A 125,330-nucleotide genomic window follows, 5' to 3' on the forward strand; every position below is an offset into this window, starting at 1 on the left:
ACGGTACGCCGTTGAACTTGTCGCGTCGGATTTACGGATTCCCGAATCACGGGAACGCGCGGGATTTAAAGCCCCGCGGCGCGACCAATCACTTCCGGCTTGTCGCCGTCACGTGGTCGAGCAGCTGAGGTCCCGCCGGGGTATAAAAGGCGCGGGGTCGCGCCTCCGCACTTGACCAGTCACACGCCGAGCGCGACGGGAGCGGCCGCCGCTGCGGGAGGGACGGACGGAGACGGACGGAGACGGACGGAGACGGACGGAGACGGACGGAGCCTGCGAACAAGCGACTGGAGGCGGCTGACGTCCTTGCCCGTGCGGTGTTGCGATTCGCCTGCCTGCTTGTTCGGTAGCGTCCCCGGAAGGAAGGAAGGAAGGAAGGAAGGAAGTCGCCTTCGTGCCGTCCCGTCCCCCCCCCCCCACCCACCCCGACGCGGCGAAACCATGGGGCTCCCTCCGGCGGTGCTCGCGTTGCTGTCCTGTGCGGCGCTGGCGCTGCTGACGGCGGACCTCGGCAGCGCCCACCCGGCCCCGGGCGCCGGGCGGTCCGACCCGGGGCTGGTGGAGCGGTTCGGCCGCCTCAGCGTGGGCTTCGGCTGGAGAAACCTCACCTGCCCCGTGTGCAAGACTCTCTTCGCCATCCTCGATATCGCGCTTCTGGTAAGAGCTGCTCGCTCGTTCGGTGTCGCTTTAAAATGTAAGAACTGTGCGTCTGGGCCCAGCACCCACCAGGAGCGAGTAGTTGCCATAGCAGCGTATACACATTAAGTTTAGTGTGCACATAGCTGCTCGTCTTGTTTTTGTGGGTTGGGTCGATTGCACTCACAGACAAGATGAATAAAATGTGTATTTGGGGCGATCCCGACATGCCGTCGTCCAAGTTTGATCCAGATCGGCCCACTAGTGTGGAATAACTTAGTAAAAACGGTATTTTATCATCGCCGCAACGCACGCACGCGGGCGAACGAGGCCTCGCGCACGTCACATGATCGCATTGCAGTCTAGTGATTGGTCCACAGCCGGATCCTCGCCAAGTCGGCGGCAGGTGCGGATGGGGCTGACGTCAGAACTAAATTGACGTCCTGGATCCGACGAACCCACGGTCGGGGCGGTCCCGACATTCCCTCGTCCAAGTTTGATCCAGAGCAGCCTAATATTGTGGAACCATTTAGTAAAAATACTTTTTTTTTTTTTTGTGATTGGTGCAACGCCCAGACAGCTCGTAGAGGTCACACTGGTCAACAACGTCACTTTGCGCTTGTGGCATAAGTACAAAGCAAGTGACTTCAAATGTAAAGTAAATCTGTGCGGTTTGTTTTAGGTTTTTTGTTTCCTTCAATGAGGATCAAGTAAACACATCTAAAATAAAAAATGCGTATTTGAGTCTCCATTTACACCACTGCTCTACACTCGACTGTCTTAAGAATAAGCAGTCTTAAATAATATAAAACTTAAAATAATTGTCTTACAGTTTTTTGTTTTGAAGTATTTCATGAAAATGTACATTATTTTTTGCGAAGGCAGTTTTCTGTTGTTTTACAAAGTGCTATAAAATGATTGTTCCCCAAAGTGGGTGAATAATTGAGATCACGATATTGAATAAAATCGCGACTATCAATTTAGCCGTAATCATGCAGCCCTGGCGTAGGAATCCCAAACAGATGATGGTTGGGTTTCTGGCCTGGTTATGAACGTCTGCAGTTACAACGCACTACGTAAGCCAAAGCACTACTGTCATTGAACTTCAACGGAGGGCGACCACCCTGGAAGCCGCGTCTCGCTGCCTGCCGCTATATTTTAATTAGATGTTTGAAAATATATTGATTTTTGAGTGACAGTAAATTTTTTTTTATGAAATAACGTTTTTAATACGTGCAACATTAGCCCAAAACTCAAAGTGCCCCTGCAGCACTCCTGCGCCTCTTCCTCTCGCCCTCTTCTGTATGTGTAGAATTTTACATTTTCCTCTTGCAGGTTTCTGCTAAGGATGTAAAAAAGAATAACAAAACATTGCAACATTCCGTTGCTCTTAGTGGATCTATGTGAGTGTCTGTCTAAATCATACAAGCTTTTATTTTTACATCACAAAGTACGAGGAAACCGGCACCCGCCACAATAAGGCCCCCCCCCCCCCCCCCCCCCCAGAGAGCCTCATAGATGAAAACACAATCTTATCTTAATCTTTTGTTTTCTTCGCTGAAGTCGTGTAAGAATTGATGGCCGTCATTGTTCCCGATAAACTGGCGGCCAAATTTTTAGTGATCCCCCCCCCCCCCCCCCCCCCACATGACAAGGCACACACGACTCTCCCTGACGTGATTATCACTTCATAGGTACAAATACACAATGTAGACATTGCAAGGTGCCGACAAGTGCGTAGAATACAATGAGGGGCTGAAGTGAACGTTGTGTATTAGGCGGCTGAGGAAGTTGGACGTTTTCAGGAAGTCTCCCGCTTTGTCCCTCGCGTCTTATTCGTAACTTCCCTTTTGTGTCCCGCCTCGCGTCAGACCGACGCAAACGAGGAGCGCGTGGCCCGGGCGGTCGGCGAGGCGTGCGTCCGCCTCCACCTGGCCGACGAGCAGGTCTGCCGCCAGATCACGGAGCTGTTCCGGGACGACTTCATCCGGGCCCTGCAGGAGTCCCTGCTGTGGCCCCCCGAGGCCTGCGCCCTGCTGCTGGGCTCCCCCTGCGGCAAATTTGACCTCTACGCCCCGTGGAACGTCACCTTGCCGAAGGTGCCCAAGCCCCCGGTCGTCCCGCTGTCGCCGCCCAAGCCCGGCTCGCCTCAGAGCAGGGTGCTGTTCATCACCGACATCCACTGGGACCAGGTGAGTGTGGAATACGCGGCTGCTCTGACTAATAAGGGTTTAGAAAATACAAAAAATAAAAGGGAATATTTGGGGACAACTCAAGACTATTTTTTATCAACAGGAGTATGTGGCTGGCAGCAGCGCCGACTGTAAGGCCCCTCTGTGTTGCCGGAAGGAGTCGGGCTCTCCCAGTTGGCACCGGAGGGAGGCCGGGTACTGGGGCACGTACAGCAAGTGCGACCTGCCCCTGCGAACGGTGGAGAACCTCCTGGCCAACGCGGCCAGAACCGGACCCTGGGACTGGGTGTACTGGACCGGCGACATACCGGCTCACAACGTCTGGTCCCAGACCCGAAAACAGCAGCTGTCCGAGCTCACGGTCATCTCCAGGCTCATCCGCAAGTAAGAGCGCGCGACGGGGACCGGGCGCGCCGTACGCAGCGGGTGTTCGTCCTTTGCCGCCGCCGCCGCTTCGGCAGGTTTTACGCTGCATTAACGGGCCGGGCGTCTCAGAAAGGTGCTCGTTCGAGAAAGGAGAGACGTGGCACCGGCACTCAAAATGTACGAGCGTGTGGTTAATTTTTAACAACAGTTGGGTTTTTCGAACAAACACAGGCGCACCCGTTAAACATCCAGCACGTGGCTGTTCATTGCAAATACGGTTTAGGGTCAAGAGTCGATTGTTTTTTTTTGTCTTACTTTGGTCAGTGGACTGTGCGATTGATTTTTGACCCCCCCCCGCCCCCGTGTGCCGTATCCCTGCAGACACCTGGGTCCTAACGTGACGGTGTACCCCGCCGTAGGGAACCACGAGAGCACGCCGGTGAACAGCTTCCCACCGCCCTACATCCACGGGAACAGGTCCTCCGCCTGGCTCTACGACACCATGGCCGAGGAGTGGGCGGCGTGGCTGCCGGAGGAGGCCCTTCAGACCCTGAGGTCACTTTTACTCCACGTTTTTTTTTTTTTTTGGTCTGTGCCGTTAAAGCGTCGGTCTATGCGCCGCAAATGCGACTGCAAAGAGATGCTTCTTTCCTCGGGCCTGAAAAGTGCAGGTGGCGGCATATAGGCAGCAGTAGTAGTGGTCACCCCTCCCGCCATTGTTTGTTTTGTTTTTGAGCAATTGAACAATGAGAGTTGTTTCCCCCAGGTTGCTTGAATTTAGTTCCGAAATTTAAGTACTGGAATACCTTGAAAAAGTATTCTCATTACCTTGAAAAAGTGAAGTGCTTGAAAAGCCATTTTGTACTAAACAGTAAAACATTTCCTGAATGGCTTTAACCACGGATGATGCCAGGGAAATGTGCATTTTAATCCATCCTGGTCAAAAATATCCACTTATAATGGTGGATTCCAATGAGATAAATAATAAAAGTAGATATGCGAAAAGTACTTGAACAACTTTCAAGTACTTTCAGCACATCTACTTTTATTATTATTAATAAATACATTACATTGTTTAATGCCAGAAGGAGCCCCGCCCCAGGTTCTGACCGGGAGAATCGCCCCCTTTTTTGCGTCCCTCTTTGTTCCCTTGTCTGAAAATACGTAACCTCCGTCATTCCAGATACGGAGGATATTATACGGTGGAGGTTGAGCCCGGGCTGAGGGTGGTGTCCCTCAACATGAACTTTTGCGCCCGCGAGAACTTCTGGCTGATGGTGAACTCCACGGATCCAGCCAACCAGCTGCAGTGGCTCATACGCATCCTCCAGGCCAGCGAGGACAAGGGCGAGAAGGTGAGGGCGAGTAGCACATGGCATGTAGGACTGATGTGGCAAGAAACCAAAAGTCGTCCTGATTTAGGGGCGGTTTTGTGGACACAGATCTGGACTAAATCCCACTTTTAATCTGGACTTCCTGAAATGCACTTCATCAGTCATGGTTTAAAATGGTCTCAGACTTTGCTAGGCAAAGTAGAAACGGGTTGTATAGCCCCAATAAATTAGATCAGTTTTCTTATTTTCTCCAATACCGTTAACCGTACCTGTCGGCGCTTAGCGATACTACAGTCTTGACTAGTTTAGCCCCCGGGGTCCGTTTAATACAGAGTCTTGAATTTGGGGTTTTGTCCCTGCCCAGGTTCACATCATTGGCCACATCCCTCCTGGCCTCTGCCTCGGCAGCTGGAGTTGGAACTACTACCACATCGTCAACAGGTACCGAGCGACGGCGCTGTTGTTTCCCTTCTGCTTCCCGGCGCGGTGCGATTTGCCGCCGCCCCTGTGGCTCTCCCCCACCTGGGACCGTGATTCTCGTCAAGGGGGAACTGTTGTTCATCAAAAGGGACGCGCCATGGTCGGCCGGTTGACTGCGAATTGCGGCGCGACGAAAATCCATTAGTACATTGTGGCGTGACTTGGGCATAACTCCTCTCACGTGGCTCGCCAGGCTCCACAAAGAGCAAATGTTGTGTACGTTATTGTGACGCATTACTTTCCCAGCTTAAATGGCAGTTTCACGGGTGCAGATTAGGTCTAATCTTGGGATAAATTTTATTTTTTGTATAGTCTGGACTAACTGAAAACAGCGTTTCTCAGTCATGGTTTAAAATAGTCAAGAGACTTGGACCGAATCTTGGTTTTAAAAAGAAAAAAGGCATTTTTAAATTCTGCATTCATTTAGATTTAAATAAACCGCCCCCCCCCCCCCCAATTGATTGTCATGCAGACTACTTGTACTTTGTACTTCTGCTTTTTCTTGCAATTGGAAGCCCCTGTTTGCTTGGTGCAGAAAGCCAAGTAGCTCTGCTTCTCCAAAGTCAATGCCCTCAAGATAGAAAGTAATTCCACGTGAGCAATCTTCTGCTGACGCGCTGTAATGTCTGACCCACTTCGGTTTTTTTTTTTTTTGTTTTTTTTTCTTCATGTTTTGATGTTTCCCTCCCAGATATGAAAGCACAATCACTGGGCAGTTCTTCGGCCATACACACTGGGATGAGTTTCAGATGTTTTACGATGAGACGACCATGTCTCGTGCGGTGGGCGTGGCCTTCATTGCGCCCAGCGTCACCACCTACATCAACCTCAACCCAGGTGAGGATGTGGTATTTATTACTTGTATATATTGTGAGGATATATATTACATGGTGGCTATTAATTGAGCGGGGGGAGATCAGCGGAACAGAATAAAAAATCTTAACATTTTAAACATCCACATGATGAAAATGTGAGGGGAAGAGGAAACGGTCCACCCTCAATTTGGGCGTTCTGATCGTCAATGCCAATAAATGGCCCTTCTGCAGTTGGACAATACGTTTAGACTAACTTGTTAATTGCAGTTATTCGTATGCAGGGTTCTTACAAGGTCTCTGAAGTGCTTGAATTTTGTCCTCAGAAATTTATTGAAGTAATTTAAAACCTGTGATATTCCCTCTGGTTTTGTTATTCAGATATCGTAAAAATGATTTTTTTTTTTTTTTAACGACATAGATGATGCCAGGGAAATGTAAATTGAATCCAGCATTGTTGGAAATACTTAGAATAGTATTATTACTATTATAAAGACCTGTCAGTAGATGACAATGAGATTTGAAAAAAAGTGTATTTAAACTGAGTTTATATTTAAAGTTTATATTTAAATATCACATTAAGAATTTCTATTTGTTTTGCATGAAGTCCTTCAAAATGGGGGTACTTAAGTCCTCAAAATAAACTTTAATGTCTGAATTAACCCTGTGTGCCAATTAATCTTTGTTTTTTTTTTTTAGTGCCAGCAATGCATAAAATCATGCAGATACGGGTCAGCAGCTTCCGTTAATGTTCACATCAGCCATCAGAATGGGGGGGGGGGGGGGATCTGATCTCAGTGTTTGGCATGATTATTGGTGCCAGGCGGGCTAGTTTGAGTATTTCTGTAGCTGCTGATCTCCTGGTATTTTTACGCACAACATTCTTTAATGTTAACTCAGAATGATGTGGGGAAAAAAAACAAAAACCCAGTGAGGGGCAGTTCTGCGGCAGAGAACGCCTTGTTGATGAGAGGTCAACAAAGTGGCCAGACTGGTTGGAGCTGACAGAATGGCTACGGTAACTCTAGATAACCACTCTGTACACTGAGCAGGACAACATAATAACGCACAACACGTGGAACCTTGAGGCGGATGTGCTACAACAGCAGGAGACCACGCCAGGTTCCGCTTCTGTCAAGCCAAGAACACAAAGCTGAGCCTGCACTGGGCACAGGCTCACCAAAACTGGACAGTTGAGGACTGGAAAAACATGGCCTGGTCTGAATCTTGATTTCTGCGGATGGTAGGGTCAGAATTTGGCAGCAGCAGCCTGCCTTGTGTCAATAGTCCAGGCTGATGGCGGTGGTGTAACAGTGTGGGAATGATTTCTTGGCACACTTGGGGCCCGTAAATTCCAATCAGTCATCGCTTGAATGCCACAGCTTATTTGAGTATTGTTGCTGACCATATGCATCCCTTCATGGCCACAATTCGCCCATCTCCTAATGACCACTCTCAGCATGATGAGGGAGAAATCTGCAGGAATTCCTGGAATCCATGCCAAGAAGAGTTGGGGCTGTTTTGAGAGCAAAGGGAGCTTATAATCGATAAGTGTGGATAACGGTCGTATGCCCCTCTCTTCAGGTTACCGGGTCTACTTTGTGGATGGGAACTACAAGGGCAGCTCCCGGCTTGTGCTGGACCACGAGACCTACATCCTCAACCTCACCCAGGTCAACCACCTGGCCGCCGGGGGCCCGGACCCCGACCCCAAGTGGAGCCTGCTGTACCGCGCCACCCAGGCCTACGGGGTGTCCAGCCTCTTCCCGTCCGACTGGGACGGCCTGATCCGCGCCTTCGTCGCCGACGACCGGCTCTTCCAGCAGTTCTGGTTCCTGCGGCACAAGGGCCACGTGTCGGAGCCGTGCAGGGACACGTGCAAGACCTCGCTGCTCTGCTTCCTGCACAGCGGCCGCTACAACGAGATGCAGCAGTGCAACCTCCTCGAAGGCAGCGGCGGGAGAAGAACCCGGCGGACCCTCTGCTGAACCGGCTGTCCAGTGTTCAGAGCGGCGCTCAAAATTGGAGCCAAAGAAGCGTGACTGTATCAGGGCGTGCGGATTTAGTTGTTCTTCTTGAAGCGGGCGTTGCTATTAATCACTGGCAATAAGGATGGTCGTGCACAGGTTAAGTCCACCTCAGGGCCCTTTGCTCCCACTGGGAACGGTGGCGTGGAGCTCCCAACTTGTTGGAGCGCTGGACGCAGAGTTCTCGCTCGTGTTTTCAAAGTGAATGGGATTATTTTTGAAATTCTTGGAAATTCGACTGTTAGATTTACCAACTGCTGAGTGTCATTTTTGCACCAGTTTGTGACAGCAGCTTGTGGGCACAGAGTTGGCGTGTTTCTGGTACCTTCTTAAAACAGTATTACTTGGACACAGTACGGAAACTGATGACTCGCGTTCTTTTTCGGGTTTTCCTTGGGGTTGGTGTGAGCTTCATGGTTCCGCAGCTTAACGTAGGTGTATGAAATGGAACGGGGCAGCGTCGCACTCTGACTTGACGACCGCAACAGAAATCCAAGAGTCGTCTTCGGTATCTTTAAGCACCTTTCATTGGTCATGGCCTGTTTTGTTTTGATTTTCTAAAGCTTCCAGCCATGTTGCCCGACCAGCAACTTGAAAGTTGCCTGGCATATTTTGACATTTACCCCCGAGCCATTTATCTTTCTGCTGCACTTGGGTTGTCTGTATTAGGTAGCTAATTCTGAGGCTGAGCAAAGAGTGGGTCTAACCACATGGTTTTTTTTCAGGGAGTCCTTTGAGGGGGGGGAAGTGCTGAAAGCCGCGCTCTGTGGCTTTCAGACCTCGTCGCTACTTCCCGCATGTGTTTGGGAATGACTGTGATGAGCAGTGTAAACTGAATTGTAATCAAATTATTCAAGATGTTGAAATAAATGTATATTTAAAAAAAAGCAATTATCTTGACCTTTCTATCCTTAAACTGATGTGTAGAAAGTGATTAAAAGTCATTGTATTTCTTAATAAAATGACTATCTAGCTTCGGCGTCGCCTAACCTCTTCCACAAGTCCAGCTCAAACAAATCCAAATGCGTCAAGACAGTACAATCTCATTAGTGTTGACAGTCTTCATTTTTATGTGTTCATAGATCAAATATACTTGCTGCAGGTACAAAAAGGATAATGCTGTAATACTACAGCAGAGCAGTCGTGGTTCTATTCCAATCAATGAAAAATCGGGCCCCCAAGGTTGAAACTAAGAATGATGCTGTGCTCAAAGTATTTACTTTCATACCCATGATTCACGTTATCTTTCTAAAATATTGACAAAGGGCTGTAATGGAGATCACATGACAATGAAACGCAATGTTTACTGGATCACTTATCTGAGGCAAAACCTGCCCCCCTTTTTTTTGGGGGGGGTGTTCTAGAATATTATCTGTCCCGTGAGTTAATCAGTAACAGTTCTGTAATTGTAATCGTTCTTTAAATATGGAAGTGTCTGTATAAGCAATCACTAAGAATCTTAAAAAATATATCACAGTTGATAAACATCTTCTTTGGTCCTGGGCCTCCATAGATCCAGAAATAAAGTGGTTTTGTAATGTCTGACTAGTGACATTAAAATTAGCTTGATGTTTAAATCAGAGGCATCGCCAGCAGCCTTAAAGGATTAGTCACTTGGATAAGAAATCACTTTTACTCAATTCAATATGTGAGCAGCTCAATTCACAGGAATACCTGATTTTGTGTTTCCTGAGCTGGAACCAAAGACAAGTGAATCTGGAGTTAAATCTGTTGATTCTTTTTGCGTTCATAATTTCAGATTTAAAGCCATAATGTGCTCAGTCTCATTTTGGAAAATACCTGAACCGAATTGTGAATTTGACTATTTTGTTCACATGAACAGTAACATTGTACTCATTCATATCCACTTATCAACATTTATTTTCATGCATGTTATCCGTCATGACCCCTCGTTTTCCAAGTGTTCATACAGCGTTTCCTTTCCCAGTCATAGCTCAAGTAAACAAAACAAAAACAAACCTGTGAAACTTTGACTACCCAACGCGATAGAACCTCCATCTTTCTGAATGTTTTGATTTTATTCGGGGTCTGAGAAGAACATAGTGACGCCAAAGTCCTGCTTGTAGAGGTCCCAGGTCTTGGCTTTATGAGGGTTGTCCAGCTCCTCCCTGGACAGGAACAGCCTGAGGAGCGTGTGAGAAACATTTTGTTAACTTATTTAGTTTAGTTTAGAGGCTAAAGCTGCCGACCGGGGATGTTAGTGGTTTAGCATGTCAAACACAACTTTGTCGTCTAAATAAGTGATAAGCTGTCAAGCCGTATTAACACCGAATCCGCCGCAGTTTATCCGACGGCCGGTAGTGGGAGGATCCGACTGTCAGATGCAATTAGGGATTCGGTGTGACGCGGGCCTTAATATCCGAGGAATATTATAGGATATATTTTATTTTAAATGTAGACTTTTGTTCCGATATACTTTAACTTAGTTGCATTTGTAAACATGAGTTTGAATGTAGTATTTTTTATTTATATAAATGAATGTTATTTACAATACTGATATTTATTATTATAATGTAAAATGATCATAATTATTATTGTGAAAGTGTGATTAGTGAAATCCCCCCCAAACACGACTGGTTGCGGTTGTGTAGCACAGACATACTTGTTGTCCTCTATGAAGGAGGTATTGAACCAGAAGTAGAACGGGCAGTCCTCGTACCCTTTGGGCAGGCCCTGAGGAGGATCAAAACACCACGAGTGTTATCCCAGCTTCAAAACATCCTCAAAGCTGGCTTATTTTTTAGCGTCTATATATGTTTGGATGGCATCCCTCACCGCGCTTGATTCAAACATGACCTTTACGTCCCCGTCGACCACTGGACCGTTCTGCAGGCTGATCACTATGGCGTTGCTGCCCATGTCAGGAAATACCTGAAGGAAGAAGCACAAACCACCAATCAATCAATCACCAGATCAATACCCAGAGAGCTGTTCTGGTCTTAAAAAACAAACAAAAAAAACACATTAAAACCTACTGCACAGTTTTCCTGTTTGGCGCACACACACTGAAACACCAGCTCCTTCCTCACGATGATCTTCACCCGGAGGTCGCTGCCGTCGCCTCGGCCCACGCCTGACGGGCAACAGAAAAACAATGTTAATGCACGTGGGGCCTCCAGGTCGACCTTGACAATAGAGGAAATGGATCATCTGGACTAAGACCAGCAGCAAGAGCAGACAGAAGGAGCTGACTAGTCAAAATGCATAAACGTAGCATAAAAGAAGCTTAACCGTCTGAAAAGAAAAAGAGGAACAACTCAAAATAGCTGAGTGTTTTAATGATGTGTTCATCAAACCAAAATCTACTTGGCTCTGAGCCTTTGGCTGTGTTTACACTGAATCCGAAACCGCACCACACGGTCGGGTACCCCTCCCCAGCAGCCGTCAGACGAACTGCGTCTGCATTTTGCGTCACATAATATTTCTGGGGAAATGGGAGAGCCCGGTGTTCTCCAGTACAACAGCGAGTAGTTCGCTCGGCTGGACATTTACCGTGTTCCATGAATGAGAGTTTAAAACTCCCTTTGAATAGTTTGCAAAGCTATAAAAAATGTATTAATTACAACAATTGTGAAAATGGTGACATCCAACATTAAAAGCATCATTATTTTTTATATATGTAACCTATTTACTTATTTTTAAGCCCAAGTGACTTCTAACTATCCATAGAAATGAATGGACCGGGACTTCCAGAGAGTTGTTTTTTCGGATTCAGTGTAAAGCTGGCATTAAATACATTCACTTATTTAATTACATATATATATATATATATATATATATATATATATATATATAAAATATTTTATCTTTTTTTCTGCAGCATCTTCTTTGTCCCTTTTTGTAATTCCCTAACCTAACTAATTAAATACTTTTATAGACTATATAAAAGACAAGTGGACACCCAACAAGGGGTGTAAAAGTCAAGTATAGGTGTGAACCTGCTATGGAGTGGATGCGGATGCTCTTGACTTTGAGGCTCTGAGGGGGAGGCAGCTTCCTGTTGAACTTTGTCTTCATGCTTTCATAGTAGCCCACATACCGACTCTGAGTTTCACACAAGCAAAATAGTAAAAGAAATTGTGAAGGAAAACAAAACAGCTTTTATGATCATGGGCTGACCCCCAGTGATGAAAAAAATAAAAGCTTAGGTTAAAAACAAATACTACTTTTCCTTCCACCTCTTTCTCTCACACACGCACGCACACACACGCAATGATTATTAATTATTATTGGGGGTAACTAATATTATTACTGAAATTTTATTAGTAATTTGTTACACTACTCATTACTGGGGAAAGTAATATTACTGTAACGCCTTACTAGTAATGTGTTAATGCCCAACACTCTGTGTGTACACACACACACACCCACACACACACACACACACACACACACACACACATATATATATATATATATATATATATATATATATATATATATATATATATATATATAAATAAAATGACTTAATATCTGGCTCTCAGCACCTGTGAGGGCGTTTCCACTCCCTGAAACTTGGAGCTCTGGCTCTTGTCCGTCCTCCTCTCCCCAAAATAGTCAAGACTGTCCTGGGAGACACATGGGAATAAACCAGAGAAACAAAAAAAAAAAAAAAAAAGGAAATGAGAAACGTCTTTTTTGAATTGTTTTGCTCAGTCCCAGAGAGCAGAGAACCCCACCTGTGCACTCTCAAACTGGTCGCTGTCGATCAGCCAGGTGCACACCAGAGTACCCGTCCGTCCTGCGGAATCCAGGAGAAACGGGAAAAAAAACAAAAACAAAGTTCAACGGTGCCAAAGCTGCCACTAGAGGGCAGCACCGCCGTTTGTGCGAGTGCCGTCCGTTGACGATAATGCAAAATTGACCGAATTCAACGTCACCTTTCCCTCCTTTGCAGTGAATAGCGATAATATTCCTGGAATCGGCAGACATCCACTCCCTCACACTGGCTGTGTAATCTATCATGTTCCTAAGAGATGCGCACACGCACACACGCGGCGCGCACGCACGCACGCACGCATGCACGCACACACACAAAGATAAAGGGGAAAGTCGTCAAAAAAGAGCAATCAACAACCCCCTTCATTTGGTCTTTTTTTTTTTTTTTTTTAACCTGTGTATTATTCTAACAATTTGAAGAAATATTTTTCAGTCAGCCTATTTGCTTTCTGAAGTCTGTAACCACTTTGGGATTATTATTTTATCGAAACGGTGATAACTGCTGGTTTTGCCCGATTATTGCAACACCCACTGCACCTGCGTTCAAAGTTTATAGAAACTCACACAACCGATTTCCTCCAAACGTTGTGAACGTCACACGCGGTGCGGAGAGCGCTACTTACTCCAAGGAGGGGACGTTGTGGTCGTCTATAAACACTCGTTCCACCCTGTAGTGGAAGAATTTGGGGTCATAGCCCTTCTCGCCTGTAAACGACAACAAATCGACAATTGGCGTATGCAGAAGCGCCACAAAGATTCAAGATGTGGGCGTAAAAACAGAGGTCAAAACTTACTGCATAGGTTGTAAACTTTATAGTGCTCTCCATGTTTAGTGTCCAAGAACCTGGCAACCTCCTACGTTGAGAAAGGGATAAAAATGAGAAGTCTGGGAGTGTGTGTGTGTGTGAGACATTGTATGATATTGCATGCGTTCATTTCCTTACACTGATGGGATTCCTGTAGAAGGACTGTTTCCCCGAAGAAGGGAAAGACATGGCAATGACGCGATCTACGGAAAGGACGTCGTTGCAAATCATTTGTTTTGAGAGGACGGAAAAATTATATTATTCTCCCGACGGGATTCTTTTTTTTTTTTTTATTACCTGTGACGTAGGTAAGATCCAAGTCAAAGCCGTCCTTCTGATATCGCCGCTTGTTCTCAGAGACCTAGTGGAAAAAAATATAAAATATAATACGTTAAATGTGAAATATTATTGGGAATAGATTCCGAACGGAAGTGGCGGCCGCTAACAGCAACCCTTCCCTGGGTATCGGCCACATCTCGTGTTGCCTCACCATCCTCCTGGTGACCTTCTCCAGTTCTTTCTTCTGAGACGCCAACCTGAAGACCCGCAACAGGATGATCACCCTCAGCGCGCGCAGGAACGACACCACCCTGACGACGAAGCAAAGGCGGGGAAAAATGGGAATAAAGTGGACGCGAAAATGGAAACCGGGGAACGCTTGAGGGTTTCAAGCCCGCTTCACACCGACTCCGACAAAGGACGAGTACAAACCGGAAGTCCATTCATTCCCGTGGAGAGTCCGCGGTGCAGAATTTCCGTGCGCGGTCAAGGCTCCGGCATGTGTTAACATTTTTAAACTCATGCGAGAGGTTTCGGTCAGAGACTTGGACCGAAAGTCACCATATTCACTATCAATAAATCTATTTTTATATCGGTGTGTTGTTTTCTTGCACTTGGCAAACACTATAAAAAGGGAGTTTCAAACTCTCATTCATGGAAAATGGTAAACGTCCAGGTGATCAAACTACTCGCTGACGTAATGGAAAAAACAAGCGGACATATTTTACGGTGAGAAACTCAGAGGCAGTTCATCTGACGGCCGCCGGGCAGAAGATCCGACTGTCGGGGGCGATTACAGATTTCGTGTGAATCCGGCTTCAGGATTTGGAGCTCCTGACATCCTTTAAACAAAATTATATTTGAACTTGTAGTAAATGGAAAGTCGCGGCAAATGAACTTATGTAAGAATACAGATCTCATTTATCTGCCTTTGACGATGATCGGTAGAGCCCAGACGCCCAGTTCATTTTAAAGCAAACCTAAGAGGTGTCTGTCAGAATATTCTTTTAGATCAAATCTTGTTCCCTCATGGCAACAGACCAGGCAGTCACTCTGTGAACGCCGTCATTCTCCAATTACAATTACATTTGGAAATAACTTTTCGATCACGGAAACTGCATATATAGTCCTTAAACTGCACGTATAGTATCAGGTTGTTATGTCTAAATGCCATGCCAAAAGTGTCAAAAGCCTGAATTGTTTTGTCTCAAACACAGTGGAGCCCAATGACACACGTTAAAAAGACTAAACAATTTAGAGGATCAACAAATGCGTCTTTTAACAAAGGAGAGCAAGTTGTTTTTTTAGAATGTGTTGAGGATAATGGTTTATTGGTCCATTTTGAGTGAAATTTTTTCGATTTCTGCGCTTTTATTTTGAAATGGCACTTCCAAATTGAATCAAAAACAAATCGTCACTTAATATAATGCAGGATTTCATATCAAAGTTGATTATATGGATTACAGCTTTATTATTTTTGTGTAATAAATTCAAATGGTTCAAATCTCAGATTGTATTTGGCTCGTAGATGTGGATCCTGAGCTGACACCAGTTGAGTTGAACCACTGGCTGGCACCGTGTCCAGGTCCAGGCAAAATGTGTTTATCAGAAAATCGTATCTTTTTTGGAAGCCGGGAGACAAGGAACGAGATAAGAACAACCACAGACCTGGGTATGAGGCTGGATCCCGACATGTCGGAGAAGGTGTAGATCATGGTGATCACCAGAGTGATGAAGACGATACAAGCATCCATGATGTTGAGTTTGGAGCTGAAGTACACCTTGAGCCTAAAAAAACAAAACAAAAAAACAGCAACAATCTCCATTAACACCGAAATAAGAGCCTCACATCTGCTAAGTTTCTGTTTTTCAAATTGCCTTGGAAATCGTAGTGTTTGTTGAGTGGAACAAACTGCCACTTTTTGCTGACTAATCACTGTGATAGTGGCAAGGGACACACGCTTCCTGTACTTCTTCCTGTTCAGGACAAGCCAAAAAGCGGGGCTCCACAACCGATTTCCTTATTCATGTAAAACACGATGCTTTTACTAAAAAAAAAAAAAAAAAAAAAAAAAAAAAAAAAGGTTTCTCTTCTCTTGGTCTCCCACGGTTTCCCCCTCCGCTCACCCTTCCACGTAGACCCGCAGGAGCACGTCGGCGAGGAAGAAGAAGGAGATGGCGAGGGACACCGCCTCGATGGGGTTACGGGCCTCGCTCTTCTCGGGCAGAGACAGGTCCACCACCACCAGCACAATGTCTACCAGGATCAGTGCCACGCCAAAGATCCTGGATTTCAAAAACACACACACACACACACATTTTTTACCCTTTGCCAACACCTTCATCCTCCTCAGGAAGCCATGGGAAATCCAAGAGTCGTTCTTTGGGTCGACACAGAACAGTCCGTGGAGCACACTCACCGGAATCCAAAGGACATGACGATGGGCGATATCTTTTTTCGGATATTGCTAAAGAGGGAGGGAGATGAAAACTAGTCAGATTATCTTCAGAATAAGGATTCTGTGTATAACTAGAACTACTTTGACTAATACAACACCGGTCAAAAGGCAGAGCAACTCACTGGTACAGCGTGTCTTGCTCCATGCTGTCCTCCTTCCCATCGTCAATTTCCACCTGCGCATTCTCCAGCTTATCAAAGGCTCTGCTTTAGATAGATAGATAGACAGATGGATAGATGGATGGATGGATGGATGGATGGATGGATGGATGGATGGATGGATGGATGGATGGATGGATGGATGGATGGATGGATGGATAGATGGATAGATGGATGGATAGATGGATAGTAAAGCTTATGATTCAGATAGATAGATAGATAACAATAAGTTAGAACTGGGGCGGGGGGCGTTATGCCGGGTTTCGCAGCTCCGTTCAGAGCAATCTTTTCTCGTAACAAAGCGAATAAAAACTCTAGATGTATTTAATTTACTCCGTTTCCTGCTGGTGCCCGGCCACAGGTCGTGCCTGAAAAAAATCCTGCCTTTGTTCTCACGGTGCGGTGGCAAATACCACGATTGCCATATCTGTGTAATAACGGGACATTCTGGTCAAAGGCGCACTCTAATGTGTGTTTACTGTGCAACAAACTGGATGAACTTCTATTTAATTTTATTGCTCATCACATGTGATTCACTAACGTTAGCCAAAACATGTATAATCAATTATATATATATATTTTAAAAATACACAATCGAATGGCAACTTCAGCATTCGAATGGTTAATTTTTTTCAGTATTCAAATTCTATTCAAATTTCGTTCCTGCAGCTCTACAGCTTATTTAATGACGTGGTGACGCAAGTTTTCCGAGTCCTGGTGACACGCAGAACGACCACTACAAGCTGATACACTTGTTGCGTGTTATATCTTTATTCTAAAAATGAGAAGGTGTCTGTCTACTACCTGCAGTCTACAGAGTCCTGCCTCACGCTGTCTCTGTGGAAGGAAATCACTCCGTGTGGAAGTTCCCAACCTCACGGTTCCATTCAAACAGACTGAACACTGCATGTCCCTCAGACATTTCATCAACTTTTTAAACTTTTGGGACTAAAATTTAATGGAACCATTGCTCTGGATCCTGCTGTATGATTTGCTATTGGTGTCATATGGTTGTTTCTCTGCTGTATGATTGGCTGTTCGTGTCACATGGTTGTTTCTCTCCTCTGTACGATTGGCTGTTCGTGTCACAAGTTTTGCAAAACGCGGCACGAGTTACAGTTGCCCGAGTTTCCCTTAAATACAGCACCGGTTCAAGCTGTCTGTCTAGGTGTCACACTCGCAAGTGGCTGGAGGGGAATGACTTCCGAGAGACAAAGCTTGGACTTGTATAACTTTGGAAGATGTTACAAAGGGGCGATCGATATTGATCTCTAACAACGGGAGGGGGAACTCTAACGACAGGACGTTTGAAACGTCCCGGTTCTAATGAGACCTCAATCATGTCTGTGCGTACTGCCGTCGTCGTGTTGCAGATCCTTTTAGCCTGAAAAGCGCAGAGATTAAAAATAAAAAGATGCCGAGCAATAATAGCTTGCATTTTTATAGCGCCTTTCAAGGGACCCAAGGACGCTTTGAGCATATGGAGGGAGACAAAACAGATTACACAAGAGCAGAAATTAATAGTAGAAATGTTTACCGGGATGACAGCATTAACCAAGACTATAGGCCTTGATGAACAGGTAGGTTTTCAAGAGTTTTTCGAAGGTGTCTTTGGATGCGGCGTTGCAGATCGCTGGGAGAGTGTTCCAAAGAGTGGGGGCTGCCACACTGAAGGTAATGTGAGGCAAGGGCATGGAGGGATTTATAGGTGAGGTGGAGGATTTTCTATGAGATACGGGACTTGACCGGGAGTCACTGAAGGTGGATGAGGGTGCGGGTGATGTGCTGCCAGGGCTCGGTGCGGGTGAGAACCATGGCAGCTGAGTGCTGCACATACTGGAGCCTGTCCAGCGCTTTGCTGGGCAGCCCGGACAGGACTCCATTGCAAAATCCAGACGGGAAGTGATGAAGGCATGGATAAGGGTCTCTACCACAGTTGACGGCCAGACTCTCGAGATGTTTTTGAGGTGGTAGAGAGCTTCTTGGAAGCTTGAAGACTTCTTGGGATGGCAGATGGAGCAGCCATCGACGTCAGGGAGAAGATCTCCAACTTTCCGGAGCAGCGCCTTGGTAGCCACAACTCTGAGCTCTGTTTTATTGCTTTTTAGCTTGAGTAGATTAGATGACATCCAGGTTTTTAAGTTGTGTAGGCAGTTGACAAGGGACTGTGGTGGGAGCTGAGTTAATGGTTTAATGCCTCGATACAGCTGAGTGTCATCGGCATAGCAGTGGAAGCTTAGAGGGTGGCGCCGGATGATCTGACCAAGGCGGGGAATGTTGATGGTAAAAAGGACGGGGGGCCGAGCACAGGGCCTTGAGGCACGCCTTGGTCGACTGGGCCGGAGTGGAACTGGAGTCTCTGATGGTGAAAAACTATTTCCTGTTGGAGAGATATGACAGGAACCAGGACACAGCTACACCGGTGAGGCCGAGATATTCAGATAAGCAGCCGAGGAGGATGTGGGAGGGTGTGAGAAACGGTGTCGAAGGCTGTGGAGAGGTCCAGGAGAATAAGGATACTGATGTGGCCGGAGTCAGCAGCGATGAGGTCATTGGGGATTTTGATGAGGGTGTTCTCTGATAGATAGATAGATAGATAGATAGATAGATAGATAGATAGGTAGATAGATAGATAGATAGATAGATAGATAGATAGATAGATAGATAGATAGATAGATAGATAGATAGATAGATAGATAGATAGATAGATAGATAGGTAGATAGATAGATAGATAGATAGATAGATAGATAGCATTTTTCCTCACCCATTGGCATCCACAGCTTCAGCGCTGGGAGTGAAGTGGACAGTGGACATGACTTGGGACTTGTTGGTGACGTTGTCCCGGAAGATGCGGTTCCTCGTTGTTCCCGGCGACTCGTGCTGTGAAGGAGGCGGCACAGAGACCACAGCAGTCCTTTAGGTCGTGTTGGGTTTTTTAATTGACACCGTGCTGTATGTGCACTTTCACACAAGTACTAAAGGTCCCTGACTAAAGTGCGTGCGTGGGTGCGTATTAGTTTGAAAGAATGAGAGGAGGAATAAAGAGGGAGACAGAGGACGAGAGAATTCTGGTCACCTTGACAACGGCAACCAGTTGTCAAGGTAAATTTAATAGTATGTTATTATTACTACTACTACTACTACTACTACTAATAATAATAATAATAATAATAATAACAAAATAGAACACATTTTTGATGTTTTATATATTTGGTATTTTTTATTCGTTGTTTTTACTGTTAAGCTTTATTTATGCTAATTAAACAACAAACGATTAAAAATAAATACTCTTGGCCGAATAAACAGGCTTTAAACTTTCATATCTTTCCAACAGCACGAACGAGCCACCCCAGAAAAATAATAATTGAAAAAAATAATAATAATAACAATATAAAAATAAAAATGTAACATATAGAACGAGTGAATGTCAGTTGACACAAACAGAACTCACCTCCGTCTCAACGCTTCCGTCTCGCTTTATGTGTCTTTCTCTCTTTTCAATTCATCGACGCCAGCCGAACGAGGCGCATCTCTCCAACCCGCGGCGGTGGCTGCCGTCCCCACTCGCCGTGTCTTGTGACCTGCACGGAGGAACACGGTTCAAAGTTTAACCGGAGTTGTCCATCCCTCCATCACCGCCACCGTCCACTCCTCCTCCTCCTCCTCCTCCTCCTCCTCCCCCATCTCCCGCTATAGTGACGCGGGCGGCCGGCGAAGGATCCGTCCGCACCGAACGACGCCACGTAATGAGTCGCCCCGGCAGGCGTTCGAGGAGCGGAGATTCGGCGGGGGGTCTCCGACTTGCGAACTGTGCGACCGGTTTTTCGCGTCGCACGCCACCACAATAAATCGTTTCGACATTTTATCCTTGCGACTCGCGCGTCCCTCCGCCCAAATCAATCACCGGGAGAGAAAGAGGCCGGAGGACTTGAGAGATCCAGCCACACTTCGCGTTCCCAACAAACAAACAAACCAAAAAAAAAAACCCCCACACAAAACAATTGAACAAAAACCGCTTGAATCAAAAGACCGTTGCTTTGAAACGGCCGTTGTGTCGTCGCTTTCTATTTTCTCTCCCTTCCTTCTTCTGACTCGTTCACCGTTCACCGGAGGTCACCGCTCGAACGGCTCCTTCTCCTCGACCGAGTCAGCCGCCGGGAGCCGAGTCGTTAAAGCGGAGTCGAACCCGCGGGCCCGCCGCCTCTGCTGGCGTTGCGCTTTCGGACTTCCTCCCCGGCCCCCGAAAAGACGCGATCCGCCCTTTTCCTCTTGCAGCGCTTCTTTAAAAAAAAACGAAACCCTAAATGACCCGACAGCCTCTCACCCACTATTCACAATGTGCTCATACTTTGGTATCCTTCGATTTTCATTTTTTTTTTATTCTTTCGCGTCAACATCTGGTTGTAATCAAAACTCACATTCCCCAGTTCCCACATAATGCGTTTTTTTTTTTTTTCTTTCGTTATTTGTATTTTTATTTTTTTTCATTGAAATTCTGCGAATCAATCCCTCGCTTGTACTGACGACCGAGAAAAACAAAACCAAAACAAAACAACAAACAACCCAAAACGTCACTTTTAATAACTGATACGTGGGAAAACAGAGCGTGGCCTGCCGGTAAAGCTGTTACGTCACTTTTGCCGCCGACCCGGGGTCTGCAGGCGTGCGACCCCTAGGCCTCCTCGAAGGAACTGCAGGGGGGTACACGTCCGGGTACATCCGAGGGTATATCTCCTCTCATTGTTTTCCATATTTTCATGTATTGTGTGTTTTTGTGGTTATCAATATGAACTTTCGCTTTCGTGAAAAACTATGGATATAATTATATATTATATTATAGTATGTTATGATATAAAAACGAAATACATATACACACACACAACTAAAAAAAAAAATATATATATATATATATATATATATGTATATATATATATATATATATATATATATATATATATATATATATATATATATATATATATATATATATATATATATGTATATATATGAACGCAGCGATTTTTTTTTGTTAATTTTAGGCGAATGAAAGCGTATGAAACTCTTCTCCCTTTTTTTTTTCTGTTATGAATATAAAACTGCTCTGAGTTGAATGTGTTTCAATGTGCCATCTGTTCTGCTGTAATGCGGAACATGCAGAACCGAGCCCCCTATAAATAACACCGACAACCTGGGGGAAACAAGGGGAGGCTGAAGATATGAAGGTATGAGCCATGGTTTGTCTCTTTCCCCCTCTAAGAACACTGTAGACTACTTTGTATTTTGTGTTGTTGTTGTTGTTGGGTTTTTTCCCCCCATATAGGCAATTCAGTCTGATTTTATTTTTCTTTCAGAAGGATATTGCGAAAGAAAAACATTTTACTACAGCCATGGCATTGCTGGCTCTGCTGGCGTTTGTATGTCCAGCCCTGTCTTCACCGCCACTCTTTTCAGTATGTATTATCAGTATGTTGAAATAAATATAAATGTACGTATAAATAAAATATCAGTAATGGGCCATTGATCATATTGGTTTTTATTTTCCACTTTCCGTTAATTGCAGCAGTACGAATTTAAGTCCAACTTTATTTTCTATATTTTTCAAATATCTGTACTTTATTGAGATTCAGAAGATTTTCGACTTTTAATCCACGAATTCCAAGTATGTACATGCATAGGCCTACTTCTTACTACATCTGACGTCACATGATCCCCCCGCCCCCCGCCTTAAATCAAGATTTACATTTGACTGACGCCATCTATGGTGTACTTTTATTGTGAGTTGTAATCAGGGTATAGTATACATGAGGGAAAACAAAACATAGGGGGGATAAAGTCCAATAGGGACTACCTGGGCACTGGATATGTACTTTCTGGATAGGTACTTTTACTTTTGTTACTTAAAGTACATTTACAAGCAATGCTTTTAATGTAATCATTTAATGTATTGAATGACATGTAATAATTAAATCATTATAATAATAATTAAATGAAATTATGAAATTATGAACTTTTACCTCCGTCAAATGCCTGTGCGCTTCCTCCCCCGCCGGTTAACACGTGATGTTTCGTGGTCTAAATAGCCATTTCCAGCTGAATATGTTCAAGTTCAAGTTCAAGTTCAAGTTCAAGTTCAAGAGATTATTTGTCACGTACACATACGATCGCACATATATGCAGTGAGATGTCCTGACACCCGGTGTTTACGCGCAAGCTCTACATGATTCGTTTTCGTTCACTCTCTACGTTCCAGTGCGGGACGGCCGAGCTGGCGGCGCTCAGGCGCAGCGTGCGGGCCCTGGAGAACCAGCTCCTGATCGGGTCCTGGCGGGTGGAGCACCTGAGAGCGCACCAGCACTTTGGCCCCATCCGACCTGACTCGGAGAAGAAGCAGGAGCCGAGCGGCAAGGGGCCAGGAGACGCTGGACTGATAAAACCACTTCCACCAGCAGGGAGCGTGGTTGTCCACGACAAAGGTATAACAAGGTTTAATATCCAAACTTTGATGATAATAATAATAATACAATTATATATATGTAAAACGTACGTAATGTATTGGATGATGATGTCACAAAGCGCCCCACTCCACAACTTTTTTCCACTAATTCCTGCCCCAAATGTAGATCGGTGTGGATCAAACTTGAACCACAAGATGTCTGAGACGTCCCGGTTCTAAAAAGACCTCAACCGTGTTCGTCGAATAAAAACAATAAAAACTGAGCAATCACAATAGGGTCTGATAGGGCAACATTACAGTAGGGCAATAACAATAGCGTCCAGCCCTCTATATATACAGATATAGAGAGAGAGAATCACTGGATTTGGTGACTGATGAGATAGTTTGATTGGTTTGAGAATCTGAATCAACAAAATGTATTTTTAAATAGAGTTCCCTACCACTTCCAATGATTGTAAAGGGCCCTTTGCTGACTGAAGAATTTTCAGTTCAAATTTAAATGAACAACTGATATGTTACCTGACTCACTAAGTGCATCAAAGGCAAGAAGATTCCAATTGTAAACTTCTGCTTTTCCAGACTGCTCCGAGCTTTACGACAGACTCCGACCGCCCAGCGGTTTCTACCGAATTCGGCCGAAGCCGGGGCAGGAGCCCTTTTTGGCCTACTGCGACATGGCGGACGGGGGAGGTTGGACAGTTTTTCAGAGGAGACGACACGGGAGGGTGGACTTCGACAGGTACGGTGTGAATGATGATTTTATTTAAACATTTAAAATAGACGATCCCCTGAAGTAGTAAAAAGACCGACATAACCTTGTGTGATCTTGTGTAGGGATTGGGTCGACTACAGAGATGGGTTTGGGGATTTTCAAAAGTGGAACGATGAGTTCTGGCTGGGAAATGAGCACATTCACTCTCTGCTCTCAGAAGGTGAGACCCCCAACGATCCTTGGAATCAAACTTTCTCTTAATTTAAGAGTTATTATTATTATTATTATTATTATTATTATTATTATTATTATTTTTATAATTATTATTAGTATTTGTATTTGTATTTGTATTTGTATTTGTATTATTATTATTATTATTATTATTATTATGTATTTAGTTATAATGTGTTTGCACGCAAATCATTTATAATATTACATACCATTAGTATAGTATAGTAGTATAGTAGTATTATATTGTTATTTAGTATTATATTATTATATTGTATAATAATATTATTGTATTGTGGCAATTACCCTTCTTGCTGTTTGGAATTGGTGGCCTTTACCGCATCACAGTAATTTAGATAACATCAGGTACCGCCAGTAAACAAGGAGTTAACAAATTATGAAACAAAGTCTTGCTTTCAGTTATTTCCTGTGACGCAAACTTAACCTCTTACGTAAAAAAAAAGGGGGGGGCTTGTTATTCTTATTAGTTCACTGATAATAACATTTATAATTTTATAATATTAATAATCTTTTAATTAATATTTTAATTCATAAAAAAAAAACTTTTCATAATTTTCCATATTTTTTTCATTAATTGTGCACAGCTAGGCAGCCTGTGTGAATCGGCAATACAAGCCACAAATGAATGTGACTGCTCGACCTGGTTTACTATAAACTACGTTAGTTTGCATATATCACATTTTTAGTTGTACTTTTTGAGATGGTCCTTGAAATCCTAGGGAGAAAAAAAAAAGATTACCATTGCAGTGTTTGAGCACAATACCGAACAGCAGCCTTAATTCTAGCATCTTTAACTTTTGTCCGAAGGTAAAACCCTGGTGAAAATCGACCTGATGGACTGGAAAGGCCAGAGAACTCACGCCCTCTACGACAACTTCCGCATCTCTGCCGAGGAGGTAAGGCGCACGGCGTTGTCCCCCGTTATCCCCCGCAGTCGCCCTCGTCCTGCCCTGAAAAATGAAAAATAAAAAAACCCTGCTCGCTCTGCTCTGACGTACGGTTGCAGGATAAGTATCGCCTCCAGTACGGCCAGTACAGCGGGCGTGCTGGGGACGCTCTGGCCGGAGGTGGGGGGATGGTGGAGCAGTGGTCTGCCTGCCTCAGCGGCATGGCGTTCAGCACCAGAGACCAGGTCGGATACCTAGGGGAAAGCATGATAACTTTAAAGACTGAAACGGGGCTGTTTGGATAACGACGAACGACGGAATGGCGATATACAGTAAATCTCTGTTTCAAACATTAGAATAACTGTTATAATTTACAGGATAACGACCGCTTCCTTCAGGGAAGCTGTGCCCAGGAGAACAAGGCCGGCTGGTGGTACAACAGGTTTGAGACTTTTAATCACATTCATTCACTGTTTCCTAAACCTCTCACTCTACTGCTTATAGGGGGCGGCTACAGGGTTTCATCTAAATCAGGATGAAGACATTCCTACGTAAATAAATCCAGATTCCAGACTAGGTAGTCCTAGTCTAAGGTGATGGAGGACTAGTCAGCTCCTTCCGTCTGCTCTTGGTGCTGGTCTTAGTCCAGATGATCCATTTCCTCTGTCGTCAAGGTCGACCTGGAGGCCCCACGTCCATTAATGCAAAGATAAACCTGCCTCTGGTCAGGTTTCATTTAAACCTTCACTTAGACCCAGATTAGCTCTGATCTTCCTTGAAATTTTGATTTAGTCTCAGATTAGGCCTAATCTGTGTCCACGAAACCTCCCCATGGAGTACATGTACCGTTGGATATGTTGCTTTTACTGCAGATGCTTATTATATATTGTTCATTCGAATGTCATTTGTCTCCTCTGCACTTAATTTGCTGTTGATTCTGTAATTTTTCTTTCAAGGATGAATACATTCTATTCCTATCATATCTAATCTATTCCATTCCAATCTAATATATTCTCATCGAATCTTTTCTAATTTCATCAAATCTAATATATTCAAATCTATTATGATGTCATAGAATCTATTCTATTCGATTCTTTTCTAATGTAATCTATTCTAATATATTCTAATCTTCAGTAATCTTAATTATTAAAATCTCATCTAATATATGTTCTAGTCTGATCTATTCTAATCTAATATATTCTATTCTAATATATTCTAATCCACAGTAATCTTATCTATTCAAATCTCATCTGATATATTCCAATCTATTTTAATCAAATCTATTCCAACATATTCTATCTACAGTAATGTTATCGATGCAAATCTTGTCTAATCTATTCTCATCTAATATATTCTAATCTAATCTATTATAATATATTCTTATCTACAGTAGTCTTATCGATTAAAATCTCATCGAATACATTCTATTGTAATCTATTCTAATGTAATCAATTCTAATATACTGGAAACCTACAGTAATCTTATCTATTCAAATCTCATCTAATATATATTCTAATCCGATCTATTCTAATGGAACCTAATCGAATATATTCTAATCTACATTTATCTTATCTATTCAAATCTCATCTAATATATATTCTAATCTGATCTATTCTAATGGAACCTAATCGAAAATATTCTAATCTACATTAATCTCATCTATTCAAATCTCATCTGATGTATTCTATTCTAATGTAATCTATGCTAATATATTCTAATCCACAGTCATCTTATCTATTCAAATCTCATCCAACATATTCTCATCAAATCGAATCTATGGTGACCTTCACCTGTCTCTTTCCAGATGTCATGCAGCCAACCTGAACGGAAGGTTCTACCGGGGAGGGGACTACAAGGGCCAGCATGATGACGGCGTGGTGTGGGGGACCTGGAAGGGCCTCTGGTATTCCCTCCGACACACGACCATGAAAGTGCGCCCCCTGGTGTTCTTAGACAGCGGGGGCAGCGGAGACATGGCAAATTGATCACAAAGCGCTTTTATTTCCTTTCTTCAAAACACGTTCAACCGTCACATGGAATACCCACACGGCAGAGAGAGATATTTTTGGCGTCATATATATTTGATATATTTTATCCGTTTTGTTTTCACCATTTGATGGAATTTCACGGTTATCTTTTCCTACTTTACTCCTGGAACATGTCATTTCGCAAAGGGTTAATATGTGTCATATATGGAGAGAACAATAAAACAAAGAGCATCTAAACGCGTCGAACGACTCCTCCCTTATGGTCACAGCATATGGTTCACAAATAGTTCATTACAAACGCATCACATAAAATTAAGTACTATACAGAAGAAAAAAAAAATACTGTATAGCTTGACAAGATAAGCCAATAGTTACCTTCCCTTCTGTTTGCCAGCTGGTCCAAAAATCTACAGGTACTGTATAACATTCAATTATGCAGTGTATGTGGTAGTGAGTGTGTTTTTTTTGCTATTGATGAGATCCACAAAGTCACATGGCGTATGGATATAAAAGACGGCGATAAATAATACGACTGTAAAAAATAAATAGACATACAAACCCATGACAATATGATTTTTAAACCGGTGATTTAAAAAAAAAAATCCACAAAATGGCACAGTAATGCACAGTAATGGCAATCACTTCTTCCTCAGCGTTATTCAGTCGATGAAGGGTTTTCTGATGCGCTTTCGGTAAAAGAAAATAGATAAAGAAATCCATTAAAGCATTTGGAACACTGGCATATAGCCAACTGACAAAGCAAGTAGCACATTTTATTCATGTCCTGCAAATGCTAAATCACAGATGGGTTATGACTAGCGATATCCAAAAACACAAAGAACAACTCCTCTTCTTCTCCTTGTGCACTTTTGCGTTTGCGCGTGTGTGCGTGGCCTACTCCTCATTCTCCCTCTTGAGCCCACTTCACACCGAACCCATCATCGCGTCCGACGGTCGGATCCTCCCCCCGGTGGCTGTCGGATGAACCGCGGATGAACTAGGTTTCGCACCATAACATATGTCGGGGAAAATGGGAACGCTTGTTTTTTTTCCCAGTACGACAGCGAGTAGTTTGCTCCGCCCATTCATACTCGTCTCGTCTCAATCCTTTCTCACTATTTCATATGAGTGACTTATTTACTTCGTTTAAAGCCCAATTCCATTTAAAAAAAAAAAAACTTCCAGTCGTAGTGTCGGAATCCAAATCTCCATAGGGATGAATTGGACCTCCCGTTTGCGCTTGTCGTTTGTCGGATTCGGCGTGAATCGGGCTTTAAGCTGAGGTCAGGTCCAGGTCCATCATCCTCTGCTCCGCCTCGCTGAGCCCGTAGGGGGAGACGCTGCTGCTGCTGTGATCCCCGGACGCCGGCAGAGAGAGGCACCGGCCTCTCCTCTGGTCCGCGGTGGAGACGCTGAACGTGGAGCTGCGCTGGCGCCCGCCCTGGCCGTGGACGCCGCCGGAGCCGGATTGGGCCGCCTTCAATTTCCGCGCCAGGATGTTCCTCTGGATGGGGGACGGGCCGCGGCGGCTCCAGTTCTGCTCGGCTCTCTCCGCCCGCTCCAGGGCCGGCGGGTCCCCGCCGCGGGCGCCGCCGGGTCCGCCGACGCCGGAGGTTTCTCCTCCGCTACCGCCGCCTCCGCTTCCGGATGCCGTCCCTCCGCTCTTCTGCCTCTCTCTCTCCCTGGCGCTGTTGAGGTTTGCCTGACTCTGTATTTCAGGCACCGAGGGGGATTTAAAATTGGTCCCTTTGTGTCTGAGATTGCTGTTTGGACAAGGAGCCGCCGCGTCCAACCATGGCCGCCTCTGATCATTCATGTTTGGCCTGTATTTGACCCAATCGGGGGTCCCCTGCTCCGGGATAGAATAGGATGGGTAGGTGGGATAACGCTGGCTCTCCCTGGCTCCCGTGCTCCGACAGCTTCCCTCCGGAACCGTCCGGGAGGCCACCTGGCGGAGGAACAGGAAGATCAGCGTTGATACAAGGTTGATCATCACAGTTTGCGGAGATTTATTTTGATTGAACAATTACAGCAAATGCCAAAATTGTCGTGGGGCAAAGCTGACCTGAGTCATGCTCCTCTCTCTGAACTGTCTAGAGAGGGCAGAAGCAGGGATCTGGGGTCTCGTGTCATTAAAACTGGAGGTTCTGCGAAAATTGGCGTTCTTCAAAGTGGAATTTCCTCCTTCTTTGCCTCTACTGCCACCTCTCAGTCCCCCTAAGCCGCTCCTCTCCACCATTTCGACCCAGTCAGCAGTGCGGTTGTGCCGCTTTGAGCCCTCCCCACCTCCATACCCGGGAGGCCCCAGTAGGAGCTCCACCCTGGGACTAAGTCTCTCTGGCAAGGCACTGGAAGTCTGCAGCTGGGCTCTGAGCTCGGGGAAGGAAGCCGGGATACAGAAATGGCCACGGGTGGCCTCCTCCTGAAGGCCCAGGGGAACAGCGTCGGTGGTAATCCTAGTCTGGGTAAGCCCTGTTGGGGTAGGAGTCAGGGAGTGGGTGGGTGAGGCAGAGGTTTCCAGCACGGTGTCGTCGACTGGACTCGAGGACACATGGTATATCTGGGTGGCCTCCTTCCACCCTTTCTTCTTCATTTCTTTCAACTGCTGCTGAGCCAGACGATAGCTGTGAAAAAAAATCTGTTTTCATCAGTTTTCATCTGAGATATGCTCTACTCAAAAACATTTCCTGGAGTCATTGTTGACAAATAGAAGAATAGAAGAAGAATTTGATAGAATCTTTTATTTTTATTTTTTATACATACCCAAATACAGGCGGAAGCACTTTTTGTCCTGTGGGAGACAGCCTCTCTGGGTCCTGCGAGACAGGTACAAGCAACGGCTTCGAAAGAGGCTGACTGCCCAGACGAGACCCCTCCCTCTGGCCTAAACCCATCCCCAGGCCCCCTTGCTGGCCCAGGCCCTCGGACAGGCTGGGCCTCTGGAGGCTGTTCCCACAGATGGAGGCCTCATCGGAGAGTTTGCGTCCTGTGGGGGAATGCATGGAGCCCTGACGCACAGAGCTGCACTGAGGGGTCCGGCATAGCTTTCTCCACACAGTGACCAGAACAGTGGCCAGAATCACAGCCAGGCAAAGCGAGATACCCGCTACCACTACCAGGTTGCTACCTAGAGGTGTAACTCCAACAAGTACAGGAGGGAGGGATGGGGAAGGAACAGGCAACGCTGAAGGAGACAGAGAAATTGTGAATCAAACCTAATGCACCGGGGCTACATTGGGCGAGAGCGAGAGCATAAAACAATCAAAAAACTATTTGGAAAAGACGGAAAGACAGAGGAGATGGATCAAAGAGGTCTCAATGGAAAAGAAAGAAAATGGGAAATGGGATTTGTGCAAAACTTGGCCAAAAAGCCGGGACTGACCAGCACAGCCCTCCAGGGAGCAGCGGGACTGTTCTTTCGCCATGCCGGTGCACTGCATCCTCCCAACACTAGTGGGCAGCAGACACTCACGGACTCGCTCCCTCACTCCCTCTCCACAGGTCACACTGCACACGCTCCACGGTTGCCACGGACCCCATGACTCTGCAGCTGGAAAGGCAACATTAAAAAATCGACGGATAAATGGACAAACCTATTCAAAATCAACATCCTACAGTTATCGTTACTACTGTCACCGTTGCCGTTCTCTCCGTCTGTAATTGTAGCTCCTATTCTAAAGCATAACTTACACCAAATCCGACAAACGCCAACAAACCGGAAGTCTATTCGTTCCTATGGAGAATCGGATTCTGCACGCAAAGAGATATGACGCGCTGTGGTGCGGAATAGAGGCTCCGGGATGCGGTCACATTTTTCAACTCTCGCTTCGATTTCGGTGCGACACTACGACCGGAAGCGACGTCAGTCAAGCTTTTTAATTGGAACTGGGCTTAAAAAGTGAATAAGTCACGTATATAAAATAATGACATTACTAACTATTTATTTTTACATCGGTGAATTGTGTGTATTTTTTTCATTTTTGTGCGCACTTTGCAAACACAACATAAAGGAAGTTTCAAACCCAAGACAATATTTTTTGACGCGAAACCCTGACGCAGTTCACCCCACGGCCACGTGTGAAGCAGGCTTTAGCCGCGTTAACGGGCTCGCACCCCCCTGCAGATGAAAACCTAACAACCCTACCAAGTTCTTAGATTCCAAGCCTTAATCTTTCCACTTCCACAACACACACGCAGATAGTAAATTACACAACAGAGTAAAGGAAGCTGAATGATGTCAAGAAATCCACACAAGGTGACGCACACTAAGCTCAAATAACGCCTAATGTCTAGGACCTTTAAACGACAGATCAACAAGATTCTTTTTGGAACCCTTTTTGGTTTCGTTTTTTCTGTTCTTTATTTATTTCGATTTATCCACCCTGTCTTGTTCTTTTGTTGTTGTTGTTGTTGTTTTTTTCCATTGTAAAGTGTCCTTGGATTTATGAAAGGCACTGTATAAATCCTAGTTATTATTATTATTATTATTATTATTATTATTATTATTATTCATGCATTTAAATCATTTAATTACTGTACCCGGTACTGTATCTTTTTTGTAGATGTCGTATTCGTAAAATGTCCTGGAGACACCATGGCTCACTACTTCTTAAAATAATTAACTGTAACTGCAATATCGCAAACCCATATAATTGAAACATTTTGCTCCACCCAATCAGGTTAAGACCTAGATTCATGCCACCGAGTATATTAGACGGAATTAATATGTGCATAGAAATACATGTAGAAAATATTTGAAAATCCTGGTAAAAAGCAGACTCGTCCAGCAAAGAACACAACTTCAAAATCAACTCGTCCATGGATGGAGATCACACAGAAGAACCCTTGAAATTAAACGCCTCGTATCTCCTCACCTGCCGTCCTGCGAACCACCAAACAGGTCTGCGCCGGGCTCGGGGAGCGACTGAAGTTAAGGACGAATCGGAAGCAGTACTTGTTCCTCCCCGGCTGGAACACCGAACAATTGAATTCGGTTTCGTCCTCGCCCTGCGTCAGCCAGTTGAAGGCCAGCGGAGGCGAGGAGGGCTCCTCTGCCCCGAAGCCCAGCAGAGAGGTCCCGCCGGCCCCGCTCCCGGAGGAGCCGGTGACCCCCTTCTCCACCCCTCCCACCCGATACAGCAGCACCTTCCCGTTAACGTGGGCGCAGGGCGGCGCGATCAGCTTCACCGCCACGGTCCCTTCGCAGCCGGTCCTGTAGGCGTTGGCGTTGTCCACCAGCAGCTTGTAGGAGAAGATGCGGGACAGGTAGAGCGGCCCGGAGCTCTTCACCTCCTGGCCGGTGTGGGGCGACTGCAGAGCCACGCGAATGAAGTCCCTCTCCATGAAGGGGAAGGCGCAGGACAGCTCGATGCTCTGGGAGCGGAGCGCTTTGACGGGGTGGCGCGTCCGGGCCTGGACCTTGTCGATGCTGTTCCGTCCGATTTGGTTGTACTCCATGTAACTGGCCTCCAGGAAAAGGGCGGAGCTGACGCCGCTGGTGCAAGCCTGGAAGTGTTCGCTGGTGGATAAGCCCACCTGTCGAGAGAGGGAAATTCGTAATCAGTCTCATTGATGGGTTGACCGGTAAAATGGCCAGGTGCATGATTCAGCAGGTTTACTGTCAAAGTTGCTCATTTCAATGTACAACTCCACTATTTTCCCGTCTATGTCGGATCGGACTGGTCTTACCTGGAAGGATCCTGAGTGGTTACCGGCCCTTTCGATAGCGATGTGGAAGGTGGGCCACTGCACCAGAAGTTCCGAGCTCCACCACCAGGCGGTGCCGTCGGCGCCTTTTGAACTCGTCCCGTTGGCGTCGGGGCGGGCGATGACGCTCGTCCGCTTCAGCCGGAAACGGAACGTTCCGGCGTACAGGAAGGTCGAGCAGTTGAACTCTACCCTTCCCTCCGACCGGTCGCCGGGGAGGATGCGGGTCAGGAGGGTGGAGTTGCTGTCCATGTCGACCAGAGAGAGGGTGGTGTTGTGGACGGCGCTGCCGTTGCATTCCGTGCTGAAGTCGACGAACACGCTTGCGTTGCTGAGGGCGACGTGGAGCGAGGGCCAGATGCTCAGACCTGCCATAGCTGCAGGAGAGAAGGGTCATGATGATACAGTGCAATATTACCAAATGACAGCCATATACAGTTAATATAGTATATACCATATGTATTCTTAAGAGTCAGCCACCATGCCCTTTGTGTATTTACACCAGGAATAGCACCGGTACTCGACTGATAGAGACCACAAATCTGATCCAGAAATTTAACTTAACAGTGTTGAGATTAGTAAGTTAAGTTTGAGCTCATAATGAAAAATAGATCGATAGAAATCATAAAAAATAATGATTAAATGATTGAGGTTGGTTCTGCGGACACAGATCAGGCCTAATCTTTATTACCACTCTTGTTCTGGACTACCTCAAACAGCCTTTCTCAGTCATGGTTCAATAGTCTCAGACTTGCCCTGGTGTGGGTTTAAAAAATCTGATTTCCAGAAGGAAGCTTAGAGCTAATCTGGGTCTAAGTGAAGGTTTAAATGAAACTTGACCAGAGGCAGGTTTATCTTTGCATTAATGGACGTGGGGCCTCCAGGACAACCTTGACAATAGAGGAAATGGATCATCTGGACAAAGACCAGCACCAAGAGCAGACGGAAGGAGCTGACTAGTCCTTCATCACCTCAGTCCAGGACTTCCTAGTCTGCAACTAACTCATCTGAAAATATAGCTGCAGGCAGCGATACACGGGGTCCAGTTTATTCGTTTTGGGCACATGTTACATTTTAGTTTTTTCTGTAATTCAGCGAAATGTACTGAACATATAAACATAACGTAGTTACGTCCATGTTATTTCACAAATCAAATAAAAAAGAAGAAACAAAAACAAAAAACACTTTTGTGATTAATAACAATAAATACATGTCATTTTAGAAATATATAAATACATGTTAGTTGTAACTACTACTTTATTGTATTTTTTCTGTTAATAATGTACAACTGGAAAATTCAGTTCAATAGAAAACTTGTCTATATTGTAATGCAGACAACATTTTTGGAACTTTAACACAAATTTAGCATTAGAATTATTATAGAAGAATGTCAAGAATTGATTATAGAATAATTATAGAAGTATTGTCAATACTAGAAACACTTTCTGCCTTTTCATTAAAGTTTATTAAGTTTAGGTATAGGAAAATGTTTATATAATACATTTATAAAATAAAAAATCGATATATATATATATTTTACTTTAAATTACATCTTGTCATAAGTTGTGTCTTGTATACGTCAGTTATGACGTATTCACATTTCAAGATTCAAGATTCAAGGTTCTAGATTCAAGAGGTTTATTTGTCACTATTTACAATAACAGTCGAATTTACGTCATTTATTTGTTTGACTTTTTTTCCTTGGATTACATTTTCCGTAAATTACGTTTCCACGAAATACGAAAAACATTGTGGTATTTCTGGCATTGAGTAATTACCATTGCACCACTTCTATTTCTCCGACGCCTCGCTGGATCTTGAACGCATCACTCAGTCGTACGTACATTCCAGTGGTTTAGACTCAACGTGGTTATGAGTATTTCTCATTAATCCGGCAAAGTAATGTGGACCAAAGAGAAAATATATCAAGCAAACAGATCTACTGACATCTACCAGGAAAGAAGCTACATAAACACACATGTAAATCATTAGTTTGGTATTGTCGAAACACTACAGAGTGACAGAGTCTACACTGCACACTGGATCCGGTCCAACTGGACATTCTCAATCGAAATCTGTACATTTATAGTAAATAATAATGATGTCATAAAGCATCTCACTGTTAATCTCATTGAGTTCATTTTGTTTATGAATAGTGACGTGTCAGTAAAGCAAGACCAGTGGAATATTTCGGATCAGAGTTGTTCGGTTTTTCCTTAATATCTGCTCCCTATGTGAATCCATTTGGATGAAATTTAAACCTCGGTTTAGACGACACCCCAACCGTGTTCGCGGGTTCTGTCATTATTGTGTTCCGGATACTTTTAGTCGGGTTGGACATATTTCGGCGTGAAATGCGTTGGACCGCTGTGATATCGATCAAATACGGTCGGTTTTTCATTATTTTCTGCTCCCCATGTGAATCGGTTTTGATGAAACTTCAACCACAAGTTGTTTGTGACAGCGCGGTTCAAACAAGATCCTAACTGTGTCCGTGCGTGATGTAGAAGCTGGTGTTCCGGATATGTTGACGTTTTAGAATTCAAAATTCCGCAAATTTTCCCGGAACATTAATCAAGCAACCTCTGAAAGGCATTTTTAAATTCTGGATCACTTTAGGTAGGATTGGCTTCGTCCTGATCTAGATCTAAACACCGTCTGCGTAAACCACGCCTTAATGGCCCAATTGATTTTTCTCTCCTGGAGAAATGGAATGTGCATTTTCTTATGTGTCAAAAAGAAGAAAATCAACTCGCTTTTCTTTCATTCCTCTCATGGAAATCCTTCTATCCGATTTTTGCACTGGGGATCTCTGACACAGATATCATGTTTACACTGGTATCAGACAGATATCCCATATTAGCGCTGGTCCGTTCCCAATTCACAAGCTGCCTTGGGGGTGGATTACTTGTAATTATGGCAAATGGATAAATAACCATCTTGAAGTGATTATACAATAACCTTACAGGATCGGCTTTGTTGGGTAGGTTTCATAATAATAATTTCAAAATGGCACCAACACAGGCGTCCAAGGTTTGTGGTTGGCCGCATTTCAAAAAGTGATTGGAAAACAATACATTTTCTAGAGCGGCATAGTTTTATGTGCTATTGTGCCGTGTAATTCCTGTTGTGCTGAGCTCACGTCCGAACAAAGCAATGTGGCGTGGGGAAAGGAAGAGACTGAACCCCCCTCTGTTTCCTCCCAGCAACTTAAATTCTCGTCTGATGCATGTTCTGGACCTCCGGGCTTTTTCGAAGGCGGAATATTGTCCATCAGGGATGTAGGGACAAGCGACCGAACTCACCGTATCCCGTGAGTGCCACCAGGAACGGCAGCAGCGAGACAGAGCCCTGTGGCATTCCGATGGCCGTTGCCTCCGAGTTCTCCCACACCACATGACCCACCTCGTCCACCTCCCTGCGAAGCGAACGTCACAGGGCGAAATAAAGTCCATCAATCGATGAGAAGGAACACACTATCGTATGACAGGATAAGGACAACACATCTCAGCCTGAGACTGGGAGTTGTGGCTTTCCTCCTTCGTAGATGTGGACACCAGCGTCAGGCTGACTTTCAACATGTTTGTAATTCGAAATAGGCTGTCGTTAGTGCAGCCTATTGTAGTATGTGTTAGTACAATATCAAACAGGGGAGCACAAGTCATTTGATCCAAACACACTCTAGCCACATTGAAAATCCAACATAGTGGAAGTTAATTACATAACGATATTATAATAGATATTTGTTTGTTATTACCATGGGTGAAAATAATCAATCTTTCATAATGATAACCTCAATTTGTATGGCACTTTTCATGCATTACATGCAACTGAAAGTGATTTACATTAATAGAAGGCAATCAAATAATAGTGGTAAGAATAATAATAAATAATACAATAATATCATGTAGAAATTATATGTATGTGTATATTTATGAATGTATGTATGTATGTATGCATGTATGTATGTGTATATATATATATATATATATATATATATATATATATATATATATATATATATATGTGTGTGTGTGTGTGTGTGTGTGTATGTATGTATGTTTATATATATATATTTATATATATAATAAACAAACAATAATAATACAGGAAAATACATGTAATAAAAATAAGTCATGTAAAGTGGTAAGTATTATACTCAACTTCAGTTTCATTTCAGAGACATTGAATTTTTCACGATCATCCCTAATAACAAGTCTTAAGGGGGAAAGGCTTTGCTTCCAGGACCCTTTACACAGCGCGTCCTAGAACTATCCATAATATATGTATAAAACTTTATACGTACCTCAATATTTATATTTCTCCATTGCACACCAACCAAGCGCAATCTGGTTGGTATGATGTGGGCAGAAATAAATGACATTAAACCGACCCACCGCCGGGTTATAAATGGAAAGCCTTTGCGTTCATACTGAACTACCCTTCATTTGACTTCTCAAACAAAACGTGCCTTTCGTAACAGACCGGCTGCTGCTTCCAAACCACCGGATCGCCACTACCCCGGCACTGAAAACAAACAAACAAACAAACAAACAAACAGTCACTCACTGTTGCTGTGGATCGCCGTCAGAATGTGGAGGTCGCGTCAACCCTCCGGCCGTGGGACGCGCTTCTCGGATGAGTGGAGACGCGCCAGACTGCGCTCCGCTCCACAGCCCCCGCACCGGAGCGGCGCGCCTCTGGAGCGGCCACCAGCGGGGGACGTGGTGCGAACCCAGAATATGAACAAACGTTCACGAATGCAAGCTCTAAAAGCCTGCCCGCAGCACTGGTAGTCATTAAAAAAAATATGTATATTCACATGGTGTTATTAATTTAAAAAAAAACAAAAAACAAAAAAACCCGTCAGAATACAACTGCTTTGTTTATCCTCGAATTTAATTAAAGCGTTTTTCCTTTCTGTCTTGTGATTGGTTAATTAGATCAGGTGACAGAAAAAGTGAAATCCAACGCAGAAAAAAAAATATTTTGACGGTTTTATTCTGTTATTATTATTATTATTATTATTATTATTATTATTATAAATATTATATTCGTTTGATTTGAATCGCACTATTATTATAATTACATTTTTAAATAATTATTATAAATGCAAATATAACACAACGTAACACACACATATAAAATAAGTATAAAACCGTCGAAATAATTGATACAGAACACCTCCTTTGTTCACCCTACATTTAGTTAAGCATTTTGCTTTCTGCCTTCGGATTCGTTGTGTCCGACAAAGACACAAAATCACTCCAGTAAACGTGAAAGTAACACATTGACAATTCTGCTAAAGTACAAGTAGAAAAACTTGAAGGAATAAAAGTAAAAGGACATGTTATCCATGTACAGGATGACATTCAGTGGATCTGCTCCTCTTGCTTTATATATAAACAGTATGTACTGTATATATCAATATTATATAATATATAATATATAATATAAACTATAGATACCTAATAAACAAAAAACCTCTGTATCAGCAATGCACAGTCTGACAAAAAAAGACAAGTGTACTTGACAAATGTACTTATATGACTTAAACAGAGAAACACCTTTGATCCTTGCCACCGACAAAACCCTGGTTTACTTTTGAGGCCAAATGGCATCTTGACAAAAGCAGATTCCGTACCCGTAACACCACCTATCATAAATAGAAAGTATTATGGGTCAAATTACTGAAGACCACCTCTTTCTTTCTTTTTTCTTTCAAAATGTGTTTGAGTTTAACCACAGACTCCCGGTTCAACAGAGGGTCACGGCGCAGGTGCCCGGGGACACTGGTGCTTGGAGAAACATGTCAGGCCCAAATGGTGGAGGATTTATATTGTATTGCTTCGACTTGAAAAGTCTGCATATTTCAGACATGCAGCAGTCAAAGGATTAAAGAAAAAAAAAAAAGAAAAGAAAAAAGAGAAAATTCCCTCCAGGCTGAGTGCGATGATGGGTTCATTACACCATATCATAAAGTTGATTCAGTGGATGATTATATGATAAAATAAAACGGAATCTGAATAATTTGCAAATCACTGGATACAACTATGAAAGAGCTCATCAAGAGGAATCCTAAAAGGCATCAGAAATATACACTCATCTGTAACACATACCGTGAATATGACCATAGCATATTGATTTACCAAAAGTATGTAATTTGTATGAAATACTGAGAATAAAAAAATGCATTCAATATGAGGGTGTAAAACACTACATGGCCAAAAGTATGTGGGCTCCCGAACACTACACCCACACAACACAACCTCCGCCTCCCTCCCCTGTGCTGCTTCAACAGCCTCCACTCTTCTGGGAAGGCTTTCCACTAGATTTTGGAACATGGCTGCAAGGATTTGCACCCGCTCAGACGCAACAGCATCGGTGAGGTCGGGCGCTGATGTTGGGCGATGGGGCGTGGCTCGTTCCAATTGATCCCAAAGGTGTTGGGTGGGGTTCAGGTCTGTGCTCTGTGCAGGCCAGCGACAGGAAACCATTTCTGTAAGGACCTCGCTTTGTGCACAGGGGCTTTCTCACGCTGAAACAGAATAGGGCCTCCGCCAACTGCTGCAAGATGTACACTTCTCTAGAATGTCATTGTATGCTGTAGCATTAAGGTTTCCCTTCACTGGAATTAAGGGGCATCGCTAAAACCACCAAACACAGCCCCAGACCATTATTCCTCCACCACCAAACTTAACAGTTGGCACTATGCATTCAGGGAGGGATGGTTCACCTGGCGTCCGCCAAACCCAATCTGGTCCATCACTGCAAAGAAGGGGCTTCCAATGCTCCAGTCTAACGGCGGCGAGCTTTGCACCACTCCAGCAGACGCTCTGCATTGCGCACGGTGACCTAGAATCCCAGTTCATGAAGCTCACGACGAACAGTTCTTGCGCCGACCTTGCTTCCAGAGGCAGTTTTGGAACTCGCTAGTGAGTGTTGCAACCCAGGACGGACCATTTTTACACGCAACACACGTCGGCACTGGGCGGTCCCGCTCTTCGTGTGGCTTGTGTGGCGTACCGCTTGGTGGTTGAGCTGTTGTTGCGCCGAGACGTTTCCACTTCACAATAACAGAAGTCGCGGTTGACCGGTGCAGGTCTAGCAGGGCCGAAATCTGACAAACTGCTTTGTTGGAGAGCGTGTTGGCACCCTACGACAGTGCCACGTGGAAAGTCACTGAGCTCCTTAGTGTGACCCATTCTACTGTTTGTCCAAGGAGATTGTATGGCTGCATGTGTTGATTTTATGCACTCGTTAGTAATGGGGGTGGATGAAATAACCAAACCATGAATACGAAGGGGTGTCACAAATTCACGATACCATTCAGTGGATTATGGGTTAAAGTTCAAGTTCAAATTCAAGGTTATTTGTCACATACATATTCGTACGGTCATACATACATATATATGCAGTGAAATGTCATGACATCCGGTGATTACGCACAATAAGCTTTTTAAGCTCTCCCACCTATATCAAGGCATTACAATGACAGAAATAAAAATCCAATATTTCAGGCAATAAACTGTTAATTGACTCAACCCACATCACCACCTGTTTCTCCCACACACACACAACCTGACCGACAGGTTGCTGTGCCATAAACCATTGACGAGCGCGAGACTGATCGAGGATACTCAAGTATTCGGAGGCATGAGCCAACTTGAAAAGCACTGCTGAGAAAACATCCCGGCGTGCACGAACAGGGCTCACGTCGAGCAAGGAGAGCCAAACATTTTGACATGATCAGGACGGCCGACGGTCCGGTACCACAGATTTCCTGCACCAATTGAGTTGATCTAGCATCAATGAGCGCACCACATGGCGGGGTAATCTAATCAGCCACAGTTGCACTGCAGGCCCGTCTCCCTCCGACAACAGAAAGCCTACGGAAAAACAGGAAGCTGATCTGGAGCAGCAGAGCTGAAAACAAGTTAACTGTTCAGCTGTCTCCAATGGAGGGGGGGGGGGGGGTATGGTAATCTGCGTTGAAAGGAGTCCCACAGAGGATTAAATTAAAGATCATGCCGTACAGAAATAATCATAGTTAGCTACAACAGTGGAAATTCAGAGTGGAAATTTGCAATGATCGGTTTGATTCTAAAACAGTCACAATCGTTCAGCAGTCTGTATTTTTTGTTTTTAACACCCAACCAATACAACCATGTCATTGTTGTGCATTAGGTACAGTATGTCAAGAATGAAAGCATTCACCGAATATTCTTCACAACCACACACTAAACCTCTTGAATCTCGGATCTTGGACGAGACGTTTACCTTAAAGGGCTCAAACCCTCCCAAGAAACGGCATTTTCCCTTGCTGAAAATGCCCTTGAGCAGTGCAGAAAATGACTTTACAGCTCTGCACTTGGGGTTCCCTTTAGGTGGCCCTGCACAGTTTATCTCGGTCGTACGGATTAAGGGTGATTCTATTAGTTATTGTAGGGCCTGGAGCGGCGTAATTTGTCTCATGAAACAGGATAACCTCAAACACTGCAGTTTCCACCCAAGAACAGAAAGCGTGCAAAGCCACTCAAGTATAACACATAATCCATTTATTTGTGTTTATTACACGACGTACGCACTTAACTTTGAAGAAGGATCGTCTCCATTTATGCGAATCAAGGGCTCCGGTTTTCTCAAAACAGAGCAAAAAGCTGCATGTCATTTGACGAGAGCTCCTTCGCCGCTAGATGTGTAAGAGAATATACTGAAGAAAATGTACGCTTTATTATCATGATTTATGTCTGACATTACGGTACTACAGGGACCATTTTTTTTTTTTTTATTATGATAGAAAAATAAGCGGTGTGTATTCCGGATTTGTTCCCCATGGGTAAGTTCCCATTTGCACTATTATATTAAACATTTCCGGGCTATAAAGTATCAAACTATATGAACCCGGTGGGCACTGTGCAGCACGAGTTGAAAGAGGTAACACCACCATCAGGGGCATCAGTGCAGTGTTTGCATAGATTGTCAAACACTAACTCTATTGTATTGTATATTGACTTGCACAGTTTTTCTGCTTTAACACCTGAATTTCCCCCCGGGGACGTGTTTTCCTCATCACATTTTAGAACCGTAAACGAGTCAAAAGAGGTTAAGGTAGAATCTCAGTCCTTCGACGGAGTCATCTCGACATAGATGGCCCATCTTCTCGGCCAGCAATAACCTGGAAGAGGGGCAGAAATGAAGAAGGAGAAGAAGGTAGATACTGTCAGAACAATGATTTTTTTTTTCATCTACATTTATCTACAGTTGAGGAGGTGAGTGTAGTACACAGTCTGTCTGCTGCTGAAAATAGGCCTTTTAAGCAGTTTCCATACAAAAAAAACAATATATAGTTGGAATAGTGAGGGCTCCTATCTACGCCAACTGTGACCTCCAGCATACTTACCGCTCTTTCGACAGGAGAACCGACAGACCTAACAGCTTCGCAAACTCCTCCGCGGTCAACGAGCCTTTCTCTGTTACCTGCGAAACACATGAGACACGGGGAGACATAAAGGAAGGACACAGAAACCGGAGGGGGGGACGGGGAAAAACCCCCGAGGACCCCGCCCGCAAACCCAACACGTTTGATCCATCTGCGCCACGGCGCACGTCACCGTCGCCCAACGCATTGTTTGTAATGCAAAGCTTACATTGTCCAGCGCTGAGGCTATCATTTCCTCTTCGCTGTGAGACTGCAGCTGGACCACCATCACGCCGCTGTCAAACACGCGCAACCTACGCAAGGAACCAGATACAGGGAGGCATCGGGGTTAAAACAACAAAGGACATGGTGATGAGCAAGACCGAAGGGTTTGAGTAAATATTCAGGGCCCCGGTATGAAATAATGCACAAAACCGGACTAGGACAGCATGGAGAGTGGTATTGGGCCTCTTGGTATGGCAAATGGAGCGATGTTGTTTTTTTGGGGCGGGGTTGGGGGGGCTCTGACAAGTGACAGGAAATGACACACCGAGGGGTGGACTCCAGCGCCATCAACAGGAAACCAGGAAGGAAGTGCCTGGTCGGTTCCTCTGAGAAGCAGACTCTACGGTCCTCGAAAAAACTCTTAGACTGGGCTGTGGTTGGATTCTTCCAAACATTATCCAGATATAATATTGAAAGGTGGTTTTTAGGGTTGTTCATTCTATCTATCTATCCATCTATCTATCTATCTATCTATCTATCTATCTATGGCTAAATCACAATTCTACAAAGACAATATAACTTCATTGGGTACTGACCTCAGTGGGAGCTTCAAGGACTCAAACATCTTGCATGCGTTCAACAAATCTTCTGGGGACAATAGCTGAGCGAACAAGGGACAGATTGGACAATCAAGAGAGCGTTACGGTGACGAAAACATCTCAAAATATAACAAGGCTGCGGCTGCTTGTCCAGGTAAAACTCTACAAAGTGCTCAGGGGTTACCTCCATCCCTCTGGCGCGGTTGACAAGACAGTACACTTCAGTCAGAGCCATCATACCCCCACGCTCCTGAGGGGAGGGGGGGGGACAGAGAGAGAGAGAGAGAGAGAGAGAGAGAGAGAGCACAAGCAGTGGTTAACACAGTCAACATGGCCCTCCACTTGGTCGTGCACCACCTGCAGTCTTCTAGTACCTACACCAGGATATGCTACTCCGCATATGAGTTAACCCTAACCCTAACCCTAACCCGTAACCCCTAACACCCCCAAGGCTGCATCTTCTCCCCTGCTCTTCTCGCTGTACATCAACGGCTGCACCTCCAGACACCATTCCGTCGAGCTCCTGAATTTTGCAGACGACGCCACCCTCATCGGACTCATCTCCGAGAGAGTGACGAGTCTGCCTACAAACGTGGGGGGGGTTGACCGCCTGGCTCCCGGGTGCAGCCGGAACAAGCTGGAGCTCAGGGCTCTAAAACGCAGTTGAGATGGCGGTGGACTTCAAGAGAAAGCCAGCCCTGCCCCCTCTCACCCTGCGTGACTCCCCGGTTGACACTGTGAAGTCCTTTGGTTTCCTACGGCTGCAGAATGCCCAAAAAGCCCAAATCATACACACCCACAAGAAACAACAACACACCTCCAGAGGGGCCTGTAGCATGTCTCCCAGCTGTTTAGCCAGCTGCATATGGTAGTGCGTCCCAGATCCATGCGTTTCCCTCGTCACAGGGTTTGCAATGCCCATACTCAGCAGGTAAGACTTGAACCGGATCGTCTGTTATGGAGAACAGTGGATTTAATATGTAAATAACTCCATTAAAAAGAAACCCGCAAAGAATGTATGACATTGGCAGTGACCCATGCAATGGAATATTGAAATGACTGCTGATACACGTCAAAAAATAATACAGTCTCCACTCTGGGAATTCACATTCAAACTACAGAATCATAGAGTTCTTGAATTTTCTTTTCACCCTCGTAAAATGAGTGGAAAATAGAGAAACACCATAAAATGTATTCATACTAAATAGAGACATTTTAAGTAAAAAAAACAAACAAACAAAAAAAAAAAACAACAACTGACAGATCACATGTTCGGTGTCAGGTATAAAGTGGAATGCTAACATCCATATCCAAAACGTCTGGAATCAGCATAATGACACTGAGGAAATGTTCATGAATCCATTCGATTAGATGGCCGGCTCCTAAGCTACATTAAGTTGAACTTGTCTATAACAGGCCCCGGATGCCTTGGTTTTACTTTTGAATTTCTTATTGTTGAATTCAGTTTTATTATTGTGACCGTGGGTGTTTTTTTCTGATTGTTTGTTAGTCTGCTACTCTACTACTTCATTATTGTCTTCATTCATCTTATTTTCTTGTTGTATCTAATTTCTTGTAAAGCTACTGTGGCGGACAGAGGGGCGTGGTCAAGCACCGGCTGCGGACGAAAGCAGGGTTCCCTTCTGTGCCGTCGGCCGCAGCCGGTGGTTAACCACGGCCCTTTGTCTCGCCACAGCTACATTGCATTGTGTTCAAATGTGACTAATATAATAGACTAATAATACGGTGTGTAAACCAGACCCATGCGTTAAACATCATACAACAGGAGGTTAGAGAAGGTCATTTGGGATGCCCATGGCATCAAGTACGTTGCCTTTTCTTCGTCTGATAAAAGTGGACTGCGTTCTTACCTCATCCTCTGTGATGTCCCCCTGCTTATCTTTAATTTTGTTGGCTATGGATCGGGACAGCTCCACCATCTCTTTGGCCTGTCGGAGAAAACTCCTATTCATCACAAAGCCCTCAGTAATGAGTTATGACACTTTTTAAATTAGGGGGGCATATATATGGAGACTCAATTCACTCCTTAGTGAATCCATATCGATGACCATAAAATGTAATAGTTGGCCAACAAAAACATTCTTTATTTTTTTTTTTTCACCTTCACCATCAGCTGACTGAGGTCTTCAAAGGCCTGGGGAAGAGAATAATTGACAGAATCATTAGATAAACCATAAAACCCTCACAGCTAAGTATTTTCAGCGATCCTCCTGTTAAAATGAATTACATAAACCCCACCCCCCATCCATCCTACACCTTAAAAAAAAAACAAAAGAAAACTGTGGCACTCAAAACTAAAAAACAAGACTTTGATGTTCCTATCGTGGTCACGGTTGCTTAGGCGTCATATAATAGGAAGCTCATGGATCCACATTTAAACTTTAATTAAATTTGATGTGTTCATAGCGTTGTGGAGGACTGTAGGACTTCAAAGTGGGCCCCTCCATTTACGTAGCGTGTGCATCTTTCACCAAGAACCTCTGATTTAAAGGCAACGACATGTTGGCTGATTCAGTTGACACAACAAAATGGTATCGGTTTCACCGAGCGGCCAGGATGATCTGATGGTTTATTTGTGTAATTTCGGGTTTTGGTCTGTTATGGCCTCCTGTGACACCAAATTCCACGTAGTGTCTCTTATAATTTATAACAAAATACGATGCAATTTATTACTATTTATGAACGACAGTGCTCCGCGATTCAAAGTGCCCGATCTCTTAATACTCTAAAAGTTGGGGTTTTTTTTGCATTACCTCAGAGATATTTTTGTCCGTTTCTTTCCTCTTCTCCTCGATCTTTCGCTCAATGCCAACGATTCCCACAGCGCGTGTCCTTCCTGCCTGCATGACCAAAGGGAAAAACAAAGAATGTGTTGTGCCCAAATATATCGGATTTAAAGTGGACATAGGGTTTACAGGAGTAGGCTTCGTTCATGCTTGTGCAAGTCCAAATTATTGGTTATTAATACAATAAATACAATTGTATTCATTTTAATAAATTAGTTGGTGTGTTATCATGCTGTGCTGAAAACATTGCTAAACTGTTATAATAATGTAGTAATAATAAGAGGAAAGACAGAAATAAGTATAAGTGAAGACAATTAAAGAACAGTTTTCACCCGACATCGTACTACATTACCGTATTTCTTCAAAAAGAGACTTTTCTATTTCATAAGAAGGCATTCTAACAGATATGAATATTTGATCAACTGTATGATTATTATTATAATTATTGATTTTATTTTAGTACACTGCAGCAGGCAATTAGACCTCTAGATCAAGTTGATAGTAACAGGGCTTATTCTGGCATTGCAAAATGAAATTTTCAAGTATTTTTTCAAGCACTATTTGAAGCACTATTTTTTCCATTTTCAAGGACTTCACGCAAAACAACATAATCAATTTTCAATGTGATTCCTATTTTAAATATAATATAATCTTAGTCTCATTGTCTATTATTTATATTAGTATATCTATTATATCTGTGATTAGTCTCATTGTCGTCTACTATTTAAAATGTCTATTACAACCATGCTGGAATAAATGTACATTTCTCTGACATCATCTACATCATAAAAGCCATTCTGGAAAGTTTTTTATTACGTTACGATTTGAATAACAAAACCAGGGGGAATATCACAGGCTTTCAATGATCGTGTTTTTTTTCAAGGACTTTAAGCACTTCAGCACAAAAGGGGCTATTTTCAATGTAATCCAGTACATTAATTTCTGAGGATGAAAATTCAAGCACCTCAAGGACCTGGTAAGAACCCTGTAGTAAATTAAGTCAAATATTTCTGTAGGATAAACTCAATAGCGCCACTATGTGGCTACAATTCACATAATTAAGAAAAAGTGTCATGTGCATACTCGCAGAGTATTTGGTATGGCAAATTAGTTAGTTAACCTTTTCAGTATGCCCAAAACCAGCAGGCAAGAATGACATAATACATCTGGCGGGATGGCAAGTATATCCCACAATGCAATGCGAGGGCAAGAAATTGGTAAAAAAAAGGTTTCTATGCACACGTAGTACATAGTAGTAGTAGTGCGTATGCCATTACGGACACTGTGATGGATTCTGACCTGAGTCCCTGTTGCTGTGGGGATATGCTGCGAAACTGGCGTGTTCTCCCATCTCTTTTGTGTCATCTCCTCTGTCAGCCTTCTGTAGAACTTCAACCGGGTGCCAAGTAAACAAAGATTAAAAATCACATTCTGTTACAGTTACTCTGTCGCTGTTATTTTCAGAGAGCTGTACCTCAATCTGCCCGTGTTCTTTGAAGGACAGTTTTATGTAGGAGAACTTGCTGTGTTGGTAAGGACCCGGTTCCTTGTTTGGAGGCACCGGGTGCAGGTGGACGACTATCTTTGCACTAGATGATTAAAAAAACAAAGACAAAAAACAGATAATGGTCAATAGGAGGGTCACTCACGGACTTGTAAAAAACAAACAAAAAAAACAAAAAAAATCAATGACCTCATGTGGAGACAATAATCTCTTGAACTTGAACTTGGAGGTAATTAAATATATCTCATGTATCGCTAGTCGCAAATTGTCAGTGAATTACTCCATGTTCTAGCGCCGTACTGCCTGTGTCTCGAGGGAATCTCATCTTGTGACTGAATAATATGAAGCTATTTTCAATTTAATAGCTTTTTTTTTTTTCCCCCCCATTCAGAGAACTGCTGGACAATTTCTCTGTGTATTCATCTCTTTGTGCATGCAGGGTAGCGGGGAGTGGTTTTGGTCGCCATCTGCAGGCGGGGAGAGCCAGCCCTGGCAACCGGAAAACAGGACGCAGCTGCAGAAGATTGAGGTGACTAGCAGAGCGGTTAAGAGCTGATGTGTGTTGACCTTCCCGTCTCACCAGACAGCGGGGTCGGGCTCCGACTCCGGCCTACTCGTATTACTTAGACGTTGTTCGTTAAAATCAATGCCCAGCCGAGGCTGCCTTTCTGTTTCCACCTGTCTCCTGGTCCATCTCTACCCCGAGACCTGTCAGGGCATGTATTAAACCTACAGTGGCAACCAAAACAGACAATCCACCACCTCCATTTTTGCCCAGTTTATTTTCACATCAACAATGAATCATGATCTTTTCATAGCTTGACAAACAAGGCGTCTCCTGCTTAAGATTCCGATTCACCTCTTTCCGATTCCTGCAGCTTGCTCCTCAAAGAAGATGATTTGTGACAGCGGTATGGCGATGCAGCATTCCTAGAAACACACAAAGCACCAACAGAGCGATTCACACCCGGCACTACTTGGCGGTCGTAGCCCAAAGAACGTGGGACTAGGTTACTCTCGTCTCACGTGGTTCTTGAGATCCCTCCATATTAAACGGTGGGTGCTCAGCAATACGACGCCGACATCTAATTTGGCCTGCGAGACAGACAGACAGACAGACAAGACAAGACAAGACAGACAGGCATGAAGACTACCCTGCTCGTAGTGTGAACACAGCAGCATCTAGCGCCGTCAGGTAGCGTCGCTCTTATACCTTATCGTCCCCGTCGTAAAGTTTGACGCCTCGTTGCTGGACCACTAGGGTCTCGTTCATCTCCAGGAGTCCGTTTGCCCACGTAAATCGATTCATTTTTTTTTTTTCTGTTCGCAATGCCGAGAAGAGTTATTAACCCGACTTTATCCTCCGTCCCGGAGGGGAACCTTACGGCATAGTGTGTTTACTTCCGGTACTGTGTCCAATATGCGCCTGATGCCGTCTACAGGAAAAAAAAACCCCACCTTTAATACTATCGTTCGAAGAAAGAAAATAATGCTATGTATTCATTTATGTATGTATTTGACAAAAAATGTATATTCAAATGACCCCTAAAATATTATCAATATTCATACTGCTTCGCGTTACAGCCGATGTTTATATCATCATCATTTTTCAAATCGTCTTTTCCATCAGGCCACCTAAGTGGGGTCCTACTTGGTATTGACGTTCCTAGCGCCAGCTGTCAGTAGCAGCTAACCATGCTATTATTTATAGCCGCGTCGTAGACCCGTTTACCAGGTTTCATACGGACCGCGCCGCTTGCGCGCTCTCCGTCAAATTGCGTGGACTTTGAATCAACAGATGTGCGAATGTTTATTTGCGTTTTTCTCCTCGGCTCCCTTTGTTAGGCTGTGCGCAAAACTCGGCTCGATAAGTTAGCTTAGCTAGCTTGTTGTTAGCCGCTAGCTGCTAAGTTGGAATCTGGCGAAACAAGGTACCCAGCATGATCATGACGCTTTACTTCCAGTTTACCGACTCTTTGCTGCTGATCGGCGATTTGAAAACCTCAGATGATGTCTCTACCACTTTATAATACGATAGCACAGGGTCAAGTTGCTTCTTGATGCATTTGTCTGAACTACTTTTCTCATTCCTCGCACTGAAGAGACCATACCACAGGAGTGGTAGTACAGTGGTGTAGTGTTTTGTGGCAGGATAAAATTGTATAATTAATCCTTCAATCGACATGGATAAGAAATCATTTGACATAGTCTTGGACGAAATCAGAAAGGTAAGAACATTTTCAAATCTGTCTAATTGTTCTAATTGTCTAATGATGATGACCCTGATGAACACAGTAAATGCACAGACTTATCTATGAAAACTTGCCCAATTTCCTATCTCTGACAAGAGTGCCTTGCCCGTACTGAGGTTTATCGTTAATTTCTATTAATTTTCAAGGTAATTGTATATCGCTATTTTCTTTTAATAATAAATCTTTAAAATAAATGTTTTATTAATTTTCTTGTGCTATAGTGTGTCCTGACTGACCAGAGGACCAAGGCCATAGAACAGGTGCACGGCTATTTCTCCAGCGAACAGGTGAGCTACCTTCTCACTCCCAGAACCCTGCCATTTGCGGGAACATTTCTGCAAAATCTCTTATCTATTTTAACATTGACACCACTTAGATCTATGTTCCCAACCTTATTTCTACCACGGCACACTATTGTTTTTAAAATCTTGTTAACCACTAAAAACATGTGCCATTTGTCCAGGACAGAGCTTATACACCACACAAATATAGTTCAAGATAATTACATTTGAATTACATTTATTTATGCCGATGAGAAATTACAGAAAGATCAGGTTATAGTTGTAGGGCTAAGCCTGTACTGCTGCTGCACCATCACTTCAAATATTTGTTTGGATCTGCAACGTCTGCAGGTGATGGAGATACTCAAGTACTTCTCATGGGCCGAGCCTCAGATTAAGGCGGTGAAAGCACTCCAACATGTGAGTAGCGCATTTTACTGATAATCATTTGCATTTGGGTTGGGAAAAAAAAGTACTGGTGTTGATTGTGTGATGAAAATGTACAGTGTAATCTATGGATATAAAGTATGAGCCCTACTAAAGTTAAATATTTTGTACCGTACCTTTTTAAGGGGGAATAAAACCCTAAAATGGTTAAAGCAACACTATGTAACCCCCCCCCCCCCCAAACGGCTGTTCTTGCACTATGTAACTTTGGTGTTCAGGTAGGAAAACCATAAGGAAAAGTGCATTAATGCTTCACAGCACTACGTCACTTCTTTGGTGTTGGGTCACAGATCCGCTTGCAGCTGAACACACGCCAGGCCGAGCACATCTGATACCTACACCGGTAGCACGGGGCCGATGCCCACAGCTTTGGGCGGGAAGCTGCGGGCGAGTGCTCGCTGAAAGGGCGAGGTCCGTTCAAGGGGCGCGGTATCCTAGGTGTACATTGTTCACCGATCAGCCACAACATTAAAAGCGCCACTAATAACCACTAATATTGTGTAGCTCCCCCTTGTGCCACCAAAACAGCTCTGACCCGTGGAGGCATGGACTACACAAGGCCTCTGAAGGTGTCCTGTGGTATCTGGCACCAAGATGTGAGCAGCTGATCCTTTAAGTCCTGGAAGTTGCGAGTTGGGCCGCCATGAATCGGACTTGTTGTTCCAGTAGGCTTGGGCAGATTTACGATTCGATATGTGATTGACATTGATGACAGACTATTTTTATTTTTATTTTTTTTCTGCCAGGAAAAATCCGAGCATTGAAACATAAGTGCAGTTTACCATGTTCTGAAACTGGAGCGGAGAGGGAGAGAGAGAGAGAACGTAACCTAACTCAGGGCTTTTTTTGTTTCTCCTCTTGACAGCGGTGCGTGCCGGCTCCCGTGTTTTTGCTTTAGATCTCCTTATTTTCATTTGTTTCCTACATGTATGAAACAAAAATTTTAAACACAACTAGGTAAGGGGGCTGCCCCGTTCCAAAAAATCCCCTCTCCCTGTTGCTTTCCATTGCTATTGGACTTAATTTTGTTGAAAACTGAATGTTTTTGTAAAAATACTTTACTTGTAAGAAATCCTGCACTTCTTGATGGGAAGACCACATTTACAACATTACAATACGTTCTATGCATTCGCACCCCCCAGAAGAAAATGTGATTCATCAGACCAGGCCACCTTCTTCTATTGCTCCATGGTCCAGTTCTGACGCTCACATGCCCATTGTAGGAGCTTTCGGTGGTTGACAGGGGTCAGCATGGGCACTCTGACCGGTCTGCAGCTACACAGCTTTATACATAGCAAGCTGTGATGCACTGTGTGTTCTGACACCTTTCTATCATTGCAGCATTAACTTTTTCACCAAATTGTGCTACAGTAGCTCTTCTGTGAGACCAGACGGGCTAGACTTCGCCCTGCAGGTGCATCAATGAGCCCATGGGTGCCCATGACCCTGTCGCTGGTTCACCAGTTGTCCTTCCTTGGACCACCTTTGGTAGGTACTACCCACTGCATACCGGGAACACCCCACAAGACCTGCCGTTTTGGAGATGCTCTAACCCAAATTGGCTCAGATCCTTACGCTGCTTCCAACACATCAACTTCAAGAACTGACTGTTCACTTGCTGCTTAATATATCCCACCCCTTGACAGGGGCCATTGGAACGAGATGAACAATGTTATTTACTTCACCTGTCACTGGTTTTAATGTTGTGGCTGATCAGTGTATTTGCGTTTGTTACATATACTGTTATTGAAACGGTACCGATAAGGTTCATAATTGTCCAGTTAAATTAATTATGTTCAGACACCGGACAGAGTTTTACCACAATGGTGTAAAAGTGCAATCTCACTCAGACTGTAGGGCGGCAAATCCAAAAAGTTACATAGTTCTGCTTTAAATAAAAAAGTTTGTTTTTCTTTAATTAAGTATAAAATGAATAGCTTTACCAGCCTACGTTTGTTTACGTATCTGCTAATATTGAAGAAAATAAGTTGTGCTATTGTGGCGTTTTGTGATCCAACAACCTCATTTCACTCACTCACTCCCACCCGATTCCTCTGTCCTCAGAAAATGGTTGCAGTTCCAACAACCAAACTTGCAAATATCTTAAACTGCTTCACCTTCTCAAAAGACAAACTGATAGTCCTGGAACTGTTAGCGCTGTAAGTACATTCCCAAATGAATACTGTCCAGCCCATGCCTTTTTTTTAATCTTTCTATGCCTGACAAACTGACAGGCAGTCAGTCACGACATTTTCAATCAAATTTAATCTATTACTGTATCCAAACAGGAACATATTGGACGCTCAGAATTACCGTCCCGTCGAGGACCAGTTTCGTATCCACTTGTCGGAGAGGAAACGAGCCCGTAGGATTCTGGAGCAGGTAAGAGACAGAGACCGGCTGTCTGCCTTTCTATTGAGGGAAGCAAGAACAAGGCAATTGTTGGTGTTTGGACAACTTATTTTTAGATTTATAAACACAAGGGGAAACTGTTTAATAATTTTAACCTTTACCAGTTCACATTAATGGTTTTTGATGTGTTTTGTGCTGTTTTTCGACAAAGTGTAAAGCATCTTCACTTCTTACTGATGCACTTTTTTTTTTTTTTTTTTTTTTTTTGGTGACTCAGTGAACGGGGGAAAAAACCTCAGCTTGAGATGAGATCTAGACATTCTTTTGGGTGATTTGCATTAATATTTAAATACTGTTTTTGCTTAAAGGTTGAATCCCGGCATCCTCCCTTCAGAAACTGGATTGATGAGTTAAAAAATGAATTTAGTCCATTTTATAATAAGGCTATAACATAAGGAAATTTGGAAAGTGCGAAGGGGTCTCAAAACTTTCCAAATGCACTGATGAACATTAAAAGGCTGGTGGAAAACACTTAGAATTGATGATATGCACATTCAATGAAAACATGTGCTATAGCAAAGGTGAAGGCTATTCAACTTGTTTACATACAGGTTTTCTTAACCGAGGAATTTTTTAACATTATATAATAAATACAAAACACATTTTTAGACGTTTTCTGAGTGCTCCCATTTGAGAAACACTGGTCCACACCATGCAAATGACTGATCTGTCCACTTCTTCTATATCTGCGACTCTCTAGGTGTGTAAGGTGGGCTGCAAGGCGCCTGTTGCGATGATCTCCTCCTGTGGGGTGATACCAGGAAACCCTTACCCCAAAGGCAGACCAAGCCTGGTTACCGGCACCTTCCCCGTGAGTGCAGGGTTTTTTTTTAATACGTACTCATTCCTGTGATATTTCCTCTAATCACGAGGCTGAATAGGACGGGAAAAGCTGAACACACTTGGAAGAAATCTTGTTGTGTCTTCTTCTTGTGAGTATTTATTAGATATGTGCATCACCCAATTTAGATATTTGAAATTAAAGTAGTAGATACTCCATGAGTGGTAGATACAGAGAATGTGATATCAGCTCTAAGCGCTGAGGACCTCCCTTTTGATGCCCGTAAATCTACTTTATAGGAGCCAGTGGAGAAATTGACCTCGGAAGACACTATGGATAGACCTCAAACTACACACATGTTAAATTGTTATTAATATTAATAATAGGATTTGTGCAAATCATATTTTTTTGTATGAACAAGCTCCTTGGATACTGGTATGAACAAGTGCTGTTGTTTAGAATTAAAATTACACTTATTTTTCTCCTCCAGTATTTTCTCCTCCGCCTTTCTGAATAAATTATTTATTTATTTATTTATTTATTTTTGGTAAATTTTCATTGCACAAAACAGATTTGCTTTTCTTAGACATGTAGAATTATTACATGTGTCTACCTACCTTGTTTTTTTTCTGTAATATTATTCTATTTAGTCCCAAACCACTTTGGCTGTAGGTAGGGTGTTTGGATTTGGATCGAGTCGGTCGCCCAAAAAAGCCATTTTGTTGGTGTTTTAAAGGGAACCCCTCCCGTCAAGAAGGACGGAGAGAAGAAAGACGAACCTTCGAATGGCACAGATGGCAAAGGAATCGCTTCCCGGATTATTGGACCATTTAAACCTGTGAGTTTGTTTTCTTCGACCACACCACCAGATGGAGCTCTAAATTGAGATTGTCCAAAGCGTACATTTCAGCTTTTACAATGATCAAAGGTTAAAATGATTCCTATCTTTAAGGAAAGGGGTTAATCATTAAATAACATTTATTATTCATCACCAAATAACACACAGCTTTAATCGATTTTCCTCACTTTTTCCAGTTTCCATCGACCTACAACCCACATCGGCCTGTGCCCTACCCCATTCCACCCTGCCGGCCCCATGCTACCATCGCCCCAAGTAAGACACAACATGCAGCCACACACACACACACACACCTATCCCTCATCTGCAGAGTACAGCAGTATTGGATGTAATCCAAATTCTACACAAGATTCAGAAAAAAAAACAAGATTATAAAAGCTCTTAACAGTAATGCCATTTGTTATTGTTTTATTGTTTGGAGGGGCGTTACGTACAATATAACACCTGAGCCTGCTCACGTGTGGTGAGGGCTGGGTTCGGTGGCCTGTGTCCTAAAGTGTGTGCTGGAGCATAGGGCTGGGAAATATGAAAGGATTTAGTATCGCAATCACAAAATAAGCAATAGCTATATTTAGCAATATCTAGATTAGTAGCTTATCCTCAATTCACACAAGGTGACTTGAAATTTTGTATTTTACACACACACTCACACACTCACTCACTTACTCACTCACTCACTCACTCACTCACTCACTCACTCACTCACTCACTCACTCACTCACACACAAGGCCCTATACACATGTATTGCGTTGCAGGTGTATAGGGCCTTGAGGGTCATGCATGTTATGATCAGACTAAGAATCCATCTCAGATTGATCGCATTGAACAATATGGCTGTTTCGCGCTGAAAGACGCCACTGAAGGACTCTAAACGACAGCATAGCATTATCGTTACTAGCATACCATTGTTTGCTATTATAGCTCTACTCGAGTGTGATGGGGGTTGTTAATGTTTGGAACTGCCACTCAGGTGCATACAACAACGCAGGCCTTGTGTCTGTGGGGGGGGTCATAACGGCCAGTGTGCCCCCTCCCCCCTACAGTGCTGCCCACAAAGTAGCAGGTAGGATACGCCTACCGTGTGTGTGTGTGTGTGTGTGTGTGTGGGTGTGTGGGTGCCTGTTTGGTAGAGAGCTATAACCCGAATAGCTACTCCTCTACAGTTGCTGCCTAACTATCTGGCATGCCGCTTAGCTGTGCTTCCCCATCGCGATGCGCTGAGATAGACTAGGGAGAGCGCTGGCCGACCTGTGAGGTCATAGCTCTCAGTTTTCATGGACTGACATTGTTTTGTTGAACTAATGGCTTCCCCCCCCCCCCTCCTCTTCTCTGCAATCATGCTTAACATGTATGCTTTTGTGACACAATGCTACAATGTTTGGTATAACCTATTGTCTCAAAGGGCAATTTTGTCAGTTTTCAACATTTAAATGCTTTTTTTTTTTTTTATGTTTTTAGGTAATGTTGGTTAGGAATTATCAATATTGACATCATGTCATGGCAGTATGAAAACATTTGACATATTGGCATTTTGGTAACAATTGCAAGTTCCAAACTTCAGTACATTAAGGACACGTGTTTACTATGCATACTATCACAACAGGTGTGACTTTCTAACAGACATTGGACCTCAATCACTAAACTTTCCTTAAATTCCTCTTGCCTTTGTCCAAAAGTCGGCCAAAGCTATCCTGTCGACGCTGGATCAGTTCACAAGATGGCGATTACGCCGACCACTTGGGTCGGGTCCTGATGATCTAAAAAGATTTTATTTCTAAGAAAAGAGCCTTCAAATAACCATGGAACTCTTATTTTGTGCCTGCTTCAGGTGTAGCAGATGATCAATGCTACTTGTTTGTAGACCTGAGGCACGTTCCCCTTCATGCTGATTTGTTTTCGTTGGGTCCTTAAGTGTCGTCATTACTCACTTTGATCAAGCATTAATATGGCTATATTCAGTCACCTACTAGGTTTATACATGTAGCCTACTAAAACATTTTGTTGTCAGTAGCAGCACCGTATTTGATCTATTTAATCAAATCAGCTTATTCAATCTTGCCGCAAAAAGATAAGAAATCCCAATTATGATTGCCGCTATGTTTGTGGAACTGTTAATAAGTGATGGGATTTGATCGTCTAAGTGTCGTAAGTAAATCTGGTTATTTCCACGTTTCGTGAATGAGGCCCAGTTTACCACAAGTCCCTCATCCTGTTGCAACAAGCAGTTTCATATTCATGACAAACCGTATTATAGAAAATAACACTATAGCAAAAAAGAAAATTGTTACGGGAATTCATGGTGGTATAGAGGGAGAGTAAAGTATTCCTCTCTATCCATTGCAATTAGCAAAAGCATGTCTCCATTTTAACAAATAAACGTTCCCACAAATCCATTGCTATATCAAAGGTTAAGCTGCTTTCACACATGAGCTCTCGACAATGTTCGGTTAATCAGGCCCGGGCAATGCCCAGAGTTGCCCTTTTATGCCATGTAGCAAACAACCGGAGCAGAGTTTCCGTTAGAACAAATTGGTGCCGGTCCACGTGTCCTGGAAGATTTCAGTTTCCCAGACAAATTACATAACCCTAACCCTAACCAAATTGATAAAATTAAAAACAAAATAAATATGGCAAGTAGGTCTAATTGAATGATCAAGTTTGTGGTGTTCTGTCTCGTTGTCATATTTGACAACACAATGGATATTTACTGTCTGCTTTGGGTCGGAACTTTATTTCTCAACAAACACCAAACTATGGATGTATGTGTCCCTGTTGTCACATTACATCATCTTTCTGCTTCTCAGAGTTCTGGACGCTGAGCTCTGTCGCTGCTCCGTGTGTGTGTGTATGTGTGTGTTTACAAGCGCAACCTGTCCACGAGGGAGGGGGCCGGGCTTATTTCTATATCGATAAACGTAATTGGTTAGAGGTGAAACGTCAGCTTTAGGTCGTCCACACTGATTGGCTTTCAGTTGCAACTTGCCGAACGCGGAAATGAACAGATCTGCAGAATTCTATATGGAGATGATCGAGCCTATTTTATTTTGACCTAAGAAAATAAATATGTTGATAATTATCGTCTTATCGCCCAGCACCTATTTAAATTGTGCTGAGAAGGAATTATTTTCACCGGACATTGTGACCGGAGAGAATTAAATATGTAGGACTTTAACAGATTTATCCAGTTTAAAAAACGGTAATTTCCGGAGATAACGGAAACTCTGAACTGGACATTGTCTGTGTCAGACGCATTTAAACGACCTGGAAATACTGAGTTTGGTTTAGAAGAGGGGCGGAGCCTGGGTTGAGCACGCAGGAGGCAGGACATGACGCTGCAGAGTTTACAGCACACCCAAGATGGCGGACGAGGCTACAGACTTATCTTTTTCTTTTTTGGTATTGATACTCCATTCGGACGTTTATGTAATATAAATAAGAGTGGAGGAGTACAAGGCAGCTACGCTCCGTGCACCAAAATCTGAACGAAGGTCAATGACTGGCGCATGATGGAGACGTCATCAACAGGCAATACGCCCACTCACTCGCTGTGAATTCTCCGGACAATTACCTGCTCTGTTCACACATACCGCTCAACTGGGCATTACCTGGACCTTGTACCAGGGTGCTGGCTGGGTAAAGTCCAGTCTAACTGATTTGGACATTTGCTTTCACACATACAGCTCCTCCGGGTAATGTCCGGATAGTTTCAGGGTTGCAGTGCATGTGTGAAAGCAGCTTAAGACAGAGTGAAGATTTACGCTATTCATTAAAAAGCAAACAATCTTGACTGTTGTACAATGTGACAATGTTCCTCAAGATGTTTTTCAAGGAGAGAATCTGTTAGCAGTTGAAAACTGTCAGAATTTCTCTCATGGGACGCATGTGGGGAAGCTTTTTGGCATTTTTGTTTCTCACTCTGTCCACTCTTTTTAGCCCGTATGGGTCTAACCTATTTAACCCTGGTCCTCGCATGTTTTGGGAAACGGAATCGGTTGAACTTAAAATATCATCACTAGAAATTTTGGTTGGAATTATTGTTCGATTGTTATCATGATCTATCTATTTTGTTCACCTCTGGTTCTTTGCATATCGAATAATTCCAGTGGCCAAGCGATTTTTAAACTAAAACAAATCTGTCTGTCCTCGCCAGGCTACTCTAAACCAGGCAACCCACAGGTCACCACCCCTGGGGTCAAGAGCGGACCCCTACTCATTCCACATGGATCCACGGCCTCCACCCCCGTCCCCCCACATGCTTCCCTCGCCCACCCGCCATCCACTACCCCCATCACGCCAGTGTTCCCTGGCATGGTGCCCTCTCATAATTCCGGTGCGCCCTCCCACTCGCCAGCTCCCTCCCCATCAGTCATCAAAACGGGTCCGCTGACCCCCAGCGGCCACACCACCCCTGTACCCCCATCCGTCATTAGGGCCCACACGCCCTCAGGCACCCCCTGTGGGACTCCGGCACCGAGCAGTTTCTCTCCGTCCCCCTTCCACGCCGGGCACTCCAGTCCATGCCCCCCTGCTACCTCCAGGGGCCAAGACACCCTACCTCCTCAGGCACTGGGATCCTCCCAGCACAAGGGTTACGCCCACTCCACAGACCCTCACACGGGGCTGGCCTTCCCCGGCATGCATCCGCAGTCAAATAACCCCGCTGCCTCCGTGATCCGCAGTTACACCCCCTCTGGACAGTCATCCCTCACTTCCGGATCTTCCACTCCAGGTCTTCTAACCTCTTCGGCAACCGGCCCCAGCCCCAAACCGTCACCGGCCCATCCTTCCCAGGCAACCATGGGCTCGGTGGGGGCGCTCTACAGTGACCAGCAGCGCGCCGTGCTGAGCCGTCCTACGGGGGGCAGCAACAGCGGGAGTAACAGCCCTGTGCCCTCGGCTTTCAAGGGTGCCTCTCGCTCTGGCACGCCCTCCGTTGGTTCTCGAGTGGCGTCGGGTTCGGCTCAGGCTGCCCTGGCGCGCTCCTTGGGTCTCTCCCACCCCTCAGGTTCCCCCCAAGGCTCCCTCCCAAGTCCTGCGACCATCGCTGGCCTCCATGCCCTGTCCTCCAGCCCGGTTCCCTCCCACTATCCCGGGCTCTCCCCTTTCTCCTCTCTGACTCCCTCCTCCCTTTCTTCAGCCATGCCTTCTATGTCGCCCTCTGCCAACATGTCGAACCATCCTCAGAACTCCATCTATCCAGGCCTGGCTCAGGCGGGGGCCCCCGTGGCAGCCTCTCCTTTTGGGCTGGGCCTCACCTCTGCCCCCTCTATGTTTCCTGGGCTGGCCCCCGGTTCAAACCCTGCTGCCTTCCCGGGATTCGGGAGCTCAGGAGGCCCCGGTGCCGCCAGCCCCGTGCTGTCCTCCTTCATGGGGCTACCGGGAGCTACCGCATCATCCGTGGCGTCGGTCGCCCCTCTTCAGGCAGCAGCCGCAGCAGCCGCAGCAGCAGCCGCTGCAGCGGGGGTTCCATCCTCATCACCAGTTCTACCAGGCTTTGCATCCGCTTTCAGCTCCAACTTCCAGCCTGGGTAAATAAACAAGTCTGAATGTTTGGGTGACTCTCACTGTTGTCACGGATACCGTTCTGTCATTTGGGTAGTGTTACAGCAAGAAGGGAAGTGCTATACAGGTGTTTACACAACGTTTTAGAATTGGTGCATCAGCTGTTCGTGGCCAAGACTGACAAAATGGTCGCCCAGAATAACTATTTCAGCTGTAGCAGAAGTTTCTAAACATACAGTTATACTGCACTCATTTATTTTTTGAAGTGTTTGAAAAACGAGGCAACCAGACAATAGCCCAAATCTGGTTTGGCAGTCATTATTGTCGGGCCCTGCTATATTTTGCCTGGAAATCAGTAATTGCTTAAAATGGCCAAAGCTGTCCTTTTTCTTTGTGAATTTACACTTAAACGTAAACCGTGAGATTGTAAGAGCAGAGGAAATGTGTCATCGGTGTTCATTGCCTGCTCCAAGCCGTAGTAAGGCATGTGTTCCACACTGGAATAAATGTGTTAAGTGGTCACCTGCATCTGCGTACAAAGTCCTTTACCATGGCTCTCTTCATGTATGACTCGTACATAGCTTTGGGTAGACCACAGGGTCCAAATAATACTTTTTGTTTATAGTACTATTAAGCATATACTGTAGATTACAGACTATACCTTACTTTATCTAAGACTGTAGATACGTTGTGTGCACAGGTAACTATAATAAATGCATGTCAAATAAGGAAAGGGAGGGAGCTTGCGTCATGTCGGCCCATATGCTGGACAAAGACCAAGTGCAAGAGCAAAAGGCACCTTTGATGTCACGGATTCAAGATGTGGAAAAACCGTGTCATAAATGGCCTCACCACTCTTTAAATCAACTGTAAATATTGATAAGTTAAGGTAAGGTCCCTGTAACGTGAAAATAAATGTGTTCTGAGTTTGTCACGCCACAGAAAAATGCGTTCTCTACCACCCAGCCAAATTTGAACGATTAAAAAAAATCTGCAAGAATTTCAGAGAAACAGTTTAACGGTCTAGCTCCACGATTCAGTACTACATCGTTGAGTCTTTTCCCATGTTTTCAGCAATTTCTCTTTACATGCATGATGTGTTTCGAAACAAATAACGGAATTGACTTTACCGGGACTTTAAGGATATTCTTCAAACACTGGCCGGATGCGATGCACTCATTCCGCATCGGACTTTTGGTTTCAGGCTAAGTGGCGGACTCCAGCCCGCTGGCGGCGGAGGGTTCCCGGGCTTGCTCTCCTTCCCCGGGGTGCCGGGCTTCTCTCCCTCGGCCTCCCCGGCTTCCCTCGGTGGCCTCCATAACCCGGCCATGCAGTCAGCCTTGTTGCAGGTACACACACCGGACTATTCCTGGGGGGGGGGGGCATTTGGGAGGTCTGGGTCCATTGAGATACACAGAGAAACTCACACAGAATCGCACGTTCTCCTTGTTTCCAGGCTCACAATCCAGCGGCGTTGGAGAGCTTTCCCCCGCAGCCCAACGGATTCACCAACTACCCCCCTGGTCCGGGAAACCCCTTCCCCCTCCAGCCGGGCCTGCACCCCCAACTGGGCTGGCAGTGAATCCCCACTCACACACACGCATACACATACCCATCAGTTCACTGGAAATACACACCCCTGCTCTAACCAACATGCTATGAAACAGTTATATTAAGGAGTACTAAATAAGTTGAGAAAAGTAAAAAAAATAAAATAAAATAAGTTTTTTGTTTTTTTTTGTTTTTTTTTTCCAAATTATTTAAATTTGTATGAGTTGTTAGTTTCCTTTCACAGTTATCAGTTTTTAAACTCGTCAGATCCAGCTTTTAAATCAACTATGTATATTGGCAATATTTGTGATAATGAAAGAAGCGACACGTCTCGCCCATCAGGTATCTTAACTTCGGATATGAGTTCTAAAGATGTCGTATCACATGGATTTATCGTTGATGTGTAGCGGATGTCAAATTATGAAATGCTTTGACCTTTAAGACATTCTGTTGTATGGTAGTGCAAAACGCCTCCTCATGAATTTTGGCACACTACACTCTTTGAATCTTTAGTCTAGAGACGACCTTTACTGTACGTTGTTCCTTTCCCGGCTCGCACAGCGGTAGCTGTCGGAGCCATCAACTGTGACTCTTGTATGTTTACATCCCATTTTCAACAACTGTGATGCTACAACCACTGCGACTACAGCTGGTAACTACGCCTGCAGGCCGATGCGCGTACAGATGAAGTGGCACGCTCTTTTGCAAAATTATGCAATGGTTTGAGATGTAATATGGCTGTATTAATGAACAATATGTCAGTGTGATCAGTGTGTGAACAAAATGAACTGTATGTACATGGCCGAACCCTCCACATTTTCTTTGAACCTTTTATTTGGAGCAGGTTTGACTCGCGATACTGCGTTGCTGTTGTGACAAAAATAGACACTTCCTTTTTCTCCAAATGGAGTTGTCCTTTATTTTGACAGTACATATGCGGGAACACAGTGACTCAATCAAGTAGTAGTTACTGGGCCCCAGTTGGCTCCACATTTTTGAATCGGTGTCATGTGACGCTGACCAGGCCAGAGCAGTAAATTACGATTTGGCTTTACGACCCATTATCACCCAGCACTCCTTTACCGTGGCGGCTTATCAGTGAGATGTGTCAAGTGAGAGGAATGGAGCCACGTAGGAACCTTTGGCTCAGTCACAAGACCTGGATTTTCCTCAGCCCAGTGCCACTCCACCCGATTTGATTTTTAATATTACAAAAGCCGTATGTTGTAACATCAACATGTTGCCACATTGTGGAATTTTAACTGTTACTCTTTGAAAATTGCCGCCAGGAACTCAGAATAGGGGAAAGTACGGTCGGGAAGCAACTTTGAAGGATGTAGCCGGATTTCCTTTTTTTGCCGACGTCTACATTTGCTTGGACCAGGTTTAAATTTGCCTCGCATGTAACAACAGCATCCCACCGAACCAAAACAATGTCTTGAAACTGGAGACACAGCCATGCATGAGATGAAGTGCGCTTATTTCAAGTTACGTCGTGTTTAGGAGTAATTCAAAACCGATTTTAAGCCTTTTTCCATCATTTTGATAAAATAAATTGAGTGATAAGCCTATTCCTACAGTTAATTTTGTGTGCGATTATGTTTGATATGTATTTGGGTTTTGCAGCCGCTGTAGTACAACACTTGTCACTTAAATCTGAGAATCAACACTCAAAGTTGATGATCAACCCACCGGCCAACCCGAGGCCGCACCTCTCCGTCAGTGTTATTGGTTAAGCGCACTTCCTTAAAAAGGATGGTGACTCCCTCCTCAGACGTTGTGCCTTCCCACCAGAGCTAATCTCCCCGTTGCACCGCTGCTTAATCAGTTCTTTGGAGGCATATGGAAATGGAAGACCAAATGGAAAGCCAGAAACGAAGGGGGAGAAGCAATGAAGACTTAATATGTAAGACTTCCTTTCTTACTTTCTTCCTACCTCTTGTATGCTCTTATCCTCAGCAGAACTTTATACAGGTAAATCAATGTTGTTGTTGTTGTTTTCACCTTTAAAATAATACTGCCAGCTACTACTTGATGGTTGCCAACACAGACCATTTGATAGCAGAATTAGTCGTAATTGGTAGAGTGATCTCAATGCGTCCTTAAGTCAGACACTGTAGGAGTAGAGATCATTGCCATGGAGACACAAGTCACATGGTGCAGAGAGAAAAATAACCCAAAGCATTCGTGTCAACGTACTGCTCTGTGTTGTCTTTCATTGTACGTCATAGGCCTTGCGTTTACATGCCCTATTATTTTCTGATGGACAGGAAGCCTCCCATTACAGAGTTTGGTTTGGCCCCATTTAAAAGTACTGTTTATATAATATTGGGTATCTATCACTAACCTGTTTGACAAGGTCATGTAAAAGCTGTGCAAATATTATTAGCATACAGTGAAATTGCTCTGTATTGTGTAAATACGTTGCATAGGTTTTGCTTTAGAATAATGTCAGTTATTTCAGGCGACAAATGGTCAAAAGTCCCGAGAACGGAGCCAGCTTGGACATTGTGAAATATGTTAATGATTTCCATGCCAGCTTGCGTTTAGTGGCAAGAAATGTTATTCAACTTAATGAAGCAACAAGTAAATGAGGCCTTTGAGAGCTCACCTTTGTGTAAGCAGAGTTGTTAGTAACGGTAACAATGCTTTCGAGATCAGAGATCTCCCATATTCCCAGTACGGCCTGCGTAGTAGTGCACTTCAACATGAGACAGTTTAATTGCTTTCAGCAAGCTGCACAGTCATGTCGTCAAAATACAAAATAAAAAAAACCTTAACGTCCTTAAGATTGTACAGTACCTGGCCATGACGGATATTTACAGGAAAAAGTCTTTAATTCCTATTTTCTCAGTTCGGGATGATACAGTGGTTTAGCATCTTTCCTAACTGACAAAAAGTCTATCTTAAGATAAGATAATGTAGCCGTAACTTAGGAATCCCATTTTAGGATAGCAGTGAACCGGTCTTTAAATTAAAAAAAACAACCGCTAAAACCACTGCTGCTGGGTCTCGAAAGTCGGAACATGTAAATGTACTGATGGAAGGGTTAATGAAACCTCAGGATGATGTCATTAACGTCCCTTTTTCCCTATTGGCGTTGCTATGGATACAGGCCTAAACAATCGATTGTGATTTGTGAATTTACAAAAGTAGTGGGGTAGTGGGATCTTTATAATTTGATGCGTAGGTTGCGGAGCTAGTTCTGTCAGAGACCTTGACGCTGCCACATGCTTCCACGCCCCTTATTTGGTCGGCCTATTTAAGCAGCCAATCCCCCCTGCCCTACCTGCTTGTTCGCTGCTTGGCTGCGCTCCCTCCACCTCCCCTGCATCCACCTGTTGGGTTCTACTCTTCTATCCAATGGAGGATTGGAGCTCATCACTCCTCTGTTTCAAACATAGTCATACTTAGTGAGTTACACTTAGTATGTCAATGTTTGCTGTACACCTGACCGGGAGTGATTCAAGATTCAAGATTCAAGATTCAAGATTTTTATTTGTCACATACATATACATACTTCCATACATATATGCAGTGAAATGTAATGCAACGCACCCGGTGATAGCACACAATAAGTCCTAGGAAGGATGTAGCAGTAAAGCCCAGATGCCCAAACTCAAGCAAGGCAATATACGTAAATAGATCATTAATTTTTCAGATAATAGATAAATAGATAATTTCAAAGTAAATATAGGTGTTGTCTGTCAGAAAATATAATTGGTAAATAAATCTGTCTGGAATGAATAAATATGTATATAAATGTATCTCTTCTGTCTCTTCTGTAGTGGACCGGACAGGAACTCTGGGATGCGTGGGATGGTTTCTAGTCATTCTCTCGGGCCTGTTCACAGTTTGCCTCTTGCCTCTGACCATCTGGTTCTGTCTCAAGGTGAAGAGTCCGCTCGTGAAATGTGTGAGATTACAAAACGGAGAACTGTGGGAATGAGCCGGTTGTCCTTGCGTGTCCCGTCCCACCGCAGATCGTTCAGGAGTACGAGCGAGCAGTCATCTTCAGGTTGGGTCGCATCACCGACAAGAAGGCCAAAGGACCCGGTGAGAGCTGGAGGAGAAGAAATCTGATTAAAATAGTTACGTTCCTTCAGCCTGATATAGGAAAACGAGTGATAAGTGTAATTATTTGTTGTTGTTTTGTTTTTTTTGGGCTTCAGGAATTTTCTTCGTTCTGCCCTGCACCGACTCCTTTGTCAAAGTGGACCTAAGGACGGTGTCCTTTGACATCCCGCCGCAGGAGGTAAGGTTCTGGTTAAAAACGGCTTCATCGCCCAAAACAAAACCGCCGCAGATCCCGACAGATTCCACGTGCTCTGCATCCAGATTCTCACCAAGGACTCGGTCACGGTCAGCGTGGACGGCGTCGTCTACTTCCGGGTGAGCGACCCCATCTCCTCCGTGGCCAAGGTGTCCAACGCCGACTTCTCCACACGCCTTCTGGCCCAGACCACGCTGCGGAACGTCCTGGGAACCAAAAACCTGGCGGAGCTGCTGTCCGACCGAGAGGGCATCTCCCACGCCATGCAGGTGCCGACTTTGAATCTTAGCATCTCGAGCGCGAGCGATCACTATCAATACACATAACCAATGGGAGCCCCATTGGGACACCTCAGACATTTGCTGGCGGTTTTCACGGACAACGCCAGCTACCGTTACACAAGTGTGCGTTGCCAGATTCAGCACAGCCACACCTGCCCAACAAGCCCTCATTCGCCCTCCAACGAAAAATGATGGAAGAGTCATGAACATCGTGAACACCATTTCTTTTTTTTTTTCCATGTCCTCGCCTGCATTACTTTAACCGTGTGTAAGTGAATCTCTATATCCAACATACATCGAGCTTCTCCCCTCTACTTTTGCCTGTCGATGGAGAAACCTCCCACAGGGTACTTTGTGTGAAGCAGTCCCACTGAGTGGCGTTGTTTTGTTGACGCTGTGTATCAAAATGTGGACCCCAGTTGGCAGTGGTAAATTATTATTTTTTTTGCATACTACTGGGAGGTTTTTCAGCCTAACTTCCTTCTCTCCGCCCTGCAGTCCAGCCTGGACGAGGCGACCGACCAATGGGGCATCAAGGTGGAGCGCGTGGAGATCAAGGACGTGAAGCTGCCTCATCAGCTGCAGAGAGCCATGGCGGCGGAGGCGGAGGCGACCCGAGAGGCCAGGGCTAAGGTCAGGGTCCAACCGGAGCGGGAATGAGTGCCCGAGCGCTGAAACCTGCAGCGCTGCAGGTTCCCACCGACGCAGAAACATAAAGTTGATTTCCTGAAAAAAACAGGAAATCCCAAACGTCAACCTAAGCATCTGACCCCCACCCCAAAACCACCGGGGCTTTCTGCACCAGTTCTTTTTCTACTTTCATATCCGTTATTGTGGGTTTTTTGTTTGTTCGTTTGTGAGGTTTGTGGGGGGTGGGTTAATTTGTTTTTCCATCAGAATCAGAATAGTTTTTCCGCCAGGCACATTTACATATATGCGAGTAATTTCTTCTGGTGAGATTTGTTGCACTCCAGTACAGACCATAAGTATTAAAAAAAATAAAAAGCTTAACAGTCTCAAAAAAGGAGAATAGGATAAAGATAAAAAAATGAATGTGTCAGATATAGGCAATAGCCAAAAATATAAAACAAGATTTAAGATATACAAAATATACAAATGCGATTCTATGCACAGGATAAATTACAGTTATTGTACATAGGTAAAAAAAATACAATATGAATTATTACTATGTGCTATCTCAACACCAGTGTTATTGCACATACAATATTGCACAAGGTGTGCGTGCGTGCGTGCATGATACATATCTGGCCAAAAAAACTATATTCTTAATGAGTAAATTGTAATAATATAATCGTACAATAATAGTTGCTGAATTGGTAGTTCAAAAGCTAGACAGATACTTTAATCATGCCCAGAGGGCAATTGTGTAGCGGCTCACATAGAAAAATAAGCCGATAATAAAGGAATAAAATTAATAAATTTGCGCTGAACCTAAGAATTCACAGAAAATATCAAAATTTGCAATTTACAATAAACCTAAAAGTTAACAATAAAAAATGTGCAACATAAAATAAACCTCAAAAATCCGCAATAGGTAATAAAAATGGACCCAATAATAAACCATAAAATACACCTAAGAATAATAATCCTAACAGACTATAGACAAGAAAAAAAATTGTGACATATAATAAACCCCAAAAAAATAACTATAAACAACAACAGAACACATAACATAAAAAAATAATGAAGAAAAATGTTGCAATAAACAATAAAATAGACCAATAATAAACAATAACCAAAGTAGTTCAATCTGTAAAATAATCCAAAAAAAAAAAATATTGTGACCATAACAACAGTAACCCCCCAAAAATGAACCATGAACAATAAACAGTGTATGAATGTGTCAACAATTCCCATTCTGACCAAAATAAGAGAATTGCATACTTTACCGGGGGTGTGCATACACACATCTATATAGATATATATCAATATTGATATCTCTATCTCTCTATGGTCCTGTACGGTGTGTACCAGGGTGATAAAACGAAATGTTCTGACCATAACCGTTACGTTCCTATAGGTTATGATGAGGTCAAAGCTGTGTACTGTATCTCCGTCGCACTTTGACCCGCAGGTGATCGCGGCTGAGGGGGAGATGAACGCCTCCCGCGCCCTGAAGGAGGCGTCGCTGGTCATCGCCGAGTCTCCGTCGGCGCTGCAGCTGCGCTACCTGCAGACCCTCAGCAGCATCGCGGCGGAGAAGAACTCCACCATCATCTTCCCGCTGCCCATGGACGTCATCGGCCACTTCATGAAGAAGTGAGGCTGAGGAGAAGTGAAAGCGAGGACTCAAAAAAGAAGAAGAAGAAAGAAAAGAAAAAAAGCCTTCCTGTTTTGGTCGCGGCTCGAAATGTGAAAATGTCGGCTGTGTAGGATCGGTCACGCACTTCGGTGACGGAGCGTCGTCACATTGTTTTTATGTGTCAAGGGCGTTCGCTGGGCCCACCTCCCATTTACTGTGATTTTAATCATGAAATGGAATGTTTTCGAAATGTCTCTTTAGCGTGTTTGATGTTAGGCCTACCTCACACCGAATCCGGAATCGCTCCAACGGTCAGAAAACTTCCTTTATATAGTGTTTGCAAAGTGGGAACAAAAATTAAAAAAAAAGCAGGCACAATTCACTGATTTAAAGAGATTTTATTGATAGTGAATATGGTGATGTCCAAGGTTACCATTAATAACATTATTTAATATACGTTAATTATTTACAAAGCTTTAAGCCCGATTCCGATTTATAAGATAAATACAAAAATTTAACCTTGACTGACGTAACTTACTGTTTGTAGTGTCAGACAGAAAAATGTGAAAGCATTCCAGATCCGATCCGATCAGGTGCAGATAATCCGCCAACATAATTGACTTCTGGTTTGTTGTTGTCGTTTGTCGGATTCGGTGTGAAGCACGAATATCTGTACGTCTTCTCGCTGTTTTCAGTGCCACAGTAGCTGCTTTGGTAAAACTCTTTTTCCCCAGCCTTGTTTATGCGATAAAGTTAATGACGAGTACGTTTTTCTTTTCATTTTTTTTTTTTTTTTTTTTAAACGCTGCACTGGCTGTAAATAAAAAATAAAGCTCCTGAGAATCGACAGCGAGGGACGTATTCAAAACCGTCCAAAGGAAGACAACACATTGTTAGAAAAATGATTTTGCTGAATGCCGTTTTCTAATAAACAATGAAGAAGAAAAAGTCCTTGCTCTCAAAAGTGAATTTATGATCTGGTACAAGGGCCGGTTGTACAAGGGTCGGATCAGAGATGTGCTTAAGAGCAGCTCTCTGGGATCAACGGTTTATTTTCAGGGAGTCAGAGAATGTATGGTCAGTTTGGCGTCACGGATTCATACGTGTACAAGGTAAGGCAAACTGTCACGCACCAAGGACAATGAGGTGTTGTTCCTGCTCTTGCAGCTGCATCGTGGGGAGGCCAAAAGACGATAGCATACAGACTGTACTCCCATGGTTTTCCAAACCATGGAAAAATGGAAGATATGTGACTGGGGACATGAGGTTGTGGATATGTGACTGGGGACATGAGGTTGTGTTCTTCATTGTGTGTGTGCATATTATGCACACACATACCTATATGTTTCTGTGATTACACAGATTTATATATATTGTTACACACGCAAGTTTATATGGTCACGGTTACACAACATAGCAAAGCAATTAATAAAATTCCCATCACACACATAATATTTTATATTTGGAAAAAAGATCAAATATGTTACACTTCCAGGTATATATCTATATCTTTATGTAAGAATGGAAACTCAAAATTCAATGTTCATCAAGTAGTCATCACCCAACGCCGCTGGTGTGCCGTATATCTAGGGGTATTATAACATCCTACCCTTTATACACATGAGAAGCTTATTTGCATGAATTGCGTTCATAATTTTGCCGAATTGATCTTATGCATCAATTGGCAGTTAGGCCCACCGTATAAATAGTTCAAATTTATCTGCCTTGTTTGGATTAACTAAGTTACATTCACCACCAAACAGCTCGGCACCAGGCAGAGGTCACGCTCGGGAGGCATCCAGGCTTCATCTTTAGCCGTCGCTCACATTTGGAGAAGAACAGAAAGAGGTTGGTGATGAATGACGACTTTTCAGTTTTCACGTTTTTAACTCGTAATTCAAGGAAGACAGTAATAAAACTCTCACTAGAACATGGAAACTGGTGAGACTACGGGTGAGAAGGTCGAACAATAACCTGTAATAACATCATAGCCGCTATCGTAAGTCTCCGAGATCCTGGACTGACTCTGAGGCTGTCCTCGCTCCGAGATTGTCTCCTAGCTCCTAGACTGTCTCCTCACCCACCGCCCGGCCACCTTTCACCTTCAACTGCAATAAGCGATTTTGAGGATTATTCTCAGAATCATTTGAGAGTTATTTTGGAATGGTTTTGGGTTAGTTCAAGACCAAATAATGATAATGATCTAATACATTTTTTTTAATTTTATTTTATATTGTTATTATTCCTATTTGACTGTCTTATACCCATGCAAAGCACTTTGAGTTGCGTGTGCTGTGTGACAAAGCTGTTTCTCATGGGAAGCCCCGCCCCTGACGCCGGCTCAGTGTTTGTTGAAAGTTTACAAATATTACACGTGTCACGTGTCCATATTGCACCAAATTCGACGCTGCACGTCCTTGGGTCCCCAGCAATGCACAACTAGCTTCTGTCACCGAATATGTCATCGCATCCGATATAAAGCGATTTATTGATGGTGAATATGGCATATGGCATTGTATTTAACGACTATCACTCATTCCGGTGATAAAAACGCGAACAACAATAACAGGTAAACAATGAACGCTAAACTCACAAACGAATCCAATAAACAAAGACTCCGAATGCGAGTGAAACGCAGAGTAAACGGTCGGAAAATGAAAAGCCGAGATCCGCTCAAAGTCAACTCACCCGTTGAAAGTCAACACGTTCCACAGTCAGAGAGACAAACGTGTGACGTGGCGCGGGGCGTGGCGCGTCTGGTGGCGGTCGGACGGGGTCGTATTTGCCCTAATGTGGGGAAAGGCGTCCAGGGGCGTAAGCGGGTTTAAAAGCAGGACAGGACTCCGCCTTTAGTCAAACTGGAGCACGACAGTTTTATTTCTTTTTAATACTGTATTCCTTCGAAAAAAAAGTGCAAATAAAGGCGTGGACATATTGTACACGTTACATGTTTATCTATCTCATTCCGTGTCTTTCAGACCTCCTACGCTACAGCTACTGTATATTTCGACCGTCACAATGCTGAGGGGGCGGGGAGAGAAAGCCAAAGGGCGCCCCGGAGGAGGGAGGGAACAGCAAGACAGGAGGAAAAGAAAACATGCTTCCACTGTTTGATCGCTGCGCTAGTACACAACTCACATCGTATATGTATTTACACGAAAATGTACAATCGTAGATACAGCGAAACCAAATAAATAAATAAATAAATAAACAGACGAGAATAAAGTCTCCTCAGCCTGTCCACGCGGGTGACGATGGCTCAGCACCGAGGTTCCTTTATGGATCCCTTCTCACAGAGGCGTAAACACAAACATAGGTTATATGGGGTTACATATATTCACAAATCAATCAATAAATAAGAATTTACTTATAGTTTTTTATAAGAATCAATAAATAAGAGTGATATTGAAGGGGTCCCCTTGCCGATGTTATTTTTCCGCTTCGGTGCTATTAGCGTAGTTACGGCACTGCCTTTGCCATGCATGCTTTTGTAGACATCACCCATGGGTCAAGTGAGGAGACTTTTAACAGAAAGCTACATCTTTGTATCTGGATGCTACATAATACATACATATATATATATATATATGTGTATATATATATATATATATATATATATATATATATATATATATATATATATATGTATATATATATATATATATATATATATATACGTATATATATATATATATATACATATACATATATATATATATATCTTTAACCAAGTATGTTTTTAAACAAATTGGATAAAAAGCAAATTATTACAATTTTTTGACATTCATTTCTGAGACAGATGTCCACAGGACACATCAGAGGATCTTTGCAAACGCCAGTTCCTGGTTCAGAAGTGATAAATCGTCCGCTGTTGAAAAGTAGGTAGACATTTGTAACTTGGTTTCTGTTTGTAAACATATGGAGGGTTTTCTTGCATTGTTATTATTATTATTATTATTATTATTATAATTATTATTATTATTATTACAAAGTTTTTTAATATTACACCTGAAGCAAAAACGTTTTGGATGACCATCAAATATCAGCTGCTGTAGGATTATAAATAAATAAAAAGCCTGTAATTCTAGACATTATCACAGTGACCTCCTGGTAACTGGCATTTTGGCTCTTGAGAGACATTCTACGACGCACGCGGAGCTGAGATATAGTTTTCAAACACTTTGTTTTACTTGACATTCTTTTGTTTCGGGAGCGTTCAACCCCTGTGGAAGGTACCATAAAACTTTGTAAATCTATGAAAAGATATATATATATAAAAAAAAACAAAAAGAAGCCCGAAAACGACCGCTTTTCTCCACCTCCCGTCGGTTGCCAATGTAGGGTCACCATGGCAACCTCGCCCCTGGTAAAGACGGGGGTTTGTGAAATCGACTTGACCGCAGCGTGTAGAGGCGACTTCAGTGTGTTTTAGTGCACTAATCTGTGTGTGTGTGTGTGTGTGTGTGTGTGAGGGGAGGGATGGATTTGTTAGTAGCTTTAGCCTCGCGTTGTAAAGGGAGTCGATACAAGCGGTAAACGTGCACATATAAAAATTGACCAAAAAGAAGCTCCGGGTAAACGATCGGACCCTGAGGGGGGGGGGGTTAGACAGCAGATAACCAGGTGACGCGTGTTATAAAACTCTGAACAAATGTCTTGTTTTATTCCTATTTGCATTTGATATGAATGGAGGTAAACGCTGGAGAAACTGTTTTTTGTGAACAGCGTCCCAGCCAGGATCTCGAATACGAACACGCAAAACGCACCAAGCAAGCCATTCCCTGAGCAACCTATTCTTGCTCGCTCGGAAATTCAGAGTAACGTGACAATAAGTAGCAAAAACCTTTTAGAACGTAATATTTTAAGGGGAGGAAAAAGCGCACGCCCCGTCGGATAAACAGGTTGAAGCGTTTCAAAAAGTGCTTCACGTTTGACGCGAGGTTGGCCTAGGCTGAGAAAGGGGGACTTAAATGGAATACCAAAGAGGTACTTTACTCTGAGGGTTAACTGCCCATCCTTCATTAGGAGACCCATTTCTACCTGTTTATAGGACAAAATGTCGAAGAAGTAGACTAGTAATTCCGACTTATCTTGGGGTCAACGGGCCACTTTCGGCCCAAAAGCGGTCATTTTACCACACTAAACGTTATTTAACTCGCCCTATAAGCTTCATAAAGAGACAAATCACAGCAGGCGGAAGTTACACATTTAAGGAAGACTTTCACAGTACATGCTTACGTAGTTATTAAATAAGGTACAAATGTCACATTATAAAAACCAACAACACCAACATTTACAACAACAATCGGAGAAGGGTTTTCCCTTCCAATATCAAACTCCGTTTCCTCTGAGGTAAATACAAAATGGCAGATGAGAGTTTTGCTTTTGTTTTTTGTTTTTTTGCAGGTTGACCTGAGGGATACTAAACCGAAGAGTGAGACACTGTGAGGAAGGAAGACCTGGTTGGCTTTTTTTTTTTTTTAAGTTAAGTGCTCTGTCTTTAAGTAAAAATGGCCGGGCTGCTGTTGTTTAGTTGAGCCAAAAAGGTTAAAAACACCATATTGGCTAAAAACGTTGTCAGGAGATTATAAAGACACCTAAAAGGAAATCGCTCATATTTTATACACTCCATGATACATGTAAGTAGTAACTAATTGTACTAAAAGTTGCAGTACCCCGAACTTCTATGATCTGTAAAATGTATAGTAGTAGTCTGCTGGTGAGAGGGCAGGACTGCAGGTAAGGCGCTTTGTTTGGGAGATTTCCAATACATACATTTAGTTGTAAATTATTATTTTTCATAAAACAAAAAAAGATAACAGCTCTTGGAATTAAAATTCATCTCTTAAACAGATTTAATGAACTCGTATATTTCCCTGGATGAGAAAGGATCCGGCTTGAAGTAGTATCACGGACCCAGTTTCCATCACCAGCCCTGATACCAGGTTCTGTGTCAGAGCTACAGGGAGCTGTACAAATCACCTGGTCGAAAACAAAAACACAAAGAAATTGGTGTATCACATTCTGTGTTTTTTTTTTTTTTGTCTATCTGTGTAGGAATCATCATGCCCATGCAAGGTTTGGGGCTCAGTATATACAGTCTAGGTTTCATCCAGTGGCACCGCAGCGGGCCCGAAAGAGCCGAAAGGAGGACAGGGGCTGGTCCAATCAGCCCCCAGTCTGTTTAGAGGAGGGGTCTCAAACCATAAGCGCAGGGGGATGCACTCGGCCCGTAAGACAACTTAATGCGGCCCACTACTGTATATGTTTATAATATGATGCGTAGCTTGCGGAGCTAGTTCTGTCAGACAACTTGACGGCGCCACATGCTTCCACAGCCTTATTTGGTCGGCGTATTTAAGCAGCCAATCCCTGCTGCACTACCTGCTTTGCTTCCTGCCTGTTTGCTGCGTTGCTGCGTTGCTGCGCTCCCTGCATCCATCCCTTGGACTCTACTTTTCTATCCAACAAGTGATTCTAGCTCATCACTCCTATATTTCTAGCTCACTAGCTATCCCAACGTTTTCTGTACACCTCACCGAGAGTGAGGAGCAGTAGAGCCCAGACAGCAACCTCAAACAATGCAAAATAAATAAAGACCATTTTAAAGTTAACATACGGGTGTCAGAAATATTGTCCGATCAGGCCCGCAAATTAATTGTAAAATCACAACGCGCGAGTTTGTCGCTTGACGCTCAACGGGCCACTACCCTGGAAGAAAAGAACCTGGCCTGCGCATTTGAGTTTGAGACCCGTTGTTTAGAGATTACTGGGCAGGCACCCTCCCTCCTATTTTACATCTACAACCAACTGATGGTTGGGTGCTTTTTAGAGAGGGTTCGATATACAGTAAATACAGGACAAAGAAAGCGAGAAAATTGGAAAGACGGGACGGAAGGAGACGTTGGCGGTGAGCTTATCTCTGGCAGGGGTCGACTGGAGTGCAGTGATTGGCTGAAGCTCGGTGGTTGGGCGTGGACGGACCAGGCGAGTAATTCTGATTGGCCGTGGCCCGGTGGGTGGGCGTCGCCAGCCCGGGGGAGAGATTCAGATTGGCCCCGTGCGATGGGGATGAGCGGCAGGCGGGGCTGGAGGCCCGCGGACAGCCACAACAGTGCGAGGGCGAGTCGCATCCTCTGACGGGCGAGGAGGAAACTTGGGGTGAGGAGGAGGAGGAGGAGGGGGAGAAGCAGCGGTGGAGGGGGGAGGAGCACGGCGACATCAGGGGGCTGGTCTGGAGACGCCACAGCAGCTCCTCATTGTTCCGACTCAGGCGCTTCTTCTCCGTGCTCTCTTTCTCCACCGAGCCCTGGAGGTTGGTGTTCTCCTCCGACAGCTGCCTGCAGACGGCGGCATAGGGGGAAGAAAACACCACCGTTGGTCTACACAACCTCAGACAGGTGAGCGCAAAGTTTTTTTTTTATTTATCTCTACCGGCAAATATGACAGTATAAAGTATAAAGTCAGTTGGCCTCATCTAGAACAGGTAAGTAGCAGATATGTAGCAGATAGATATACTGTAAAGGTAAGAATGAGGTTCAGCGTTATTCGTATGTGTTATAACATAAGTGTAAGTGTTAGAAGTGTTTTAACATAACACTTACAGTGTAAGGACACTTATCACAAAACAACACTCATAAAATAACAACACCAATAACATAACGACGATTATAACAAAGCACTGATAACAAAACACTTATATCTTAACAACACTTATAACATAACACTTATAACATAACATTTATAACCCAACAACACTTATAACATAACACTTATAACATAACATTTATAACGCAACGACACTTATAACATAACAACAGCTATCACAAAACAACTTATAACAAAACACTTATAATGTGGCACTTATAACAAAACAACTTATATCGTAACAGCACTTATAACACAACACTTATAACACAACAACACTTATAACATAAAACTTATTACATAACACTTATTACATAACACTTGGGACATAACAGTTATCACAAAACAACACTTAAAACGTAGCACTTATAACGAAACAACACTTATATTGTAACAACACTTTGTTACAAGCTGAACGCCGCATGGGCTCCCCCTGGTTTGTCGTCCCCTGGTTGCTCGTCTTGCGGAGCAACCACTATGCGGTCTACAGAGCCCAACCCTCCTGTGTTTAAAACAACCATCCATGTTTGCCTGCAAACCAGAACTTCTCATTGTTATAACTCATTGTGCTGTCTGTGGAAATAGAGCAGCACTCTCAGTGACAGGTGGCCGTTTGGTGCCGTGTCGGGCACGTCATTTATTTGTTGAGCTTTTTCCTTGGATTACACGTTCAGTAAGATACGTTTCCATGAAATACGAAAAACGTTTCTGTGAGTAATTACCACTTCATGGCTTCTTTTTTTCCAACGCCTCGCTGGATCTTGACCACATCACTCGGTGGCACATTTCAGTAGTTTCGATTGGACGCGGTGACCAGGTTTTAGGGATGACTTTTTATTCAATTTTTCATTAATTCGGCAAAGTAATGCGGACCACAGATTTAAAATATCAATCGAAGAGATCCGCGGACATGTGAAGTTTTATAAATACACATGTAAAACGGTTGTTCGGTAACGTCGAAACACTACATTGACCGAGTCTACACCGCACACTGGAAACGGTCCGACTGGAAATTCTCAATCTCAATCTGTACATTTATAGTAAATAATATGATGACGTCATAAAGCACAAAGACTATTTAATGATTTTTAATGCCTAATGTTTGAATTTAAGATATGAAGACTGTGATCATGATGATGGCAATAACGTTATTACGTTTTTCATCCCTGTGTTTGTTTGCGTTGTTTTTTTTACAGCTGTATAAAAGCCAACATTCCTTAACTTATTGATGATGATGAAGACCATGACGATGACGATGTGAGTTACCTGGACAGCACGAGGTTCACTTCGATGCGAGCCTTTAGATCTTCATTCTGCTGCTGCAGCACCTGGACCTTCTCCTCCAGGAACACGTTCTTCTGAGCCTGCTCGAAGATTTAAACAGAGACACAGCGTGGCCTTCAACTCACAAAGCCGAGGGAGTCCGTGTGCGTGTGTGTGTGTGTGTGTGTGTGTGTGTGTGTGTGTGTGTGTGTGTGTGTGTGTGTGTATTGAGCCTACCACTCTCTCCAGGTCAGAGATCTTTTTCTCCTGTTGGTGGATCTGATGGTTCTTCATCTCCACAACCTCTTTTAGGCTCTTCAGATCCTCCTCGATGTGCTGATATGGAGCCAGGGCGTCCTGTTTTAACACACACACACACACACACACGTACACACCCACACACAGGGGGCTTAAGCTCATGAAAAAACACTATTAAAGAAAAAAAAAAAACATTAGTACTGTAAATTAAAAAAAAGTACAGCCTTCCCCAAGGTTTCATCACTTTCTTTAGGAAATTGAGGTTCAATTATTATGGACTTACAGCTTTTTTCAATACAATCTATATCCCATTTCGGAAACATCTGTGGGCCATGTGATGTGGACTGGAGTGTCAACATTTTAGTGAAGGCCCGGGTTGAAAATAGCGAACCTCTCCTTTAACTGCTGACGTGAACAACGGGGCGAAGTTACGGCTTAGCTTTCCAATTCTCTCCTAAAGGTATTTAGAGTGCAGACTTGATGAACATGTTGAATTCACTTGAATTAAGCTTTTCTTTCGCTGCGTTCAGTGTTACATTGATCATTGTGGAAAATGTCCAATTTCCAATTGAACAATTTTCACACTGATCATGCCCGTGTTCAGTGTGCAATTCAGCTAGCTGCAAATGAAACCACATTCAGTCAAGGACACTTTGCTATAGTTCAAACAATTTATTAACTCCAATCATACATCAATATGATATGCATTCAGTTCTGTTTGGCATAAAGGCTCCGCTGCAGTTTCTGCTCCCTTGCGGCTCAGGGCAAGCCTGCCCGAGCTGCGCAGGGAGCGCTGCCTAGCGCCCCCTACGGGTCACGGAGCCGGAGGAGGCGCCTTATTGAGTGGCAGAGTCGTGAGTGGTGCACGTCATCAGTCAGGTGACGGTCATGACTCAATGTGATGGTATTGGTGTGATGGTGGTAATTGTATCAGCCCTTCTCCACCAAGTGTCCCTCTGGGTTCGTACTGTGTGTGTAGGGCACATATGTCAAACTCAAAGCACAATTATATCCTGCCAGCCCGATTTGGATTTTATATGGACATTGGTCCATCTCCATATTAGTGATAAATTCATTTGCAAAAGCTCCTTAAGGATCGACTCAGTGAGGGAATCGCCGACTTACAAACTGGAAATAATTACTGAGGATTAAATGAATGTGGAAAAAATTGTCAAGGCATTTGGCATAATTCATAGTGAATGGGAACGTTCCATCTAAACAATTAGAGGTCAACTAAGGACAACGTTAGAAGTCAATTAATTTGGATTACTCAGGATTCGCATTGTAGGTCGTGAATTCAACTTATACAGTAACTGTCCTGCTTGACTGTGAAGACAGCAGATATCAGCAAATATCTACACAAACGCGCATATATATGTATATATATATATATATATAAACTGTATAAATGTGTATAAATATAGTTTGACACCCCTTGTGTAGGGCTAGTACTGTGTGTGTAAATGCACGTCTTACAAGTATTTGTTCATCTGTACTTCTTCTCAGAGCTTCTTCAAAGCGCTTGGCTTTCTCTCTGAGACTCTGGTTCTGAAATGTCAAAGTGTCCACTTGATCCTTAAACACACACAAACACACACACACACACACACACACACACACACACACACACACACACACACACACACACACACACACACACACACACACACACACACACACACACACACACACACACACACACACACACCTTAGGCATAAATATATGGCCCCATACGGTAGGGGGAAATGGTGTGCGGCTCAGTTTGAAGGACTGTGACGGGTTCAGACGCCACGTTTCAGTGCTGTGACGGCAGCGCAGAAAGGCAGCATCTGAACCCGTCACGCCACAGAGTGGTGAGACAGGCCTGGGCGATATATCGATATTGTGATATGAGACTTGGGATTTGGGTTCTCGTAATATCATGATATCCTTAAATACTGTCTTTGAATTCTGCACAACATTAAAGTCATAGTTTTACGAACTTCACAGACTGTTCATCAACGCCTCTACCTGCCTGGTCAGAATATCCACATTACTAATTGATTGTTCATCATGATTTATTGTGTGAAAATATCTCATGCAAGCAGCAATGGCCATTCCCAAGATATTGTTGCATTATTGATACGACTGAAATAAAATTACACTTTGATTTTGTCAATATCTCCCAGCCCTATTGTGAGGTGATGTGTCATGAATCCATACCTGCAGAGAAAGCCGGAGCTTCTCAAACTCTTCTTCCAGAATCATCTTCTGCTGCTCGTGGGCTTTCCTCAGATCTAATGGGACAGACCAAGGGCGCAGGGAATCAGAACCGTGCCGTCGTCATGGTGAGGCTCACGCTTTCACCGCGGTGTATCAACCCTCCCATACGCACCTCTCATGGTGCGGGCGTGCTCCTCGTGCAGCGTTCCCATGGTGATGTTATGCATGTCTCGGAGTTCCTGTATGGCCGCCTGATGAGTAACGGTCATCTCCTCCACCTATGGATGGATGCACACGCACGCACGCAAATCCTTACATCATTACATATTAAATCACGACATCGTTGCCCATGGTTTGGTAGCAGGGGCGTCGTTAGGGGTGGGCGTCCGGCCCTTCAGCCCCAAATGTTTTACGAAAAGCCCCCTGATCTAAAATAGCCCCGCAGGGCAGGGCCAGCTCTGCGCCCTGATCGCTCCCCCTCTGACGGCACCGACTGTGCCCACGGCGCGCCAGCGATGGGGTGCCCATGATTAGTGCTCCAAAAAAGTGTTTTTATTTTAGATGTAGGCCACTCTCTTTACCCCCTCAAATTCATTTGGAGTATATGAATAATATATATCATATGAATGTGATTCTATGAATGCCTGTATATGGATAAATAACATTATAACAACGCATTATGTTATTACATCAACACTTTGTAATAACTTGTCAAAATGTAACAAATTTGATCTTAATTGCATAATAACACACCCATTTTGGAATAAACATCTTGAAAAAATATGCAATAAGTTTTGCCACATTTTCTAATACAAATTTGGTAATGAGGTGGTTATTAAAAATTGCGGGGGTTACAATTTTTCATGATGAATAATTCAATTCATAATTCAGTGCATTATGTAATAACTAAAAAAAAATTGCTGTCTTCAATTATATCAAGTGTCACATATCAAGTGTCTTTACTACCTGATAAAATGTCACTTTGTTGTAACCTCCGCAATATGTATCAACCATTGCATCCTATAATGCATTATTAAAATGCGGCAAAACATATTACGTATTGCGGTGAAGTTGATGATAAGTGATGTTTATTACGAAATAAACCTCAAATGTATTACATTTTGCAAGTTATTAAAAAATGTGGTGTTTTACATAATGCGGCATTAGAACCATCTAAGAAAACACGTCAGTTTTCTCAGTTTTAAATGAAAAAGAAAAAAAAACGTAATGAAATTGATTTAAATAAAGTGAAAAAAAACCTCCGGCTCCCCACACCTGCCCCCACCTGTTCCTGTTGCTGCGTCCGCAGCTCCTCCACCTCGGAGCGGTGCTCCGCCCTCAGGTGCTCCGTCTCCGCCGAGTGGCACTTCCTAAGCCCCGCCTCCACCGCCGCCAGCTCCGCCTCCTGCTGCCGCTGGAGCTCCCGGAGCTCTCGTTCAAACACCGCCTCCAGCGCCGCCTTCTCGCCGTGGAGCCTCTCCCAGCGTGCCGAGCTGGACGCTGAGTAGGAAGCGGAGATCACGTAAGCATCACCGGACCGAAGCTCCGGTGCATTTCAAACCGTTCCATGGAATTGATCTTTCCGTCCTTCTGCGGGATCTCCACGTACCCAGTTCATCTGCGATCACTTTCATTTCCAGGGACAACTTGCTCTCCCTCTCCGCGGCGTTTTCATTCTGTGATGGCACCCAGCAGACGTGGCATTTAGGCCTTGGCAGATGTGAAGTAGGCATCTTAAAGGTTCAAGTTATTTCACTAGAGCTTCTTAGAAAGCGAAGATTTGTCAAATTTACCGGTGAACAAATTCACTCATCACCACAGTTCTGCAGCAGATGCAGCTTTTTGGCACTGAAAATACCGGACCTATCATCGACAGGATGTAACATTATTCAGCAGTCGAATTAGGCACAACCCCACCCTAACAACGATAACCTCCACTGAACCAGTGGTTCTCACTGTGGGGACCCCCAGGGGTCCAGAGGTTCCAGGGGGTCCCCAGCAAAAAGATTACTGCTTAAAAAACGTCACCACTATTTCATTTACGAGACATTAGCACCATTACATACATATTGCACAATAATGACTGTTCTGATAATAGTTAATAGTTATCTTCTTAACCATAGTACAGACGGGCGTGGACGCTTCGACAAAATCATATCTATCGATGAACATCTCTTCAGATTGGGATCCCAGAGACCAAATGTTGAGAATCACGGCACTAAACAATGGAGTCTCTCTTTATTCAGTTCACCGCCTTGATCAGACAAAGCATACCTCCATGGGAAATGAATATTCAAATGGCCAAACATTAAAATGCATATCTAAGTTACAGCAGAAGCAATTTGAACAGACAATTCTTACGGAGTTCACCTCCACCGGGAAGGGATACCGCAGGTGGCGACGGCTGGTTATGCCGCCGCCGCTAGAGGGAGCTAAGCACCTCTGAAACAGGCTGAACACGTTCTACTCTTCTTTGTTCGCGCCATGGCTGCAGTAATGGGCAGCCACAGTCAGGCTCACCATCAGCAGAAAATCTATTCGGGTTATCAGGCGTTACCTGTACTCATCAATCCCAAAAGCACAACCCAGACACGGAGGATCCTATCCAATCAAATGACTCACACTCACACACGTACACGCACTGACACACACACACACACACACAGAGACAACAGCATATATAGTACTTCACACTCTCTAGCCATATACCGCATATACAGGAATATATATACACACACACACACACACACACACACACACACATATATCTATATATTTATATATATATATATATATATATATATATATATATACACACATATATATAATATAAATATATGAGTGGCGGAGAGAAGGGTGTGTGTGCGCACAGTGAGTGACTATGTTCGTGTGTGTAAACTACAGTATGCGCTGCGAAGTTGGTACTGAACACATCTGAAAAACAGTCGGGAAATGGCATTGTGGGGAAAAGCAGCAGCCAAGGCGCCCCCAGGGAGCCCGCTGGATACAAAACAGACTTTAATCCTCGAGAGAAGAAAAAAAAAGGGAGGATGGAAACGTGCGCGGCTGCTTTTAAATGCGAGCGCACACTGCCGCCGCGCACAAGAGAAGTCCCAAAAACTTGGAACGTTGGATGCTTTTCTGATCAAGTCACGAAGGGGAAAATAAAATAGCGGAGTTATTCTCGGCCTTTAGGTAAAAACAAGACAAGCTGCCGTCGGGGGATGTAATGCGAAATGTCGTAAAAACCTTAAGACAGTAGTGCTGAGCGCTGATGATGAAGGCCTCCAGACCCAAGGTCGTCTTCCTCAGCTCCTCGCTCAGAGCTCTCAGCTGCCTCTCCTGCTGCTCACAGTGTCCCTGCAGCCGCTGCACCTACAACGGCAGGGAGAGCAGCGCAGAATAGAGCAGCAGAGAATAGAGTACAAGTCAATAGAGCGGAGCTGAGTAGCATAGAACGGAAGAGAGTAGAATGATGAAGAATAGCCTCATGTAGAATATAGTAGAGTGGAATAGTATAGAGTGGAATAGAGTAGCATGAAATATCATACAGCGGAATGGAGTAGAATAGAGCAGAATAGAGTAGAGTAGAGTAGCATAGAGTAGAATGAGGTAGAATAGCATAGAGTAGAATATAGTAGAGTATAATAGTATAGAGTGGAAAAGAATAGAGTGGAATAGAGTAGCATGAAATATCATACAGCAGAATAGAGTACAATAGAGCAGAATATCATAGCGTAGAATAGAATAGAATAGAGTAGCATAGAGTAGAATATAGTAGAGTGGAATAGTATAGAGTGTAATAAAGTAGCATGAAATATTCTACAGCAGAATAAAGTAGAATGGAGCAGAATAGCATGGGGTGGAATAGAATAGAGTAGAGTAGCATAGAGCAGAATAGAGTAGAACATAGTACAGTGGAATATGGTAGAATGGCGCAGAACAGCATAGAGCAGAACGGAGGGGAGTGCTACAAGGGTCCGGCCCATCTCACCTCCTCCCGTTGCTCCTTTTCCTGCTGCACCGTCTCCTTCTCCCTCTCCCTCCGCTGGGCCTCCTCCTTCTCCCTCTGCAGGCTCTCCTGCTGCTCCTGCTGCGGCCTGAAGGGGGCGACGCGGCGAGGGGAGCCGGCGGGAACGGAGCCCTGGACGGCCGCCGCCGGCCACTGCCGAGACTGGACTGGAGAGAGGTCAGGACAGAGGACGTTGGCGAGGGGGAAAAAAAAAGTCGTCTGCGCGAGTGTGCGCCGGGCTTTTGCGGCGCGGCGCACACTTCATCATTCGACGGCTCATCGGGATGCGGGAGTACGTTATTCATATATTCATTCGATGGAGTCGGCGACAGATCTATGACTTTCAACAATTTCTACGGTAAGCGTAGAAATTGCGCTCGCATAGGGGGGGGGGACACATCAATCTCTGGTGATTAAATTGATGGGTATTAATTCCAGGGGCGATTCGACCTGCCCCGCAGCTAATGAACATATTCGCCTGACGGATGAGGGAAGGAGCTAATTGAATTGTGTCTACTAGAGGAAGAGGGAGCCCGGGGGTGTTTATCCCGCTCCGCCGCTCCTTATGATGGACCGTCTACTCCCCCCGCGGTGACCCTGATCAACACCCGTTTTTTATCGAGGGGCGGAGGGAAAACGGGTGATGTATAGGCAACACCACGACATAAAAACGCCACTTCCGACAAGGAGGGCTGACAAACTGCATCGTGTGCAGCTCGGTCGGGGTGGCGCTCGCGTGTAGGCAAGCGTTTGAATTTGGATGTTTTGTGAGCGTGGTTGTGCTGGGAACGGCCCCGTGTTGATAAAGCAAGTCATTTCCTTTAATCAGCCTCTCTCGGGAGACTGCCGCCATTTGCCCGCAGTTGACACACACACACACGCAAGCTGGCGGCGCTGATTAACCCGCCTGTGTGTCACTGTCTCGCGCGGCGCCGCTACGCGCTCGCACATGGAGTCACACTTGAGCGTCGCACCGATCTTATACAGCGCTCTCGGCCGAGCGAGATCCTTTTCCGGCTCAGGTCAGCGCACGGAGACACAAGAGGTGTTTTGCCACCGGCCTCCCTAAACTATCACCCAATGCCTGCTGAGCCGTGCGGAGAGGTCTCCATGACAACACGGGGGGGGGGGCTCCCAGGTAATGAATGAGGGATTGGTCTGGACAAGGGGAGGGGTAGGACGAAGGGGGGTCTCGGCTACGGGTGAAGGAGGTTCGGTAGGAACGGGGGGGGGGATGGTAGCTGAGGGACCAAAGGGTCAAAGAGAGAAAGCCAACGGGGATTGGTTTGGAGAGAGACACACACTGCATATTATTTGATTTACCATAAAGGTTAGAGAGAATGGACATATTTAAATGAGTTGGCACGCTGAGGCAGCGTGCAGGCGATGACGGGATGTGTGAAAGTAATGAGGACAGGATAGTGATGTGGGGAGGAGGAGCGAGAGGGGGCGATGGCGGCGTCTGGGGGTGATGATGAGGGAGCGGGGGTGCATGTGTGCATGTTTGTACATCTTCTTCCCCTTCTCCTCGGGTTTTCACGGGGTGAACACCGTACGGGGCCGGCCGAACGGTCTCGTGCCCGCAGAGCGCCGTCCTCCGACGCCGCTCTGCGCGCCCCACTTTGGAGGCCCGCTTTTTGGTGGGTGGTGGCAGTCGCTGCACCGGTGAGGGGTATAACTCATGTCGTCATGTTGCGCGACACCATGCCACGGTGCCCGTATCTGAGTCTGGCTCCTCCACGAGCCCGTACCATCCTCTTCGTGCGCCATTCCCATCGGTGAATGTCCAACCCGGCTCAAAGGACCAAATCTGGGGAGTGTCTCGAACTTGCGCTCTTCTTCTTCTTCTTCTTCTGCTTTTGCTTCTTCTCGGGATTTTACGACGCTGTGCATCCTGTGCTGTTGCATTAGCGCCCTCCTACTGCTGTTTTAGCATTCTCACTTCTTCCGCATGTGGGTTTGTGTGTGTGTCACACTCACTCTCTTCCTCTTCTTCGTCTTCTTGTTGTTCCTGTTCTTCTTGTTCTTCTTCGTCCTCTTCTTCTACTTGTGTTTTAACGACGGCTTGCATCCAAGTGTAACATTGCATTACCGCCATCTTCCGTTACTAAATGCCATATCCTGTGTGTGTGTGTGTGTGTGTGTGTGTGTGTGTGTGTGTGTGTGTGTGTGTGTGTGTGTGTGTGTGTGTGTGTGTGTGTGTGTGTGTGTGTGTGTGTGTGTGTGTGTGTGTGTGTGTGTGTGTGTGTGTGTGTGTGTGTGTGTGTGTGTGTGTGTGTGTGTGTGTGTCTGTGTCTGTGTGTGTGTGTCTGTCTGTGTGTCTGTGTGTTTGTGTGTGTGTGTCTGTGTGTGTGTCGCCGGGGCTGGTGGAGGGAACGAATGCTCAGCTTTATAGGGGGAGATTGTGACATCACAAAGGACATGACGTGATGAAGCCCCCCCCCCCCCCCCCCGGGTTGCCGTGGCAACCTCGTAGAACAGCTCTAAATAGGGCTGTCAACAAGTCAAAGATACGCAGTCTAACTTCTTTCTTTCTTTCTTTCGCTCCCGTTACAACCTCTCTTAACCCCTGATACTCATTGGAGCCTTTTCTGCTGTGTGTGTGTGTGTGTGTGTGTGTGTGTGTGTGTGTGTGTGTGTAAATGTAAAAAATACAAAGACAAGACAAGACAACAGACGGACAACAACCCTAGGAGTTCGATGGGAGAGACACGGATATGGGTTATGGGGTAGAGGATACAACAAGGGAGAGTTAATACCACCAAGTAGTATGTGTGTGTTTATGTGTGTGTGTGTGTGTGTTTGTGTGTGTGTGTGTGTGTGTGTGTGTGTGTGTGTGTGTGTGTGTGTGTACGTATGTGTGTATGTGGGGGAACAGGGTATGTGGTCAAGCAAAGGCAAGAAAGGGGGCAATCTTCAATGAGCTGAGAAGATTGTTCCAGCCCCCGGGTCCTAAAGACCGACGAGGGAAAACAACGGCCGAGTTGCACCACTGGAAGGAAGAACAAGAGGAAATTTGTATCTGCAACAGGACGGGCGGCGGCAAGCAGGGGAGCAGGGCTGGGTTAGTCCTGGGACAAAGGAAGGAAGGAAGGAAGGAAGGAAGGAAGGAAGGAAGGCGATATGAACCTGCGGAGAGAACGAGAGGTATGACATTGACGACGCTTAGGAATAGGTTCTAGCAAAGCTGAAGACCAGGTGGATTGCGGGACACTGCTGAGAGCGAGAGAGAGAGAGAGAGAGAGAGAGAGAGAGCGAGAGAGAAAAGGTCTGTTGGCCATGCAGGGTAGACTAGCAGGAGAGAGTCGTAGTGTCCTATTCAGACGAACAGGCAACTGAACAACTGGGCTGGTTGAGTATGAATGAGCAACCAGCCATTCTCTACGCTGCACGCGTAGTGGCCGTCCAGGGAGTGACGTGAAGTTGGTCGCGTTTTCCCGAGCTGTTTACCAAGTCGCATGTTGCCAGAGTCGTCACAGGGGTGACCAGACGACCATGTGGACATGTCACCCAGAAATGTAAGGAAGCCTGCCAACCTGTGTGCGACAGGGGGGGTGGGGAAGTAGAGCAAAGTTGAGTGTCATCAGCATCGGGTGAAAATATTCAGACCTGACGGTGGAAGTGAACCACACCGAGCCACGGTGCGAGAGGCAGGTGGAGCTGTGGAAGTGTGAAAGCGTGAGGAGCTTCCTGTTAGGATGTGGTTAGGGCAGAGGAGGATATCATGTGATAATAGAAGTATTCATTATAAATGAAACCTCCAAGCGCCTGGGGAGAGAGATACCGATTCAAGGTCACAGATCCCGGAAGGCGGACTAAAACATCTTGAATCTTGGAATCTTGAACTATGGTTTGCGAGAACATTTCAGGACTAACTCAACTGAAGCTGGGTGATACGATGAAGGATCTTTAAGACAGTGTTGTACAACAAACCGAGTTAGTCAATGCTGGTTTAGCGTCCAAATGGGAGGCGGGAAAGAGCGGTCAATGAGCGGAGGTGGAAAATCCAGGTTCATAAAGCAAAGCAGGCGGCGAAGCAGGTAGGGTGGGCGGGCCTGGCTGGTTGAACAGGCCGGCCAAATAAGGGCGAGGAAGCGCGTGGCGCCGTCAAGTTGTCCGACAGAACTAGCCACGCCTCGTTAAAGAGCTGTTTTGGAGATTAGTTTGATGATTAAGTCCCACGAAATATTTAAACCCTTTCAACATCAGCCTATTTATATTCACCGCATCATTCAAAACCCCTGGATCACGTCTGTTTTCAAATGCACAAAAAATTGGAATGATTAAAGGTTCATCGCTTTCACTTTCGGTTTCAATATCGTTTCAATCAGAGGGTGGCAGATCCTAGCGAACAAACTAATTTTTTTATTAACTGTTGTTTTTTTTTTGCCATACATGTTTTTACAATTGATGAATGTAAACAAATAAAACAATGACAGTACAAAAATATTACATATACTATATATCTTTTCACATATTTTTGGTATAGCCAGGGAGCCACGGGAGCAGGAGCCTTGCCCACCCCCGAACTAATCGACTGTATCAGTGCATGGGTGAGGCAAAGACCTGGCAGCACTTTTTTTTGTGTCCGGACCTGAAATGATCCACCTCCACCTGTCAACGAGGAGGCGTGGGCGGAAGCTGCAGCGTAGGGGAACAGGGAGTGGTTACAATGAATGAGCGTACAAAGATGAATCAGTGAAGCAGCATGTGTTTTACTATGTATTAGAAGTCCCAACATGTGTGACAGAGACATACCTGGGGACTGGGGTTTGGGCGGCACCACCGCCAGCCTCTTGGGGGAGGAGGGGAGAGAGCGCGTGACCTCTGAACTCCGCTGGAACTCCTTCCGACAAACTGTCAATCAAAAAAAACAAACACGCCTCAAGATTGGGGGGGAAAAATAACAAATGCAGAAATCGCATCTCCGTCGACTTCTGCGAGCTTTTGCTTTTTCGGGATAATCTTTTCTAGATCTCTCGGGGTTTCTCACTCCCCGTTCGGAGGCTGTCTCGGGGAGAGCGCGTCGAAAGCCGACCACGTCAGAAAGGTTCGCGCCTGCGCTCGCCGCCTCGACACGTTTGGATGCCTGTCTTGTCGCAGAGCGGTTGGGTTTGCGGGCGTCGGAAAACCGGGCTCGGCTCGAAAGACGATCAATGAGAAATTGTATTACCCCCGGGGATGAGGACGGGGGTGACGACGAGAGAGAGAGAGAGAGAGAGAGAAAGAGAGAGAGAGAGAGAGTGAGAGGGGCGGGGCAGTTTATGGAGAGAAGAGAGCAACGTCGAATGTGTTTCTCTGGGAAAATTTTTTTGCAGGGGGTTGTGTGGCAGACGGAAGACAGAGCGGCTTGAGGAGAAACTAATTATATCGGTAATGGAAAAGAAGCCTCTGATCCTGAACAAATCCCATGACGTGAACTGCACAGCGGTACCACGGCGCAGAGTCATTGTGTGTGTGTGTGTGTGTACGTACGCGCGCGCGCACAGTTATGTGTGTGAAAGCACCCGCGTGTCTCAGAGCGACTCATTAACATCGCACCCTATGCAGCCCCTGCAAAAACCACACACACACACACACACACACACACACACACACACACACACACACACACACACACACACACACACACACACACACACACACACACACACACACACACACACACACACACACACACGTTGGAGGGTCCTCTGTCGTCCTTGTCCACCTGACAGACCGAACACCCTGCTCAGAATATCAGATGTCCACGAGAGCCCGGCGTCTCCATCTCCCCTCTCAGTGGGACTGCCGCCGCCCTGCTGACCCTTCCTATCTAAGCAGCCTCCCGGACGTCCTCTTCGGAACGAAAACTCCGACGCGAGACCTGCTTCTGTTTTGGCGGAAACATGCCCCCGACCTCAAATTGATATATGACGCCTTTACGGGTCCCTGTCGCCGTCATCGCGTCAGCTCGCTAGAATATAAGAGGCGTGGAGCAAAGCGGTCGCTGCTGGTTGGACGACACACGGGTGAACGCCAGCGCCAGGCTCCGCCCCCCCCCTGCAGCATGGCGACGGCATGGCGACGGCCCCCTGCGCGTGAGGTTCGAGAACCGATTCCCATTTGCATATCCATATTTTTGAGTTGCACATTCTTTACAGTTTCCTGTACATTGTGGGTTGACTAAGTGTGACACCGCCCCCCTGGTGGACCCGTCGACATTCTACGCCGCCGCGCGAACGTCCCTGGACCACACCCGTGCAACGTTCGCTTCCTGTGGTTTCCTGTGTGTGTGAGTGTACAGGACAATGTGCGTTTCGGTTCCACCTCCAGAAAGCGCACCAATTACAAAGCAGTGTTGATATATTTTTTCCACATTGGGTAAATTCCTATTTTTTGTGCTTGGGTGCAAACGGCAGCATTTAATTCAAGTTTTGATGTTGGGCGTTTAAAATTGTCCTTGTGACATCAACATTAATACATGCAAATAAAATGCAGATATGTTAATTTGTCGAAATGTTGAAGATATTCCTGACCGTGTGTGTATGTGTTTGTTGTGTATGTTTATATGCAGGGGTGCACGTAGCTGGCGCGCAGGTGCGCATGCGTGACCAAAATTACAAATGCGCATTCAAGATTGATCGCATTTGGGCACTAATGTCCCAAGCGGCGATTTTTTGTGAAAAAAAAAAAATAATAATAATAATTTAAAAAAATTAAAAATTCTCGTCACCTGACAAATGCTGGTTGTTCGTGGCGATCCGCTCATGATGAACGGTTTGATTGTTTTGAGACTCCGTTCTTGACGAGTAACCCAGTAAAAATAGTTGTTTGATTTGATTCATTTGGTTTCACGATTAAAGATTTGGTCGCGGATAAGTTCCGTGCGGCTGCAGAACAAACTCCACAGTGAATCAAATTGAATGTCAGTGATTTTATTGTCATCTAATTGGTCTAGCCTGATGTAATATGATATATATTGGTCAAATAAAGTAAACCCATAGTCACAGCATGCATGAAAGCAAATATTTCTATCGAAATAAAATTGTTTATTTCTAATCCTTTGAATTGTCTTGCATTTATGCCAACAGCCAATATAAATGACTGTACTTAGCATGTAAGCACAAGGGGCCCCAAGACGTAGTGAAAAATCATGAAACAAACTTTCACAATGTAATGTAATTGTCATATTAGAATCACAATTAGAGAAAACGGAGTAAATATTGAATGTCACACAATGTTACACAATATAAAAAATACATGGGTTTTTTTCCTGTGTAAAGGGTGAGAACTCGAGTATCTCCTGGTGCTCCCCTGAGAACCGGACCAAAAAGGTTATGTGCACCCCTGTATATATGGATGCTTGTAAGGGGCTCGTAGCTGTGCAGGGCTTTGTGGTTCTGTGTTTCCAGGAAACCAAACATGTTTAAAATTCTGAAATTAAAGGTTTCTACAAGGTTCATTCTGGCTTTACGAAATGAAATTCAAGGACATTCAAGTATTGTTTTTGAGCACTTTTCATATTCACGCAAAACTTAATAATCTATTTTCAAAATGAGCTTTATTAATTGAAATAAAATATAATCTAAGTCATTGTTTATTATTTAAATTAGTAAATAAATTATATACACATGCACTGTTTATATATATATAGCTATTAATAATCTCATTGTCATCTACTATTATAAGTGTCTTTCTAACCATGCTGTATTAAATGCACATTTCCTTGGAATAATATATATGTTGTAAAAGCCATTCTGGATTTTGTTTTTAATGATGTTACGATTTCAAGAACAAAACCAGGGGGAATATCACAGGTTTTCAATGACTGAGTTTTTTTAAGGATTTGTCAAGCGCTTCAGCACAAAAGGGGCTATTTTCAAGGTATTCCAGTACTTACATTTCTGAGGAGGAAATTCAAGCACTTCAAGCACCTCAGGAACCTGGTAAGAACCCTGATACTGAAGGCCACCAATTATTTATTAATTAATAAAAATAAACGTTTTATTTATTTATTTATTTGTTTGTTTGTCTTCTGTTCGTTTATTTATCTGTCTGTCTGTCTGTCTGTCTGTCTGTCTGTCTGTCTATCTATCTACCCATCTATCTATCTATCTGTCTGTCTATCTATCTGTCTGTCTGTCTGTCTCTATCTGTCTGTCTATCTATCTATCTATCTCTATCTATCTATCTATCTATAAATCTTTCCATCTAACTGTCCATTGATCGATCTATCTATCTATCTATCTGTCTGTCTGTCTGTCTGTCTGTCTGTCTGTCTATCTATCTATTTTAAGTTGCTTGAGGGTTCCAGGTAAAGATATGGTTCTTTGGAGCACTGATGCTCCAAAGAACCTCTGTTACTTCCTCTCACCTCCAGGGGAGTTCCTGGGCTGGGCGGGCAGGTAGCGTCGGGGCAAGGCCGGGGTGGAGGGCGGCTGAAGGCCGGTGCTGCGGCAGGCACTGCCCCGCTGGTGGTCCGCTGGGGGCGGGTTGGTGGTCACCCTGTGGGGCGGAGATTCCTCGCTCACACTCAGACCTAACAGCACACACAGAGCACACACAGAGAACACACAGAGCACACACACAGCACACACACACACACACACACATACACACACACACACACACACACACACCATTAGAGAATTGATTTAGACACTTCGGTAGGTTGTAAAAATTATTACCATATGCCGGATGTCATTCATCCTGGCCTATGGTAATGACTTCATAATAGACTGTAATACTACGTGCTGAAACTAAATACACACACACACACACACACACACACACACACACACACACACACACACACGCCACCATGTTACAGCTCTCAGTTGACTGACACTCTTGTCCATCAATAAATATCAAATAGATCCCTGTGACCTCCGCACCTCAATCAGCCTGTGTACACAGCAGAGATAAACCATCCAGTATGGACCCGGTGGACATCTTGATGATGACGATTTGGCCGTGCAGTTTATTAACCAAAGAATGACCTCTGAATCCGACCGCAGGGCTTAATGCTCAAATCGGAGCGTCTGCATATAGGAGGTGATTAGAACCGCTTGTGATTCTGAAAGCAAACAGACCTCCATCCAAAAACAACCCATATGTGCACAACTGCTTTTGAAATAGGACAAGAGCAGCGGGTAAAGGTGGTGGTGGGTGGGATAGCAGGTGCTGCAGCTCCAGAGAGCTGGGTTTGACTCTCCTCTCAGGTGTCTGTCCATGTGTTCGATTGAATATTAGATTCAATACAGGTAATTGATAATGATTAGGATTTGTCTCCAGAGGTTGGACTTTTAATATTTAAATTGGCCAGCTCAGGTTCCAAAGACCTCGCTCAGCAACTGCCGACCAGAACTCATGCTGGAAATGGACGCAAGCAACGGACCCAATGGTTGCGTCTAATGTCTGCTGAGATTTAGTCTCACCTGCTTTCTTAGAACTTTAAAGTTCAACTTTTTAACTTCTCTTTATAATAATAATTATAATAATAATGATAATAATAGCTTTATTTATATAGCACCTTTAAAAACACAGTTTAAAAAGTGCTCTGACAGATGAAATAAGAGCAGAGTGTTCGGATCTTGAATTTAAAAGGCAAAGGAACATTAATAAACATTAATACAGAAAACATTAATAAAGGAATTAATTTCATTCAATGTATAGAAAAAGTGGATAAAGAGACAATAGAAATGAATAAATGAATACAAGACAATAACAATAAATAGAAATCAATTACAACATAATAAAATAAAAAATAATTAAATAAGGAAAGGGGACTACATCACATAAAAGCAGATCTATAAAAATGGATTTTGAGCAGTGATTTAAAAGAAGTCACTGACTCTGCCAGCCGTGTCCCCTCAGTCGTTCATAAGCCGCGGGCCCCTGACAGGAAAGGCGCCTTTGATTTTAAGTCTAGACCTTGGAACAGCCAGGAGGGCCCCGCCCGCCTGAGGATCTGAGGCTGCACACTGGCTCATATGGGGTCAACATATCTGTTATCAAGCTTGGAGTCAGACCCAGACGGGCTTTAAAAGTGATCAGTAAAATCTTAAAATCGATTTCCGAAGAGACTCCATGTTCAATGGAAAGAAGCCAGGATTGGGGTGATGGGATGTCGTCTACTTTGGAACCGGTATGAAGCCTGCCTGCTGCGTTCGGAACTGGTTGAGGGCGGGAGATTGACTTTTGGTTGATGCCAGAAAGGAGGGAGCTACAGCAGTCTAGTCGTGAGAAAATTAGGGCGTGGATTATTTTTTTCCAAGACGCGATGTGATAGTATTCTTTTTTTTTTTTTTTAATGGTTCTCAGTTGAAGGAAGCAGGACTGGACAATTTTTTGAATTTGTTGTTCAAAGTTTAGATCACAGTCAAATAGTACTGGCAACAGACTTCACATTTGCGGACGGAGAACCAAGGCCACTCTCAATTTTGCCGGTAGAACTTGGGGGAGCGGACGATATGATTTCCGATTTTGAATTATTGAGTTGAAGAAAGTTCTGCGGCATCCAACAGTTGATATCATTGAGAAAATCTACAAGGGCGGCGAGGCTGTTTGGGTCACCAGGTCTCAGATAAAGCTATATTTGTGTGTCGTCTGTGTAGCAATGAAAAGAGGCGTCGTGTCTTTGGATAATTTGGCCAAGAGGCAGCACATAGATTGAAAATGAAACTGGACCTAAAATAGAACCTTGCGGTACACCACAGTGTAATGTCAGCTGTAGAGGATGAGGAGCAACCTGCAGTATGGTGGCCACGAAGGTTCTTTCTAAGAGGTAGGAATCGATTTTCGATTTCTTTTTTTCATATTTGATTATTGTTTTCATATTTATATTTTTTGTACATTTCTTGTAAATCCACTTAGAAAAGTCAATTTTATTGTCTGAGCCACCGATACCTCACTCTTGGACCAACTCTGTGTTCTAACACTTTAACATGATCTTACATTGGCTCTCGTAAGGTTGTCTACAGTAGCTCGTCGTTATCAGTCCCTCCCTGGTGTATGTTGTCTTCCAGTGTTCCACCTGTCCGGGATATCCGTCTCTCTCTCGCTCTCCCTGTCCCCCTCTCTAGCTCCCCCTGTCTGTCTCTCGTTCTTCATTCCTGCCGCTGCACACCTGACCCTATTCTGCAATCTAGCAAGCTGCCTTCACCTTCCTCACCACTCTCCCTGTTTTTAACCTGTTTACCGTGCACTCAGGCCTGGTGAGATCGTTGTCGTATCCAATGTGCCGTACCCACTGCGTTGTACGTACTGTGTCGATTCTCTGCCTGTTTCCCTGGACTCTGATTCTCTGCCTGTTTCCCTGGACCTTGATTTTCTGCCTGTTCCTGGACCCTCATTCTCTGCCTGTTTCCCTGGACCCTGTTTCCCTGGACCCTGATTCTCTGCCTGTTTCCCTGGACCCTGATTCTCTGCCTGTTTCCATGGACCCTGATTCTGTACCCTGGTTCCCTGCCGATAAATTTGCCTTCAATGACTGTTCTCCTGGTTTTGACCCCTGCCTGTTCTTCAAAAAACCCTCGATCCTTTGCACCTACTCCTGCGCCCCTGTTGCGTGCTGCATTTGGGTTCACCAAGCATTTCTTGACACCAGGCAAGCTGTTGACGGGGAAAAGTGTCCCTTTTACGTACGGTGCTTCTTTTGTTCCATTAGGCAATGGAATCCAATTAAATAACCTACATTTCAAATAAAAACACTGTTTTGCGCACCCTCGCTGGCGTGCCACGTGCACAGCCGCCCCCGTGGTGGTGGGTGGGATAGCAGGTGCTGCAGCTCCAGAGAGCTGGGTTTGACTCTCCTCGGACGATATGATTTCCGATTTTGAATTATTGAGTTGAAGAAAGTTCTGCGGCATCCAACAGTTGATATCATTGAGAAAATCTACAAGGGCGGCGAGGCTGTTTGGGTCACCAGGTCTCAGATAAAGCTATATTTGTGTGTCGTCTGTGTAGCAATGAAAAGAGGCGTCGTGTCTTTGGATAATTTGGCCAAGAGGCAGCACATAGATTGAAAATGAAACTGGACCTAAAATAGAACCTTGCGGTACACCACAGTGTAATGTCAGCTGTAGAGGATGAGGAGCAACCTGCAGTATGGTGGCCACGAAGGTTCTTTCTAAGAGGTAGGAATCGATTTTCGATTTCTTTTTTTCATATTTGATTATTGTTTTCATATTTATATTTTTTGTACATTTCTTGTAAATCCACTTAGAAAAGTCAATTTTATTGTCTGAGCCACCGATACCTCACTCTTGGACCAACTCTGTGTTCTAACACTTTAACATGATCTTACATTGGCTCTCGTAAGGTTGTCTACAGTAGCTCGTCGTTATCAGTCCCTCCCTGGTGTATGTTGTCTTCCAGTGTTCCACCTGTCCGGGATATCCGTCTCTCTCTCGCTCTCCCTGTCCCCCTCTCTAGCTCCCCCTGTCTGTCTCTCGTTCTTCATTCCTGCCGCTGCACACCTGACCCTATTCTGCAATCTAGCAAGCTGCCTTCACCTTCCTCACCACTCTCCCTGTTTTTAACCTGTTTACCGTGCACTCAGGCCTGGTGAGATCGTTGTCGTATCCAATGTGCCGTACCCACTGCGTTGTACGTACTGTGTCGATTCTCTGCCTGTTTCCCTGGACTCTGATTCTCTGCCTGTTTCCCTGGACCTTGATTTTCTGCCTGTTCCTGGACCCTCATTCTCTGCCTGTTTCCCTGGACCCTGTTTCCCTGGACCCTGATTCTCTGCCTGTTTCCCTGGACCCTGATTCTCTGCCTGTTTCCATGGACCCTGATTCTGTACCCTGGTTCCCTGCCGATAAATTTGCCTTCAATGACTGTTCTCCTGGTTTTGACCCCTGCCTGTTCTTCAAAAAACCCTCGATCCTTTGCACCTACTCCTGCGCCCCTGTTGCGTGCTGCATTTGGGTTCACCAAGCATTTCTTGACACCAGGCAAGCTGTTGACGGGGAAAAGTGTCCCTTTTACGTACGGTGCTTCTTTTGTTCCATTAGGCAATGGAATCCAATTAAATAACCTACATTTCAAATAAAAACACTGTTTTGCGCACCCTCGCTGGCGTGCCACGTGCACAGCCGCCCCCGTCAGAGAGGGAATGCAGAGCCCGCCCTGCGGGGCCATTTTAGATTAGGTGCTCAAGCCCCCAATGCCCATCCCCAACGACCCCACTGGCCATAACAAAGGAGAAAATTCAGATTTTGTGACCATTCTTTTTCCCAGTCTAACAGATAAAGACTGTAAAAAAAAATCTACTTTTTCAAAAATGGGCAGCTCATAATAATGAGCTGCTCATATGGGCAGCTCATAATAATGAGCTGCCCATTTTCGAAAAGTAGATTTTGACATTTAAACTAAGACAGCATATAAGCACAGTGGGAGGCTGCAGCAGAGTGGTTTAGGTTGTGCTTAACAGTTATATAAGATGGGAAAGGACATTTTAAGGTCTGGGATGAACCAGTGCAAATGCTCAGTGATGTTAAATGGAATATCTTGAACGTCTGAAAAAAAGCACATGACCACGCAACCCAATGAGGAATCCATCGGCGTTCCCAGATCCCTCTGGGAGATGACTGACCGGGCTGTTTATGGTATTTTCCGCTCATTAACCAGTCGAGGCCAAGAGATGTCAGTCGACGCCGTGATATCGCCACGAATGCAAAATTCCCTCCACCTGTCTGTCTTTAAACAAACTGACAGCCACAACCACGGTTGTCAACATTTGCCAATTAAATCAATTGTTTCCTGCCCAGGTGAAGGGCATTGTGAAATCTCAAAGCCACATCTCAACAGGACTCCTTTGTCTCAGTTTAATTTCTTTGACACCACTCTCATCACATTAGGTTGAGTGACACACACAAATTAATTGACTGGTGTCTATGCCACGCAGCGTGAATGGATTCCCAAAGCCGGGATGACAGGCGAGTGTTCTGACTGACGACCAAAGGGGATGTTCATGTGTCAACGCAGGAAAGGGAAGGAAATTGAAATAAAAGGAGATAACCAAGGGAGAGCTGATTGAGGGGACTTGGAGAAGAACTAGGGCTGCGATACAGGGAGATGCCTCACCGATTGCCAAGCGCCAGCCAATAATGTACAGGAACAGGGGCGACGAAGAACGGAGGAAGAGAATCGCTCTTGGCACAGGCACTCTATAGGTGTGCAATGGCAGCATTAAGGGAAAGGCATGGAAAAAAAAAAAAAAAAAGTGTTCGTGTTTAGCTCTAAACCATGTGTACTGTCATCCTTTGTTGTTCACTCGAGTATTACCGCAACCCGGACATTTAATATTTACTCCATCGTGGAACATTGTTATATTCTAATGGACAATTCACTGTATCACACCATGCATTATTGATACACAGCCTCTCTCACTCGCTTTCTTTCTTTCTTTCTCTCTCTTTGTTAAAAATGAAGCCATGGCTGGGAGCTTAGAAGTCACGGGTCATAAGAGAGAATAGAAAAGCCAAACAGCTAATGGAGGGAGCAAAACGGGAAACCTGAACCTATTTGGATGCGTTGGTGGCTTTGGAAAGCAGAGGATATCCATTTAATGCCGGAATGCACACTATGATTAAAACTTTGGGTAATGGAGCAGGGGATGTTTTTTTGGCTTTTACGTCCCGGTTTTCCACTTCCTCTTTGTAATATTTCTCCCCCGTTCTGCGGCGTAGGCGCTGCTATGTCTCTTCTGTGTTACATGTGTACTTTCTCTAAAGGTGTCCGCTAACTGGAGGTAGTGATGTGAGCGTGGTCAAGGGGATCACATCGATTTTATTCTTTAATGAACTCAATGACTGCAGCATAATTCCAGCACATTTACTGTTCTTACTCCTGTCTTCTAGGAATCGGTTACATCCATTCAGCATATACGCAGGTGATACATTCGTGATTCACCGAGCCGCACGGCTGAGCGGCTGTTAAAAGCACCCTTATTCCGAAAACACTGGGATACATAGAACGGCGCTAAAGAAATGCACATAAAAGAGCGGCGGGGCGGGAAAGAACATCTGCGTGAAAATATGGAAAAACCATTCAGATCTAACCATCCCGCTGGCGCTGAGGCTCCAGAGGGGTCGTTCTCATGAAAGCCACCGCGGGACGGATGTCCGAAATGAGCTGATGCACGTACTCACAGTGAATGTCAAAAAACAATTCATTTAAATACGAAAGTACGCAACGCCTACTCTACGGGTTGTTTTTAACTATCATACGAACGTTTTGTGTTTATTTATTTTTTTCTGTGCTTGCCACAACAATGTAGGGTGATATTTTAGCAAAACGGGAACAACACACACACACACACACACACACACACACACACACACACACACACACACACACACACACACACACACACACACACACACACTGGAATTCCCATCCATACAGTACACACGAACACCGCATTCCCTCCAGTAGGCGCTGGGGGAATGACAGATAGACAATGGACGTCCACGGGGGGCTGGGGGGTTGGGGGTTGTGTGAAAGTCAAGGTGAAAGCTGATGCATACATAACGCTAAAAGTAATGGCCCTGCAGAGCCGGGCGGAGCGAGAGACAGATCAGGGAAACAACAATGGGGCCGACAGCAGCGGCGTCCCGACGGAGCTCCCGCGCTCTGCCAGGGGCCCAGATGTCGAGCGATCATCCCGGGCCACGGGAATCCGCGGCCAACATTCCACCTGCCACCGCTGAGAGAGCAACACGAACGCCTCCCCCCGCTCCATTGCGGTAAAACACAATCTCATAAGAACCTGAGACGGCATCGCCCCGCAGCTGGAGATCGAGCCACTCTTTCTGTTTTTTTTTTTTTTTTTTTTTTTTTTTTTTACTTTTGCTGAGGCGGTCGGATCTGCAAGGCGCAGATCCAATAAAACACCGCGAGAAGAAAAGGGTTAGACGGGCGGCGAGAGAGAAATAAATTTGGAGAGAGGGATTAGGGCGGCTCAGGGCTGAGTCCCTGAATCACCAGCGCTTCTCCGGTCGAGCGGAGAGCCCTGGCCCTGTGGAGCGGAGACCGGGTTCAGAGCTGCAAACCGCTTGGGGAAGCGCCAGCCGCGATTGAGTCTTTGGGAAAGATACGAAAAATACAACTTTCACTTTTCCGAGCTCCGGGATTGCTGTTCTGTATCTTGTTATTTGTTGGGTTAGAATGGAGAGAGGAGGCTGCGGTCCCTCGGAGAGGGGTTGAAGTTCCTCGGGGGTGGAGATTCATGCAGATCAAACAGAATCACATACACAATAATGTGTGGATATTTTTTTGGGGTCACTATTTTTCCCCCCAAATTGTTTTTCTGTTATTTTTTATCTTATATATTTTGTTATTTATCATTAGGTTTCGCGTGTATTGTCATATTTTATTGTGTTCAGTCTACTGTTTTAAAGCACATTTCCACATTATTCATATATTGTCATTTTCCTTTTTTAAATATTCTTTATTCCACTGCGCTATTATTATTTGCCTATTTTTATGGAAGCTGTAACATCTATCTATCTATCTATGTACGTATCTGTCTGTCATCTATCTATCTATCTATCTATCTATCCACCCACCCACCTATATACATATATATCCATCCATCCATCCATCTATCCATCCATCCATCCATCCATCTATCTATCCACCCACCCACCTACATACATATATATCCATCCATCCATCCATCTATCTACCCACCCACCCACCCATCTATCTATCTATCTATCTATCTATCTATCTATCTATCCACCCACCCACCTACATATCTATCCATCCATCCATCCATCCATCAATCCAGCCATCTACCCACCCACCTATCTATCTATCCATCCATCCATCCATCCATCCATCTATCTATCTATCCACCCACCCACCTACATATCTATCCATCCATCCATCTATCTAGCCATCTATCTATCATCCATCCATCCATCTATCTACCCACCCACCCACCCACCCACCCACCTATCAATCAATCTATCCATCCATCCATCCATCCATCCATCCATCCATCCATGCATCTATCTATCTATCTATCTATCTATCTATCTATCTATCCACCCACCCACCTACATATCTATCCATCCATCCATCTATCTAGCTATCTATCTATCATCCATCCATCCATCTATCTACCCACCCACCCACCCACCCACCTATCAATCAATCAATCAATCTATCTATCTATCCATCCATCCATCCATCCATGCATCCATCCACCCACCCATCTATCTATCTATCCATCTATCATTTTTACTATCAGAACAGATCGTACAGTTCCAATTTTATTATCAAAATACCTACTTGAGCTCTGAAAAATGCAACTGTACAACTGCTCTGAGTCCGTGTAGCGGCTTGTAGGATTCTTATCTTCCCACTGCGTCACACTGTGTACACAGCACTGGTGATGACAGTCCACCGTGCCCTCCGCAAGAGAGCGACTGAGCTGCTTACTCTTTTGAAGTAAAAGGCAGACTGTTGGACTAAACCCAAAATGTTAAAAAAAAAAAAAAAAAAAAAAAGGGGGGCGGGGGGGCGATTGAAGCGAGAGAAGAAAGAATCGAGATGAAAAAAAACCCAAAAAAAACCAAAACGCAATAAATTGTGCAATAGCTGGAAAAATGAAAAAAAAGAAAAAAAAAACTGGAATGAGAGAAAGTATTAGATAAAAAGTTACAGAGAGCGGGTTTGGGCCTCCTGTGGAGAGAAGAGAGAATTTTTTGGCGACGCAGAGAGTAATGAGGGTTTGCCGAGTGGAGAGGAGCAGAGTGGGAGGGAGAAGAGCTGAGAAACTGTGCCAAGACGAGAGAGAAAAGAAATGAAAAAAAACACAAAAATACTCGGAACCAAAAAGAGAATAAGTGCCCGAAATAAGTTTTCCACGTCGAAAAGGCAAAGAGCTGCGACCGCATCTTTTCATATGGAACGTTCCTGCGCACGGATTTCAGATTCCGAGGGCCTTTCAGATTCAACCCCAGAAAAAGAAATATTTCGAACATTTTAGACATTTATAATGTCTCCTACTATCCCAGCCAAACAACACAGTAACCTAATCATAATAAGCATCTGCTACTGGAGCTCAACTTCAACCTAAGTCGAACGAACGCTGTTTGAGGTTCATGTCGCACGACTGCAACATGAACTGTGTTTTCCAAAGCGCTCCCTCCTGTGTTGTGCTCTTCCATCTGGAGCATCAGCGAAGCCAATAAACAGTGATTAAACAAGCAGCTGGATAAAAAAAAAAAGGTCTGGGTGTTTGTCGGCTAATGAACAGGCTCATTCAGCCCAGCCGCACTGCCACAGCTCCAATGGTGCAATATCTTTACATTTTTATTTATTTATTTATTTTTGTCCCCGGCCGGGGGGAACACAACCGTGAACTAATTGGCCCATCTAATTTGCTGCTCTATTAGTGTGGGTTTGCAGGTGTGTGTGTGTGTGTGTGTGTGTGTGTGTGTGTGTGTGTGTGTGTGTGTGTGTGCGTGTGCGTGTGTGTTGGATAAATGCACCATAGAAACCATCTGCTCACAGGGAGCAAGCGTGCGTCACAGGCCAGATCTGAGGCGCGGCATCTGTGCCATGATCTCCACCTGCCTGCCTGCCAGGCTCTCCGTGCCTCCTCCACCCTTTCCCGCTATCTCTCTTTCTCTCCTTCCCCGCCGGCAAATGCAAGTGCGGTTTGGTTTGATTCCAGTCGCCGCATCGGGAGTCGGTTTGAGCGGTTCCTCAACACCTTCATTTTTTTTCCCGTCGTTCAAGCGGTCGTACGGGAGGTGAGACGCCGTAGCTCCGTCGGCTTCCTCCCTCACGAATAACCTCAAACCCGTGTAATAGATTCTGTCACTCAATTTAGATTGTGTCCCTTTACATCTGGATAGGGATACACATGTGTGTATGTATGCTGGAGAACATTTCTGCAAAGGGACGCTTTTATAGATGTTGGTGACTGGTCTAAAGGAAGGATTGGGCTAATAACTTATCACTCTGATACATACAGTAATATACACACACACACACACGCGCGCACACACACACACACACACACACACACAGACCGCACACAGACCGCACACAGACCGCACACAGACCGCACACACGCACAAAAGACAATAGCGATCAATGCCAGCCATATCATGCTTGCTCAAGGTCACCTCTGTTTTTCACACCTTCCTTACTTACGGTATGTGCGTTTATTAGCGTAATGTGTGTGTGAGTCTGTTGTGTACGCCTTCCAGTAAAGCAAACACACACACACTGGGTGTCCTTTAGTTATTGTTAAATGCTCCACAGGGTTCATCGTGGCATTACAAAATTAAATTCAAGGGCTTTCAAGTACTTCTACTTTTAAGTACTATTTTTTTCATTTTCAAGGACTTCAAGCACAAGAAAAACAAATATAATACATTTGCAATGTGATCTTTATTAATTTAAATACAATATAATCTTTAATCTCATTGTCTGTTATTAGGTGAATGTCGTCAAAGGCAAACTCATTGTTATCACTCAATATCTTATTTATATTATTTCATCAAAGTTTGGCAAGCAGCGTTTTTTTTGCGTAGATCGAGTTTTAGAGCCGAAACTTCGACCAATGCTGTGCAGATTGGAATCTAGAGTGGCGGAGGCATGCGTCCCAAAATAACCCCAAACTTTCTATCCTGCCACAACTCGTACAGCTTTGCACGCACAAACATCAAAATGGAGGGATTTTTCTCCACGCGCTGACAAAGAAAAACGTGTCGTGAAAGAAACCCTGGCAACGATGCGCGACCATTTGAATAACAAAACCCTGGGGGAATATCGCAGCTTTTAAATGACCGTGGGTTTTTCCGAGGAGTTCTTCTGAGGACGAAATTCAAGCCCTTCAAGCACTTCAAGGACCCGGTAAGAGCCCCGGCTCCATGACCACACGTGCGGTGACGAACCACGACTTCCCTCAAGCACACACTCGATATCACTATCTGTCTGTGCATCCCCGCCCGTATCTCCTCTCATCCCCGGCGTTACACGTAGGCACCACCTTGCGTACACCTGCACGACCTGTTATGAGCAGGAGCCGAAGTGGTGTTTATACTGAGGCTGAGCAGCTACCTCACTGAGTGTGTTTTGTATATGTGTGTGCATGTGTGTGTGTGTGTGTGTGTGTGTGTATAAACTCCAGGGATCCTCCTCTAACCCACTTCCCGGGCTCCGCTGCACTCCGCTCTATTTTGCGATGAGCCCCCGCTATCTCTGTCATCCAGAGCCCTAATGGAGTTTACCTCACTCGCTGATCAATGGGCGAAACGCGCAGGCGAGCCCGAGCCCGAGCCCGAGCCCGAGCCCTCTTTTCTTCCTGCTATCTGACTTTGAGAGACGGGAGGACGGCTCCGGCTCCGTCTCCGGCTCCGGCTCCCGCCGTCCCCCCACTGCGCTCGGCTGTCAGTCACTTCCCGCTCCCAGATCTGGGCTGCAACTGCTCCGCGGCCCCTTGATCTGAGACAAAACTGTCTCTGTGAGCGAGTTGGGCGACGCGAGCGAGAGTGTGGAGGAAATGCGCGCGGGAAATGTTCTGAAAAAAAAAAAAAAAAAAAAATCTCAAAACAAAAGCCGCCGACACACGCGCAGACAGTATAAGCCCTCCTATCTGGTTGATTTTGCGCCATATGTATTCAATTCTAAATAGAATAAATTGTAAACATAAAAACATATTTGAAAATGTGAACAGGATGTTTTATAACAGCCGCTGTGACAGCGAAGGGTATAGGAGTCTATAGAATATAAAAAATAATGTCCCTATGTAAAGCCGCCGGGCTGGAAACGTTGGGATACTGCAGGTTGTTCAAGCCAGGTCTAATCAAAATGGTGGTGTCCATGACGTATAACCATTTGTAGCAGAGCCACGCCCGACACTTTATCACTGAGAAACTTACCACTCCGCTGCAGCTTCTCACTGTGCTTCAACGCAGTCCAACGGAGCAAACTCCCCAACTACAGGCTGGATCGCCCCGTCTAAAATGTGCTGTTTTCGTTTCTACATTGCATCTGATATACCGTGCCACCAAGCCAAGATGCCGACATCGTCATTTATTCGTCATTTACTTTTTTTGGCGACGCAGAGTGTAAGTGTCGGCCTCACTTCAAGGCCTCGTCCCAACGTGCAGTGTTTTAACAATGTACTCATCCACACAACGACACACAAAAAAAAAAAACAAAAAAAACAAAAAACCCAATTTAATACGCTGACATAGTCACAGCAGGCCAGCGGCGGGTTTGAATATGTCAAAAAACTTGATGACAAACACCACAGATGAACGTTAGGCGCACGCGGATATAGCCTCTTCTTAATATTCATTCACCACACTGTATGGACGCCATTCCTGAAGTTGGAGAAACTGTTAATGGAGACGCCGCAGACAACACAGCGTTTGCGTCGGCCGTCGCCCGCAGGTTCCCCACCAAAGATGAGGTCGTGATGTCGGCGTTTTTCGGGAAGCTCCGCTTGAGTCCCGAAAAATCTCCCCGGCCCGGAAGGCGTTTCGTCCATACTGTAAACGTGTGGACAGAGACTCGTCGGGACCCCCGGACCAGAACGAAACAGGGTCCAATTAACCCACGGGTCTGGGTTTTGACTTTCAAATGGAAGCTCATCAGGTCTTTCTATCGAACAGGATTCTGAGGTTGTAGCTGCTGATACCGGTGTGGTAAGTATCGACGGTACAACCAAAAAAATAGCATGGCGTTCACTATCAGAAAAGTTTGGCGAGGGTTCGGGTGGAAAAAAGTCGTTTTTAATTGTAAACGAGAGAGAGAGAGAGAGAGAGAGAGATCATCCAGCAGTGACTCCCGGTGGCGCGGTGAAGGTCACACGCAGGTGACAGAGTACAAACACCCGACAGATAAAGGTCACGAGCCCCACACAGAGTCGGGTGAGCGCTGGGAAACAAGACCCCGGGGCCTCCTCCCGCTTCCCCGCTCCCGATGACGGCTTTCTCAATCAGCAATTCTCTCACATGTATGTATGAAGGAGATAAAAGCTACGATCACACGGAAACATACTTTTTTTTTTAACTTCTGGGATATGAGAAAGTCTTTCATGGCACGGCCGATGCTCTCATTATTATCACGAGTGATCCGCGGTTTGATGGATTAAATAGCTACACGAGAACTCAAAGTCAGAAGTCACAAGATGAAAACAGTGATGATACTATAGGACATGATATGAGATGAAATGAGATGAGAAAAACAACAACCACAAGTGTGAATTTGTTAATACAGAGGTCTATGTCAAATGTTGACTGTTAATTTTTGTTTTTTTGGGTTTATTGTCAACATTCTGTTTTACCGCTTAAATTATTCAGGTTGATACTGCTTACATTTCCCATATATATGCCACATTTAATTGTAATTTGTATTGTTAGTATTTATTAGTGTATATATATACATATCAGATTTTTGCCTGATCTCCCAGTATTTATATTTGTTTTCATGTTTTATTTTCATCTGGTCATTTCCTCATGCCATGTCACCAACCTCCATGCCATTTCAGGTCCTCCCACTCCCTTTTGCTTTGCTGTGACTCCCTTCCCTTCACCTGGTTTGCCCCGTCTGCAGCTCATTCCCTTGTTAGTCCCTCAGTTTAAATACCAGTCCACTTCCCTTTGTTCTCTGCCAGATTGTCTTTTGCATTACGCTCACCTTTCCTGCACTACTTCCTGTTTCCTGTACCTTCTGTTCGAACCTCTGGCTGATTCCCTGGACTCTGACTCTCTGCCTGATTCCCTGGACCCTGATTCTCTGCCTGTTTTCCTGGACTCTGATCCTCTACTTGATTCCCTGGACCCTGATTCTCTGCCTGTTCCCTGCCAGATAACTTAGCTTCCTCTGATGTGACGTGTGAATGCACTTAACACACACGCGCGTGCAGGGAGTGGTGACGAACACACATGCATGGGGGACTGATTCCCGGTGTAGATTCGTATTATGGTCATGGACAGGAGAGTGTTCCGTATGTTTTTGATTGGGGTCTTTTTTTTTTATGTCGGAGGAGACCGATGCGAGTGCAGGGAGGACATGCAAATTCCACACAGAGCTGCCCCAAATCGGTATTTAACCCACCTGAGCACGGTGCCAAAAGCGCCCCAGGCGGGAATCGAAACCAGGACCATCTTGCTGTGAGGCAGCACAGCATGCACTGCACCATATTTATCTATCTAACACACTGTCTACTGTCCACATCCAACAGACTTTTTCTGTTTATTTCTCTTCTTTTTGCTGTGTTGCATTTGTAAACGTTAACGAGAACTCTGTTCCGACAAAAAAAAAAAAAAAAAAAAAAAAGTTTTCCAAAAATGTCGGTTAAAGCGTTCCTTCCTCATGATCCATCGCGTGTAGATGTGTTGTTTCCACACCGCTCTTCATTACTGCTGATCTTTGTCTCCTGTAGCTTCCCAACCCCCACCCCAATCTGCCAGGCCATGGAATTGATCCTCAGATAGCTATTGGCACCTGCTGCAGTGTATGTGTACAGTACACACACACACACACACACACACACACACACACACACACACACACACACACACACACACACACACACACACACACACACACACACACACACACACACACACACACACACACACACACACACACACACACGCTTTTCAGTACTTCCAGAGCGCTCCTCATTGATTGTGGGCCTTCCACCACCATTGTTTGCAGATGAAAGAAAAGGCAAATGAAGCAAACGTCTCCACGGCACAAATCAAAATGGAATCAGCTCCCCACTGTCAAAGGCAAAATTTACGGACAGAATTTTGGAAGAGAAAGAAAATCGAAGAGAGCCGCGATACTCTGTCCTATTTTCTCCCGTCTCTGACTGGCCAACGGGAAGGATAGCCACAGAGAGGGGAACACAGGGGAAAAGGAGTGATGATATTACATAACGGGGGGTGTTGATGTGCACGAGAGTGGAGGCGCCTACGTCAACCGTAACCGGGAGAAAGAGAGAGAGCATTACTTATGTAGGTCACATTAAAAACACATGCGGAGCCAGCCAGCCAGCCAGCCAATCAAGCAGTCAGTCGGCGATGATCACGCTGCTTCGTAAGACATAAAATAAACCCACCCGCAGGAGTCCAATGGCATCACAAAATTAAATATTCCTTGCATATACAAGCAGGACCCCGGAATAAACTGTCCTTATAAATCCCTTATAGATCAGTGATAAACTGTGAGTTTGTGTCGGGAAAATTGCGATTATTGGGTCCTGAGTTGTTCTAGGGGAGTGACAAAACTGAACCATTTCTTAAGACGTGGATTTTTGTAAAGCCAGTGTGTGCAATATGTCACGAATAGTCAATAAATCAAGGAAATTAGCATCGCAGAACTACTGGATGTTGCTTCTCCTTTTTGTCTGCACACAGCTACCGTGATGAAAGGGGGCGGTTCTGAGGGCAGGTGTGCTTCCAGATGTGTTTATTTTCAGGTTACACAACATACATAATAAATATTATATGGTATAAAGAAAATTGTTATTCAGTTCCACCTCCACCACTGTGTATTTCCTGTATTATCATATATATTCATCACATAGTTTTCATAAACAGTCTTTTTTGGTGACAAGATTCATCAACACCTAAATCAAGGCTATATCTGTAACTTAACGAATCACTTACAGAATTCGACCGAGGGATAAGTGATATTCCAAAACTCAAGATCATTTGTTGTTGACCTATTCTACATGGAAACTACTTAAGAAAATGTGTTTTATTTATATTTATATTCATTTATATTTGCTCTTATGTTTATAAAAAAAAAATATATATATATATTGCTCTTTACAGGGCCACACACAAAGGTGACAGAAGCCAAGCCACAACATATTGAACGGAAAGGAGAAATGGCCTGTTTATTCAAACTGCACTTTTTGTAGGCACAACAGAGAAAGTAAGTAAAGAAGCGTACGCACTGGCAGCGAACGGCGATCATAATGGGGGTCAAACAACACAAATGAAGCCCTAGTGGACCTCTCATACTGTATGAGTAAAAAGCTAAAGCGAGAAGGAGTTAGAATCCATCATCCCATTGAGATATTCATTCGGTGAAATGCGACGTAACCGGAAGCCCGGCGGCCACGGAAAAAAAGGCGGGACTCACGGTGAGCGGCCCTGCACGGGTCGCTCTGCGTGCTGTCGGCATGCCGGGCCGAGGACGCAGAGGACACGCTGGAGCTCCTCACGAAGCCTAAGGCTGCCAGGCGTCCCGGGGGGAGACGGCTGGAGCTGAATCCCGGAGGACGAAGGCCCGACGGGTTGCCTTTGGGCAGCAGAGACCTGGGTTCTTGGGCCTGGGGCTGGGTTACAGCAGCAGTCAGGCCAGGGGTCGGAGAAGGGGCGCCGATCTTGTCCTCTGTCGAAGGAGCAGAGAGACAGATGGAGGGATGGATGGGTGGATGGATGGGTGGGTGCAGGGATGGAAAGATGGATCGATGGATTGGACAGATAGGGAAATTGCGATGTTACAGCGGCAAACATCAGAACAAATAGGCAAACGATAAACCTGGGTGAGGCAGATTCTTATACCGCTGAAGACGGTGTGTTTTGAAAAGGCTGTGGCTAGGGATTGAATGCAGCGCGCGGTGGCGACCGCATCCAGCCCCCTTCCTCTGTCGGCTCAGAGTTTACCAAGGATTTAGTGGCGTCAGACAAGTTCATCCCGATGCCGGCGGACGCGAGGCACGAGGGCGTCGGAAAGAAACTGACAGACACAAAGCCGAGTCGTCTCGCCTTGATTATCAGCGATAATCACGGTTCGGCTAAATGTGCGACGTTGTAGAACACGCCCTGAATACAGGAACATTCGCCCCTCGTCGCTTTGGCTCTCTGTGTCTCTGAAAGAAAGACGGAGAGAAATAAAGTAAAGGGGAAACGAGACAACGTAGGAGGACAGTGGGAGGAGACGAGTGTGTGTGTGTGTGTGTGTGTTTGTCTATAGTTGAGCTTGTGTGTATTAATGAATTTGTTTTTTTTCTGTCTTTGGTTTGCATTTGTCTCTGTACTGCCTGAGCCTGTGTGTGTGTGTGTGTGTGTGTGTGTGTGTGCGTGTGTGCGTGCATCTGAACGCATACAGTACATACACACAATAAACCCAGACAGCGGCCACGCGGCGCTCGTAGAAGCTGGGATGTGGGAGGTTGGATCCAGACGCTGTTTGTTTCCTCTGTGGATCGTTAGTTTCTGCTGTGTTGACTAAGCTCTCAGTGGGTCGCAGTCTGCTCTTCGACTGCGCTCCAGCGGCTGTGGCAGCCGTCTAAAACCACCGTAGACTGTTGTACTGCATTCGGATCGGTCCTGCCACGCATGGAGAGGTAGCTGGGCAAGCGGCCACTGCTAAAACTGCTGCCAAGCCAATATAACCTTTAGCCCCAGTGCATAGCTACTGTACATTTGCTATTAAAGTTTAGGGACTATACTGTGGAGACAGGCGTAGATTTTGCGAGCATTTTTGGAGACTGCTACCAAATTTTACAACTAGCAGCACCAGTGTGACTTGCAAATATGCCGACCGTTTCTTTTCCTTTTTTTTTTCCAAATCTTTTAATCTTGATCGTATATCAGGCGGCGTCACGGAGAAAGTGTCCCCGTTACGCGCGGTGCTTGTTTCGTTCCATATGGAGACGTGAAACAACATAAAAGAACCTACGCCTGAAACAAAAACCCACTGCTTTGCCGCGCTGGCGGCGGGCACCCTATCGATGCCGCGGGATGCATTGGACATGGCAGTTTACACCATGCGCCGTCTGTACCGTCGGAGAGGGAGACAGGTGTGCAAATTGCTCCCCGGTCGCTTCCTCTCCCTTGATTTTCAGATTGGAAAGTAATTTGTTTTTTAAAATGAGGAACCCTCATTTGACAGCCAATGTGTGTGTGTGTGCGTGTGTGCGTGTGTGCGTGTGTGTGTGTGTGTGTGTGTGTGTGAGTGAGCTAGAGAGCTGGAGAGCTGAGGGTCTCCTCATGGTTGTTGATGGAAGTAATGCATTGACTACATACCTTATGTCTACATTTGTTAATTTATTATTTGGTGCCTATGTTCAAAATAAGCACAATTTATAAATGGTCTATTTATAACCAAAGCATTTATCGGTAAACAAGTTAAGATGGAAAAAATACGGATGTGTTGGGTTGCATGTCGATTTCAGTGGCGCTCCTAAAACTTTCCGTCGGAAGCACCAGCGCTACTAATGGAAAAAGTTTGTCTGGAGCCCGAACTTGCTTGAAAGAAAATCGACTGTTTTCCCCAGTGTCCCTCTGTAAGCACAACCACAAGAGTCTGGATCGCTAACAGCTATTAAAACACACAAAAATCGGTCATGAAGCCATGGAACATTCTCGGACTCGATTGAAAAATCGGCAGCCGATTGAAAACCAGCTTGAAGCCATCTCAAAATCCGCTCCAAAAATGTCCCTCACCCGAATGAATTGGGTCCGAAACGACCGAGTTAAGAGCCGGTCGCCCTCGTCCTCGCTCGCTTTCTCGACCGCATATCCACACAGGCCTCTGTGCACAAAGACACACACACACACACAAACACGCATACACACACACACACACACAGGCCGTGGGCGAATCCCTGCCCTCGGAGCGAACCCCCCGTCCGGGCTACCAAAGCCCCGGGCGCAAGGCCTGGATCGCGCACGGAGCGAGTGCATTATCCCCTCTGGCTGGAGAGATAAGGTAGGTAGGCCTCCTTTTCCTCTCCATTTGGCAGAGGCGTGTGCCCCACTGCACTCTGTGGGGACGGCCAACGGGAAAGGATTCAATTTGAGGGAGAAGAAGAAGAAGAAGGAAAAAAAAAAAAAAAAAAGGAGCTCATGGATGAAAGGGCGAGAAAAAGATTAGGGGAGAGAGAGATAGAAAGAGCGGAGCTGAGCGAGGGAGGCCGAGGGAAAACTGAAGTGAAGTGAAGTGAAATAAAAAAAAAAAAAAAAAAAGAAATCAATCATCGCGATCATTCTTTTCACCTTCCCTTCATCGGGTAACTCCGAGCTTCGTGCCGTGTTTATTAAAATGGAGTCGGTTCCTGTTCCCCTGAGTGAGAGGATCGGGAACGTTAAAAATAAACCCCCCCGACCGGCCTCCACTTACACACATTCTTCATAACGCAGCAACAACCGGAGTGAAAATGAGATAAGTATATTTCCTATACTCGCCTTTTAACAGTTCAAACCCCTCCATTTTTTTCGCCGCGCTCACACCCCACAACTAAACGACTTCCCTCATCATTCTGAGTGCCACTTAAAAAAACAACCCGCTGAAAGAGACATAACTTCAAGGGAAGGTTCATTTGGAGTTTAAACCTTTAAACACGGCCGACTGCACTCTTTCCTCGAGTGGTGTTCCGTGCCCTCTGGTAGCGTCTCCAAGGATCTGGCTCCAACGCAATCCCAAATTTTGCCGTTAGATCTAGATAAAACTGGCTACAAAACAACTTCTGATGACTGAGATATTCCTTGTTTTGAGGCCACGCTTATCAACCCAGTCCTCAATCACCTGCTTATTTGAGGTCTTCCGAGTTTTAATGTCCAACCGAAATTTGAACACCCCTATTTCTGCCGTGACTTACCGTAGAGCTTTAGTCACAAGGCATTTTGTTTTGTATGCTGCTATAGAAAAGGTAGAAATTGGCATTTCTATTTTTCCTTTTTAAAAGAGCACCCACTAGTTTCGTTTTTGACAGACAACTCTTAGATTAACTTTAAAATTATCTTTGTTTATCTTGCATCGTTTTTGGGGGGTCTGGGCTCTACCGCTCATCACTCTCGGTGAGGTGTCCAGCAAACTTAGACATACTTAGTGAGCTTGAAATAAGGGAGTGATGAGCTCCAATCCCCCAATTAGATAGAAGAGTAGAACCCAACAGGTAGATGCAGAGGAGGTGCAGGCAGCGCAGCAACACAGGAGGGACAGGAGGGACTGGTTGCTTAAACAGGGCGGTCCATAAGGGCGTGGAAGTGTGTGGCGCGGTCAAGTTGTCTGACAGAAATAGCTCCGCAAGCTACGCCCCAACGAATCTCAGTCGATCTTTTCTTTCTGATTGTCATGATGTCATCAGATACACTAATTTACATACGGCCCATCATCACATTCAGGAGCCACGCCCCACCCATTGAGCAGCCCTTGCTTTACATGACGCCAAGTCATTCCATCATGCCAACTCAATTTAGGCATTGCGAGAATGTGTATGCCGATATTTAAATCAGGTGTGCAAGAGCATATTTGGATGAAAAACTTGAAATACAGCGGGACACAATGGGAAACAGTGCCCAAAAGTTACATCGTGATAACGTGGTTCTGAGGATTGTAACAGTGACAAGGCTCATATCTGGCAGCACTGCCGGGGTGTGAAGTATTGCGATAAAAGTTATTGATTATAGGCGCAACCTGCATTGATTTTTCTTTTCTTTTCATAAAGCGTTTAATTGCATGTGATTAAATCGTATAGTTCAGTGCGCTGCTCTCTATACAGCACCGCTCAAGTAAAGGTACAGGTTTCACCCCAATGAAGCACTGAGAAACGAGGGAATCGAGTTCGACGAGACAACCAGGAAAATAAATGGAAGTTACACACCCTGATACCCCGAATGAACCTGAATGATTGACATATTTATCATTACTTGTTATTTTCTAATTTTGGACCGGCCATAAAACCAGGGATCATGATTTATCAGCGCCTTTCGTTGCAGTGCCGGGGATTGACAGGCAAACGAATGACCAAGCAGTGCAAAAACTGCAACGCTCACGGTACTGCTTGTCAACTGTGGTCACGAACAAAGAATCACACGCACAACCCAATACACAAACCAGAAGTAATTCAGTCCAATAGCTCGACACATAACATACATTTGTGCTAGTCAGATCTCCCCAGTAGATGTAAAATCCTTCAATCCCACATAGCACATATGGACACACATGATAGGCACTGCTGACCGGTGCCGCATATATTGCGCTCTGTATTGATGATGGGTGGATGTGTTGCAGTGACTGCGAGGCAGGCAGGAGCAGAGATGAGAGAAGATGCCAGCAGGAAGATACTGACATTACTTAAGAATTAATTGCTTTGCACTTCAAAGGCAGGAGTTCCCAGAGGGCCGAGCAGCACTGAGACCCCAATACATATGTATTAATAGGGATTATGATAAGTATGCCTGGCACGTAATAACACTATGCTGAACAATTCTGTATGTGCAGTTGTGGATTGCATGTGTGTATGTTTGTGTGTGTGTGTGTGTGTGTATTTAGAGATATACAAGGTGTAGTTATGCCAGGGCCACCATGTCCTAGGAGAGCGCTCAGATCTCATATGCAAGTTATTAGCGGCAGTGCTTTCCAGCAGTGTGCAGAATGAGGAGTGGACTTCAAACTTCAATTTCCCGATGATTGCTGAGCTGTAATGAAAGTCTGACTGCTGCAGTCAGCGGCGGCATCTGCATGACGTGCTTTCTGGGTTTTATATGCAAAGCCATGAATGTGATGGTTTATGGGCTCTGGGACGATTAAGATGACGACCAACCCTTGCACTTGTCCTTGACTGATCTTTTTCTCAACATAACTTGAATGTTGGGAAAGAAAGATAAAACATATGTATGTGAGTGATGTAAGTATGTATGTACGTATGTACAGTTTGTATGTAGCTCCATATCTACTCTTTTTCTGCCACTGCGTTGAATTGCTCCTCTAACCTCCCAATCAGATTGTCCAAAATGAATTTCAGAGACATGCGTTTTAAAAGGCTGCATTCACCTCAGGCCAACTTCAACAGGAAAACAGTCCCATGGGAGGCTGGTGAGGACAAAAAATGAACTTTCTCTACATTGCAATTTTCTTACCTGTGTTCGCCGGGCTTCTCTGATTGGTTGCCGGGATAACAGCCTGAACTGGTTGACTGAAGACTACAGTCGACCTTTGACCTTGACCAGGCGCTCTGCCCTTGGCTGAGCTTGGAGTTGTTCTGGCGACGGCTCCCAGACCCAGTCGGAGTCCTCTGCCCGTGCGCAGCAGGCTTCCACCCGCCTGGGCTGCCATTTTGGCATGCAAGGGGTCTTCAGCAGAGTTTCCTCCAAAGCTGGCGGTTCGCCCCATCTATATTTCAAAGTTAATTACTAATAATTAAGTATTTAATATTGAAGTGTGATAATAAGTAGGTATTTACTACTGCATCCAGCTGTAATTTATGCACCACAGTAGTTTACTTACTTTGTCATCAACATCAGTTAGTATGAGCTCATTTTATGTAATTAGACCACTTTGGAACATAACGACTCGACGTTGAGAGAAGACGTCGGCAGTCTGATTAAACAGTGTCTGAATTCATACTGTATTTGAATGTGTGTTGAGATAAAAAAAAACATGAGTTCATATCTTATATGAGCCAAAGTAATGAAGAAGAAAATTTGACATTACAAATATTGAAATTATGCTGTTCACGTTCAAGGGAAACATTTATTGTACAAAGCACTTTCTTTAATTTTTAAAGACAATATTCTATAAATTCCAGATGGTGCAATTTAATCACACTCATTAAGAAACCATTTCAAAGCAATCATTCGCCTCTCTTGTCCCCTTGCAGTTAAAATAATGATTTTATTCATTTGGAAATTCATTAATTATACATAGTCTAATTCACAATACATTGATAGACTCGGTATATTCACATACAGACTTAACAAACTTAAATTAGGGAATTTTTATAAACCACTTTGAGAAAGAATCGGATATCAAAAAGTATGTGGTAAATAAAAATAAAAGTATGTGTCAATTTCTTGAACTCACCAAAATGAACTAACCAGTAATTTAATTCAGTTAATTTGTAATTATTTTATTCAACACAGATTAAAATATGAAAACCTGCGTATGGACTGCAGGCTTCTTTGCCATATGGAAAATATATTATCATGGCATCCATTACATATTGGTTACCATAAACTCCACAAGATGAATATTTATCACATATTATATCACATAATCACATAATTAATCCAAAACAATAATTGAATATGGTTAAAAAACAAAAATAAAAAATAAAAAATACTGACCTCAGACGGTGCATACTTTGCACTTGGTGTCCCATAGAAATTGTCCCCCTTGCTGCCAAGTTTTAGAGGTGCTGAATGGAGGTGGGGGTGCGCTGCTTGAGCCAGGTGACTGTTTGCTGGAGGCAACGTATGTGTGTTCCCAAGGGGCCTGACATTGTGGTTAAGCATTCCTGTTGGAAACATGTTGTGTGTCTGGACCTCCTGACGGTACTTTTCATAGAGCAAGTTAGAGGCACTGAAGACCGCAGCTCCTCTGCCCTGCACTTCAGTTCTGGGTGGGGGGTTAGATTTGTCTTTTGGGGACTCGGGTGGGGTTGACTGGTTGTGTGTGTAAGCTGAGAGCCTGGATGGTAGAGATGATACCTGATAAGGGCCCTCTACCGCCTGGGGCTTCACCTGGGGAGTCTTCCTGACATAAGTGATGATTTTAGGACGTACACCCTTCGGTTTGGGTGCGCTTTTAGGGGAATGGGAAGTCTCTTTGGGGTTGGAGTTAGGGTAAGAATTTGAGGGGCTCTGCTGGTTGTTGAGAGGCGCTTTAGGGATTCCAGTTGTGCTTATATTGGTTTTGACTGGTGGTCTCAGGCCGCTGTTGCTATAGCCCTGAGTTGTCTCAACAGTTGGGCCACATCCGGGCTGGGGGTGTTGAACCACCCCGGTGACATTCCTGGAGATGAGGTACAGGGAGGGCTGCCTGCAAGGAGAGCCCTGGGGGGTCCTGAGAGGAGAGCGGGGAGGGGTGGAGCCTATTGATGCGATCCTGGTCCTGTTAGGACTAGAGCAGTTCCTTCGGTATGTGAGTTGGCTCTGGGCTCTTTTCTCTGAGTTGGAAAGGTTGGAGGGGCTTGAAGTACGCCGCGCAGTAGACTGGTACTTATCCAGGGACTGAGCCTCTACTTGGGCTGCCTCTCTCAGTTGTCGAGGCTGAGAAGACATCATAGCACCGTACAGGTGAGAGACATCTGACGGCTCCCGTAAGGCTGATTTTTGACACTTTATGTTAGTCCCATGACTGTGTGAATCCGTGGAAGGGGAAGATGGCTGCCCAATATCTTTCTGAGAGGCAGTGACCATTGGTTCTGCAGAGCTCTTCCCTTTCACTGTCTCTGTCTGACAGAGAGGCCGCACTAACTGTTGCCGCCGTGGTGGGAGCACCCTCTCCTCAAATCCCCCCTTTCTCCTTTGTCCAAACCCCACATCTGAAGGGGACATGCCATTTCGGTGGCGGACCCCATCATCGTGTCTCCAAGCCTGATGATGGAAAGGTGGGGAGTTCCTGTTGGCATCCATAGGGGTCTCCCTTCGTCTGGTCTGGGCTGAGGTAGTGTTGTAAGAGTCAGAGTAAAAGTTGGTGTTTGAGTTGGACAGAGAGGCTTCGGCCTCCCCACTGCACTCCAATGCACTGGCTAGACTTCCACTCAGGGAAACAGCAGAAAGACTGGAGACAAACACATTGGTTTCGGACTTGGATTCTGTCAGACCTCCCTTCCGCCTCTCCCTATCCCTCCCCCTGCTCATCCTTGTGTCCCCCACCTCTGCTGAGCACACGTCGAGGTCTTCAGAGCTATGACAGACATTTTGTCTTCGCACTGGCTTGCCTTTCTGCATAATGCTTTCTAACTGGTTCCCATCATTGTCATTTCTCCTGTGACAGAGCGATGCAGAGCTGGCGGTTGAACTGGAGGATATTGACATAGGACCTTCATCTTTCCCATCTCTCACACTCCCATCATCTTCCTCTTCCTCCTCCCCTCCCTCCTCCTTTCCCAGAAAGGTGTGTGGCACCATCTCCTGACATTCTGACAGCTCAAACCCCTGGAGATCAGGATCCATGCAGCGTTGCTCCGAGCCCCAGATCAACTTGCCATGGACATCTCCTTGTGAGACCCGGTGTGGTTGGTACCTGGTGCGGTAGCTAGGGTCACCCAAGAGTCCATGTCCTCCCCCTTCACTGGTCAGAGCTAGCTGGTTAGCATTGTCATCCCCAGGTTGGGTAAGTTGGAGCTGGGACTTGTTTTTAATTTCTCCACCGGTAACACTGACTCTCAATCCCCTGAAGCTAGTTGGGATGCTCATATTTGAAAAATTCCTCTGTGACACTCAAAGAAACCTGTTGAGTTCTTGGGCCATTTGTGGAATTATGACTTTCTTATTCTCTTCGGTCTGTTTAAATTTCGTCAATGGCAATGTTTCAGATGACTAATAAAAGGGAAACATGTCATCTTATGTATTTGTATTCGCTTCCAATTTCCTCATCTTGTTTTGATTTTGACTTAGTTCACAGAGAGCTTCCTGATGGCTCCCGGGTAGTGTGTGGATCCGACCAATCTGAAATGAAAGACAAAACCATGCATATAAGAAAAAGTCTTATCACAGCGTACCCTAGGCCTCGCCCATAGATAAGGAACAGAAGCACCCGCAATACAAGCCAAATTGTTTTTGACAATGGATTTCCTTCACATTCATTCAACCCACCGGGGCTTTTTCTCTCTAAAATTGATATCTACTTTTTATTACTGTTTGCATTACAGCTTGGGCTTCTAACCATTCCATTTTTCAGACACGTTCACCTTGACCATAGTGTTTCAGGTATAGTGTACTCCGATTTCTTTCAGCTGATTTATTAAAACAGAGTACTGTAGTATATGAAATCCACAGACTCAAAAGAATAACAGTCTGTCTGGTGGCCTTTCCTATATTATTTCTTAGCTGTTCAATTTGTCTAAATTATGTAGACTTTTTCATTAACATTTATCACCCTGTAGACCTTTTCTGAGGCTAACTAATGAGTTAATCATACATCAACTTAAGATACAGAAATAAGTCGCAATCAACAGAAGAAAGTGTGACATGGATTATTGTTTGCTCTTGACTCGTCAAAATTTAGTCACTTATTCTTAGACTAGGCCTAAAAATTACGTTATCTGGAGAAAGAGTGAATATATTATGGAATTTGGGGGAATTAGTTTTATCTATTTAGAGATTTTTAAATGTGGAACACCTGCCTCACTGACTTGCCAATTTCCTGTATTTGTCCCTTTAATGAATTTTATTTAATAAATACAGATATTTTTCATTTGAGGGTGCTGTTCCTCTTTTGAGAATGTTCATCCATATCAACAGTTAACTGACCACGATTAGTGACACTGCTTTATCACATTCACCCTCATAAAACCTCTGTTGCGATGCCCGATCTTATTATTCTTATCGGGAAAGGCGGACCCCGCCATCAACAATGGAACTAGCATATACAGTAGAGTAGCACCTACATAACACAAATACATCAGGTGGCTGATTCTTAAAAACTGCCGGCTAAATAAAAGATTGATATGGGATTTTTAAATAAAATAACCCTATGGATTACCACTTTTAGTAAGACGAAGTTCTTTTTTAAATGAGCACTACATATAACTTCTAAATGTTGCCACATACTCACAATGAACATACAAACGTATACATAGCCAAGAGCCCATATGCTTCAAAAGTGTTAAAACAAAAAAACAACCATAAAAGGCAAACCAAATTTTTAAACAAAATGATTCTAATTACATTTGTGTTCTTGGTTTGTCACACCGCAGAAAAATGTGTTATTAGCCACCCAGCCAAATTGGAATGATTAAGAAAAAACGGCAAGTATAAAAAATAAGCTTTCAAAATCGTGGGCAAAAAAAAAAAAGGCAGTTCCCTCCGTTCTAAGGCGACGGTGTACGAGAGCACACAAAACTGGGAGAGCCACCACGCTCGGAACGGAAATGTCAATTAGGAGACAGAGCTGTTCTGTACATTCTGGCATCCAGGGAAGATGCTTTTCGCGGGACGAAGGCAAAAATCGATGGCTAGCAAACTAGTGTAGGCTGTAGTAACTCGTGATTGAGCGGGAGAACCACTGACGGATGCACTGTACTCTGATATAGTGTCAGACTCCACAATTCAGTAATACATAGTTCAAAGTCTTATTATATATTTTAAGCAATTACTATCTAACATATACAATGTATTTGGAAACAAATCTTGGAATTCACTTTAAGGGGACTTTAAAGATGTCCTAATTTGACTCATGATCGGTGCATAAAGAGATCACCACAGGATAAAGGCTCAGCGCTCCACAGAATATTGTATAGCTACCTCAGAAAATAAATCATTTTCTGTTTCCATTGTTTGTATCGCAATTCACAAGTCCCAGTGTACGGTAGGCTGCTGAGAAGATGCATCAACTGTTGTAATTGTATTTTCCCATCGTTTCAGAGCGATGCCGCAGCGGTCGTAAACACACTAAGCAAACCGAGAGGCTTCTGCTCCAATAACCACTGCTACCACGTGCAGGACGGCTGGTTATCCGCTGCACCAAATCTGTGTTTGTGCGTGTATAAAGACAGAGAATTCAATATAGCAGGCAAAGGCAGACAGGTAGACGAACAGACAGATAGAAAGGCGGGAACGTGGTGTGATAATCCTTTGTTCTGGTCTTGGAGTACAAGGCTCTAATATTTACCACCCATTGGTTCAAACACGGCGCTAAGGATGGAATTAAGACAATACGAGAAAAAGCCGTATATACGCATCCAAAGAGACGCTGAAAAAACAAGGGTGAGGGGCGGGGGTTTTCTTTTAACGTGAGGACATATTGGTTAAGGCGTTGATGGAGGGCTGCAGATTGTGCTGATGACAGCAGTGTTGGGGGGCGGAGAGCCGTGCTCGGCTCACTGGAGCCGAACCGTGAAGCTGCGCTGCAGACAAAACCAATCTGGTCAAAGCTAAATCAAAAGTCGTTTCCCGAGACAAAAAAGGAGGCTGCATGCCTCGAGTCACCAACAGAAACTGAAAATTCACATGCACATATTGAAAAAAATATTCATTATTATTATTGTTATTACTATTACCATTGGTTCTGTTATCTTTGTTATTATTGCTTTTAATTTTAATGGTATTAATCTTAGTGTTATTAAAATGCCATTATTATTATTAATACTATAATATATCATACTAATACTATAATATAGTATTAGTATACTATATTATATAAAGCATACTAATACTATACTATATATAACATCAAAATAAATTAAAATATTTGTATTTCCAGATGGCACTTGCTACAAGTGCTATCATTGAACTGTACTGTTAATATACGCACTGTTACTATATGTACTGTTAATATATGTACTGTTAATATATGCACTGTTACTATATGTACTGTTACTATATGCACTGTTACTATATGTACTGTTAATATATGCACTGTTACTATATGTACTGTTACTATATGCACTGTTACTATGTGTACTGTTACTATATGCACTGTTACTATATGTACTGTTAATATATGCACTGTTACTATATGTACTGTTACTATATGTACTGTCACTATATGTACCGTTACTATATGCACTGTTACTATATGTACTGTTACTATATGCACTGTTACTATATGTACTGTTAATATATGCACTGTTACTATATGTACTGTTACTATATGTACTGTCACTATATGTACCGTTACTATATGCACTGTTACTATATGTACTGTTACTATATGCACTGGCACAACATGCACTGTTACTTTATGCATTGTTACTATGTGTACTGTTACTATATGCACTGTCACAATATGCACTGTTACTTTATGCATTGTTACTATATGTACTGATACTATATAAACTGTTTCTTTATGCACTGTTACTATATGTATTGTTACTATATATACTGTTACTATATGCTATGCAACATTAAATTTGTGTGCTTTACTTTTTTCTCCTGCCCACGTCTGCCTCATGATAATCACGTGCGGATCCCTGTTAACTTCTGTGTATGTGTGTATATGTATATGTACTGTATATGTGTACATATATTTTACTTTATCTCTATTTCTTTACTTTGACTTAACCCCTGAGGATCAATAAAGCGTTATCTTATCATAAATCATCTCTTTGTTTTTTTTATCTTATCGTATTGCTGTTTATCTGAAAATAAACCGGCCAATGAACCAGTCGAAGTGATTCTTCTTTGACAACTTAATTATTCAACGTGAAATAACTCATTTATGGTCATTGTATGCCTTTCAGTTGGTACTTAACGCTTTCTGAGTATTGGTATTGAACGCTCCGCATCGCAGGCGAAGGGGTGCTTGAATTGTGTATTGATTTACCACCCTTCCCTATTGATTTCAAGGCATTAGTGTACAAGGCCGCCGCTTGTCACAGAGACGCTGCCATTTCAATTCTCTTCCACACGCCGCTCGAGAGGCCACCGTCGCTCCTCGGTTGCGATTCTGTTGTCATGGCGATACCGTATCCCCTGAAGAATCGCTCGGAGCAGGTCGGCGACCGGAGGGCTGTCGGAGGGTCGGCCGCGCCGACCTGTCCGAGCACGCGCCCGCAGTCTACGGAGTCGAAGAGACGTCAGCGAGGCGCCGGGCGGATTCGGCGGCGGCCGGTGGAGCGGGGAAATTGGGTCAGAGGATTGGGGACGTGACACCCAGAATGAATAAAGCCTCATTTATAACCGATGAAATGCGCCGCTTCTTCGCCCCGGACGCACTTCCAGGGCAGCACGCCTGCAGATAACCTGAGAGGGAATGGAGAAGTGAAGCGCGCGCGGTGTGTGTGTTTTAGGGGGAGCGAACCCAGACTGTTCAAATGCAGAAGGTCACTCAATGGAAATGTACTGTAGGCTGCCCTTTCAGTGACGACGGCCCTGCATTTAAAATCTGCGACCAACATAATGCGACGGGCGCTTGACCAATTACATCTACATCGCAAACAGGCGATTAAACCTAAGTCCTCTGCTTTGTATGCACGCACGCACATACACACAGGCCTGTTACCCGAAGTCCTACAGTGAAGCCATTTTAAAAATATAGAAAACAAACTGACAAAACATGAACATATGCCGTAACTTGCCGAAGTAAAATTCCTTTGAAAAAGGTTATCCGTGTAAAGTAAAATGGCCGCCGAAGCCGCCCCTCTGCTTGTTTACTCGATACATTTTGCACTGCAGAATGTAAAATGCTTTTCTATTAACCTGCGTCGACAAAGAACGCCAACCCTTGGCGGAATTTCGGCCGAAACCACATTTGATCGCCACTCTGCGTCGCCGTTTACATGAAACTCGGATCCGAATCCGTAGGCTCAACGCGCGCTTGTTTCCTGTATAGCTACTTTCAGTGCTAGCCTCCTCCATCTGCCATTTGCAGCACTTCTGCCCCTTTTTTCCCCCCCATTGCTACTCCCCCCAGAAAACGCTGCACGGGCAAACGCACCAAAACTGCACTGTGTGTTTTTGCAACAACGCAAAAAAAAACCCCTGTTCATTTTGTAAGCATGTTTAAGTTGAAATGTCAGACTTCCCTCTCACTTCTCTCCCTCTGTACAAACCAATCTGTTGGTTGACAAGGATGTTGGGAATGTGAAATGGACTTCGAGTGAGGGATGTTAAAACACCGCGCTGAGAACCTCTGTGTAAAAGCAACACAGCGCTTTTACTTTGAAGCCGCTCGAGGGAAACACCTGACGTAAACAAACGCTCGGGGGGGCCCGCTGGAAGCCCCTGGAATTCGCCTTCCCGTGCGCTCACGTCGACAGCGTTCTGTCCCGTGACCGGGATGGCTCGGCAGCGGACGGGCCCCCCGGCGCCCTTTCTGACCGTCCCCTTGTTTTCCCCCCTTGGGGTTCCCATGGCGACGAGAGGGAAGCCACACGCCGCTTCTGGCTGCGCTCCACGCTCTCGACAGAAGCGTTGTTCTTCTGCGCGATTCAATTTTTCTACGCCATCGAAAAACCGCTGTTTTCTCGGGGCGTGCGGGCAGCAGACCGCCGGCGCACCTCGGAAACAGGTGTGCGAGCAGGCGCTCGTCGTCTTTGTCGTCGGTCCGGCCGCGCACGTGGACGGCTGCGGGAGCCGTTTGTCTCTGGCACTTTCCTTTATTCCTCTCCTCCCCCACTCGAGATGCAGACAGGTTTTATAGCCTAGTAACCCCGAGAGACCCTCCACCCACCCCCTCCATACACACATGCGCGCGCCCGCACACATGCCCTTCCCCCTCCTCCTCCTGCTTCACAGCCAAACACACACACTCATTCGCATTCGCATCCTCTCTCTCTCTCTCTACCCCCAATTGCAGCGTATTGAAGGGAAATCGAGAGCGGAGGTACATAACGCCGACGCATAAGGACGTGCGTCGGCGTTGGGACACCGTCACACACCCTGACACCCTGACACACCGACACCTTGACACACTGACACCCTGAGGTTCACGCAGCGCGGCAGCCATCCCGCCTGTGTCTCCCCATGCCTGTAATTTATCTCTAATGACTCATGCTCCCATGTCCTTGCGTGCGTGTGTGTGTGTGTGTGTGTGTGTGTGTGTGTGTGTGTGTGTGTGTGTGTGTGTGTGCGCGCGCGTGTGTGTCTGTGAGTGTGTGCACACTGGAGCGGCGAGTGCGCGCGCGCGCGAGAGAGAGGGAGAGAGAGAGTGTCCGTGTGAACATGCTACTTTCCCTCCTCAGACATGATGATGTATTCAGTGTGATCGCACGTTTGGAAATAGACCTGTGAAGGATACACACACACACACACACACACACACACACACACACCCTTACAGACACACTGGTGCTCGCATATTTAATTTCACAGTCGCCTATTTCAGTAAAAAAAAAAAAGAAAGAAAACGGAATTCCTCTTTCCGCCTCCGGATGAAGGCTCAGGCAGCCACAACACGTACGACAGGGGCCCGCTCAACTGGCGGCCCGCGGGCCAAACGCGGTCCAAGTATCTTTGTAGCAGACTTTGTGGCCCTTTCAGTAAATTTGAAGGGTTGGTGATGAACTGTAGGTACGTTGGTTTCAGGAATACCTGCGGCGCTTAAAACACCAACAAGCAAGCGACCAGGCCGATGTCGAGGCCGATGAGCTGGGGACCGGTGAAAACACGGCCCCGACAGAACGCAGCTGTCGAGGGCCGCCGTGCACCATTGGGCTTTTGCAGTTTTTCCGATGCTTCAGCCCAACTCATGAGCGCTACTCATGAATGTATCAACTCCAGCGCCTCGGACCCCCTCCTTCTCTTTTCGAAAGCATCGATCGGTGTCGCCCGCCGCCGAGGAACAGCGGCGAGAAGCTCCGCGCGTCATTGATTTGCCCCGGGTTCCCAACCTCCACATCCCCCGTCCAGACGAGCCGGACGAGCCTCGGCTCGAGGGCGGCTTTCGGAAATAGCGGCGTGAGTCAGACGGCGGCGGTGCGCTGGACGTGGGCGCGTTGGAATTGATTGACGCCCGTCATCTGTTGCGCACACGTGCGAGAAGGACTGGCGACCGGGGGAACCGGGAGTTACCCAGAAATAGCCGGCGGCGGCTTTGTTGCCGTTGTTGTTGTTGTCGCCACAGTACGATACAGGAACTCATCCGCTTCTATTGTTTTCTTTGAGCTCATAATCTTGCTTTACCTTCAGATCTGCCTCTTCCGGCAAATTCTCAGCGGCTTCGTCCCTCTATTGTTCATCACTCTAGTTCATCTCCCTCTCTCTCTCTCTCTCTCTCTCTCTCTGAGCTCTCCTGCCTCCGCCCGCTCGTTCACCTCGATAATACAGAGTTAATGGGAACGGTGCGAGGTGATCAGTCCAATTTCTGTCTCTCCGGGTGGAGCAGCAGTTCCCCTCTCTCTCTCTCTCTCTCTCTCTCTCTCTCTCTCTCTCGCCCCAGGGGACGCATCCTAACAGGATTCCGGGATAGGACCGCGGGTCACAGCGGCCGGTAATCTACCCAAAGAGAACGAGAGAATCAGATCATCGCCGGTGAATCTCAACGTGTCGGCGGATCAGTGATATTATCGTCTGAAAATTCACAATATGCCAATAACAGGATTTAATGCGCTATGCAAAACGGCGTGGGGATTAAGCGGTATGAACCAGCCCGCCCCCCTTTCACAAGTCTCACATGGCTTGTCAAGACTCATATCGAGGCGCGTTGTTGTGATTTGGCCCGCGTGTCTCCCGAACCGAAATCGAACTCGCTCCGTCGAGGTATTTCGGGAAATACAAACGTGCACGTGGAAAGTACGAGTGAGCGTCGGCGGAGGTTCTGTACGGCGTTGTTACGTCTGGCGCGCCGTGAAAACCCCCACGGCTGCCGTGGAAGCGAC

The 125,330-nt window shown here is 44.7% G+C and overlaps 8 protein-coding genes across 12 annotated transcripts; 4 read left to right on the forward strand and 4 right to left on the reverse strand.

Annotated features, from left to right (window-relative positions):
• Positions 1 to 207: 207 nt before the first annotated feature.
• Positions 208 to 8,712, forward strand: smpd1 (sphingomyelin phosphodiesterase 1). The gene is made up of 8 exons (XM_080014342.1): positions 208 to 657; positions 2,508 to 2,828; positions 2,932 to 3,212; positions 3,576 to 3,749; positions 4,378 to 4,549; positions 4,893 to 4,969; positions 5,700 to 5,845; positions 7,405 to 8,712. The coding sequence occupies exons 1-8, from the start codon at positions 442 to 444 to the stop codon at positions 7,806 to 7,808; spliced, it is 1,791 nt and encodes a 596-aa protein (XP_079870468.1). The 5' UTR covers positions 208 to 441; the 3' UTR covers positions 7,809 to 8,712.
• Positions 8,713 to 9,710: 998 nt separating this feature from the next.
• Positions 9,711 to 20,552, reverse strand: tpte (transmembrane phosphatase with tensin homology). 3 transcript variants are annotated; one of them, XM_080013277.1, is made up of 20 exons: positions 20,324 to 20,552; positions 19,745 to 19,874; positions 19,058 to 19,173; positions 16,257 to 16,340; positions 16,096 to 16,143; positions 15,803 to 15,961; positions 15,344 to 15,463; positions 13,887 to 13,986; positions 13,694 to 13,757; positions 13,535 to 13,599; positions 13,385 to 13,445; positions 13,214 to 13,295; positions 12,752 to 12,840; positions 12,551 to 12,612; positions 12,359 to 12,439; positions 11,807 to 11,912; positions 10,844 to 10,941; positions 10,644 to 10,739; positions 10,471 to 10,541; positions 9,711 to 9,991 (listed from the first exon to the last, which is right to left on the reverse strand). In XM_080013277.1, the coding sequence occupies exons 3-20, from the start codon at positions 19,105 to 19,107 to the stop codon at positions 9,886 to 9,888; spliced, it is 1,542 nt and encodes a 513-aa protein (XP_079869403.1). In that variant the 5' UTR covers positions 19,108 to 19,173; positions 19,745 to 19,874; positions 20,324 to 20,552; the 3' UTR covers positions 9,711 to 9,885. The 3 variants fall into 3 exon arrangements, with proteins under 3 accessions (XP_079869403.1, XP_079869404.1, XP_079869402.1); XM_080013278.1 differs by lacking the exon at positions 20,324 to 20,552 and having other exon boundaries at positions 16,257 to 16,337; positions 19,745 to 19,936; XM_080013276.1 differs by lacking the exon at positions 20,324 to 20,552 and having other exon boundaries at positions 19,745 to 19,936.
• A 451-nt stretch (positions 20,553 to 21,003) lies between these two features.
• fgl1b (fibrinogen like 1B) lies at positions 21,004 to 26,824 on the forward strand. Its single transcript, XM_080013906.1, has 10 exons — positions 21,004 to 21,018; positions 21,451 to 21,515; positions 21,645 to 21,743; positions 22,544 to 22,766; positions 23,327 to 23,486; positions 23,582 to 23,679; positions 24,516 to 24,604; positions 24,715 to 24,840; positions 24,973 to 25,037; positions 26,400 to 26,824. Exons 2-10 carry the CDS (start codon positions 21,510 to 21,512, stop codon positions 26,578 to 26,580), a joined length of 1,047 nt encoding a protein of 348 aa, XP_079870032.1. The 5' UTR covers positions 21,004 to 21,018; positions 21,451 to 21,509; the 3' UTR covers positions 26,581 to 26,824.
• thsd1 (thrombospondin, type I, domain containing 1) lies at positions 26,573 to 36,950 on the reverse strand. Of its 2 annotated transcripts, none has more exons than XM_080013238.1 (8): positions 36,859 to 36,950; positions 35,595 to 35,707; positions 32,272 to 32,666; positions 31,458 to 32,118; positions 29,966 to 30,133; positions 29,347 to 29,569; positions 28,649 to 29,207; positions 26,573 to 28,531 (listed from the first exon to the last, which is right to left on the reverse strand). In XM_080013238.1, the coding sequence occupies exons 2-8, from the start codon at positions 35,647 to 35,649 to the stop codon at positions 27,857 to 27,859; spliced, it is 2,736 nt and encodes a 911-aa protein (XP_079869364.1). In that variant the 5' UTR covers positions 35,650 to 35,707; positions 36,859 to 36,950; the 3' UTR covers positions 26,573 to 27,856. The 2 variants fall into 2 exon arrangements, with proteins under 2 accessions (XP_079869364.1, XP_079869363.1); XM_080013237.1 differs by having other exon boundaries at positions 29,347 to 29,767.
• A 3,875-nt stretch (positions 36,951 to 40,825) lies between these two features.
• vps36 (vacuolar protein sorting 36 homolog) lies at positions 40,826 to 48,234 on the reverse strand. The gene is made up of 14 exons (XM_080014290.1): positions 48,059 to 48,234; positions 47,872 to 47,940; positions 47,705 to 47,775; positions 46,816 to 46,930; positions 46,641 to 46,730; positions 45,309 to 45,395; positions 44,657 to 44,689; positions 44,406 to 44,483; positions 43,352 to 43,486; positions 42,719 to 42,784; positions 42,532 to 42,596; positions 41,940 to 42,024; positions 41,693 to 41,769; positions 40,826 to 41,467 (listed from the first exon to the last, which is right to left on the reverse strand). Exons 1-14 carry the CDS (start codon positions 48,152 to 48,154, stop codon positions 41,386 to 41,388), a joined length of 1,149 nt encoding a protein of 382 aa, XP_079870416.1. The 5' UTR covers positions 48,155 to 48,234; the 3' UTR covers positions 40,826 to 41,385.
• Positions 48,235 to 48,701: 467 nt separating this feature from the next.
• Positions 48,702 to 62,148, forward strand: proser1 (proline and serine rich 1). Of its 2 annotated transcripts, XM_080013709.1 has the most exons (12): positions 48,702 to 49,073; positions 49,319 to 49,384; positions 49,730 to 49,798; positions 51,890 to 51,984; positions 52,114 to 52,207; positions 52,938 to 53,048; positions 53,755 to 53,856; positions 54,054 to 54,132; positions 54,849 to 54,941; positions 58,029 to 59,406; positions 60,585 to 60,729; positions 60,837 to 62,148. In XM_080013709.1, the coding sequence occupies exons 1-12, from the start codon at positions 49,029 to 49,031 to the stop codon at positions 60,960 to 60,962; spliced, it is 2,403 nt and encodes an 800-aa protein (XP_079869835.1). In that variant the 5' UTR covers positions 48,702 to 49,028; the 3' UTR covers positions 60,963 to 62,148. The 2 variants fall into 2 exon arrangements, with proteins under 2 accessions (XP_079869835.1, XP_079869836.1); XM_080013710.1 differs by lacking the exon at positions 54,849 to 54,941.
• Positions 62,149 to 62,773: 625 nt separating this feature from the next.
• On the forward strand, positions 62,774 to 68,699 carry stoml3b (stomatin (EPB72)-like 3b; the record flags this gene model as incomplete). Its single annotated transcript, XM_080013186.1, has 7 exons — positions 62,774 to 62,837; positions 64,720 to 64,823; positions 64,915 to 64,987; positions 65,104 to 65,186; positions 65,270 to 65,473; positions 65,984 to 66,118; positions 67,581 to 68,699. 7 exons carry the CDS (start codon positions 62,774 to 62,776, stop codon positions 67,767 to 67,769), a joined length of 852 nt encoding a protein of 283 aa, XP_079869312.1. The 3' UTR covers positions 67,770 to 68,699.
• A 5,965-nt stretch (positions 68,700 to 74,664) lies between these two features.
• On the reverse strand, positions 74,665 to 117,024 carry mtus2a (microtubule associated tumor suppressor candidate 2a; the record flags this gene model as incomplete). The annotated part of the gene is made up of 15 exons (XM_080013505.1): positions 74,665 to 75,088; positions 76,662 to 76,762; positions 76,896 to 77,015; positions 78,393 to 78,491; positions 79,120 to 79,193; positions 79,292 to 79,397; positions 80,405 to 80,619; positions 80,729 to 80,795; positions 82,369 to 82,494; positions 84,688 to 84,788; positions 87,746 to 87,772; positions 87,890 to 87,988; positions 91,488 to 91,652; positions 108,257 to 108,452; positions 115,345 to 117,024. The coding sequence occupies 15 exons, from the start codon at positions 117,022 to 117,024 to the stop codon at positions 74,665 to 74,667; spliced, it is 3,600 nt and encodes a 1,199-aa protein (XP_079869631.1).
• Positions 117,025 to 125,330: the final 8,306 nt, after the last annotated feature.

This window comes from Zeus faber (assembly GCF_960531495.2).
Source record: "Zeus faber genome assembly, chromosome: 14".
Classification (NCBI taxonomy): domain Eukaryota; kingdom Metazoa; phylum Chordata; class Actinopteri; order Zeiformes; family Zeidae; genus Zeus; species Zeus faber.

Excerpts from the sequence above, each read along its gene's own strand:
- fgl1b (XM_080013906.1), top strand. Across the intron at positions 21,744-22,543 it reads CTTCACCGCCACTCTTTTCA|TGCGGGACGGCCGAGCTGGC; the intron begins GTATGTATTATC and ends TCTACGTTCCAG. Across the intron at positions 22,767-23,326 it reads CGTGGTTGTCCACGACAAAG|ACTGCTCCGAGCTTTACGAC; the intron begins GTATAACAAGGT and ends CTGCTTTTCCAG.
- thsd1 (XM_080013237.1), bottom strand. The coding sequence starts at position 35,649 with ATGCCACAGGGCTCTGTCTCGCTGCTGCCGTTCCTGGTGGCACTCACG. Across the intron at positions 32,667-35,594 it reads GGTGGCACTCACGGGATACG|CTATGGCAGGTCTGAGCATC; the intron begins GTGAGTTCGGTC and ends TCTCTCCTGCAG. Across the intron at positions 28,532-28,648 it reads GAGAGAGGAGCATGACTCAG|GTGGCCTCCCGGACGGTTCC; the intron begins GTCAGCTTTGCC and ends TTCCTCCGCCAG.
- smpd1 (XM_080014342.1), top strand. The coding sequence starts at position 442 with ATGGGGCTCCCTCCGGCGGTGCTCGCGTTGCTGTCCTGTGCGGCGCTG. Across the intron at positions 2,829-2,931 it reads CCGACATCCACTGGGACCAG|GAGTATGTGGCTGGCAGCAG; the intron begins GTGAGTGTGGAA and ends TTTTATCAACAG. Across the intron at positions 4,550-4,892 it reads GCGAGGACAAGGGCGAGAAG|GTTCACATCATTGGCCACAT; the intron begins GTGAGGGCGAGT and ends GTCCCTGCCCAG.
- vps36 (XM_080014290.1), bottom strand. The coding sequence starts at position 48,154 with ATGAATCGATTTACGTGGGCAAACGGACTCCTGGAGATGAACGAGACC. Across the intron at positions 43,487-44,405 it reads GGGACATCACAGAGGATGAG|ACGATCCGGTTCAAGTCTTA; the intron begins GTAAGAACGCAG and ends TCTCCATAACAG. Across the intron at positions 42,597-42,718 it reads ACCGCGCCAGAGGGATGGAG|CTATTGTCCCCAGAAGATTT; the intron begins GTAACCCCTGAG and ends TTGTTCGCTCAG.
- proser1 (XM_080013709.1), top strand. The coding sequence starts at position 49,029 with ATGGATAAGAAATCATTTGACATAGTCTTGGACGAAATCAGAAAG. Across the intron at positions 51,985-52,113 it reads GTCCTGGAACTGTTAGCGCT|GAACATATTGGACGCTCAGA; the intron begins GTAAGTACATTC and ends GTATCCAAACAG. Across the intron at positions 53,857-54,053 it reads TTATTGGACCATTTAAACCT|TTTCCATCGACCTACAACCC; the intron begins GTGAGTTTGTTT and ends CACTTTTTCCAG.
- tpte (XM_080013277.1), bottom strand. The coding sequence starts at position 19,107 with ATGTCCACTGTCCACTTCACTCCCAGCGCTGAAGCTGTGGATGCCAAT. Across the intron at positions 15,464-15,802 it reads CTGCGGGTCTACGTGGAAGG|GCTCAAGGTGTACTTCAGCT; the intron begins GTGAGCGGAGGG and ends TTGTTTTTTTAG. Across the intron at positions 13,296-13,384 it reads TAAAGTTTACAACCTATGCA|GCGAGAAGGGCTATGACCCC; the intron begins GTAAGTTTTGAC and ends TGTCGTTTACAG.